The sequence below is a fragment of the Populus trichocarpa genome, chromosome 3, assembly GCF_000002775.5.
Source record: "Populus trichocarpa isolate Nisqually-1 chromosome 3, P.trichocarpa_v4.1, whole genome shotgun sequence".
Lineage (NCBI taxonomy): Eukaryota > Viridiplantae > Streptophyta > Magnoliopsida > Malpighiales > Salicaceae > Populus > Populus trichocarpa.
In genome coordinates, this window is record NC_037287.2 from 14,752,370 (window position 1) to 14,887,842 (window position 135,473).

Genomic DNA, 135,473 nt, shown 5'->3' on the forward strand with positions numbered 1-135,473 from the left:
GTGATATGCGTTATGAATTTAATTTCTAAACCGTTCAAACAACCAATCCTGAGAAACTTAATTTCCCATCCACGATCATCATTAAAGCATAAATATTAATAAAAGCCTCGGAAAATAGATCCCAACACTAAAATATAAAAATAGCAAAAGAAAACTATATATATATATATATATATATGTATATATATATATATATTTAAGAAATTACCTCTACCACAATTAAAAAAAACACCCTATGGGAATCCTCGTCAACAAGATGATGTCGTATTCGGGTTTTTTTTTTTTTAATAACATGTTGTAATCATTACCATGGGATGATGCAATAGATCCATGACGGGATACCATTTTCTGCAATTCTTATAGTCATCACAGTAGGATTATGAGCACATAAAGAGTTTGCAAACTCGAAAGCTGTTTGTTGTTTTGATCAAAATATCGGAAAATATGTGGCCTTTTTGGTGGAAAGGACCATCTGGGTTCTCACCTAGATCAACAGCCGAGCAAGTTACTCAAGGGATTGATGCAACTGGTCTCACTGCCATAGTTACAGGTCTGAAGCCGATCCGGGTTTCTTTTGTTTTCAAGTTTTATGCTTTTTTCTGTTAGAAACTAAACGCACAAGTATTTGAACCTACTTACTCTAGGATTTTAATTTTTATCTAACATGTTCATACTTCGATCATTTCTTCTCACAAAGTTTAAGTCTTGTTTGGCTGCTTGGAAAAGCGAAGGAAAACAAATGAAAAATAGACCCATGAATCTCATATACTCTGTTTGTTTGTGTGTGTTTTTTGACGAAGTCAACTAATCCAAGTAGTTGTGTTATGTTCAACGTTTCAAGCAGTCATAAAAAATTCGAGGTTCGTGATGATGATATCTGTTTTTTGCTTTTGTTCTGATTGAAACTTACGGGAAAAATTAAGACTTGTTCTTGTTCATTTGTATAACGGAATATGCAAAGTTTCTTTCTTTGGGTGATCATTTCTGGGTTTTCGTGCTTTTGCCAGTTTTTTTTTCCTCTGTACATGGATGCTAAGCTATTTTTTAGTTCGTGCAAGATCTATAGAGACGAAGTTGAAAATGTCTGGTGAATATATCGGGGCTTCAAATTCTTTTTCTAGTTCGTTCTAGGCGCTTGCAGATGTTAATAAACTTATTTGGCCTGGGTAGCTTGTAATCGTGGTATGTTTGGAATTTAATTACTTTATTTCACATAACTATATTTGGAGAGGTTTTACATACCGCTATACCAGTTTTGTCATGCTCCATAGGTGGGGATCACTAGTTAATATTTGGAGTGGAGTTCTCTTTATCTTCCTGTTTATAGAGAGTGGTCCACTGCAGATGGGATTCATTTTGGAACTTATGATTTATCATATTCTTGGGGCGAGACTTTCTACATCAGAATGGAGTTCCTATATCAGAATTTTTCTATTCGTGTGTTGATCAGTTGTGGACAGCTTGCTATATTTAGGGTTCTGATGGCAATAGATATACATTTGCACTTTTAGTAATTGGTTGGTTAATCTGTTAATACATTCCATGCCTACTCCATTTCAGGAGCCTCGAGTGGTATTGGAACAGAGACCACACGTGTTCTTGCTTTGCGTTGTGCCCATGTAGTTATGGCAGTAAGGAATGTGGAATCTGGTAGGAAAGTCAAAGAAGAAATACTCAAGGAATTCCCTACTGCTAAGATTGATGTTATGCATCTAGATCTCAACTCAATGGAATCAGTGAGGAAATTTGCATCGGAATTTATATCTTTGGGTCTTCCACTGAATCTCCTAATGTAAGAAGACTAAAACTGAAACAATGCATCTTATTTGTATTGTATATCCGTTTTCGGTCTCCATGGCTAACTTTTCTGTGTCACTTATGATGTTGGTTGTTCCTGTTCATTCTTTTTTGTAGTCAATGTGTTTGTGCTCGTAAATGGAACTTGCTAAGAGGCAATGCACCTCTTTAACTGTGCCCACTGAAGACATCCTACACACATTTAGGAACTGTTTTGTAATTTAATAGTGAGAATTAATATTATCTTTTCTTGGTTAAGTAACAATGCAGGCATTATGGCAGCTCCTTTCATGCTTTCCCAAGACAACATAGAAATGCAATTTGCAACCAACCATGTGGGTATGTTGGACATAACATTATAAATTGTTTGCATATCTGCCATTAATTTGATTGCAGTATCTATTATGATAATGAAAGGCCAGAGAATAGAATTTAAATCTTTAAATGAAGGGAAATAGAGCACGTGCAATAAAAATGATCCAGCATAGACAATTTAAATTCGTGTTATCAAATATGAGATTCTTGAACATGGATACCTTGAGAGCCACAATACTGAACAACAAAAAGAACATAACTTGACCTCTTTTTTCACATGTCTGTGAATACTGTAATCTTCAAATTCATTTATCTATTTAATCAGTCTTATCAATTATTGTGAATGAAGATGATGAAAATAAATAAACATTAGTCTGATAGCTGTGGAAAAAACAGGAAAAAAAGAAGAAGAAAGTCCCTTTCCACCAAATCTTGTTTTTCAATGTTGGGAAATTTGAAATGCTGCATATTGCCAAGTGCAGAAGTTTGGATTCTTAAGAGATTTTATAATTTTGCAGGCCATTTTCTTCTGACAGACCTTGTATTGGACACCATGAAAAAGACAGCACTTGAAAGCGATCGAGAGGGAAGGATTGTTATCGTATCATCAGAAGCTCACCGTTTTGCATACAGTGAGGGAATTCGTTTTGATAAAATCAATGATGAATCAGGGTAACACTTTCTCAGTATCATTTTGTGAATCGTGTCTTGGAATGCTGCTCAGTCTGTGCTATAACACCAGACACTAGTCAACATGTATTATATATGGATTGACATTTCTTTATCTAATTCTACTTGTTTTTACCCTTTTGTGCTTGATAATTTTGCAGATACAACAGTATTTGGGCTTATGGACAATCAAAGCTTGCTAATGTATTGCATGCTAATGAGCTCACTAGGCGCCTTAAGGTAGTCCATGGTCTCAAGTTTACCAAACAGCAATCTGCCATTGAGATGATTAAATTTGCTCCCTAACTGCAAATTGGGATTTTCTTTTTCTTCTTTTCCCCATTTCAGAGATTTAATCTTACCTTCTTGTGGTTAAAGACCAGGTGGCTCTCAAATTTAGAATAGTTTCCAGTGGAAGTATGAGTCATTGCCTTTGCTCACCTTATTTGATGAAGTTGAAATAGATAGATTTTTGGTGCTGAAGATTCTTTAGTTAAATCAGTACAAATCATGGATGACAAAAACAGTTGATCAGCATGTTATTTGGGCTGTGACTTTCATAGTTATAATATTTTTGTCCAAAATAAATTCTTATGAGCTCGTTTTTTATTTCCCTTTTTCTTTTGCCCATGCAGGAAGAAGGGGTCAATATAACTGCTAATTCACTTCATCCTGGATCAATTATGACCAATCTTCTACGTTTCCACAGTGTTATTAATAGTAATACTCTGATATATCTGACTTGTTTTTGGTTCCCATACGAGGATTTTCTTGGCCTATGGGGATTTGCTTCTGGATTAAATTTGTTGTGTTGAATGCAGGTGTTGTAACTATGGTTGGCAGATTTGCGCTCAAAAATGTTCAACAGGTATGTTCTTCGGTTCCATGGAATATGTGGCAGCATGACCCAGGATTAATTTGAATTATAAAATCCATATGCAATTATTGGACTGCCTCTAAAACGCTACATAGCTTATTAATTTCTTTTATATGGTTATAGGGAGCTGCAACTACATGCTATGTGGCATTGCATCCACAAGTTAAGGGGGTAAGCGGAGAATATTTCATGGACAGTAACCTGTCCAAAGCTAGCTCTTTGGCTAAAGATGAAGAACTGGCCAAAAAACTATGGGATTTCAGCTTGAGCTTAACCAACCCCAAGTAGTCCTCTGAGCTGTGCTGCGAATTGAAGTAGTTGTTTCTTGTTTTGGGGAAGTCAGGAAACTTGCGAACTTGTTTCACAGTTTATACATACGAACCTGTTTCGTGTATTAAATCACATTGCATCTATTTCTAAATGGGTGGTTAAAGATTGGAGGTCCCCCGCTTTCCCATGTTGGTTTAAGATGGTAGTCTATAAAACATGTCTATAAACATTACCACCAGTTCCACCCTATTCGATTTAAATTACTTTGTTGATCATTTTTGACGTAGGAAAGAGGCTAAGATCTCCATTTTTTTTTTAACTTATGCGTAGAGAGAGTTATACGTTCACTTTCTTGCCTATTGATCCAGTCCACCAGGGATAAACTTAACTTTGAGTACTATAATTTGATGATGGAGTCTTTTATTTAAGGCACTTTCTCCAGTCTGTCCCTCTCTGGACAAATCCGAAGGAAAATGCCTTTTTTTACTTAACCGAGGTGCACTAATTTCCAGTATAGCTTCTGTAGTATTTTGTGATTGCACAACACACAAAGATTCAATAATGAATGTTGACGTTCTTTTACGACCGATGATATTTTTCGGACCGACTGGCCGGATATGGAGACATCTGGTTGAGCAATTTGATCACGACTGGCTATCACCTCCCGATAACATACAAGTTTTCCTAGTCTAACGATCCATCTAGAACGCTACTCTGATTAAGGAAAGAAAATGAAAGCAAACACACAAATCTGACGGCAAAATGAAAAGCTCTATGCAAATATGCTTATCATGTTCCTATCAAGCTTTTATTTATTTACACCAGATAATTCTCCATGGGGTCATGCTATGACTTTTGATTTTGCAAATTATTGAGTAAATTATAGTCCCACTATTCTAATCCCTCTAGTTTCATAAATTATCAATTAATCTTTTGCTCACATTTTGACCGTCAAGTCAGTCACAGAACCAACGGTGAAAAAAGGCCTGCTCAGCATTCACTAACAATAAAAGTTAATGGAGGGACTAAGGTGTAAACAAATGTGAACACATAGGGATTAGTTAATTAGTTTTCAAACTAGAGGGACTTGATTGTTTAAATCTTAAGAACATAGGGATTATTTAAAGTTATAATGGACTTTTTATATTAGGCTGCCTTTTTTGAAAGTCAAGCACCAGGGGTCTGTCTTTCTATTTGGGCAACGGCATCATCAATAAGTCAAGGAAACAGCATCATGGAATTTGAACAAAACCAAAGAATAGCATAATGGCATGCAATAAATAAATATTAAGAAATCACAGGTGGCATTTAACAATTCTTGGTGGCTTCATCCTTGAAGAATTCTCCATATAATACTTGATGCCGGTCCATATCTGCTGCTACTTGTGAGAGGTATATACATTAGAGTCTGCAACTTTTGGTGTAGTTCAGAACCTGCCAACATGGGGTTTTTTGGAAAGAAAGGGCCATCTGGCTTTTCTTCCAGTTCCACAGCTGAGGAAGTTACTGAAGGAATTGATGGAAGTGGCCTCACTGCTATTGTTACAGGTATGTTTTTCTTATCTTTGTCTGTTCTGCATCATCTACATGCTCCTTTTCAATTTCAAATCTTTGGTTTCTGTTTTGTGCTGTGATTTTGTTGATCAAGATAAGTGGCAAAGTCAGTGATCTGTGGTTGTTGGTTTGTTCTATGCATGGATTGCTAGCAATTCTGATCCACTTGAAATTTCTGTAGTTTCTGTTTCACATTAGAAATATCATAATTTTATCTAAGTTACAGATCTGAGTAGCATGAGATGAGTGAAATTCTCTCATCTGAATATTTGTGTAGAAGATTCTCGGTCAGGGTTTTAGCACTGGTGGTTGTGGGATATCCTCTCAGAAGGCAAGAACTTTCTGATTTTATAGCCAAGTTTGACCAGTTTCAAATTTGTCTCTCCTGTGATTTATAAATTCTATTAAATACTGCGGAGACTTCTAAAATCGTAACTGTGCTTTTTATACCGTAATTTCTCAAAATCATATTTGTTCTTTTGATGGCAGTAGATATCAATGTCAGTGGATATTTTGTCATTGATAGGATAGGTTTTAAGTTTGTTTCTTTGCCTAATTTCAGGAGCATCAAGTGGTATTGGCACAGAGACAGCGCGAGTTCTTGCTTTGCGTGGTGTCCATGTAGTTATGGCAGTAAGGAATGTGGATTCTGGTAACAAGGTCAGGGAAGAAATACACAAGGAAATCCCCAGTGCCAAGGTTGAGGTTATGGAGCTGGATCTCTGCTCAATGTCCTCAGTCCGGGAATTTGCATCCAAATATAATTCCTCTGGTTTTCCACTGAATATCCTCATGTAAGACAACTAATTTGAAGCAATTCTCTGTAGTAGATTTTGTTTTGCTCGTATATCAAAATTGTTATGGCGGCAATTTCTCTCTATCCGTGAACAACTGGTGACATTCTATGCCATTTAAGATTTCTTACAAAATTCAATAGTGAGGACTAATATTCTTTTTCTTTGTTGGAAGTAACAATGCAGGGATTATGGCATCTCCTTACTTGCTTTCCAAAGACAACATAGAACTGCAGTTTGCAACCAACTATCTAAGTATGTTCACATAATTATGCAGATTCTTTTTTTCTTCTGCATTGAAGGAATGATAGTTGTATATATCAAAGTGTTGTTCTTTATATAACAGTGTTTTCTATCATTTTGCAGGCCATTTTCTTCTTACAAATCTTTTGTTGGACAACATGAAAAACACAGCACGTGAAAGCAATCGAGAAGGAAGGATTGTTAACCTATCTTCATCAGCTCATCGTCATCCATTTCCTGGAGGAATTCGTTTTGATACTATCAATGATGAAGCAGGGTAACAATTTGGCAGTACCATTCTGTCAATCTTCTATTTTCCTTCTGCTAAGTGCCAAGTCATGCTGTAACACCCGCATATGGGGGCTTCTGTCATGTATTATTGTGATAAGGCGCCTTTTCTTAGTTTCACCCTTTTGTTCACGCTGATTTGCAGATACGGCAGTATAAAGGCTTATGGGCAATCAAAGCTTGCTACTCTACTGCATGCTAATGAACTTGCAAGGCGTTTCAAGGTACTCAGACATTTTCAAGTTCATCGAACAGGGGTTTGATAAATAAAGATACTGGAACTTTATATCCATTTTTGTCCTTCTTTATTCATACAGGAAGAGGGGGTAAACATAACTGCTAATTCACTTCATCCTGGAGGAATTCATACCAATCTTTTCCGCTACCACACTGTTCTTAGTGGTAATTCCTGGCCTATGTTAATCACACCTTGCATTAATAAATTTCTTCGTTCATTCACTAAATTTTGAATTTTCTGGTCCTGGGTTAAATTCTCGGCAGGCTTCGCCAGTACTATCGGCAGATTCATGTTCAAAACTGTTCCCCAGGTATGTTCTACAATTTTGAATATGACAGAAAGCGTCATATGTGCAAATTCAAATCATACGACCCTTTCTGTTTGTTACCATGCCCACACAGTTTCTTTGTTAATTTCTTGTACATGGTTGTAGGGAGCTGCAACTACATGCTATGTGGCATTGCATCCACAGGTTAATGGGGTCAGTGGGAAGTATTTCGAAGACTGTAACATATCCAAATCAACCGCTTATGGCCAAGATGCAGAATTGGCAAAAAAACTATGGGAATTCAGCTTGCCCTTGACCAACCCCTAGTTAAGTTTGATTGCCTCCTGCTTTCAAACTAGCGCGATACCTGTTTACTGCATGATTATGTAGAGCTGAATCTTGTTCTGTATAAGTAGTTATGAAATTTGTACTGTACACATAAAATAGATATGTTGCCTAAAATTTCCATATATAGTCATGTTTTTGTTTAAACGGGCCTTCATTTGTGATCAGCCTCTGGCATTCTGGTGTGGAGTCTCTCTTCTTCCTATATTTTTTTTTTCAATGGAAATAAACAGTGTTTTGTAATAATTTTAGGCTTTGTACCGGAAGGGAATAAAAATAATAATAATTATATATTTGGACACGTTTCCGTGTAGAAATGGCAGATTTATAATTTCTTTTATTGTAGTGGATATTGTAACAATGATAAATTTATATTTTTTTCTAGTTTTTTATTTATATTTGATAAATTTATTATTTTATAATTTGTCTAATTATAACCTTTTATTTTTGTTCTTATCTTTATTATTTTATAATTTTTTTATATTTTTTGAAAAAAATATATTATTTTTTATTCTTTGAACTTGAAGTATTTATCATTTTATACTTGGTCTATTTACACCATTTTTTTTTGTTTTTATTTTTATTATTTTTTTTTGTAATTTGTTTTTTTTTTTTTTGTTTTTTTTAAGTTATTATACAAAAACTAAAATTCTAAATAAGATGGGCAAACAGAGTTGTTAAATCAGACATTTGGCAATTTGAGTTTTGTTTTTCAATTTACCCTCTCTAAAATGCATGACTTTTGTTCTTCAATTTGAGGTTATAAGTAGCAATGTGTAATACGGATGCAATGATTGAATTAATAATCGTAAGAAAAAAAATTAAAAATTTATAATCAATTTGAGCCTTTTATCAGTTGATAAATTAAAAATTAGAAGAAAAAAATTAGAAACAAATCTGGATATATTATGCAATTAAACGGTGACATATAAGAAATTCATTGCAATACAATGTACATCGCACAACTAAAATTTATTTTTGTGCTGCTAAAGAAAAAAATTTATGTCGTTAGGAGAAAATAACCAGAAGCTAATTTTCTCGTGCCTTATTTGTTAGCACAGAATTTATGCGTGAAAAACTGGTTCGAAAAGTTGGTAATGTTTGCCCTCGATATTGTCAATGTATTCTGTCCTTCATGTAAATAATCTGGAACCATATTTTGGACAGTTATGAATAGGTTATGCTGGATAATTAATACTGTTGATCAAGACCCAATGAGTTAAATGAAGAACAGTACCCTAAATATGCTTGTAGTTGGATCATTTAAACCCGTTAGGTCAAACTAGTTACATGAATCCGAGGAGGACCCTTTGATGCTAAAAATTGTAGCTTCGCAAAGCAGTTATCAATATAACAGTTTGGTAAGGTTTGTAGTACGAGTTCATTATTAGAATCAGCAGAATGTGGTTTTTTGGATGGAAAGGGCCATCTGGGTTCTCTGCTTCTTCTACAGCAGAGGAAGTAACACAAGAAATTGATTGAACTGGTCTCACTGCCATTGTTACAGGTTTTACTTTTTTATTTCTTGCTAAGCCAAATACCCTGCCTTAGTTTTCCTGGCTAGAGCTTTGTTTAGCCGTAGGATACATGTAGTGAGGTTTTATTTGAACGTTCGAGCTGAGAGGACATCAGTTTTTACCTGATGAATTTAACTTCAGACTCACAGTAATGAAAGAATTATCTGTGGTTTTGAATCAAATCTTAATTTCCAGGAGCATCAAGTGGTATTGGTGCGGAGACAACGCGTGTCCTTGCAATGCGTGGTGTCCATGTAGTTATGGCAGTGAGGAATCTGGTAGGAACGTCAAAGAAGCAATACTCAAGGAAATCCCCACTGATCAGATTGATGTTATGGAGTTAGATCTGAGATCAATGGCATCAGTTAGGAAGTTTGCATCAGAATATACTACCTTGGGTCTTCCTTTGAACATCCTCATGTAAGGAAACTATATTGGGGAAATTAAATTGCAGTTCTTATACCTATCCAACTATCACAAATCAGTTGAATGTTCCTGTTATGTTCGTAATACAATTCATATTCACAGGCAGCATCTAGCTTTCTTGCAAACAGTAATACTTTCCTTTTCTGTTTGAAGTAATAATGCAGGGGTTCTGTCATCTCCTTCCAAGCTTTCTCAAGATAACATTGAAATGTTATTTGCAACCAACCATATAGGTATGTTACATTTGACTTTCAAACTTTGAAATATTATTTGCAACGAACCATATAGGGATGTTACATTTGACTTTCAAACATTGAAATACTCAGCCACAGTATCTTCTGTGTTGATTTTCCAACTTCGGGTTGAAATACTACAATTTGCAGGTCATTTTCTATTGACAAACCTTTTATTGGAGATCATGAAAAACACAGCGCAAAGAAGCAAGCAAGAAGGAAGGATCGTTAATGTATCATAAGTAGGTCACCGTATTGTGAGTCGGGAAGGAATTTGTTTCGATAAAATCTATGACGAGGCAAGGTAGGTAGCAACTTGATGGCAGAAATATTTTTGTCTATGGTTTTAAGTTTCTACATATAATGTTCCAATGTCATCACCATGCATCGGCAGTTCCTGTCTGCCTTAACTTTTTCTGATAGCTGATAATTTCAAATTCTGTATCAGTTGGTTTTCTTATGGGCAATCTAAGCTTGCTAACATATTGCACGCCAATGAGCTTGCAAGGCGCCTGAAGGTAATTAAAGCATGATAACATGTCCTAAATCAATTTCCATTATCTTAATTTCGTTTACCTAGCGTAGACAATAAAGCTTTTTCAGCTGAATTTAGTTTTCTACATTTTTGCGTTTTGGTATTGAAGATTACCTCCACAAAATTTAAGTGCCTTAGGTTGAAGTGTGAGTGGTAATCAATCACATTATTCTGATAGGCAGTGTAATATAAAATTGTTGGATCATTATCGCTTGAGTTTACAGCAAGAAGGGGAAGAGATAACTATTAATTCACTACATCCTGGAGCAATCCATGCCAATCTTCTGCGTCACCAAGGTTTTGTTAATGGTAAATCTTTCTTAAGCCTTATCACTTTTATCTTTCCGAGATTCTGTACTTTGACGACATATTTCGGTTTTGAGACTTTTACAGGAGTAAATTAATCTGATGTTGGGTTACGGAGTTGCTAGGGTCTTTTTGCAAATTTTACAGAAGATTGGAAAAGGCTCTCAGAGCTTGCATCTGTTGTTTATAGCATTTGGATATAATCAGCTTGATATATTCGTTCTTATTCTTTCACAGTGCCCGAAATTTTTTAGTTTTATTAATATTTTTCCCATTCGGTGGTCTTAATGCAGCTATTTTGAACTTGTTTGGTAAATACATGATAAAAAAATGTTCAGCAGGTATGGCTTTCATAATTCTGAGAAAAACATTTCCATCCTGTGTGTGGATTGGCAAAATGATGATAAAATTGCTTTGTCTGAACAATGAATCTGTTTTACTACAATTCATTTCATTTGGTTATGGTTACAAGGAGCAGCAACTACATGCTATATAGCGTTGCATCCACAAGTCAAGGGGATAAGTGGAAAGTATTTTACGGACAGTAATATAGCAGAACCTAGCTCACAGGCTAAAAATGCAGAACTGGCCAAAAAGCTATGGGATTTCAGCTTCAGCATCACTAACAAGTAATCAGGATTATTTCAAGGTTTTCTACGAGTAAACAAAGCTGTACTCTTATAGACATGCTCAAGTCAAGCTTGTTGAATGTCCATTAAAGAGTTTCTTTTTTTTTTCCATGAAGTTGAATTTATTTGAGTGGTTTGAAGGTTTTTATATTATCATTGTTGCTACTAACAAAAAACCAAAAAAAAATATGGCTACATTTTCTGTCTACCTCGAGGCAAACCAAGTGTAGCTTCAAAATCAAAAGACTTCACTCTAATTTATAGATTCAATACCACTCCCCACAGATAATATAAACAAAAAAAAATGCCTAATGTGACATGAACCTTGATTCTTAGCTTCAGAGAGGGGGGGGGGGGGGGGGGTAACCTTCGAGACAATGGTATATACAGAGGTAAAAAAAATGTAACCTTGAAATGTAATGAAGATGCATGATGGGACTTAACCTTAATTATATAGATATGCTAATGATGCCAGGTTGTCTCTGCACTAAAAATACCACAACCTGACTCCAAACTACAGGCTTAAATCACCTCCAAAACCCAAGATAGGTATTTTTCCCATCCCCATAGGCTGAAATGAATTAGAAAAGGAACTGATGCTATCAAAGAAAAATAAAACCAGCTCTGAAATTTAAGCCACAATGCGGGAGATAAAGATTCCTTAAAAATAAACCTGGCTCATTGCTGTTCCCAAAATTTACAATTGCACTGGACCAGAGGATTTCACAAGTACACAGGTTGAATTAGATTTCTTTAATTTGATTCAAGGTATAACCGTATACATTAGATACAAGAATATCAGCTGGACAGCCCACAAGAAGTTTTACACTGAGCTACCATAAACTGATAAAAGAAAAGGCACAGGCGAAGCCAGGCAAGTTCTCAACTGTTATCTTGACAAAATCTGGACTTCCAACTTGGTTCCCATCTTTCTGTACAATATTTGTTTTCAACTCCCACCACATCCTTCCACCCAAAAAATAGTAGAAGGAACATAAAAGGATGTGAAATGCACGAATGGTAGTAGCTTTGCACTCCAAGTATAATAAATCTACAGTCTATCTAGCAGTTACATACTTGAATGTGAGGAGCTGATGTATATAGGTCTCAGAAGGTAACCTTCTTGGAATAATCAAAATCTTCATTCATGGAATAGTTTGCACACGAATTCGGGTCAACAAAGCTGGCAGGAAATCAAACCTAGTTACTGACTTCAGTGAAATATATAGCTGCCAGGTAAAGAGCTTCACAGACACAAGTGGAATAACTTGCACGTGCTGCCACATTTCCATACTCGAGTCCTCCCATATCTAAGCCAACTGCTTACTTGCCATAGGAACTCTGAAACCAAACTCCAAGGCCATTTCCAAGAAATTAATCCTGCCCTTCAAGGTTCCGAAACATCTGACCTACTGGAATCACTTGTCCAGAGTTCATTTTTAGCACACAGATTTGATTTGTCTCCCCTTGATTAGAATGAAAAAAAATGAATGATGCATTGGGAGTTAGAAACTGAGAAAGATTTTTCTGATGAAGGATTCATGCATAGTAAGACTTTAGATTCCATTGGTACGGCCACGAATTGACGAGTTTGGATTCAGGTCCAGGGATGGCTTCAATTTCATATGATCCCTTAAGAGCTGCTGGGACACACGATCAGCTAAAACAGGGTGCCCATCATAGAGTTCAGGCCATCCCAACTGATTTCCAGGATTGCTGTTTTCTGATGAAATTATTTCCCGGAAAACACAAGAGGCTTGTGACATACCTCGAAATAGGTCAGGCTTTGGTTCCTGATAAAGGTTGTTGTTATTGGGATAGAAACTACTTTGGGACCCAGGGACCATTCCCTTGCTTTCTTGCAAGTACATTATGTGCTGCTTTGCATGATGAAATGGGATGGCACCACAACCACCAGTGAGAGGCGTGGATGAACCAGATGCAGTATGAGGGCTAGATATAGGAGATGGAGACATCCTTCCACTCAAATTCAGCGGGGATCTTGAATATAGATGAGGGCTCCCGATAGGAGACACTGGGCATGATGAGTTCTTCATATGGGCATCACTGGAATAGGAAAAACATCAAATTAAAAGAAAGAAGAAATATTTTTGAGTATAAAAACAAGAACCAGATATTTATTTTTAACACAACAAATTTTGTCGCAACATAAACCAACTAGTTGCACATTTAGATCTTCACACTTTGATTCTGCAGACTAAGCAGTCTTAAGCTAAAGCACAAGGATTTCTCCCCTCAATACAACAAATGCTACATGGAACTTCAAATTTTAAATGTAAGTTGGGGCAATGGAGCAAAATGTTAACAAGTACAGAGCAGAAGCAATGAAAGAAGTCTTCACAAAAAAAGTTATTGAAGAGCTAAGAACACAATACAGTTTATTGCTTGTTGTTGAACAAAGTAATAATAACAGCCAACCAAGAAAAAAAGAAAGAAAGTAATAACACCATCAAACTAATTTCATGCAAGTTGTGGGTGAAGATGACTAGAATTTTAATACTGATCTCCTTCAATACTGCTCTCATAGCAAGATATTGCTTTTGAAACATGATATCTGACATAATATTTTTCTGTGCCCTGATGAAAAACCTATGCGCCTTTAGCTGAAATGCATTGTGCAATATCAGTCCATCTTCAGACAAGACAAGTACACATGCCAGTAATCCTAGCAACACATAAGACAAACTTCGCCATATATGTTCCTGAATATGCAATGAAGCGAGAGAAAAAAAATAAGGGCGAGAGCACACACGTGTGAGTGAGTGTGTGGGTGGGGGCGTGATGAGTGAGGGAGGGAGAAGAGACCTGATCCCTGAACCAATTTTTGTGGCTCTAGATTGATGCATAGAAATCCCTTCTGAGTCAAAGCCTGAAACATTTCTTGCAGGTCCAATTCCCTATTAAAAGTTCCAAGATTCAACTCATTAGTCAATTCAAGCAACATCATCAAAGCCACAACAGACAAGTCAGGCAAAGTGAAAGGAATTATTCCGTGTTGTGTCATGAAGAAAACAAAATACATCATGGTAGCATTAGCAAGCAATACCAATATGAAATCAGACGACCACATATGCTAGCCATCTAAGGTGGTGTGCATAAGACTAAACATATAACAACTCCCAATTAACACATTCATCCAGTCATTTACCAAAATGAAGTACCATGAGTTTGGGATGCTTATTATCATAGCTTTTGTTCTGCTCTGTTTCTTAGTTTGGAGGATGACCTATTCTCCTACCTGTCTCTGTATATTTTCTTCTTTTCATCAGATGAAATCTTTTGTTTTCTAAAAAAATATTATAGTATGATAAACAGTAGTGAATAACTTCTTATCTCATATAATCTACAAGAAAAATTGCAATATTCAATATCATTAGACACACCAAGAAAAAATCCTAATACCATTGATCTTCCTGAATTCATAATTGCAGGCAGTTCTTCTGAAAGCTCTGGGGACAAAAACGGCCTCTCCATCGGAGCAACATTTTTCACAAAAGGGTGCTCCAAAAGTTGAGCAGCTGTAGGGCGATGTGATAGGTTCCGTTGCAAACACTGCCTCACAAAGTCCTTTCCATCATCTGACAGATTATCAGGAATCTCTGGAAGTTCCTTGCTATTTCCAATCTTAAACATAGCAGGAACCTTTCAAGAAGAAAATAAAGCAAAATGAGGGTAAGAAATAAGGTCAAACAAATCATACTTCTAGTTTAACACAATCTCACCAAGACACACATTAAGATTTCAAGCAGTGCCATTCAAACTGCAAAACAAGTTACAAAACTAAAAAATTTATTGTACTTCGATTTTCCTAACCCCTTCATATTGGCTCCAAGGTGGTTTTGTTGTTGCCATCTCCAAAACAGTGCACCCAAGGCTCCATATATCAACAGCAAGATTACAACCATTTGAATTTTTTATCACCTGAAACAATTAATGTATTCAAGAAATGCATTACTTGAAAGCATCACAAAGAAATATAAAATCAGAATGTGACAATACACCAAGGCTGACCTCAGGTGCCATCCAGTAAGGGCTTCCTTTGAATGATAATGGACAAGACTGCCCAGATATCTGTAGATCAATTGATTAAAATGGGTTACAACGCATTGCCTACAGGTTAATATGCATGAGTAAATTTTCATCTTGCATTCTAACTAAACTAAAAAGATAGCAGTTATAGAGAACTAATTTAATTTGGTTGCATAACCAACAGAATTTAGCATTTGTTCAAAACCAGTGGCAATAACAATCAACATATTTTCCCAGGTTTGAATAACTAGAGAGAAGAAAATTCCAGATGAATATCCTTACATGCTTTGCCATCCCAAAATCTGCCAGTTTAACACGACCCGTGGGATCCACCAGAATATTAGCCCCTTTAATGTCTCTGCACACGATTAAAACTTATGAAATAGGCATGATAATGTTTATAAGTGATTAGAGCAAGTTGTGGTTCCCTATCAAAACCATGAGATAGCAAAATAATAATGCTCACCTGTGGACAGTTTTTTTAGCATGCAAATAAGCAAGCCCACGCAGGATTTGTTGAGTATAGCTACGAATAGCTATTTCACCAAATTGGCCATATTCTTGAAGCAGTTTATAGATGGAGCCACCAGACACATACTCCAAGTATATATATAATTTGTCATCCACCTGATAAGAAATAAAATACCAATTCAGCTAACAAAAATCTAAGCCATGGATTTCTATTCATAAATCTGTTGGAACTTTATGCTAATAAAGTATCTAATGACAACACTCTACCATGAATCAACTAATGATAATGCAATTATATAAATCATCAGCAATTAAATCCCACAAAATTCAAGAAGCGGTCTACTAGGAAGAACTGCAAGTCGGCAACATATAGGAGTCTCAGTAGTTTGGAATGAACATACACATGCAATATTTTATGACTAACATGTAAAATGAAATTATTTCAGAAAGTAAAAATCTAAAAGGAGATAACATAAACTGGCAAGAAAAATGTTACCGTTTCAGATCCATAGTACTGCACTATATTAGGATGACGTAAGCGACTCAGAAGCCCAATTTCCTGCAAGTATCATGAATAACTGTAAAATCTTCCTCAAAATTTCCCAGAGAAGAACTAGCTCTAAATTAACATCTATGCATATCAATACATAACCTTATATTCTTCAAACTATAAACTGCCTAAAAAAACAGAAAAAATAAAAATTACCTGTCCCAGCTGCTGTGCGCTTTCCTTTGATTTTGCATCATCTGAAAATAGAGTTACCTCCTTCATTGCACACATCTCACCTCTTTCTCTAAGGCCCAAACAACAAAATCAGATAAGACATGCAAAATGCATAATAATGTGCATAAATAATGTGCATAGCAAATGGTTGATAACTCAGTTCAGTATAGTGTCGGATTTGTGTGCAAGAATATCAGGGAATCGCCTCTTTAATTATGAAGTGAAATGATATTAACATTAGACTTGAATGCATGATAACAATAACAAGGATAGCAATAATGATGACAATTGCAAATAAGGACTCTTTAAGGAATGAAGGAGGTTCTGTTGCAAACAAGTCACTCGAGTAGGACGCAGAATGAGTTAAAAGAGGGTGTGAGCGGTGAGATAAAGAGGAGAGATGTTAGCTCAAATGTTAAGTAAAAGATGGATTAAAATGTCACTTGATGCATCACAATGATGAAGATGATGAAAGAAACATGACAAATCAAGTGTTGCTTTACAGAGGTGAATGGATTAGCAGAGTAAAACAAAAAAATTATAAATGCAATGGTCATAACTAATCCAAAACAATGTCAACTCAACTCCATTTAGTCTCAACCTCAATCAAGCTGTACGCTTAAATTAATCTGCTTCCCCCACCCAGTTATTTATGGACTAAACTTTCTAGAGTTTTTTATGATGCTAAATCACCCATGCCTATGCAATAAAACATTTAGCAAATAACCTTTGCACAGACCTGTTAAACCCGAGATATACATCTCCAAAACTGCCTCTCCCAAGCATACGACCCTTCTGCCAGCGTGTACCAGAACTTGTTGGGTTCTCCATCCTACTAGGACTTCGAGGCACTGAAGGAGATGTTGAGGCGGAATAGGTAGGAGAAAAGGGATGGGTGTTGGAGATTGTTATCGGTGGAAGGGGCAAGCGGTGACTTTGTTGCTTTCCATCATCTGGCCGGCTTGTAGGCGACTCTATGGTAACCCCAGCAGCTCGTGGGTGCAGAGGAGTGACAGCACCACTGTGTATTCTGGAGCTGGGACCTGGGCTAATCACTCTGGGGCTAGGTAATGGAGAACACTCAGGGCTGCATCTACTGTTTGGCCAAAGAAGCTGTCCTGACATATCTCCACCTATTGAGTTCTGCCCAGAATTATAGCCTGAACCTGGACTTGAGCACTGTCCAGATCCTAGTAAACCAATATCTGAGTAAGTTTTTCCTGCCCAGAAACCATTGTTGATAACTTGCTCAGTGCCAAATGCTCTCATTGGGCTTCTAGAAGGACTTGACATTGAGCTGTCTGGAGCACTAAAGAATGCTACTCGATGAGGAATCTGTAAATTTTGCACTTGAGAGCTAAAAATTGCCCGTTTTGGTGGTGTAGACAAGGTCTGATTATTTGCAGGTAAATTAGCATGTTTCAGAGTTTCTCTTGAGTTCTTTCTATTTATGATAGGGGATTGATCCTGTCGCATCACGCTTCAGCAGACATAAAGACAAATTTTGTCAGAGACAAGACAAAACCTGGAAAGACACTTTAAAACTTTCAATGGAACACATGGAAGCTCACCTTGGAGGGCTGTTCACAGCAGTTCTGTTCCCATTTTCATAGTCCGACGTGAAAGGGCTAAGGACACGCGAGTCAGGCAGATCATCACTATCTATGGAGCTATCACTGGACACAGAGGCAGTGGCTAAATCCCCTGCTGTATCTGCTTGGTCCAGTCTATTAAGGACATGTCCTGGTCTCGGTAGGGGCAAAAGATGCAATGGTTTGCCCCCTCCATCCAATCCTGGTTTCACTGAAGCACTAATTCCAGAATCACAGCGCCCAATTTTAGTATGAGGCACCCCTGGAAGTGGAAGTGGAAGTGGTTGAGCCTGAGGCCTTTCAGCAAAACTTTGACAACGTGATACATGTGTGGAGGGAGATGGTGATCTTGATGGAACGCGGGACAAAGAAACCCTTTCTGAAAGAGTATCTTTACAACATCTCCGAGATCCTCCTGATCTATTGTTGCTCTTTTCCTTTGATGTAATCTTAAATTTCCTATTTATTGTATCAATGAAACTTTCCTTGTTTGCTTTCTTCTTTTCCTCTTTGGATGAAGACTTCCCCCACCATGACCGCATGTTTACTTTTAACACTTCATGAAAATGACCACAAATCCTAGCGTAAGATCAACCCCTTGATCAGCAACACACTCTCACGTTTACACCAACTTAGTTGCCATGAATGCAACAAATCGATTTAAAACAATTGCATTTTCTGCAAAAAAATCTCCATAATAGGAGCACAGAAAATGGCACAACTCGGGAATGTCAACCTGGTCAGTGTGAATATAAACTTGTATTAGTGTTTCATGATAAGCTGCTAAGCAAAGTACGTACTCAAGCATAACATCAGAACTAAAATCACATTGAAAAAGAAAAACAGAACGCGCAGGGTTCCGTTATCACTATACCTAAATAGCATGGTGAAAATTTCTCATTTGTTTGTGGCATCAAACTTCATGATGAAAAATGTGGGCATGATGACTTTTTCATGCACTCTTATACATTAACAGTTACAAAGATTTTGATGATTTAACTATTAGCTTGACAATAATCCTTGATGAGTTGATTCCAAGGTCAACAATAAACTCTTCTCGACACAATGGTTATATCACTTGCATTACTTGCAATTCCATTTGTGTGCTCCTTTACAAGTGGAGACAATCAGCTTGACCCATCATTTTATCCACTAACTCATGTCTAATCCACACTGTCAAAAAAATAATCAATTCCAGTGCTAGTATAGTCCACTTCAGGACAAATTCAACAACCCAAAACAAAAACCCAAGTAACTGTCTACACCATCTGTACACTACCATAAAGACCCTGGCATGCACTCAACAATTGTTATTGAATTAGATCCATTCTTCAATACCTCAATTTTCAAAACAAACCAACAAAACATCCTCAACCTTAGCAACCCAAAACATAATCTATCAACACCAGATCTAAATGCCCTAACTTTTTTTAACATCACAAACTAACAAAACTAAAATTAAAGACAAAAAATCTCAAGAGCAAAATAAACAAAATAGCCATGCTTAAAATTAAAAACCCATCTCCAAATTCACTGGTAAGAAACATACAAACACTTGAAACATCAAAATTCACCTAAAAGATTGAATCTTTTTAATCTAAGAGGGAAACAAAAAAGAAATTGAAGCTCAAAGTAGCAAGGCAAAAGTTTTAGTCTTTCACTTACAGTGTAAGTGAAGATGTATCTATAGAGCTCAAAACAGAAGTGTCAGTTTGCTTCAGACAAGAAAAAGAAAGAAGAGAAGAGAAGCTAAAAAGTCACAGAATCAAAGAAATGTAGAGAGAAAAACAGAAGCTTATTTAAAAGAGAGAGAGTGTGTTTTTCAGGGAGAGAGAGAAAGAAAGAAAGAAATTATGGTGAAAAGGGAAGACCACTGTAGACTAGTGATGTATGATTAGTAACTTGGCACTTAAAATCACGACCGTTCTTGACTTTTATTGACTATCATGATGCAATCTGTTTTGATTAGGTCAATTATGGGGCGAGGGATGCACGGAGTTTCTGTGGTATTTGATGCCTGTGATTATAAGTTTTTTTTTATTTCTTTATAGGCTATTTTTAACGGCTTGCTCCATTTATTCCCATTGTCATGCTTTACGCAATCGGGTTTTCTTTTGGAAGATTCTTTTTCTTTTTTTAACCTTTTTTTGTGTGTGTGTGATTTTGTTTTTTTGGTCAAGTATTTTTTTTTTATTTTACTACAAGATTGTATTTTTTTTTTAATGATTTTCGCATGTGAAGGTTAGATCCAATATGTGATACGTGGCTTGTATTTGAAAAAAAATAGAATTTATAATAATTTTATTTTCATTACAAACTTGAATTTTTATTATTATTAAAATGAGTGTCCAGACTAACTTGCGTGTACCTCGACTAATCTCGTTACTCGATAAAAACAAAAACTTACTAATTACAGCTGATTTTATTTTAATTCCTAAAACTTTATTTGAAATAGGATCTATTCAGCTAGGATAATTGATACAAACATCAATATTTTTTTTCTTGATAAACATTATGTGCTTTTTTATATATAATTGTTTGTTTAGAAACGCGTTTAAAATTATGTTTTTTAAAAAATTTAAATTTTTTATTTAAAATTATATCTTTATATTATTTTGATGTAATGATATTAAAAATATTGTTTGAAAAAAATATATATTATTAAATATATTTCTAAATAAAATATATTTTAAAAAATAATTATTACTCCACTGGTAAACGAGGAAGTGATGATAAAATAACACGGAATCAGGGAAGAAAAAGGTAAGAGGAATTTCAAGGGCTTTATATGCTGTCCACCAAGCCAACAGTTGAAGTATAATCATCTCACCAACCATGTGTTACTAGCTAGATCCACCAGAACTTATTTTTATTGAAACATAACAGACAAGTTGCTCAATAATACCTTGTTTGCCAGCTTACTTTATAATTTTTTTCAAAAAAATAAAACGGTCCACGATAATATTAATTATTCTGTAGAAAAGAGTTTTACAAGGGAGAAGAAAACCTCAAGATTCATGGGACCGCCTTTCAAATTTCAATTGCATTTACTGAAATGATTATCAGGTGGGGGAATGTTCCATTTTTTATTTTTTTTTGTCTTTTACATTAATTATCTATCATGTAAAAAAAGAAGAACATGAAGAAATCTTCAATTCATTCCACTGATTAATGAAAAAAAACCCTCAAAATCATTATTATGTTTTGTAAGGAAAAATCAGAGTGTTATTAGGGAAAGAAACAGAGGATAAAAAGAAACATGGTACAAGAGTGATTCTTATAAAGTTCTAGGACAACATAATAACTAGCTAAATTGTTGTGATTTCAAAATTTTAAATAAGAACAGAAATATTATATCATTTATCTTCTTTAATCTCTTCTTGATTTTCATCCACTTAACGGCTACTAGTTTGTTTTATTGGTTTATTATTCAGCTCTATATTTTCCTCCAAATTCCCCCGGGTAGTGTTCGAACATTTAGATTAGCCAGGATAATTTGAAATTTGTAAGGTCACAGTGATTTAAAACCTGTTTAAAAACGCGGTGTAAATCATGTTTTTTAAAATTTTGATTTTTTTATTAAAAATTATTTTTTTTATATTTTTATATCGTTTTGATTTGCTAATATCAAACTTGATTTTTAAAAAATAAAAAAATATTATTTTAATATATTTTTAAATAAAAAGCATTTTGAACCGCAACCGCTACCACGATCTCAAACATGCTTTAATCTCATCCTGATTTTTCTTTAGTTGACTTGTATTGGTTTATTATTCGGCTCCACGTTTTCCTTTACATGTTTGTATATTTAGCAAATTATTCCTTTTGAATTCTTTTTATTATAATTTACCCTTTATTTGTAAGATTTAGTCAATTCAACTCAATTGTACAAAATTGCAAATAAATACCAATAAACATTTGGGAAATGCTTAAGAAATAAAAAGCATTAATTGTGTTTAAAAAATAAAGATTTTTGAAAATGTTTCAGGATTAAAAAATTAATGGCTTCTAAAATAATTTTTCAACAATTTTAAAAAATAAAAAAGTTTTGAAAATACTCAATCATTAAAACTTTTAAAATGTTTAACAAAAAATAATTATTTTAATAAAAAAACATAAACCTTAAATTTTTTTTATGGAATAAAATAGTTCAAAATACTCAAATTAAGATTATTGAATATGTTTAAGAAATTCTTTAAAAATAAAAAATTTTGAAATTGCTTAACAATTAAAATTTATATTCTTTTTATATTTAAGAAGTCCATATTTTTAATTTGTTTAAAATTTTCATAAGTTTACATGTTTTTGACAAAAAAAATTATTAAACATAGAAAGCTAGTACATTAAAAAAATACTAAAGGTGAATGAGAAATCACTCTATCTCTAGGATACAAATTACTATTCATTAAATTACTGTAATTATGAAATTTTTCTTGAACCAAAAACTTTAAACTAGGCATTGAGGACAATATAATCTTTTTACTATGACACAATTATCTTTTATAAATTGTATGAGGTTAGATTGATAATTTCATCTTTTTTTATAAGTAAAAATTATTCATTTAACTTAGGAATAAAATAATCTAATGTCTACTACTCAATGAAGTTTTTTTATTTTTATTTTTTTAGAATAATATAATTATTTTGATACCCTTAAAGATAAAGCAAACAAAACTCTCACTCAAGTTTTTTTTTTATCATTTTTTAAATAAATTGGTAGAAGTAAATCCTGAAATAGATCAAAGCCAAATTGGTAAAAAAGAAAAGTGGTTTCCTAAGGGAATTTTCATTTAAAAAACACTTTAATATATATTTCAAGATAATTTATTTAGTAATATAAATCATACATGAATATAAAAAGTGAAGGAGTTTTCATTAAAAAAAACATTTTAAATGTATCTTTCAAGATAATTTATTTAATAATATAAATCATACATAAATATAACACGTCGTCTAATAAAAAAATAAATATTTAATTTTTCTACACAACCAGTATATATAATTAACTTGAAACTTGGTAGATATTAGTTATCAAGTTCATTGAATAAAGATGAATAATTAATCCAAACACAAGCATAAATATAGAGTATTTGCCTAAATTATTGAGAGAGAGAGAGAGAGAGAGAGACACGCACACATATATATAATTTTTAAAAAAGAAAAAAATTAATTTCATTAATACTAAAATATCGGTTTTCCGTCTCCAGAGAAGCCCAAACATTTATTATGACCATTATAATAAAATGGTAACATAGTCTCGTACATTACCGTAATTGACATTTTGCCTATTGTTTTAATTTAATGTCAGTACTTGATTGCTTTAATTTCAATGATAATTAAAGCAAGGTTTCTATACAATAAAAGGTAAAGGTGGTCTCTTTAATTATATGTTACATAATAGAAAAGGTGACGAGAAAAAGAATTTGGATGAAAAATTTGTACAGTATTTTTATTTTATTGTTAATTATTTTTGTTTCGACTAAATGAAAATTAGTATTATAAGCTTTCTTTTAAGATGTACACTGTACGTATATTTTTATGTAACATAAAGTAATTAAAATGTCTATGATATCAGATCAACATATTTCGATGTCCATTGAGTTATTTAAGATTTTATTTTAATATAGAGATTATATTAAATTTTATGATCTACACTCTAAATAAAAATATCAAATCATGTGATATAATTTTTAGTGCTTTTTTTTTCAAAAATCAAGTGCCTTAAAATTCTAAATTATATAATATATTATATTAAGTACATATAATATACTTAGATCAGATATATCAGTACATATAATATATTATATATAAGTTTTTTTGAAATATCTTTTTATTTACAAATGATGTAAGTTTTTTATTTAAATTTTATTGATAAAAAACTACATAAATATTTAATCAGATTGTGTGCATGTGTGTGTGTGTGTGTGTCTGGATTAGATCGGTGGGATATAAAATGAATTTAGCAAAACTAATGAAACAATTTAGTTTGATTAATTCTTAAAAGGAAATTTATCTTTTTTTGTCTTAAAAAAATATTCTTGACATATTTATAAAATTAGAAAAAAAGTTCTCAATTCTACGTCTTTCATCTTAGATTTTTCCTTACACCAACCAATATTTTTCAGACAGTGGCTTAGCCAAAATACTTTCTTCAGTAGTAGGGTCAATTAAGGACCCTTGTCTATAATAAATAATTAACTTAAAACGTCAGGTTAATTGCCAACTAAACGAATTCATAGTAACAATTCATCATATTAGAGTCATTAAAAAAAAAACAGATTCATGTAATTAGCACAAACATGATATATAAAATAAAAAACAAATTACAATTGTATTATATAAAAAAAATTGCGTGATGATCATAAAATTTCTTTTCAATGCAATGTAAAATTCTTGAAAAGGGAAGGGAAAAAAGCCAATTTAATATTCGCTCAATAGCATTCAATAATTATTTTTTAAATACCTTCAGTAAAGTCATTAATTTGATGAATACATGACATTCAAAAACTTAAATTTGGATTAATAATCCCAGTATAATCCTAATTTGTTTTTTCATCGAGGGGTGTCGATTGACATTATACTTAGTCATAAGTTGGCCTTCCTTAAAATAATTTATGTACTGAACAAAACTAAATTTATTTCTGGACAAAATTACAGCACAATCTATACATTTACCTTGTGTTTGAGGGAATGAATTCAAAACATGACGAGAATTGATTTTTAAGAGTGCGTATTACTTCAAGGCTAAATAAGGCACTACGCACGTAGTTCTTTAAGAAATGAATTGTTTTGAGACAGAACGTAATGCTTGGTCTGAAAAATTGGAACACCGATCGAGAGCAAGAAATGAAAAACGAAACTGCCTTTTCAACGATGAAATCCTTCGCATATACATTGCACATGGCCTTAATCTCATGGCGAGCATACCTCTGGTGGAAAACCTTACCATATATTTCAACACGGATATCGATTGCTTGCACGACAGGCAATTACGAGAGTGACTGAACATGTTGTGGGAGTCTTTAGTGGGATATATATTTGCTTGCCTAGTTGCGTCCGTCAATCCTCCAATCCACACGAAATTAACAATTATAGGCACCAAGCCACCGAGTAATTAAATCGAGCTTGCCTAACGTCTCAATCTCTCAAAGATTGTCTAATCTCTTATCTGATCAATTTGGGCCATGCATGCATATGAATATCTTACTTTGAAATTAAAATTTAAAGATATTCATGCTTCAATGGATGTTCTTGCGGAGGAGTACTCCAGTCTCTTGAGAAAACCAGATTTATTTATTTATTGTATCAGGGTCTTGAATCCCAATGATCTTTTAAGGATATATATTTGTAAAAGTTGAGCAAATTGTGATGATTTTAATAAAAAGAACTATCAAATTTAAAGATAATCTTGTTTAGTATTGTGATAATAATTGTTTTTAATATATTTTTTATTTAAAAATAAATTAAAATAATATTTTTTATTTTTTAAAAATTTATTTTTAATTATTAGCATAAAATATAAATTAATAGTTAATTAAATAAATTTTTTTTTAAAAAAAACACTTTTAAAATATAAAAATAATCAAGTATGCAACCACAACTTCATTTTATTTATATAAATTAATATATATCATACGTGCCAAGTACAAAGACTTGTGTACTTGCCTAGTTAATTGGCAGCTTATATTACATACAGAGTCACTCAAAAAAAAAAAAAAACACAAACTCATGATCACTCCGACCCCATACTAGTAGTAGTACATGCATGTAAGAAACTAGAAAACCTGACAGATATACCAACGATGATTTCCCAGGACAAACACTCTGAAGTATCCACGCGGCAAAAATCTGCTGGCCTTTGTAAATCAGTGGTTACATGTATTCACCAATAATTATATTTCTTTAAGAAACAGGAGTGGTCGATTCAATCCCACAAGCATGATTGCTATTTGTAAGAGCATTTTTGCATACCTTTTCCACTATAGGCCTCAGGTCCCTTGGGTGCACGTTAACCATCAGACCATACTTCATAAACAATGTCAGTGACATTTTTTGCTCAACACGGTGGCCCGGCACCACTGAGATCCGGTGGCGCAACAACAAAGCTGCCGCGATTGACTTCATTTGCAAATAAGCCAAATCCTTGCCTAAACAAATCCTTGGACCTGCATTAAACGCGAGAAACCTGTAAGAATCCGGCACCTCGATTTTCTTGCCATCCAAGGATAACCATCTTTCCGGCTTGAATTCTAGGCAATCATCACCCCAGATAAATTCCATCCGACCAACTGCATATATTGAGTAGGTTATGGATGATCCTGCCGGAACAAAAGCTCCACTGGGCAAAACATCATCGGCAACTACATGCTTTGAGTCTTGTGGCACAGAAGGGTAGAGCCTTAAGGTCTCAGATAATGCTGCCTTGAGGTAGGTCAGTCGGTCAACTTCTTCAAACACTAATGGCTCCTCCAACCACTTGCGCGTATCATTGCCACGTGTCTCCATCAAAACGGTGCAAATTTCAATGAGGATTTTCTCTTCCACTTTTGGATTCTGACTCACAAGCCAGAAGAACCAGCTCAGCGCCGTTGATGACGTGTCACGTCCAGCTAGGATAAAATTTAATGCCACGTGTTGAAGAAATTTGTCCGAGTAGGATTCCTTCTTCTTCATAAACCTAGACAACAAGTCGTCATGTGGGTTCTCATTGCCACCTTTCTGCTGATTAACCAATTCGAGCTTTCGTGTATTGATGATGTCAGACAAGTATGCGTCTATGTGGTCAATGCTTTGGCTCAAGCTCATTTCCATACCAAGCCGAAGACTTTTCCTCAACTTCCACACTATTTCTGGCAAAATGAAGCGCTGCAATGTAGCTTCCGTGGCTGTGTCGAAAGACACTGCAAAGCCATTCTCAGGAAATTCCAGTGACAATGTTTGTGGATCCTTGCCAAAAGCCAATCCACAAATGTTATCAAAAGTGAGCCTAAGTAGCATGTCTTGAAGATCGACCGGCTTGGCCTGTTGTTGAGCCGACTCAAGTATAGGGCAAAAGCGGTGCTTGATGGCTCGGCTCACCCACCTAGCCATGGCTTGGCGTAGTGTCCGGGTGGTAAATTCAAGTGCTGCCGTCTTGCGCTGGAACAACCACGTTTCACCATCTGAGTTGAAGATGCCATCACCAAGCAAATCATGGAACACAGACTGCCAATTGGGTCCTTTTGGGTAATTATCAAACCTGGCTTTCAAGATATGCTCTAGGTTCTTGGGGTCGCACGTGACAGTCACGAGGCTTTGCCTCCGGGCTAATAAGGGAATTGCAACTACGCATGTCTGGTACGTGCCGCCACACTTGCGGAGGTTGTCTGCGATCCAATCATGCATGCGACTAGAGTGCCAAATGAGACCAGGAAGGCTGCCGAATAGAGGCCATACACGTGGACCCTTCATTGACCGCGAGATGAAACTCAACCAAATCAAGTAAGTAACCACTGCTGTTAGAATCATCGAAGCCGTCGATATATCCATGCCCCAAGACTCAAACAACTTGAACATATAATAAGACCAAAATCAAACTAGTACGTAACCCAAAAAATAGAAGCGAAAATGTGGAGTTTGGTGGGGTGTAACTCTCAAGCTTGAACTAGTAAATTTGAAGCTAAGACTTGAAAATGGGCAAAAAGAAACAAAACCCAGATCAGATATGGGTTTGTTTCTTGAATCAATCTTTTTATCAAGAAGTACTCTCGAGAATGGAAGGTAGGGCATGAAGGGATGTGATGCATGGAGGAGGGGGGCGAGACATAGAGTTAATTTATGGAGGATGGAGAAGGGGAAGAAGAAATGAGAGGAAGAAGGAGAGATGTGTGAGTAATGAAAAGGAAAGTGAAATTTTATATAGCGATCAAGAGTACTGGTTAGAGAAATCAACAGAGAAGCAATAAATAATGCCAGAATATGTTGTTGAATTTCATATCATTTATAGTCGACCATCCTCTCTCTCACTGGACCTCACTGGTTCAAAACCACGATGATATATAAATTATAAATTCGGCCATTAATTGCCAACAGAAGTCGTTGAAGAGTTTTACAAGGCAAAATCCCTACCCCACTTTCGACACATAAACGAGCTAAGTGGTGTCACTTAACTCTGGTCCGGATCTGCCATCCCGAATTTATTTTCAAACGTCATGCTCACTAGATTTTTATATAATTATATTAATTTTAAAATTTATAAAATTAGTTGAAATATACATAAATTAATTCCAATATTTATATTAATAAAAAAACAAAAAAAAGCTACTGTTTAAGACCTTACAAGTTGTTTAACCCAAAAAAAAAAAAAAAACCATCCATGCCATGCACGTTAACACAAATCATGATGGCAAAGGGCTTGAGATCTGCACAGCAGGTCTCGTGTTCGAGTCAGGGCGTGCACCTCTTGAAAGAGCCTGGGACAGTCGGGGTTTTACTCGCTCACCTGGACCCACAAAGTGCGCTTTCCGAGAAGTGAGGTTTCCTCGAATCCAATAAAAAAAAAAAAGTTAACACAAATCATGACTAGTCAATATCCTTTTCTTTGATTATGTTTTTTTTTTCCGGTGTTGTTCTTGGACAAGTATAAAAAAGGAGAAGATATTTATTTTGAAAGAAATATTTTCTTTCTAGTTTGGGTTTTTATTACGTAATAAATTAAGTGAGAAGCACGATAAATGAATTCTCCTAGTGGACTTTCTAATGCTATTAAATTGATATTTATTATAATATCAAAAGATGTTACTTGGACATTTAATTAATTTTAATATTTATAACTATTAAAATAAAATTAAATAATAACTATTCAGTTTAATTTAAAAATAATTCTTTCATTAACAATCATAATGTTTCAAGTTTATTTAAACTTGTTACTACATGAAGAACAAATATAAAAAGCAATTATATTTTCTTTTTGTCACCTTAAAGACAATATTTTTCTTGTTTTTAAGTCAACTCACATCTCTAAACTAATTCCATATTTATTTTCATACCCAAATAATTTACTAATCTTAATATTTTTTTCTCCAAAAGATAATAGAATAACTAGATCTCTATATATAGTTGTACTAATGTATTTATCAAAAAATAGATAAAAAAAAAACTCTGATTGTTATTGGATTAAGGTTGGAAATCATGACAATGCATATAACAAATATACTCACTAATGAGTTGATTAATGTCTCTTTAGAATTGTGGTAGCGGTTGTGATATTTGAAAGTGTTTTTCATTTAGAAATGCATCAAAATGATGTCTTTTTATTTTTTAAAAAATTATTTTTTATATTAGCGCATCAAAACAATCCAAAAATACTAAAAAAATATTAATTTTAAACAAAAAAAATTTAAATCTTTAAAAGCGCAGGTTGAACCGCGTTTCCAAATGACTCTAAACCATCAATGATTTAATTAATCATACCATGACTAATTAAGCCTCTCAGAAAAAGAAAAATGCTGATCACCTAATTTTATTTCCTTCACCTTTATTCTTGTGTTTAATGAAGAACCAAAAGTAAATGGGATAGTTGAGGAAACAATATATATATATATATATATATATATATATATATATATATATATAAAAGAAGAAGCAAGGTCTCCATGGAGGACAATAATACGTGAGAAAGGCAGGTAGACGGCGGCTGCTTTTATGACATCCCATGACTTTTGATTATATAAATCGATTCCTCTTCATGTGACAGGTTTCAACGGCTAACATTTAATTGCTGCAAACCCGTTTCAACGGTGTCATTTTATTGCCGAAAACGACTGGTAATTTTTTGTAATCAAAGATGTAATGGTGTGCTTGGTAATAAAAAATAGTTTTTCTTTTCCTTTTTCAGTTTTTATTTTCTTAACAAGAATTGAAAAACGTATTCATTTGTTGAAAATATAAAAAACAGTTTTTTTTTTCAGTGAGAAAATAAGAATTGCATGAAAACTACAACTATTAAAAAAAAATCAAAACCATAATTTTTAATAGTCATCCTAATATTTTATATTTGTGACAATCTAATTGTAAAGTATTAATTTTATTTTATTAAAATTAAAAATGAAGGAAAGAATGTCCTTGTGGGTGTATTGAAATTTATATATGATGCTCATGTTGCTATAATATTAATCAATGACTAATTCATTAATTTTCTTATCCTATGACAAATTAATAATTTAATAATCAAAGATAGACCACATAATTAGCATGATTACAAATGCATCAACCAAATATTTACATTAATTGATTAAATTAAAATAACTAATTAAATAAAAATCATATTATCATGAGCAATTAATTAATTTTGATTATAAAAGAGACCAAGAATGATAATATTTAAACTCATAATCTTTTAGTTAATAAAACTTAATTTGATACCATATAAAGAAATCAATTAAATCTTAAATTATTAAATAAAATCTTAATATATAATTTATATTATTCTTTAATAGTAACAACAAGAGAATACTTTGTCCTATGTTGTGTGTTGATTTTTGGAGAAGATAGAGCATGCTTCGGCCATGAATTTAAAAATTAATGCCAACCGTCTCTCTCCCATCTGTAATATATGTTGATAAATTTGGAATCGCAATAATTTACACAGCAGTATCAACAGCAAAGTGTGATTGGTACCAATAGCTGGTTCAAATTCATAATTAAGCTATTAGATTTTTTAATATATGTTGGTTATTTACTTGCAAGAGCATACGTGTGGTCGATAATATGTTAAAATTAAATACCAACCAATTTTTTTTTTTTTTGTCATGATCGATGAGTGTTAAACAATCGCACAATAAAAACCTGTGATATTAAGAAGAAAGAGCCATCAAGTCTACATTCATATTCTAGGTTTTATGAGTATGGATAAATGACACAAGATTGTATGTTAATATTTATATTCTATACATATATATATAATAAAAAAGGGTGGCAAGGCCAACACACAAGCGCGCGCACGTCAAAGTTTCCATGCAGAAATATTGTATAAAGGCTAGGCCGGTCCCAGCAAAGGTCCGATGAAGTACTAGCGTTTTTGGTGTGATCGATAATGCAACCATCGACTTATGATAGCCAGCACTGGTTTTTAGGGGGATGATCCTTGAATACATTTATAGGCTCCCAATCGATCAAAGAGAACAAATTAAATGGAAGCTATGGCTGGCTATATTGATTGTGTTTTTCTTTTCCTGGAAGTTGCTAATTTTTGCAGAAACAGACGATCGAGGTTCAGTTCTAATTATCTGAGAAATGGTGGGAGCCTGTACAGTCATTGCATTGCTAATATAGTGAATGGATTCTAGCTAGTACTTGTTTGTGGTCCTAATCACATTTCTATGAACTAACTAGGTGTGTTGAATGTGCATTATGGCGCAGGCAATCAGCTAAACAGGCCCTTTAATCCCTGCCCGTCGTGTATACTTTGATGTGGAAAATTAATGAACCGTCAACCCATAGTTTTGGCTATTCTAAGGTTCTTAATTATTTTTCTGCCCAGTTGTCTATACTCTATGATGCATTTACTTTTTTTAATAGGTGGATGGGAGAGAGCCTTCACTTCAAGTCAGAGAAATCCTTATGTATACTTTTGTTAATTTTCGTTTTTATTTCTTTGGAGAGTTTACTAATAATTAACATGCTTGCTTATAATTACTCTCCTTTGAATCCAGGAATCTAATCCCTATCTTGGTTCTTGTTGTAGTCATATTTGCTACTCTCATGTTATTTTTCTAATATATTCAATAATCAAGTTAATGATAACTAATAGATACTCAAAACTTGATCAGGTTTGGGTGATCGATCGAGTTTCGAGTTAATTTAGATATTAAAAATTCATACTTGTCAGGTTTTGAGTTCGGGTATGGATAGTTCTTGGATTTAAGTTTAGATACAAATAATTAATGTCCGACTCTATCATATCATAACAAAATGATAGTATGAAAGAGTAAAGAGATAGAAAAGAGAGAAGAGCATGGATTTTATAACAGTTCATCACTAACCGCCTATTCTGCTCTCCAAGCGATAAACTTATGCTTTTATTCATGTTAGACCACGCCTTACAGCAAGTTCTTCTACTGGTTTAGAACTTAAACCCCCTACAATAATCCTCTTACACCAAGCTCAAGATAAAACTCATCTGATCTTCTTCACATGCTCAAGAACAAAACCTACCAATCTTTTCGTGGGATAAACTCTTTGTGAGGTCAAGGTTGGGACTCACGTGATTTTTTGCACATGATAAGGATTGAAACCTTAAAGAAAAGAGCCCACACAAAAGCTCAGGACCAAAATCTAAGTAATTATAGTGCTACTTGCACTTCAGCAATAAGATTTACTACAAAACAATGAACACATATATATATACTCACAAGAATGAATTACAAAGAAATAATCTCAAGTCTTTAGTTGGTGTAATCTACTTCTTTTTAAGTGATGCATCAACCTTCTACAGGGAAAGATCGAGAGGCTAGTAGTTCACCATTTGGTGCAAAGGAGAAATAGGCCAAGAAATTCAAATTTTAAAAAAATAATTAATACACCTGATGGTTTAAGCTAGATGATTTTAAAAAATATGTCATCAAAGAAAATAAGTCAAAATATTTGAATTATAGAAGATTGGTATACCCTATGATCTAACTAGATGAGATGGTCGTGAGAAGACAAAAATTTGAATCTTGTCTTACAAGATTAGGTATACAATGGTCCTAAAGTCTACCCAGTAGTTTTTTTATATCTGATTCAAGACATTTGATTTATTAATGGTCTTTGACTTCTTACAACTGATTTGAGATGCTGATGTACTAATAGCTAGGTTTAGGCTTTTTATATGTGGACAAAATGTGTTTAAGGGAATTTTGGGATCAATATTTAGGATAGTATATTTGGTGTAGGAAGTTAATCTGAAGAGTCAAATTAGTCCCTAAATTGACTTGAGTCGCAATAGGAACATCCTCAGACTAATCTTGAAGACAGTATCTCTTCATTGTAATTCCATGTTTATAATATAATTTCAAGATGATTAATAACTTCTTAATTGTTTGATTTATCAGAACTATAATTAATACATGCCTTTGGGTTAACACTTAATATTTTATCAAAATTGTTAACGGGTACAAAAGCTATAGTTACTATTACTCTACTAATAGAATTGAAAAAGTTTCAGGGTTGATTCGTACGGTGAGGTTTTATAACAATGTCAAATATATTTTTTTCTTGTTAATTCGATCCATTTTCCTTTTTTTTCTTCAATTGAATCTTTTTTTGGTTTTTTTAATTAATTTTATCCTTTAATAATTGATATTTATTATTTGTTTTAAGTTGCTTTCTATGAGATTATCTCAATCTCAAAAAAATATTTTGATATTTAGTTGATATTTAATTTTACGAACATCTATTTTTGTTATTATATTATTAAGTAAAATATAGTTTAAAAAATAAAAGTTGTTAAACTCAGTGGAGTTAACAAATTTGTCAGCTTAAACCACAAAACTCGGGTTGATCTAATATGTCACAATCTTAATATTAAAAAACATTATCTTGAAATTTATTTAAAATCAAATCATATTTTTACTGATTATTCAAATTATTTTTGAATTTACATTCAAGTTAGACAACGACTCCAGTATTTAAAGTTGCAACAAGGCCGTGTTTGGTATTGTGGTAGCTTTTGTGGTTGTGGTTTGAAAAAAATTATTTTATAAAATGTATTTTTGGTTGAGGTTGGTTTGGTACTTATGTATGTTTAATTAAAACTATGGTTGAAATTGAGGTTGAATAAAAAGTAGTTTAATGTGTTTGGTTAAGAATGCTTTTGAAATTGAGGTTATAAAATAATTTTAAAAAATATTTATTAATATTTATGATTTTTAATTTAAATATTGTAGATTTAACTATTGCTATTACATCATGAAATAAATAATACTTTATATAAAATATTTTTTGTTGTTCCATTAAACTATCTACAATACCATCACGTATGAAATACATCCGACAAGGACTACAGTTTACTTGATTTCTTAAGCGCGCAACAACATCAAGTAAAATATAATCAGGAATAAAATTGGGATTGCGATCAAATTCTGCAAATGTTACGTCATCAAGCGATCCCCGTCTAATTTATGTAGTGTCATTGAATAATGTTAAACACTAGTTTTTCTAATAAAACACAACTAAAAATAAAAAATAAAATTTTTTATTTTTTATTTTACTGAGTCGAACCCGGTTCAATGCATTTAGTTTTGAACCGGACTCAATCCGACCGGAACAATGAAGCATGTTTCCACTGTTTACGTGAACAGTAAAGACAGTATTCACTATTCACTTAAGTAAACAGTAGTGAAAGTAATTTCTCAATGCAATGCAAGAAGCAGCAAAGAATTGCTTCCCATCCTCCTGCGTTTTAAACACAAAAAAAAGCAATGGGACTCATCAACAATAAATGATTTCTTAATTGTTACCAAACCGATTGTTTATTGTGGTTTGCTTAAAAAGCAGAATGAACCACGGAAATATAAGGCACGTAGCCACAGTGAGTTTGTATTGTCGAAATAAAAAAGGGTTAGAAAGCATCCCGAGCTGTGTCATTAACTGGACCAGTGAGACCTGACATAATCAGATTCAGGACCTTGTACAGATGAGAGTGCGTGGACTTCACGGCCAGTTGGCCATGTGGGTGGGTTGTGTAATCAATTACAGCAACTTATTTGCATTCTAGAGTTTGACATTTCCACACATTCTGATATCTTATTAGCTGTCTGATCTTTCGACTTCCCATCATTCTATTCCTGCTCTCTCACTGCAAATGCACTGCAGTGACGAGGTTTTTTTCTTATAATTTTATTTTCAAAATACTACTTCCCCCAAAATGAAAAAATAATTTTGTTTATAAAAAAGGCAAGGATGGGATTTGAATTTATATTTATCTAATATATCATTAATTTTAATGACAAAACTAAAAAAAAATAAAAAAATAAGCTGCGCTGATAGAGCAAGATTGTGTTGTTTCTAACAACCGTGCACAACCCCTTTAGTAATTAGTATAGTGTTTTGACAGAAATTACTGCATTAAAAAGAAAAAACGAGAGAACTGTCTAAGCAATCAGTCAACTCCGACGAGTGCATTCCATGCATGGAATCTGAACACATCGGAGAGAATGGGTCGGCGCACTCTTAAGCAACCCTTTACAAGTGTTAAACCAGTAGCAGTGACAATAAGCGTGGAGGGAACACCAAACTTCAAATGGCTCCAAAATGTGATAGTGTAACTGGCCGGGCATGAAGAGCCTGTTCGCACACAATTAGAGGTTTCCAGCAACTGTGCTAACCCATGCCAGGACGAGCCAAGCTTTCTTCTCTTCGTTAGGAGATACTGCAATGGCAGAAGCTGCTACCTTTGCTCCAAGAAAAAGAACTAACATTGAGCCAGCATGTTTGAAGCTTTGATCGATCGATGTTATACTCTTGGTGTTAAAAGAAAACAAGTACACATTACTTTCAAACATGTTCAAGTTGATTATCTCAATGAACGAAACATGTTTTAAGGCTGCTCCCTTCTTGAAAGTTGAAACCCATTGAACAGGATTTTTCACCCCCACCAAACCCTCTCCTCCAACAACAAAATAAAAAAAATAAAATAATAACAATCATGTTTTGTATAAAATGATGGCTTGCATCTAACCACAAGTTCTAAAACAAGTACCAGATGGAGACCTCAAATGTCTACCATGAAGTGATATTAACTGGGAATTACTATTGCGCTTCTATGATGAATTCGGGGAGAAAGACGATTGACCACGAAAAAAAAAACACAGGTCAATGACAAGAAACAAATAAATTCTAAACTACCAGCACAGTGAAATGAAACAAGCATTCTCCACACCAACCCAAGACTCTGGAAGTTGCAGTGCTGTAGTTAAATCCCCCACCCCAAATTGTCGAAAAAAGGAGAAAAGAAAAGAAAAATCAGGGCATCAACTTACCAGTTGGTACATTTGAAGCAACATTTGAGAGAACAAGAATTAAAAAGACCAGAACAGCAATCCCACGAGAATGATTGATTCATGCACGAGGCTCCAATAAGTTCCAGAGACTGCAAGGCATTCCTATTCTATTGAAGCCATGTTCAAGCCCATTAGAAAAGCAACCAGCATTCCAACAGTAACAAGGTAAACACACAACTTCCATGACGATCTCTTCCATCTTTCCAGCAGGTCTTTCCTTTCCATGTTGCGGCCCAGACTCTATACCAGTCATCATTTCCGTAGTCCCTTGTACCCCATCCCTTGCAAACCTTTACTCCATTTCCTCTACTATTTGAGAAAACATATCATCAGTTGCCTCCTCTTCTGCAACGACTAATTTCTACAGTTCGATTTCACCACTGGAATCTCTGCACATATCTAATTCACTCAATCTGTTTTTAAGAGTATTGGAATGACCTCCATCCCTATTTATATCAATGAACTCAGGGAGTTTATAGATTCTGATGGACAGCTGAATCTTCCTCAGCAATCATTTCATCCAAAGCATCCTCCTCCTGAACATCAGATAACAACCTCCAAAACATGCATATAAGAATTAAAGCATTCGCAAAGACACCCACAAGCATTGCAGGAAGAATTCCAGATACGAATTCCTCAAAAGAGATGCCACTTTGAATAGAAATTATCAAGTTTTGAGGGTTGCCGATTGGAGTTGCAGAGGATCCAATATCCAAACTTGAAGCCAGCTCAAGCAAGAAAGTATCAGGTCAAATATTATTTTGTCTAGCAATCTTTAATATGAACTCAGTGAGAATGACACAAGGATGTCATTAGAGAAAAAAACACTCAAAATCGAAGAAACAATGCAGATCCAGCAGAGCAAGCCCTTTGCACCCCAACTATTCCATGATAACAAGACTCCCAGGCACCTGAACATGTCTGCTCTTTCTTTATAGATGCTTGCAACCATGATTCCAAAGAGAAGTCCTGGTACAGAGAGGTCAATGGCAGAATACACTTGCTCAGGGATGATGACTTTGAAGATAACCATAAGCATTGCCCCAAGGATGGAACCTGCTGTCCTTCCAACGGGCAGGAAAGGAACTGCTGGGAAAACTGCCAAAATCCAAAAGATTGCAAAGGCAACTGAACCTAAGACTACCTTCTCAATTGGAGCCAGAGCTATTTCTATAACTTACAAGATTAAGCTTGTTTGTGAGCTACCACTTAGCAGCCCTCCACCTTTGCAAAAACTTGAGAAAAAATACTGGCTCTAAAAGAAGATGATATAACTCTGTAGCTCAACCAATATTTGAATCTGAGAAAAGAGTGTAACTACAAATTTATTAAGAGCTGGTGAGATGAAAGTGGTCAAAATTGAAAAAATTGCCAAAAAGGATGGTAGAACCAGTTAGTAGAAAGAATATAATGAGTTTATATGAATATTTCCATGATAAGTTTACAAAGACACGCCAGAATGAGAGGCTAAGAAATGGATTGACAATGCTGGAGATTCTCTTCTGAAGCAGTCAAAGCAGCTGAACAGACATTCCTATTGGCGAGACATTTCAAAGCAAGCAAACAATTTTCAAAATAACCTTTAGCATGACATGCCATGCTGAAAATGAATGACTGAAAATCTGATAATTTTTGCGCAAAAAGTAAATGTGTGGGTCCTACAGCATAGGTCTTTTTCCTAGTTGATATGGAATTTGGATCATTCGCAAGCAATCAAGAGTATCAGCATTTGCAGCAAAGAAAATGAAAGAACTTGAATAGGATATAGACCGACACAAATATACAAGGTTGCATTTGATTTTGGAAACAGTTTCCATTATAATATTTCCTCTAATTGTCTGAAAACAGTTTTTAGTTTCACATGTTTATATTCTCAAACAAATTTGGTTGGCCAGAAATTAAAAGACATTTTTTTTTATTCATTTTAGAGCTTATCACAATTTAGAAGAGGAAAAAACTTCACTGATATATTTTTTAAAATAGACACATTATCCCATCTCTTCCCAACTTTGGTCACTAGACAAAATTAGTTGTTTAATCACCTTGCGTTGAAATGAAAAGCCACCCAACCAGAGCCTAATTGATCTTTAAGAGGTGAGGACAATTCAGTTTCTTATCAGTCTTATGAGACTCTTGATGCGGTCCCAAAAATATTTCCTATCATAAAAAGGAAGTGAGAGAGGTACTACTGAGACATTATTTGACAAAGTAAACAGTGTAGGACTTGTGTGTGCAGGTGTACCTATGGGCTGGGACCGGTTTTAGATATTTGAACATTTTATAAACTCAAGTATCTCGAATTAGTATGCTAAACAGTAAAGTTGACATAATCTCCAGTTCAGAAATACTGCCTTAAAGACTCTACATACCTGATCCTTGCATGAGCAATCTTCATCCATGTAACATCACCAACAAAAATCGATAGTCTGTATTCAAGCAACAGCTCCAGGAAAATAGAGTGCGTCATCATAACAGGCTTGTATCATGCGCCTACTTTTTTATTCATAGATCTATCTATTCATTTATGATTTCATAATAACATCACGCTTATTCACTGATTATCATCCTCCCCGTTTTCCAGATGAGCTTGGCTTATTAAGCTTCCAACTTCTTAACAGGGAGTCTTAAAGCTGCTGCAGGTTCCCACTGAGCTGTCTCTTTGGAGCAATTTGACAATAAAATGTATATAGGTAAGCTCGCAATTAGCCTGTCAACCTAATTGAGCACTGGGCTCCTGTCTTGCTCCATTGAAACTCAAAATGTAACAAAGTGATATAAGCAAGCAAATTAAATCCTTGGATGAAAGATAGTGAAAGGTTTGGGATGAACTTTCTTCGCTTCCAATGCCTGTAAGCCCAGTGCAGATTTATATAGTATGCCTGTAAGCCCAGAGCAGATTTACATAGTAAAACTCAGTACGTAAGGTAAAGAAGACATGATAACTGTCGATCTCAGGTGACTATACTATATAGAAAATACATGATTCTTTGAGTAAATATATAAAATGAATGGAGTTGGTAAGAGAACATGATGCATATATGCTTCATAATTGGTTGTATTTAAAGATGCATCATACCTTATCTAAAACTCATCAATAAATAAAGCCAGAAAAACATCATTCATGATTTTGAAAGCAAAATGATGATTCATCGAAGCACAAGCTGATGACCCAGTGACTTGACCAAAAGTGCCATGCAAACCAGTGAGACTTTCTGTTTCTCAACAGATCTGCTCCCGTTCAAATTTAAAATTTAAGGCATTGAATGTAAAACACCATATCATAGTTCCAGGATAACCACAATTAAGATCCACAATCACTACAAGGAGGGGTGGGATGGGGTATAGAAGGTAACCACAATTAAGATCCATTAATCAACTCAAGAATAGAGCAAGGCGACCAAAAATTAATTCATCTTTCCAGAGAATGAAAACATCGAATCAACATTTAACTTAATCCACACTTGAAACAAAGCAAAGTCGTGTGTTGTCTGACAACCTAGTTCTTTTTTCAGGTAGAACCTATTCCTGAGAAATGGTAACAAGCTAGTCCTGAAAAAATAAGGATTAATTCAATAGTTTAGCATCATCCCAACTATAGCTCATGTGCCAATTTTGATGTGCTCAGCCTCTCAAATGGTGTGCCTAGAGTTTCTGCAATCATGCTACCCTTCACTCTCCCTAGAAACGCATCAAAGAATCTTCAATAAGTAGTTGTGAAACATGCATTAAGAAGTAATACCATAATAGTAAAGTGACCAGGAATCCAAAGCCAATCTGTGGTGCTTTAACCAACAAAGTCTCAACATCAAAACTCCTTAAGAAAGACCGAGGAAATACTTTCTACATGTTGAGAACTCCAAACAGAAATGAGAGATGCACGAAGAGGGGGAGAAAAAAATCAAATTATTGATTTATAAAGCCATATAGACATAGAAAGGTGGACATATTTAGCTATAGAATTATAAGGTGTACAGCCAGAAAAAATTCCTCCAAGGCGATGTTGCTCCATGAAATTGAAACAATGCTAGGTATTGCAATTTTAAATTGATCATTGATGAAATCCTAATGTCAACTTTGATAAGAGTGCAGAAATAATGATGGCTTCAGATTCTGATATGGTAAAAACAGACATTCAAACTCCAACATTCCAATATTGTGTTGCAGTTCAAACCTAAGGAACTCAGTTAAATATCTTATCATTGGTGATCATCTGCATATTAATTTAAGTAAATAAAACAGAAAACAACGAATTGTTTACCTCATACAAATCTCATTCAATTAACCATTTATAAACAATTAGAGGCTTGTTAAAATACAAGGCCATTTACAAAAATATCAACTATCAAACAAACTATGCCCTACAGCAACAACAACAAACCCCTAATATACAAAAAAGAAACAAGATACTGCCAACTTTCAAATAGTAATGTGCAGTCTTACAATTAATCCAGAAGTGTCAAACCCATTTTTGAAATCAAAATCCCCTGACAGAACTTTGCCAAACCTCAACGGACTGCCGATCCTTCCTCGTCACAAACATTTTGTTCCCTCCAAAAGCTAAATTTGTAACCCTTGAGCCTTCCATGTCCTTCACTCTCCCCATCAAATTCTTCCTAAACACCCTTTCTGGCAATCCCTCTTCTCTCTTCCTCAACGAACCCATCACCACCTCAGACCAAAGCTCAATATCACCGCCCTTACTACAGAACACTTGATTCCCATGAGCCTCAATCTTACACCCAACCCCTTCTTTCCTCACATTCCCCACCTTCCTATCGTCACCTAAACAAACCCACGAATCATGCCCCTCGCTCCCTAACTTCCTCAAATCTGCATTAAACACCTCTCCAGAATTCACCCCAACTTTAAAAATCGATGACAAACTATCTGAAACAGTAATATCGGAAAAACAATCAACTTTTTCCTTGAATTCCCAAACCACATTTCCACTCCTTATATCCCAGAACTTCACATTCCCTAACACGCCTGACGGTCCACTGTGAGACCCTGCCGCCATTACCACATTATAACTCTCTACCCACTTCAATTTCGTGGCTGGTATAGCAGAATCCAAATCAGCACCGAATATTTCATAATGACCAATCTCAGTAACTGGAGAAAAAGTCTTTAAATCATAAACCATAATCGAATTCGAGTTTCGCCTACTTGATTCGAAACTCGTAAACAACATATCATTAGATGACCCAATTGCTTGTACTGTTGACCCCGATTTAGTCACATTTTCCCAATTCAATGTCTCCAAGACAAAACCCTTTTTCTCAAGATCCAAAATTTGCAACCCCGAGAAGTCAGTAGCCCCAGTAGCCACCAAGTTTGGGGAAATCGCTAACATAGAATCAATCGCAGTGAATTGGGTCAAAGTCGTTGACTTTCTCTGCAATGACCAATCAAAAGATGTGATCTTGCTACCATGAGACACATGCAAGGTACCATACGGTGTCGTAGCAACCGCTGACGCCGTGTCCCGGCTATTCAAGGGCAAGATTAGGGTTTCCTGGAGGTTAAAAGGGTCGAATTGAGATGGGTTTGAGAGAGAATTAACCAATAAAGATTCAATCTTGTAAAACTTTGACTCTTCAATCAGGTCTTGGAGATCATAAGACTTGGCCTTTGAAGGGAGATTTCCGGTTCTTAAGAGGGATAAGAGGATAGAGAATAACTCGGGGTCTCGGTCTATGAAATGGGGACCGAGATGAGTCAACTCGGAGAGCTGGGAAAAGAGGGAACTTGGACCTGCTAGAGTTAGAGTTTGATCTGTTGTTTGAAAGATTTGCCCACCGACGTTAATTGTTACTATGCTTGATCCTGTTGATGGATTGAGTATGAGTTTCTGGAGATTTAGGTTGTCGTTTCGAGAGGCCATGGTAGTTGTTGTAAAGGTGGGCATTGCTTTTGTATTTTGTAATTTTTTTCTTCTATGCCTTCAAGAAGAAACTCTAAATCCCAAAAATTGAGAAGGTGATGGTGGGCTAGTGGTGGAGGTGGAGGAGGGGGCCGGGGTGATTGTGTTATACAAGGTCAAGCAAGGTTGGTCTTTGATTTGTTAAAAAATAAGTGGCAATGAAGGTTATTTTGATGGCTAGTGTCTAGAAGGGTTTTTTTTCCTCAATGTTTAAGGGTTTTATTTGTTTGAAATTAAAATAATAGTGGTGCCATGAAAGATGATAGACCATTTACTTGATTTATCCTGGAAGTGACGACTACAAGCTGAAAGGGCACAATGCAAAACAAAATCAGACAGAAGAAGATGATCCAAAATATAAAAATTCCATTTCGTGTTGGTATAATGGTTGTTGAACAGGTGAGAATCCACATGTTTGACTATTGTAATCTTGCTGGTGAAATTTGTTTCTGTTAAACAGATCAGGAGAATTGTGTCTTGACCAATACTCTAGCAGTTCATGCTAATAAATCTTGTAATTTGTAAGAACAAAAACACAAAATTATATTTTTTATTTTAATGATAATCTTCAGTTATATATCAATAGGCAACAAAATAACAGGCCTTTTAGCCCAACGAACACAAGTAAATGGCCTTTGTTGTAAGGGCAATATCCAGATATCCTGGATATAAAAATAAATGCTTGCAAACTTACGTGGTAAAATCACATTGTGCTAAAATAAAATATTAAAAAATAAGTTTTTAGATAAAAAACTCATCAACTCTAATTTTCCAGCATCGCCAAAATACGAGAAAAAATAGGTGATACATCGTGCCACTTTATTTTTTAAAAGAAAGTTTATGATGAATGTGTCATATGTTCCATTACCAAATTAAAAAAATAAGGGCCTTTGTGTATGGACCTACCCTTTTAAGATAAATGATCATAGTAAAGCAACCAAATAAAATATAAAAAGAACAACTATATGAGTTGCACAAAAAAATGCAATAAACTTTTAAACATGGGTTTAAATAAAAATAGCATTACTTATATACTAAAATGTGTGGGATTTTATTTTTTTTCGGTTTGATCCTCAAACTTTGTTTTTTGACGATCAAGCTCTATTTAAAAAGCAATTGATTTCAAATTCTTATGAAATGATGGGATTGAAAGATGGGAGATCAGAATGAAAAACACGATAAACATAGATGACGTACCATAAATTTTGAAAACAATAGAGTAATTGATTTCAAATTCTTATGAAATGATGGGATTGAAAGATGGGAGATCAGAGTGAAAAACACGGCAAACATAAGTGACGTACCATAAATTTCGAAAACATTCACTTTGGTCCTTCAACTTAAACAATTATGCAAATTATATAATTGCGGTCCCTCAAAATTTTTCTAATTCCATTTTGATACATAGATTTATTTTTATTATTTTTTTGTTCATGGTTGAGAGAGGGGGGTTGCTGGATTTCAGAGGTAGAGAGAGATTTTTGGGTCAAAAGAACATAGGCCATGAATTTCCAGCCACCACAGTAATTGGAATATGGGGAAAAAAGAAGACACTTCGTCTGTCTCGGCAGGGGACGTGTCATCTATTGCTGGTATGACTGCCAAATATTTTTAATATTTTTTATATTTAAAAATAATAATATTAATTCACTGCAAAGAGCGAGACAATACACTAGCACATGAAAAAAAAAAAAAAAAAAAACATTGATCCATCTCCAAGTAAGTGAGAAAAAAGCAAATACCAGTGAAGACCAGACCTGGAAATTTTTTACGAAAACGTAGTATCCTAGTCGAGGAGGATCTTCTCCAGCGAGGGATCTCCTCCTCCTCTCCTTGTTATATAGTTACAGAGTGGAAAACCACGCTTAAAATTCAAGCCATGAAAGTGAATTTTTGGATTAGAAAACATAGCCTCGATCGGAGACCTTTCCTAAGTGCATCGAAGAGTTGCTAGACATTGTTCTCCGACAATGTCCCTTTGGCAAAAGGGCCACCATTCTATCGAAACTCTAATTCTTTTCCATAATGAATGGGAAAAATATTTCCGTAAAGGTAAACAACAAGAAATTCTCTAAATAATAATTTCATAAAACTCAAGTTTAAATTAAATATCTTTTACATTTTGTTATGTTTCGTTCTCTATTACAAAACAGTAATAGATAAATTAAATTCTGTTTTGTCTATCACATTAAATATAAATAAATCCTCATGAATAATGATATTCTTTTTGGCACTATAATGAATTATTTTAATTATACTTGTATTTTCTCAGTTATATACTTCACTTGAAAGTTAAATTATAATCTAGATCGAAGCTTGATTTAGATCAACCTAAATTTTGAATTGTTTTTTTTTTAAAAAAAACTCAAAATAATATCATTAAAAAAAAATACTAAAAAATGTCAGGCCAAGCGGGATCTTTTAACTAGGATTGTGTTTTGTTAAATTAAAGTATTTTCACATAAAAAAGAAGAAGAAGAAGAAGGTGTCTCATTTCTACATCAATAGCTGTTCGTCCATGCACGGTTTAGTGATGAAGGGCCAACAAATGACAGAGCTTTTAGCCCAGCGATACCGATAGTTAGAGGGTTAACTTAGATGGGCCTTTTCTGGGCTTCAGATACAATAGTTGCAGGGATGACTGGTGAGATGACCGGTCATACCCTTTCTGACTAAGGATGGTATAATCTTTATTAATATTGTATATGATACACTATTCATGCTAAAAAAAACCCCCAAAAAACTATCATCTGCCCCTGTTTTCAGGTCTCGAAGGACTCAAAAACCGCCTTCATTTAAGGGTCTGTCTACCTTCCTTCCACGGCAGATGAAAAAATCACTATAATTGGCTTCAGTAAGTATGGCGCTTGGTTTCGGCGACCAAAATCTTTCATGGCTCCACAAAGTAGGAGTGAAGAGGTCTATTTATGCACTAGCTAGCTAACATCCGACTGCACCATAGGGAAGAAGGACCAGTTCTTGGTTGTTTCACCCTCCTTCCCAATAACACTTCCATTAGCCCACCAGTTCGAACTACTAGGGTTGTGTGAATCTCCTTCATCAGCATTGTCAAAGTTAAATTCATTAACAGAGCCAAGAGTGATGGGCTGTTGCTTTCGATGCTGTGGTGCCTCCCCATCTGTTGAAGGTGTCTCTGGTGTATCATTAGATGTGTCACCAGATCGACGCTCAAAGCTTTGTATCAATTCACCATAATTCTCTTCTTCTTTAGCTTTTGTTCCATTTTCCACATATTCTGGCACAGTTTTAATAGAACATGCTGGCTTCTCTTCCACACATCTTGAGGCATCTTTGACACTTAACTCGAAAGAGAATCTATGATTAACAACTTGATCATCATCGTGTCCATTTTCTGAACGAGGATGTGAAGCAACATCAGAAAACTGACGATGCAGGAGAAAGTTGGGCGATCCGTGCCTCACAGAATCTGGAGTCAGAGCCCCTGAATCTTGATAGGATCCCCATTCACGGGTGGAAAGCTTATCAAGGTTCAAGAGCTTTGGACCCATTCGGAATTCAGGAGAGTGAGGACCACCAACAGCAAATTCACCATCAGGGAAAGGAGATGATGTGCCTGAGCCTGAAATGCCAGAGCTAGGTGAAATGAGTTGGCCAACTGAGCTTCCAGGATGAAACTGATAAGACTGAAAATCAAATGGGAATCTCAAACCAGTAACACCATTTCGCAGGGTAGGGTCAATTAATTGAGCGAAAGGCACCTCAGGCGAGGAAGGTGTAGTCAAGTGGACAGACTCGGGAGGAGGAGTGAAAGGAGCAGTTGATGGTTCAGTGGTAAAAGTTGAGAACACAGGTGGTGAGACTAACTGGGTTTCATGGGCATAAGGACCAATAGCAAAAATAGAGGCAGGCCCACTGGGAGAGTACATGCTAGCAGATATAGAGGTGCGGGACACTAAACCTGCCGGTGATTGTGTAACAGAAGGGGGTTCTGATTGAAAGAAAGAGGCAGGGGAGGAGGGAGGTGCAACAAAGGGGAACGTGACTTCTGGTGCTTGGGCTGAATTTTCAGCCGCAGGAGCACCACTTCCAGGAGCTGATGATTCAGGAAAAAGGACAGCATGCCCAATTTGCCTTTTGCTCTTCTGATATCCAAAACACCAATATATGCTCCAGTGGCTTCTCCATCTTTGCTTCTGTTACACAAAACTAGCATCAGAAAACTGATTTAGAACATGAAATCAGACCAAATATCCTCTCCAGCAATTCAGGGTTATTTTTATATTTCTCATGATAAGAGATTCAGAGAAACTCTCATGCACTAACCATGAAGGAAACCAATGAATAGAATTGCATGTTTTAACACACTGAGCAACTCCATCGATTACGAATCAAAACAAGACATGTTATGTTTACTTTTGACAGATTGACGAACAATAAATCACTATAGAGAAAAAATAGCTTATATTTATATATTACTCCGCTGCTGCTGCAACTGTAATAAACAGAGCTCATTATGCCTAAACACTTCAAATTTTATTGATCACTACCCATCACAAGAAAAAAAAAAGGAGTTGATAAATAATGATATAGATACAAATAATAAAAATCATCAAGCATCCAAGAACGATAATAAAGAAATTACTAACCAAGAATTCCTCTTTGAAGCAGCAGGTTAGGAGAAAGAGAAAAAATGAGAAAAACTGTCATCAAGTGCAGGAAATGGCTTAAAGTAAAAGTAATAAGCAACATCTAGTTTGATTCAAATCACATTGGTTGAGTATCGAAATAACTTTATCAAACAGCTCCCCTCTTATTTGGACCTTGAAACCGCAAATCCTTTCAGTTGCACGAAATCTCTGCTCTTAATCTATAGATAATCCCAAGTCTATGATACATTTATAAGAAGAAGAGAGATTAATTTCAACTAAAAAAAGGCACTTTCATATATTCTCTTAGCAAAAACAAAGTTGAACCAGATAAACAAAAAGTTTTTGCTAAACAAAGCTAGACAAAGAAAACACAACATGTAAAGCAACATACCTTATCCAACCAAAATTTGCTTTGATTTTGCTTCGAAAAACTTAAATAAATGAAATCAAGATCACAGGAATCACCACTTGATCTTATTTTAAAACTCCTAATCTCAAGCATTGTAAGATTATTAAAAACAAAATTAATTACAACTACCTGAACCATAGCTTGAGGCACACGGTTCTCAGCAGAGGCGATCGCAGTAGCGGCAGCGTTTATAGTCTCTAGAGTATTGTTTGCAGCTCTCGACTCTCCATTCACGTCTCTCATCTCTGCTTATTTTCTTTCCTCTCTCTGTTTTCCCGGAAAATGTTTGCGTTCGGGCGAGAAAACTGAATCGTAGGAGAGAAAATTCGAGTGGGGAGAGACTGATGAAAAGAAAACTAGAAAACTATCTCTTCCTTTAGTTTTTGGTTATGAAATTTTATCATCTCTCTCTCTCTCTGTTATTCTGTATGTAAAGAGAGAGAGAGAGTCTGCGTCTGTGTTTTAAGTATTCTTGTGGTTTTTAGAGGTCAAACACGGCAATTGGGATCAATTAATTTTCTTCGACGACGACCGGACGTTCTGCTTTTCTGGTATTTTGCTACGGAATAATTATGGTATTTATTAAATCTAATTTTACCATTTTAGCCTTGTGATCCACTCCAATTTTCTCCCCTGATGTTTCCTTTTGGCCTTTGCACATGGTTTGGAATGGGAATGGGAATGGGAAGGAAGGAAAGGGTGTAATTGTTTATATATATATATATATATATATATATATATATATATATACTGTTAAAATGAATGCACGTGTGGCCATCCCACTTATATTCTAGATGGTGCGCGCGTGCATATACCCCGCGGCCCGCCTCCCTCAACGAAAGTTCTTGCCCTTTACCGCCTCCCTTCAACAAAACTTGCACGGCTGCTCTCCCTCCCTCCCTGAAGTCTTAACCCCTAAAAATATCTGATTTCTCAATCACCACAACCACAATATATTATACATTATAGTATAAAGCAAGGCTACAATGGTGGCATCCACATCATCTAATTAGGAAGATGACGTATTTAATTTCTAGATATCATTATTATACCAATTTCTCCCTTTATATATAATAATTCCATATATATATATAATAATAAAATAAAAAGATAAAAAAGCAGAGAGCCTGGTGAGCATAATCGCTGATCTATAACTAGCTAGGGGTTATCTCATCGTCTCAGCACACACATATTGCAATAAATATATATACTTACTTGTCAAAGGTAGCTCTTACATATCATCTACGGATCACTAAAGCCGTTTGATATAATTGTAGTTTTTTCTTTTTTTTCGATTTTAATTTGTTTCAGTTTTTTAAAAAACTAGAAACTTGATTGATGGAACAAGTCTTTTCTATTTTTTTATATTGAAATAAATACTTTATCCAAAGTCAACGGTATAATTTTACTTTTCATTCAATCCTCAACCACACAAATCTTGATACACAGGATGCCTTGATTTTGACTCCAAATATCGCGTCTTAACATAGGTGTTCTAAACCCAACGTAATCCTCACTATTTCTGGTTTGTCTCAAACATGATCTAAACTTATCATAGCCCGACCCTAACATTTGAAACTTATACTCTGTTTGTTTATTTTTGTATTTTAAAAATATTTTTAAATATTTTTATTTTTTTATTTATTTTACTTTAAATTAATATTTTTTGATGTTTTATATCATTTTGATACGTTGATGTTAAAAATAATTTTTAAAAACTAAAAAAATATTATTTTAATGTATTTTCGAGTAAAAAACACTTTAAAAAACAACTGAACTACGTACATATATTTCCAAACAACCTTTTAATCTCGGTCCAACCCTTGAGCACAGTTTGACTCTTTAGCACCGCGAACCCATTCATATCCTAGCCAAACCACAACCTAAATCTTAAATCATAGGTTAATAGTGTAAAAGCAAGTTTTGAAAATAACCTTTAAGAACCACTTTTTTATTTTCTAAAATTTTCAAATGTTGCTGCTTGTTCTTATGTATTGAAAATGAAAAACAAGAACAAGTTTTCATATATTGTCTTCAATTTCTCAAACACAAAAAAAAAATCAAAATCAGAACGAAAACAATATGATCAAACAATTTCTAGCATGCACTGTAGGGCTATGAGTATTTACTTTGTTGTTGTAAGTTAGTTGTTTTCTCCTACAGTTTTGCTGTCAAAAATCTTCTACTTCATGTAAGAAAAACCTAAAATCATTTGAAGGTTCTTGGGGTTCTGTCTGTAAGGAAAGCCACTTTCTACATCATCCTTGTGAAAATAGTGATTGATACATATAAAAGGTGATTCACACAATTAATAAGCTTCTAGTAGCTAGGCTTTTTTCGTGACACTTCCTAGTACGTGCTTAACTAAGGTTAAATTAAATCAAGTAATCACAATCTAGAAAAGTTCGATACTAAACAAGAAAAAAGGTTTAAGGAGAATTAAACTTAGAATCTATTCTAAATCAAACGAACTAGGTCATGTCATGATGATACCTGGCGGCACCAATCACCTTGCATCTTGGAGGCAATGATGATGATGGCATCCATATGTCAACCCACTGGGTCAAATGAAGGTAAAATCATCAGTTGATCTTGTAGTATCCCACACTCTTGTCTTGCCTTTTGTCCGTTTCCTTGGATGATGCAAGGAGAAACGAGGGGGAATTAAATTAAACAATAATTCAAAGAGCGATGTGCTTTTTAGGTAAAAAAAGGTTGAAAATCTATTTGACCAAAGAGAAAAATGTAGCAGTGTTACTTTTACCCTAGTTATGATCCCCCAAGACTCGTCTACTTTCTGTGGTTAAAATTGAGAGGATGATCTTGAGAGGTTAGCGTGTATGGGGGGGGATAAAGGATTTGTCGTAATTGTCAAAGATATGCCGTCGTTTAGGCCATCAGGATTTAAAGAAAATTCTCATAATTCCTTCGTCGTAATATGAAATATCATTTAGTCGTAAGATATCTTTCAAGGTTTCCATTAATGATTCAATAAAGAGTATATTAATGGAGGTCTAGCTAGAGCTATCAAAAATTTCCTCGTCTTCTCCAAATCTAGCTACTTTTCAACAACCAACGTAACCACAGATCTAAGGGATAACTACTACCCCTTTGACCTTCACAGTGGTCACCAAAACAAAGATTAATGAGCTCATTTTCTATTAGAAAAATAGGGTGTTTAGGAGTTTTCTAGTTGTTGTTTTTTAAAGTATTTTTTTTATTTAAAATTACATTAAGATATATATTTTTTTATTTTTTAAAAATTATTTTTAACATCAGCACATCAAAACAATTTAAAAATATAAAAAATATTTTTAAAAATCATGGGACGTGAATTGCACGGCAAACCCAAACAACCTCAAAGTAAACAACAAGATAAAAAAAGTAGGCTATCATGGTTGTATTTATTTTAATTATTCTATAATTAAATAACAATTATCTTTGAGAATCAAGCGATGTAAAATCTAGTTTATCCTATGACTCATCTCCTATTTGCTTGCAATGAGCATGCATGAATATCTTATTGTTATTAAGATTATTACAAGCAACTTCATATTTGGATCGAATGGTAATAGGGAAATACTAAACTCGAAAATACAAAAAGTCTCATTTTCTTTTATATTAAATGATTGGATTCCATTAATTGATCGTGATTTTTGGGATAGTGAATTAGGGAAATATTTTTGGTCAAATTAGGTTGCTCTTCGTGTTATAATCACATGGCATGACGTTCCACCTCGCTATTCTTGACTGTTGTTGCTGATGGACGACAGACGATGGGGTTAAGATTTGCATCATCTGTCATAGATTGTGGACGACAAGCGAAACGTGGGCGTTTTGGGACGTGTCAACTATCTAACCTGCCTTGTAAGTATTAAGAACCTAACAAAGTGTGCCATGCACGTAATGTAATTTCACAGTACTGAAATAATTTTCTGGCGATAATAAGCATGTAGTGGTTGACTAAAGTTTGGCCCTGCAGAACTTTCCCCTTGACAAGTCTTCCTCCTTGTATTAGATTCGTGTTTATCGACGATGATGCAAGTAAATCTTTTCGGACAAGGGGTTTAGGTCAAGATTTAGATTCATTATTGGACCTCTGTATTAGATGAGGTAGGCATCTCGTAGGTCGGTGCATCAAATAAAATATACTTATATCTCGGAGGTAATAACTTATCCCCAAGAAGAAAAATTTGTGAATTATTTCATGTAAAGATGTTTCAAAATTTATTGAATCCTGTCTCTCCTCGACAGAAGAGACATAAAAAGGACAAAACATGGTTATCATGGTGATCTTGCAGATGTGCCGTACTTATTTTCTTATATTACTATAGCAAGCACTGATGGCAAACACCTGCAACCTGCAAATTTTAGGCATTTAAGCAGCTAAGCATTTTGAGGCGATCTCAAATACATTCTCCGACAGACCATTGGCAGACACGATCATCTCCAGCTGTGCCTGCATTAAACCATGCCGATTTGGATATAAATTAACAGAGAACAGATCTGGTATGTCAAAGGCATGCAACGACAGAACTTGCGGCTGGTTATAAGAGTGTCATCCACAGCAAATAGGGCACCAGCTGCTTACCTTGGCGAGGTTTTGTCGGGTTTCATCATAACGTCTCCATCTTGAGAAGGCTGACACCATGCGGGAGGCCACCTGAAATCCACAGAGGTTAATAAAAAGGCAACAAAAAATTATTAAACCTCCGTGCATGGTGATAATAGCAATTAAATTCCTAATTCATGGATGTAATAAAAACAGACCTGAGGATTAATTTTGTCCAGTTGCACCACAATCTCTCCCAAGAACTTGTACCCTGACCCATCCTTTGCATGGAAATTCACAGGAGAGCTGCAGAATCCTCCAATGAGTGAGTACACCTGTACATCACAGAAAGGTTTAGCTTCAATCAAACCTTCAAAATTTTGACAAGCAACTAAGCATAAAATGATATTTGATGATTGCATACCTTGTTTGGATTGCGCAAATCATATGCTGGATGACTTAAGAGGTTGCGAACATTTTCAACATTACCAGGAACATCGGACATGGCTTGAAGAGCAAACCATTTATTCACAACCTGACAGAGAGAGAACAGATTATCCAACAAGAAAAAACAAAATTATTTTGAAGCTCTGTTCCTTGCAATGGCTTCCAAAGACAGTACGCAGAATCCTTGTGGAAGTCATTGTTTACTGAACACGTTCATTCTTTGATGAAACAGGGAGCAACAGAACATGTGAAATGCGTTTCAAGCAATAAAGAGAACCCAATAAGAAATTTACCAAAAAGTCATCCCGCCACTTGGTGTAGAAGTCAGCCAGTACTTCATCATGAATTTTCCCAGGATTCTGGGCTATGGCGGCCAAAGCTGCAAATTGCTCAGTCATATTTGTGGCAGTTTTGTACTCATGTAGTGCAAGCTCAGTTAACTCCTGGTCTTCGAGTGATGCAAGATATGCTGAAAATGGAGGAAGAGACACAAATAACTAGCAAAATTAGTAGTTTTAATACAACAATATAGAAACTTTAAACATTATGATGCCAAGAAACACGGACCAAGAGCAATATTCTTCAGAGCACGCCTGGCCATATTAGGATAGTTAAAGACATACTCTTCTGAGCTCCTATTGTTCTCAACCTGTAAGTATGACACAATCATTCACCCAGTGATTAATCAAGAAGTGGAGACATGAAATGTGAATAAAATTAAACCCCGGGTGACTGCCATACCAAGCTTAGAAAATCTGCTTTCAGTTCAGAAGCAAGCTGCTTCCTGATGAAAGATCGAACAGCATGAACAGCATCAGGATCTGCAACTTCCATCATGTCCATTATTTCTCCTTCACCTGGTAGAGTTATTGCCTTTGCAATAAATTCCTGGAAAATAAAAGGGACCAATATAAGTCCCACTGATACATCTTCTAAGTACCTTCAGTGCACAAATTTTCTACCACCTCCTTGCACCCCACAAAAGGGAGGAGGTGGATGAGGAAAATACACTGGTTGTACCTTATCCAAACTTGAGTCACAAAGTATGCTTCTTAGCCCTTGCACAAACTTTGGGTTCAGAACCAAAGGTTTCCCTTGTTGGAAATCAACAACTAAGCTGAGCATCAGCTTCCTTGCTAAGACTTGTCCAGCCTCCCAACTAAGAAAAAAGAAAAATGAAAGGTATACAAAAACCTCTCCACCAGTCGTTTGAATGTAAAAAAAAATGGTGCAAATGCTTAAAGAAAGTCGAACCGGTTGAAGTCATCTGAATCATGAGCAAGGAGGAAAAATAGATCACTATCAGAGAGATCAGATTCAAGACGGACTGGAGCGCTGAAACCCCGCAATAGAGAAGGTACTGGCCGTTCATGTATATCGGAGAAGACAAATTCTTCCTCTTTCTGCTCAGCACCAGCAGCAAATGCACTTTTTATTATTAAAATTGATGTGGTACAAATTCCTTTTCTTTTCCTTGAGAAATAAAAATCATGATAATTAGCATCAATGGGTCATTTCACATCATAAGTTTCTTTCTTTTTCCTTTTCTTTTTTGTGGTGGGGGGAGGTGGCGGCATCTTGCAGACAGTGTCAACTCTCTGTGAACAACAGGTACTTGTGTTTCTGCTTTCCTATTCTGAAATATCCTAGAGGATAAACAAAGTGAATATGTACATGATATGTCTTCATTTAGTTTCCTCCATGTGAAAATTAAGATCAGTTTGGTGCACAAAAGAAGTAGAATTGGTGCTGATTAACATGTGGGGGAAACAGGGTCATTCTGAAGTCCATCAAACTTTACTAACTAACATCTTAATGGTAGATCCAGCAACACCACTATTACATATGAATTACTTGTAACATGTGTCGACCATGGAAAAACTGAAAAGACAATTTTGATTCTCGGCCAAATATGGCAAAACATGTGGATATAGAACATTGAAAAGCAACTACAGTTAACAAGATATCGAAGGAAAAAACAGCTAAAACAGACAAAGATAAAGCAAGCATGGGTTCATAACTATGCTCTCACCTTGGTTACTCTAAGAATTGTACTATAGGCTGGTTCGCTGTTGTTTGCAATGGACCGTAATGCCCCATCATGATACACAGAGGAGAGTGGCATGTCCTTGCCACTTGGATCCAGCAGCCCTGATACCACAGGAATGAACATGGGTTCTTTAACTGGCTGCCCTGGAGTGGGTGGTACTTCTTGACTGTGGAATATCCACATTCAGAGTTGTTAGTCATACCAAAAGACCAATAAATGAAGAATATGACTCTCACACGAAAGTTCTTAGCATGTATACCTGAACTTTAAGGTGAAAGTATGAGCTGCAGCATCATAAGATGAAGTAACTTTCACCAGAGGGGTACCAGCTTGGGAATACCTGTAATTTTATTGCCTTCCAAGCTAAGCATAAGGGGAAAGAAAGCAGAGGGCAAATCGAACAAAATAAAAGACAGATCAAATACCATTGTAAGAAATTAGCGAAATCTGCATCATTTGCATCTCGCATGGCAGCAAAAAAATCTTCGCATGTCACAGCTTGACCATCATGTCTCTTAAAATAAAGATCCATGCCCTGAAATAGGAAATTAATTCATAATAAATTTTCCAGGATGCGCAGTTTGGGGCTCAGACATATTCTCGTTTCTACCTTTCTGAAACCTTGACTCCCTAATAAGGTCTTGTACATCCTGACAACTTCAGCTCCCTGATACACAAGATTAATAACTCAATGCATAAATATCGCTTCTTTTCCACACACTGCATGCATAGTTGCATACACACAAGATGGAAACTTTTCTTACCTTTTCATACACCTGCGAAGAAGGAAAAAAAAAACAAAAGATGAACAATTAGGTAACTGACCCAGTGAGAGGAAAACTAAACAAAATTAACAAATTTCCAAACCATACCGTCACTGCAAATCGTAGGCAGCAAAAAGTCCCATATCCATATGAACCCAAAAGACAGCCACAAAAGTTTAAAAAAATTATGAAATTCAAGTCAATGGAAAGTAAGGTGTTTTCTGAAGCTTTGACTGAATATGTCACACAACAAAAACTTACCAGTGTAGAAGTTGTCCATCTGCAGATTAAAAAGGCAGTGACATAAATACAGTGCATAATAAAACAATTAAGCTTGATACAGAATTGACAAGAAAACGTATTAGGTAAATTCATACCTTGATATATGAATGTGGTCGCACAGGATGAGCCATAGGACCTGCATCCTGGATGATCACAAAACAGCTTTGTTAGTGCTTGCACATAGCATGGTAAATCAGAATCCTTGTGAAACTATGCAGAAAGCATACGCATATATCAACTTATAGAATGTGCAAGTAATTGAAACACCTGGTAGATTCAAACTTGACCTCACTTCGAAAATCATGAAAAAGGACAAGAAATAACCTGAGGAAACTGAGAAATTCGAAGCCTTGAAACATCAGCAATCCTCTTAACAGTGCGGCTCCCCATGTCAGATGAAAACTCCTAGCAATATTGAAACATTTTCACAAATAAAACAACAAGTTACTATTTGTGATTATACAATTGCCACTTACTATACAGAAAAGAAGAGACTTGTACCTGATCACGAAATACAGTGAGACCTTCCTTTAAGCTGAGCTGGAACCAATCACGACAAGTCACTCTGCATTTATTTAGATATCACTTCATTGAAGTTCCAATGCATAGTACATAGTTTACAATAAAAAATGCATCCATCTCCATGAACAAAAGAACAAAATCAACTACAAACATATTGCAACAATAAAAATTTTACTTCTCTTCATATTAAAGATGAAATGCAATAACACAGGCACAAAGAGAGGGTTATCAATTTAGCTTTGATAAAAACTGGAGCACACTCAAAAAAAATAGAGAGAGCGAGAGAGAGGACGAGTATAATCCAACCTGTTGCCTGTCCAGTTGTGGAAATACTGCAGATTGAAACAAGAAAAAATAAATTCAAGTCAAAACAATACATTCCTCCAAATTAAACAAAAGGTTTAAGATATAAAAAACATGTTCCTTATGTTATAGCATAACCAACCTCATGACCAATAACTCCAAGAATTGCAGCATAATCTGCATCTGAAGCAGTTTCTGGGGATGCCAAAACAAGTTTGGAATTGAAAATCTGTCAAAAGGCAATCCAGATAGAAACATAAGATCATCAATTATTTTTCTTCTAATAAGAAGTTTAAATAAACAAATATAAATGATGATGAACTCAAGAAAACATCAGATGGCATACATTCAAACTTTTGTTCTCCATGGCTCCCCTGCCAATCAATAAAAAACAAGGTCATGTGAATCATTAAATGAATGAAAACTAGAAGTATTATTTACCATTATATAGATCAAGCAAGATAAAAGGTTACTATATAAGCACGTTTTACTAAAAAAAGAAAGTAACTTACATGTTAAAGTCGGGGACAGCAACAATGTTAAAGAGATCCAGGTCATATTCAAGACCAAAAACCTGTTCGCAGAGTTACATGACAGCATTGTATACTTAAACACTAGAACCCAAATAAATTAACCATGAGATTATAATCAAACAACGGGTTAGACAAAGATACTGACATCCTCATCCCATTTCATGGCTGCTTTAAGCGAATACATGGCATGTGCTGTCTTGTGTACATCTTGTGCAGGGGTCCAAATTCTTAGTGACACATTTCGACCAGAAGAGGTTACAAATGTGTCGTCTCTGCTCTCCAACTGTCCAGCAACCAACCCAAACAAGTAGCAAGGTTTCTTGAAGGGATCCTCCCATAGAGCATAATGCTTACCACCCTGCAACAAGCCAGAGAGGCAGTAATAAAACTATTAGATAGTGGATTTTTTTTTTATTTTTTTGTGGGTGGAGAAGGCTAATCTGCATAACAGATGAAGTCACCTCAAGGTCTCCTTGTCCCAAGAGATTTCCATTAGACAGCAATACTGGGTACAAAGATTTATCAGCTTCAATCCGAACAGTGTATTTTGCCATTATATCAGGGCGATCCTGTTAGCAAATTATAATGAAATAATAAATTCTTGTTGTATAGTAATAAAGCTCAACAGAATTAAAAGGTTTTCCAATGAATTAACCTGATAAAATGTAATTTTGCGGAAACCCTCTGCTTCACATTGAGTGCAAAAATTCCCAGATGACTTGTAAAGCCCCTAGAGAGAAAGAGGGCAGTGTAACTTCAAATCGCAAAACAGTAACAAGAAGTATCTGTGAAAGGAAGAAATAAAATATGCTGTACCTCCAATGATGTGTTCTTCTGGGGATATATCTCGGTAACAATTTCCAGCATAAATGTACCAGAAGGTGGTGATGGGATTGTTAAATGGCGTGAATCCAAATGATAATCTCCATTCTGCCAAAAACAAAGAAAAAAGAAGGAGCCAGATTAAGAGATCACAAAATGGCAAGGAAATGTTCTAATTGGGTGTGAGCATTCTAGGACCAGCGAAATGCATAACAAGGAAAGGTATAGCATATTCAAAACCTCCTATAGGACAGCATCCAAAAAGCAAAAAGCTTTGGAATATGGTTCAGTTGCAAAATCCACAAGCCTAAGTCAACATTTGGAACAGTATTATAAAGTACATACCTTCAGTTCCTCGCCATTGACTTTAACTGAAAGCAACTTCAAGTCTGCTCCATCCAAAACTAGTGGAGAAGAACCTGTTCCACAGTACAGTTTGATTAGTTGGTGCTTTGGTATCAACAACTGCTATTGTAAGAACAACATTTGTAATGTCTGATCAAATTCTATGAAGAAAGGAATGGTCTTAATAATTACCATCAACTCTGGGGAAAACAGTTATTTTTGAACTAACAATCGTTTTCTCCTCGCCCAGCAAAAAATTCAAATCCACCTAACATTGTAAGGACATAAGCACACGAGGAATGAAAGTCATATACAAGAATTCTCAGTCCTGGCAGTCTAAATCTTAAACTTGACTAAGTTTTTTCCATACTGAATCAAAGTAATAGTCAGGCAACTTGTGATCCTTGAGAAATATTTCTTTTGGAGTGTCCATTTTGGATTCTTCAACTTGCTTGGGTAACGGTTCTGTGGCGACTGCACAAATTAGCCTCCTTCTCCCTTGCTTATCTCTCTGAAAAAAAGTCAAGGAATGCAAAATAAGTTCATATGCATGCATGCAACACCAAGAAGAATAAATTGATCACAAAAAAAATCTAAATAATTGTCATGACACTTTGCAGGGTACATAGATGTGTGTGCGTGCAAGGACGAATTAAGGGAGGGGGGGCAAATTTATTTTTTAACAAAAAAAACAAAAGAAAAATTCAACCCCCCCCCCCCCCCTGTTTTTAGAAGTTTCTGGAACAATCATGTGAAAATGCCCCTTCCAATCCCCCACCCCACAAATGGTAATGTTGCACTTTAGCCCCCCCCCCCCTTCTCCCAAGAACCAAAGTCTGTTTTTGTCCCTTAGTGTGTAGGGATATGGTGTACATGCTTGGATGAATTGTGTTCAGACATACAAGAAGAAACCAATAGATGTAACTTACATATAATGCTGGGTATGAAAGCCAAGACTTCCTTGAAAAGGCAGCCTGGATAAAAATTATGATTTCAGAATCAGGGCATTAACTGGCAGAACTTAGAATACATGGACGAGATGAAGCCAAAATAATCATACATAAATTTCCTATCAAAATGCAAGGTCACAAGCGGAATGGAAAAATTATGCAAACCTCTGAACTGAGGAAACCGCTGTGTTTCGAGATATTTCTCACTGAATTCTGAAAGCAACTAGCTTGGCCTATAGTTTGAAGCTGCACAAAATAAACGAACACGGTAAAGGATACATGAGCAAACTACAAAAAAACTATTACACAATCACCAGCCAAAGTTCAAAGCAAGCTAAATCTCAAAATCATATAGAAACAAGGAACTTAAAACACTTGTAACACATTACTGGTAAAAGCAAATCCTTTTAAGGATATAGCATAAATGAAGCTGGTGCAATGATGGCTACAGAAAAAAATAACATTTATGCTCCTTTTGGCTGCTAATAACTCATTGCAATAACAACATAACAGTCTCAGCAAACAAAGCGTTACACTAAATTACCAACACCAGCACATATAATATACATATGCATGTTATGCATAAAAATCAATGCGAAAATGGGATAAGGGTAATCACAGGAGCAGAAGAGATCAAACCCAAGAGGCTGGTCTTTGCAAGACAGGGACTTTTGCATGAAAGAATCAGTCTAGCCATTTTAAAACTGGCAAGAGGAAGAGAGAGAGAGTCCCTATATGAACTACTATAATGAATCTGTCAGTCAATGATAAAAACTCTTGAAACCCATAAAAGGAGTCAAAGATTGATGAAAATAAAAGATACCCAAATGGCCAAAACCCGCCAAAAGGCACCTAAAACGTTGTAGGGTTGTTATAGATAAACGGATAATTCAAAACATGGACAGAAAAATTTCAGAAGAAAATATAATAAAAAATAAAGATAATAAACATGCTTTAGGCATTAAAATGGGAACTCAATTTGGGTAAAGGAGAGGATACATTTACCTCGTTTCGATGATCTGATGAAGAGAAAACAGAAGATTTGTTTTTATGTTGAAAACAAAACCTTTGATAGAACAAAGAGCACAAAAACAAGATATTTTTAAAATATAGTAAAATTCTTTTGATTTTCAATTACATGGTGTATGTTTTGAATGTTGTGGTGGTTTTTGCTGCTAGAAAAAATTCGGTGTTTTACTGTCAGTTTAAGATGCTGTTTGGTTTTGTGGCTGCAGGTGAGGTTCACCCGCAGCCACATATTTTGATGTTTGGTAAATGAAGCAAACTTGATTTTACTTGGTAGGGTTTACTGGTTTTTGCTGCCCAGCCGCAGGAATGGAGAAGCAGCACAGTGAAGCATGGCTCCACTGTTGCAATGTTCAGTTTTTTTTTTTAAAAAAAAAAATCAATGAAAAAGGTTGAGTTTTTTTTTCCGAACAACACCAGTACAGTTAATTGTGGACAAATTTTTTTTTTAAAAAAAAAATTAATTTAAAGTAAATTAAATTTACTCGTACTGTAATGAAACTGTAAATTTTTTTTAAAAAATTGTATTGTACTCGAAAAATTAGTATTTAATATTATTTAATAACACTACATAAATTAGAAAGATATCGCATGATGACGTAACATTTGTGGAATTTGATCGCAATTCTAATAATAAAGATATCACAATCTTTATTATTTAATAACACTACATATATTAAAAAATTCAGTTTTTGTTGTTGCGCGCTTAAGAAACCATGAAAAATATAGTCTTTGTTGGATAGATTTCGTATGTAATGACATTGCATATAGTTTAATGGAATAATAAAAAATATTGGATATCAATATTATTTATTTCATGATGTAATAACAGTAGTTAAATCTACAATATTTAAGTTAAAAATCATTAATATATATATATATATATATATAACCTCAATTTGAAAAGCATTTTTTTAACCAAACACGTTAAAACTATTTTTTCTTCAACCTCAATTTCAACCACAGTTTTAACCAAACACCTATTTTTTCAAACCAACCTCAACTAAAAGTACTTTTTATAAAACAACTTTTTTCAAACCACAACCACAACAGCTACCGCAATACCAAACACACTCTTACCGTTTGAGATTACTATGCATATTGTTTTTAAAATTATTTTTTTATTTAAAAATATATTAAAATAATATTTTTTTTATTTTTAAAAATATATTTTTAATATTAATATATTAAAACAATCTAAAAATATAAAAAAATAATTTAAAATATAAAAATAAAAATAAATTTAATTTTTAAAAAAAATACTTTTGAAACATAAAAACAAATAAATTCTAAAAATATAATTAAAATTTTAGTTGGATAAAAAACAGTTTAAATTATTTGGTTAAAAATACTCATATTGATAATTAAATAATTAAAAATAATATGTAATAATTTCATAACTTTAAATTATATAATAAAAACATGATTATTAATACATAAAAACATAGCAAAACAATATTAAGGTATTGTTTTAGCAAAAAAATATCAATTATAAAGTTGGTTCAAATAATAATGTAAGCATTGTTGTTATTATTATTATTATTATTTATAGTTTCATTGTCATTTAAACTACTTTAATCCCATTATAAACCTCATTCATTCGAGATAATCTATAATTTATATGATTTTGTAAATGTGACACTGTATTGATTAAAATCTTATGAAGAATAAAATTTGAAAGGATATCAAATTTTGTAAATACATGATCATTTTAATTTTTTTTTAATATAGTTATGTAGTGTTATTGATGTGAACTATAATTTAAACTTGTTTTTTATAAAGATAAATATGCATGTTTTGCATAGTTTTTCATCTTTTTTTCCACACTTCAAAAGTACATTCAATCATATAACATGTTTCAAAGTGTGCACGATTGAAAACTTCTTTCCGTCTCCTTGGTTGTCCTTTTATTAAAAATCTAGCAAGTAATATATTTCATCTCTATATGAATCTAAAAATTTATATTCATTTAGATATCCAATATCTACTAAATAATATTTTTTTACAAGAATAATTAATGAATTTGCAGGTTATTACACGACATGACATTTTTCTCATTTAATTATCTTTGGATGATTTTGAAAAATTTATTCGAGTATTATCAATTATCTAAAAAAAATATATATATGTGTGTGTCAAGTGCACCACATTATAATCATGCCCAATTAAAGGTGAATTACAAGTCAGAACAACATGTATTTATTAAGTTTTGAGTCGGTATAACTTTTCTGTTTATAAATGTAATTTAATTTCTTGATGATATACAATTACATACATATATGTCATCAATTGCTCATACATAGAAATACAAGAAACATTTTCTTTATTGTACAGGAGGCGTGTTTTTAAATATTTTACTCCTCAAAGTTTGTTTTTCATATACATAATAACATTTTAAATGCCATCACGGTTTCAAAAGCGGGTCTCATATTTAAGATTTAGCACATAAATCTGGGTTGAGTAGAAGAGCTGCCTCCATTCATGCTCCCTCCCTCTCTCTCTCTCTGGAGGAATATATTTATCCAGTAATTTTGACCTCTGTTGAGATGGAATGGAATTGATAATTTAGCCCATAATAAAGATGGGCTAATGGGTCCATCAGGGAAATGGCAGGCCAATGGGCTAAGACTATTTCTTGTTTGGGTTATTGATGGGCTCAGGTTTCAACTAAAATTCTTGTTTTCTATGTATCAAACTCTTGTCTTGAATTTGACACGGATTGCACTGAGGTTTATATGGTGTAGTGAGTATTTTTGGTTGAATTTAGTTTTTATTAAAAAATTAATTAAATTGAATATTGTTTTTTTTTTTAAACCGAACTGAACCGAAACTGATCGTTTGACCTGGTTTCGATTCGGTTTCAGTTTTTTAGGACAAAAATATGTTCAAACCAGTTTGGCTCAGTTTTTGTCCTAAAAAACCGAAACCGAATCGAAACCGGTTCAAACGATCGGTTTCGGTTCGGTTCGGTTTTTATTAAAAAATTAATCAAACTGAATTTTGTTTTTTTTTAAAAACCAAACCGAACCGAACCAGTCGGTTTTTTAAAATTTTAATCGGTTTAATCGGTTTTTTTTTCACGGTTCGGTTTTTTTAGTTATTTTTTTCTGGTTTTCTCAGTTTAATCGGTTTTTTGATTTTTTTGCTCACTCTTACTAATAGCTAGGAACTTTTTTTAAATAAAAAAAAATGTATGGGGGAATCAACGTCTCTAGATTTCAAATGTTGCCTGATTCTTCAAGCTCAACTAGAACATAAAATTTAATATTTGCTCTCTTAATTACAGGTGTGTGCAAATCAGCAAAAAAAATTCACTCAGTCACTAACCACTTTTATTTATTAAATAAGTATTAATACCATTGACACGCAGAATGTTAAACCATAAACGCGTACCTCTTTATGTGCTCGTAAAGACATGGGAAAATATAATGTATTTATGTATATATAATTGTTTTTTAATTGAAAATATATTAAATTATTTTTTTTATGATGATTTTGACCATTTCATATTAAAAACATAAAAAAACCTCAAGAACATCAAGATCAAAATGCAGTTTAATAATCACAACGACCACCTAGCAACCAATCGGGGTCATAGTCAATTTCTAGCTGGAGAAAGGGGGGGTGACTGAAGATTCAATTCAATTTCTTTAGTGGGTCTAGAATAGTCAACATAAAGCCACTTTGACACCTATCACCAGTTGCTTAATGACCCATTCGTAGGCAAGCCGCCCTGGTTTTCAAAGGCAATGACAGCTCACTGCTTGGAATCTCGAACACCTTTTTTCCTCGTTCATCGTGGTAAATAAACCAAATCACTTTAAATTATATGTTTTTTGTGATGTTTAAGGTGTTCCTTTTGAGGGATCCTTGTTGCAGTTCTGTTCAGGATATGTTTGTTTTTTACTGAGTTCTTCTCATCCAAACATACCATTTCTTTCATGATGAATCAGTAATTATTGTACTCCTTAGAATTAAGTGCTGCCCTAAGAGACAAAAGCAAAACAATTAAAACGGAAGATTTTTTTTTTTAATGCTAGTAGATATATTTTACTATTCATCTCAATAATATAATGATGTTGTTGCTCATCTCAAGTAAAATTAAATACCTTCTTTTTTATTGTTACTTTCATGCGTGAATTAGTTATTAAAAAATTGATTTAGGTGTGTGTATATATATTTATATATATAATTTTAGAGCATAATAAATTAATCTAATTATCTTCTTAATTAATATTTTTAAAACTAGCACGCATGGATATTTATATATATTTTTTATATTTTTAAATACAGTTACAATTATATTATAAGTTCACCTTTTAAATATAAAAACTCTAGCCAAGTATCAAGATCTTTTTGTTTTTTCTCTTTGGTTTCCTGTTATTTTCAAGTGCGATACATACACTACTATGTGAGAGGCATCCATGCACTTAGGTCGACACTTGTAGTATTTCCTGGTGGCTAAAAATTCTCTTTTTTTCATGTCATTAAATACGCCACCATGCCCTCTTCATGTTAGGCCCTGTTTGTTTCTGCGTTTCAAAAGCGCTTTTGACAAATTTTGAAAATTTTTTATTTTTTTATTAACTTGAAATTAATATGTTTTTAGTGTTTTCAAATCATTTAGATGTGCTGATGTCAAAAATGATTTTTAAAAAATAAAAAAACATCATTGATATTCATTTTGGCACAAAAAACTATTTGAAAAGCAACCGCAACCACACTGCCAAACAAACCCTTAATGTGACGCGTGTCAGCGGTAACGAGATGATTTATCATTAGTGGATTTTTTTTTCTTTATACTTTCTTGAAAAATATAGGTTGATTCTTTTTATTGTTGACATTTCAACTCCGGTTCTTATTTTTTTGATCTTTATGTAAAATTTTTATCTATTTTTAATTTTCATTATTTAATTCTGATTTTTCATATGTTATCTTTTCTAATTGATCCTTATTTTTTAATTCTCTTCATGGGCTCCTTTTCATGTATCATTGTTTTTCCACTCTTGAAAATGGTTATTTTTCAAGATACCGTGATTGTTGTTTCTTTAAAAATTTGTATCCGTTTACTATAATTATCTATTTTTTTAATCTGATTAAAATAAAAAAATTTGAAATGTTTTTTTAATGTTTTTAACTATACTAGTTTATAAAATATTTTTTTTCACCTATGATATCGAAAAAAAAACTCCAAGACAAATGCAGAAAATCTGATCAGTCAGGTATCGCATATAACTTTTGTTCATGCTTGTGTGGTCCTTCGCCACGAGGCTTCGATCAAATTCATCGATAAAGCATTTGCGGTAGCTTCATGTTATGTATAAACGTCAAAAGCTGTGATTAAACTAAGGCAAAGGAGCCCTTTTAGTGCATGTGCATCAATGGATTTGTTTATTCAGCTTAGCCACGCGGGTCTTGTTTAGTGTTCAAGGTAACATTCAAAACAATTCAGGCAGCTTCCTGGTTATGGGCCTAATTATGAGCAATGAAGACTGTGCAGCAGCGGCAGCAGCAGCAGCACTCCTTCGAACACCACCACTTTCCAGTTGGGTTCATGGGGTATGCTTGGTTTTTCTCGAGACAACACATCTTGCATTCTGGGATTTTGAGGCACCACATAAGACAGCAAAATGCAATCTTTGAGGTTACATCAGGAGAAAGCTACAAGGACTTTTTGTCAGCTTGCAAGCCAACATGTACGAACCCAATTCTTGCAAGTCCAAATTTGCCCAAGTCATTTTGCACTATTGTCTAGTTCGTTCGGACATGCCACTTAAAAGAAGACAACTATCAATCAGTGTTATGGAGTTGATGGCTCGAACTTAGGATGGTGGCAATTTTCTCCGCCGTGGCCCGCATAGGTCGCTAAAGGATCGAAGAAATGAGCAAGCTAACCAAATAATTGTTCTCTCACATTATTAAACTTCTGTCCTAGAAGCAGCTACGGCTCACTAAATGAAAAAAAAAAGCTTGTCTCTGTTTATCCTTCACATGCTTGTACTCTTAAGTTGTCCACAAGTTGTGGGGGCAATATTTAGGGGGAGGGGGGCAGGTGTGTGGATATAATTCAACTCCAGTTCAAACTTCAAAACTCCATTAACACCCTCTGCCCTATCTGTCTTGGTGATTACATGTGTTGGCATCCAGGCCATTGATTCGATGCAGAAGTTCGTGAGTGAAAAGATCTTAGCCCTCAATTCCCAGTGGCCTCACATGTATGCATGTGCTCCCAAGTAGCATCAAAAGAGTGTTTTGGACTGACATGGAAAAAGGCCAAATATCATTTAAGTCAACTTGGAAGTCCTTCGGTGGATGGAGGAGGGGATGCTATCGTATTGCATCGATGATTTTTGGAGGAGAGCAAACTCGATGCCTTTCATGCCCATCACCATTGTTGTCCGGGTAGCAAGAAGCCAATTTATGCATCTCAACTCACCTCTCACCTACCAAGACTGATAATGCTAATTGGGATAGCGCAGAATCTGCCCTTGAATTTTCTAACTATAGCCTTAATCGATAGTTTTTTTTTTCTATTCATAACGTGGGACAGTGAACAAAACATTTAAGAAGGCCTAAATGATACTTCAAATGTGCGAGATACTAAATTAGGTTGATAAAAGTTGAGTAAAAAAGTAGATCAAGGTTGTCTCGAATGACGAATGGAGTGGAAAGATGTTGGTAGGGTAACTATCCTCTTTAAGCCTCTTCTTGGCAAAAGCAGTCAATTTCCCCCCATGGAAGGTCACTAACTTTTAGCCTGATTTTGTTGAAAGAAGCAGTTGCCATAGGAGCAAAAGACAAAGTCAAGTGAAATTCATCGCAAAGATAAAATAAAATAGTGAAGGTCCATTTCACAGATGAGATTCCGATAACCTGTTTTTTTTACGGTAGAATTTGCATTTTGATTTTTTTAGCTTGCTTGAAAAATCTCAATTTGCCTTTGGCACACTGTAAAGATAATTTGTGGAATAGCAAACCATGTGACATGACAATTACTAGATTTAGATTTGGAACAATTTGGTAACTTTGGTTAGGAAAATAACTTTTTGTATCTAATTGTAGAAGTTAAAATAATCTCTTTTCTATTTATAAAGATATATTTTTTATTTATTTATATGAAAAAATATATCTTATGGGAATTTTAATCAAACATATAATTTTTAAAATTTTAACTAAAAATATATATTTTCTTAAAACCTTAATCACAATGCCCTAAGTCATAAGTTGGTAACAATTTGCTACCAAATCATTGGCGAAACTCCATCTCTATCATCATAGGCAATGCTGTAACAAGTTAAGAGAGACCATCAGTTTAAGGTTTAACACCTTAAAACAACAACCCACAAAAAAACACTGAAAAAACCAATGTGAAAGCACAGTGGATAATCTGAAATTTCACTGCTATAAAAAAGAGAGAGGGTCTCTCTGTCTCTATCGGTGTCTAATGTGGAGCCTACACAACGGTGACCTCTTCAGATCTCTTTACTTGGGACCCATCTTCCTTCTTCACCAGTGATTCTGTTCATTGCACCCCATTTCCCCTCACTCACACATATCAAGGCCCTTTTTAGAGAAGAAATCTTTGAGAGGGAAAAACTAAAAAGAGAGTCTTTTGAGTTATGCAAATGCAAAAGAAAGAGTGTGGCTTTTGTTGTTCTTGAAGGTGTTGTTGTTAGTTGTTATATTTTCATTGAAAAGGTAACTGAATTTTGATTTTGGTTTTTAACTAGGAATCTTTTTTTAACTTTGTCTAGTCCAGCCTTATTGTTTTCCAAAATGAAAGTCTCTATCAGCATGAAATCTATCTCCTGAATGGTTATAAAACAAAACAAGTCCCTCACTTTCGAGTCTACTTTGAGATACGGAGAAAGAGACCGGCACCATCATAAGCTGTCTGGTTTCTCTTTGTTCCTCCATCTTTCATTGTCAAAGCTTGATCTATCTTTGTGATTGAATAACCATCAGTTTTTTTTTTTTTTTTTCACATGTAGTGATCGAAGTATGCTAAGTCACTATCTCTTATGCAGGTTGGTGGTTAAGTTCATTGTACTGATTATAACTCAACGAGACCTTCTGTCTGGGTTCCTCGAATTTTGAATTCTTTTGAGCTTGGCATTGGATTTGGTAAACTGGGTCCGATTGGTTTTGAAAAAAGATTGAATCTTTGAGACGAAGTTGTAGATTTGAAGCCAAGTAAGTTCTTGGATCTCAATTATCTTAAAATGTTATCTTATTTTAGTCAAATCATAAAACGGGTGTTTTCTTTGAATGATGGAGTCCCTTTTAAATCTCTGAATGGCTAATGAGATCTAGAATGCCCTGAAGTTGAAGCTGTACATATGACTTCTATGGATTTTTTTAAGGTTCCATTTAAGGAACCGGGTTTGTTTGGTTTAGGTGTATGGTATGGTTGGATTGCTACAGAAAGATCTTTAGAGTCCTAAATTTTCGAAATTTTCTTTGGCATTACTAGTTTTGCGTTTTTAGCTGTTGAAAATTCCAGTTCTGATACTATGTTTTTACCTCTGTTTCTATTTTCTAAACTACCTTTTAGCTGCTGAATTTCCAAATTTGTCATTCTTTACTGGTATTTCTGAGTTTTTTCTTTTTAAGTCACTGGATTTTCTGTTTATGACTATTTCCTGTTACAGTTGACATGCTGCATTTATATTTCCCCATCAGAAAGATTATTCTGTTTTCCCTTGTCCTCTTAGTTATTTAATTTTAGGGTTCGGATGTTCCCAAAGAAAGAAAATTTTGGGTTCTGTCATGTAGTTTGTTGTCTTTGAGAAGCTACCTGATTTCGCACTATGAGTTGTAGCATGTTAATGTATTAAATTGTCTTTTATTGTCTGCTACTAATGTATGCTCAGGTGTAATCTTGCATTTTTATTAGCTTTTAAAACTGATACTGGTAATAGAGCATTCACTTTCGTACTATTATTCAGATGCCTTTATTCCATTTCTTGGGAGTTTTTACTTATTAAAGCTATCCTATCCATTTCATGATGGCATATTTAGAGAGCATGCATGGGAATTAATGCCCTTGGAGTCGGGAGATTTTGTCAGGATGGATCTCCGTGAGGATAGCTCTAGATTCGGGTTGTTACCAGTGACTACTTCAAGGATTTCATCCTCGTCGTCAGCATTCTTTTCAGCGAATCAGTCACCCTTCTTCTCTCCAAGATCACCAACATGTCAAGTATCGGAATCAACACGTTCGGATGCTCAATATGACAGCACTCATCTTAGCGGCGATCCCCTTAGCTCTAGTTCAGGAATTCCAGATCCTCAATCTCTAGCAAATACCAGAGATGCCTTGGCAGATATGACAAGAGATCCAGTTTCTGGCATTGCAAATGATTTTCAGAAGTTCAATCGTATATCATCTTCAACTGGCATCTCTAGTAGCACTCTATGTATTTACAATTATGCCCGTGATAGAGGTTATTCAGGGTTTAGAGAAAAGCCAAGAAAGCATGGGAGAAGCCATGGGATGTCATATACTCCAGTTTCAGTTTCCTCTTGTAAACTCAGGAGTTGTGATGTTTTCATAGGTTTGCATGGTCGTAAACCTTCTTTGATGAGGTTTGCTAATTGGCTCCGTGCTGAGTTGGAGGTTCAAGGGATGAGTTGTTTTGTATCTGATAGAGCTCGATGTAGAAACTCTCGCAAAAATGGAATTGTTGACAGGGCGATGGATGTTTCTTCTTTTGGCATTGTAATATTAACAAAGAAGTCCTTCAGAAACCCATATGCTATTGAGGAGTTGCAATATTTTGAAAGCAAAAAGAATTTGGTCCCGGTATTCTTTGATCTGAGTCCAGATGATTGCCTTGTCAGGGATATCATTGAGAAGAGGGGGGAGTTGTGGGAAAAACATGGGGGCGAGCTATGGCATTTGTATGGTGGTTTGGAGAATGAGTGGAAGGAAGCTGTTAATGGCATCTCTCGGGTTGATGAGTGGAAACTGGAAGCCCAGGAGGGTAACTGGAGAGATTGCATATTGAGAGCTGTCACGCTCCTGGCTTTGAGATTAGGAAGGAGAAGTGTTGTGGAAAGGTTGACAAAGTGGAGAGAGGTGGTGGAAAAGGAAGAGTTCCCTTTCCCTCGAAATGAGAACTTTGTTGGCAGGAAGAAAGAATTGTCTGAGCTAGAATTTATACTTTTTGGCGATGTTAGTGGCAATTCTGAAAGAGATTACTTTGAACTGAAGGCTAGACCCAGGAGAAAGAATTTGACAGTCGGATGGAATAAGAACAGTTCAGTGGAGGAAAAACGACGAGAGCAGCAAGGGGACAATAGCAGCGAGAAGGGTAAAGAACCAGTTGTATGGAAGGAGTCAGAAAGGGAGATAGAGATGCAAAGTGGTGATTTCTCTCAAAGGCAGCACCTAGTAAAACCCAAAAGCAGTGGGCGATATGGAAAGAGAAAAAGATCAACAAAGATTTTATATGGAAAAGGAATTGCTTGTGTCTCGGGGGAATCGGGAATCGGCAAGACAGAACTTCTTCTGGAGTTCGCATACAGATATCACCAGAGGTACAAGATGGTTCTGTGGATTGGAGGAGAAAGCAGGTATATCAGGCAAAATTATCTGAACCTCAGGTCATTTTTAGATGTTGATATTGGGGTTGAGAATTACTCAGGGAAAAGCAGGATTAGAAGTTTTGAAGAGCAAGAAGAGGAAGCTATTTCTAAAGTTCGCAAGGAGCTTCTGAGAAACATACCATTTTTGGTTGTGATTGATAACTTGGAAAGCGAGAAGGATTGGTGGGATCACAAAATTGTGATGGATCTTCTTCCCCGTTTTGGTGGAGAGACCCACATCATAATATCCACAAGGCTACCACGTGTGATGAATTTGGAACCTTTGAAACTCTCTTATTTGTCTGCAGTTGAGGCAATGTGTTTAATGCAGGGAAGTGATAAGGATTATTCTATTGCAGAAATTGATGCTCTCAGGGTTATTGAGGAGAAAGTAGGTAGGTTAACTTTGGGCCTTGCAATCGTTGGAGCCATTTTATCTGAGCTTCCAATTAATCCAAGTAGGCTGTTGGACACCATAAATAGAATGCCCTTGAGAGAGATGTCATGGAGTGGTAGAGAAGCTCATTCAATGAGGAAAAACACTTTCCTTCTGCAACTCTTCGAGGTATGTTTTTCTATATTTGATCATGCGGATGGGCCTAGGAGCTTGGCGACAAGGATGGTTCAGGCCAGTGCTTGGTTTGCACCAGCTGCAATTCCAGTTTCCCTATTAGCCCTAGCTGCAAAAAAGATTCCCGAGAAGCACAAGGGAACACACTTATGGAGAAAATTGTTGTCTTCTTTGAGTTGCGGCCTCTCTTCATCATACACCAAAAGATCAGAAGCAGAAGCATCTTCCATGCTGTTGAGATTTAATATTGCACGAAGTAGTACCAAGCAAGGCTATGTCCATGTCAATGAGCTCATCAAGCTTTATGCTCGCAAGAGAGGAGTCACTGGGGTTGCACAAGCCATGGTGCATGCTGTCATTAGTCGTGGGTCCGTATCCCATCATTCAGAACACATATGGGCAGCATGCTTCTTGCTATTTGCATTTGGTACTGACCCTAAAGCTGTTGAGCTTAAGGTGTCAGAGTTGCTGTACTTAGTCAAACAAGTGGTTTTGCCTCTTGCCATTCGGACATTCATTACATTCTCTAGATGCAGTGCTGCTCTGGAACTCCTGCGCCTATGTACTAATGCTTTAGAAGCAGCAGATCAAGCTTTTGTTACTCCAGTTGAGAAATGGTTGGACAAATCACTATGCTGGAGACCCATCCAGACTAATGCTCAGTTGAATCCATACCTTTGGCAGGAGCTGGCTCTATCAAGAGCCACTGTGCTGGAAACTAGAGCCAAGTTAATGCTGAGAGGTGGACAATTTGATATCGGAGATGATCTAATAAGAAAGGCTATTTTTATTCGAACTTCAATTTGTGGAGATGACCATCCAGACACTGTATCTGCTCGTGAAACTCTAAGCAAACTCACCAGGCTTCATGCCAATGTTCAAATTCAGAATTCATCATAGAGCATATTCCTTGTAAGCAAAACTTACATTAGACTTATACAAAATTCTCAAATAAAACTGTTATAAACATTTTAGAGGAACTCTTTATGCCATTTTTTTAACTCTGATAAAGATGCCCTTCATTTTCTCAATTTTTTGTCTTAATTTCTTGTATATATAAACAAATATGCGGGCTTTCTTTTCGTTGTGCATTTTTTGACCTTGTGTTGGCTTGGCTTGTAGCTTCCCATCCTCTCCTAATTTCTTTCATACATGAACTTTACGGTTACTTCGTGGTTGTATCACTCCATTACATTCAGAGCTTAAGGACAAAGAGATTTAATTAATACTTAATAAGATATGAACAACCTGTTGGTTCACAATGTTATAGATCAGCTGAACAAACAGGACATTGCTGGATTAGAAGTATTCTATTTTCAGTGTTGAAATATTTGGAAACTGTCTAACTAGTGATCCACCCAAGTTTGTCAACTGGGACGTGGCTAATATTAGCTGCAATTGTGACTGAAGTTCGACCATCCTTTGCCATGGAAGCATGCTGGTGCAAAGCTGGAAACTTGTGACAAGATTTCTTGCCAGGTTAAATTATATCTCTTTCTGATCTTTCGTTGTTTCACTTTATAACCTGGCAAGATTTCTTGCCAGGTTAAACTTTTGTCTCGATGAAGATACATAGTACACATTCAAATCACACGTAAGCTTGAACAAGCGATAGATGCTTCTCCGCCCATGCTTGCTAAACCTTCTTCATGTGTTTGCATATTGGTGAAGGTATAAAGTAAAAGGACAGTGAAGGAGCACAGGGTTGTCGCTTCTCAATTTTCCCTTCTTTTCTATGCAACCCCTTTCCCCTTTCACACTTCCCAAGTGAATAATTCTCCATTTCCCTGAAGTTCTTTAGCTGTGTAACCCATCACTCTCTAAATCATTTCATGTGACCAATCATTACTGTATGCCACGTGTAAATTACACAGAACAAAGTTTGCCATCTGTTTAGTGAAATTTCAATCATTTGATGTGCATGGAAACACTTTTTTTCTGCCTTGCACGACAGCATATGATTTAATAATAAAAAAAAGAACTGCCCACCTTACCTTTTGGCTATTACCCAAACATCATAAAACATCTAGGTGGGAAAATCACCGTACTGTAATTGCTAATCACCGCTGATTATAATAGTAGATTTATGCGTTTGTTCTTAAAAAAACATGTTGAACTTTTTATAAGGATTGATTTTATTTTTTTTCTCTTAATTTTGTAATTAAATTTTTTTTAGTGATCGACGGATTGTTTTTAGACTAATCAAAGTAAATCAGATTTTGAAATAATTTAATTTTAAACTCAAGTTAAACAAAGAATTAGATTTCAAGATTTCAAGATTGACTCATTAGACCGATTTTAATAATAATATCAAACCATCCAACACAAACGCGCACACGACTTAAAAAAGATACCATATATACACATACATACATACATATATATTTTACTCGTTAGGTTGGACGAGTTAGCAAGTTTATGTTGAATGACATTTAGGGATTGCATCAGTATTCACAACGCCCATAATTTTTTTTCCTTCAAAATAATCACCAAAAAAAGTGGAAGATAACATTTTAGCAGTCAATCAAGCCATTGCATGCAGATACATAAATTCTTGGATATTCTAGGCTGATGTTACCACTGCGCGTACAAATCTTTTTACGGGTTTTTTCCTTCTCCAATCGGAGCCTGAAAAAGGACGACAAAAGAGCATCTAATATAAAATACAATATTGGAAATGTAAAAGGTTAAGTGCAAGAGCAGGGAGGGGCTGTCCAATTTTTTTCAGTTGGAGAACTAAAAGAGTAAATCTTTTCTCCTGCACCAGTAGTACAACCTGGGAGTTTGTGAGCTGACAGAACTCATGGAATGAACTGAACTGAACTGGACTGCAAGCTTTAATGAATCAATCAGAAAAGGACACCACCGTTTGTTTGATCCATTGGATAAATATAATGATGAGTATTTGGTACTTCTTTTCTACCACAAGGAAAAAAGAGCTCTGAATCTGGTTACTGTGTCAGTTCTTGACAGTGGTGTGTCGCTGAAGTTGTTTACAGATTGTAGCATCTGCTCTTTTTTTTTTTTTTAATTAGAACAGTAATTAAAAAATTTAGCAGAATAATATATATTTTTTTTGATAAAATAACATATTTTTAATTTGTTACATTTTTAAAAAATAATATTTATTAAATATCATGATTAAAAAACACGAAAACTTAACATTCGTTTTTTTTAGCCAAAGAACACAACTCTATTCTTGTCCGTTTTCCATGGCATAGACATTTACTCTATATCTGGCTTTTCTAAAGGAGTCACTTGTTTTAGTTTTTTTTTTTTTTTTTTTAAATTTTCTTGGGTAATAAAATAGAGAGAAAAATTTAGTCACAGTCACACTGTCACTTCAGCAGTAGCTCAAGTCCCCACCAATAGGCATTCCCCTTCAAGCCAGCAGGAGGACCAAAAGGCCCTACAAGAAAGTGGTGAGGTAGAAGGGATGTCTCAAAAACCATGCATCAGCTATTGGTGGAAATGCAATAGATGGGTGTGGTGAGTTCATATAGGAGGAGAAGAAGAAGCCTCGAGGCCTTCAAGTGCTCAGCCTATAATTAATGTCGCAATTATAAATTACAATATTAAAAAATTATTGTAATTTAAAAATACAATATTTAATATATATCACGATTCTGAATTATGACAAATAAAAATATATTATTTCATCAAAATCTTTTTGTTTTGATGTTAATTTATCTATTTTTTAATTTATATGCTAGTTGCCCCATTTGTCCAATAAAGAGAGAGAGAGAGAGAGATGTTGGGAAGAGTATCAAATCAAAGTTTTGGTTTTAGGCCCAAAAGCAAACAAATAAAGAAGATCAAGTTTCAAATCAAAATTATAAATTGGTTAGGCCCAAACACAATGGATAATAAACAAACACTGAAAGGAAATAAATGGAAAAAAGCAATAGCAAATATTTTCTTCAATATTCTCCCTTCTTCTTCTTCTTCTTCTTCAATTTTCTTGTATTTCCTTGTGAAATAGCATTTCTCAAATCTTTCTATAGAACGCTGATTAAGAGCTTGTCATGAATTTGATATTACTTTATCATTGGCCATCCAAGTTAAAAATGGTACAATGGTAGAATAATGTATGAACAATGGAGTTTAATAACTGGTCAACTCTTCCCCATTGAGAAAGAGAAAGGCACCTGTGCCTTCTTTGCATGATCACCGTCATATTAAGATTGAAATTTCCAGTCATGCACTTCTAAGGGCATTGAGCCATTCAACTTGATTGTTTTAGATGTTGAAATATCATTCCATTCATAACTTGATCCAACCAAGTTAATCAATACCAACTGAAACCTAAAGTATGGTTCTCCTACAATCTGATATCATTATGGTTTCAAGCTTCTAAGTGCTCCGAGCTTATCAGAAGCAGATAGAGAGTTACCCTCCATTCACCAGTAGCTAAGCTCTCTCCTAAATTGGTGTGAACTGAAGATTAAAAGTTGTCTACCACAAGGCATCCATGAGTGGAGACCAGACAAGTCCCACGAAAAAACGATAGGTGCATGCACATGCGAAGGATAAGCAACATGATTTAGTCCCAATAGTAACGAAGATCTGAAACATTGATCCGCAGTAAAATAATTTACAAACATTCATGGCAAATAAAGTGGGAAGGGCAGGAGTTTTCCCCGTAAGCCATCGGTTTTGATGAGGGTTTCAATGTTCCATTTTAAAAGAGTTGAATTTCATGTACAAGAACAGACAATTACAATACATGAATAAATGTAATCAAGGATCAGCTTTTCCAGCGACTTGGTCATCATCAGAGTTGTAATCATCTTCACTCAGCTCTTCATCACTGGATTTTTCTTCTGGTCTCGCCCCTATATCCTCTGGCTTCGCATATTTTTCACAGTATTCTGGAAATAAAAAACATCTGCATAACTTCAAGAAATAATATAGAAACAAGACGAATAGATGAAGAATGAGAGAAGAGTCAAGGATGTAATGATGTCAGCTTAGGTGTTAAATGCAAAGTAGAGTTCAAGACTATAAGGGCTGATAAAATGCTGGATTTGACAATCTTTAGCATTATACATATCATAGAAAAACTTAGGTTGATGTCCGTATGCACAACAGGTACACTCTATGACTATTGCCAGCTTAGGTTTGTTTAACTTTTGACAATCCATCATCAAACAAGACACAGACCTATTCCAGATTTTTATATTTCACATAACATAAAGTCTATTTTAAGTGAACCCAATTCAGTAACAACTCTTCATTTCTTATTCCAGTCACACAAACTTATAATTTCTTATATAATCTCCAAGTTCCAAAACCAAATTAGTAGCCGTTGTGAAACCAAAGGACTGATCAAACCAGCAATTAACTATCCTTACTCTTTGGGCAGCCATGTATTCTTGATGGGGCTCCAATTGTTTAAATTTGAAATTCGTGTAGGAAACTGAGACCATCCTCACATAATTGCTATCATTTCATAGTTACTGAATCATTCAACAAATGACAAAATTGTTTTTTGGGTTTTTGGATCTAGTTAAGAGATGATAAATGATTGACTGACACCAGCTCTCCCACAGTCATGTTCATAAAGGAAAATCTTACTATACTGTAGTCTTCCCAGACAACAATACACAAATTTCCAAAAAAACAATTATAGGGCAAGAGAATAAGTATTTGCAGCAGAAATTGCCCGACATCCAACAACCCCTTCGGTGTCCAACAGTGTCACAAATGGTTCACTGTTCCCTTGCCTTCATGCACTCGTGCATCAAAATGGAGGCAATTACATGCCATCTCAAAGGAAATGTTTCCATTCAATGTAGTAATTTCTGAATTAGCAATTCAAAATCAATAGCAGACCCATTTTACTTGATTGATTATAGGTCTTATTCCATTTCAAGGTTCTTGGAAGTCACCATCTGTAGATACATATCCTTTCAATGCATCAAACCATCTGATCCAAAAGACAAACAGAGGGCCGTAAACGTACATCTTAATGTGTCAGATGTTGCTGATCAGACATTATAGATAAAAAATGGAAACAAACAAGTGACAAGTGTGCAACTTCAAAGATGTACATCCAAAATAAAAAACCGATGATTATTTAATTAAACTGGAATTAGATAAAAGCAGCTAAAACTATCAACTTAACACACTAAGTGCTAATATACTGGAACTGAAATTGATTATCAAGTTTAAGATTAAAACTATGAAGCCTTTTTCCAGAATAAGCACTGAAACCTCCCAAAAGTGGCCAATTAGACATAAATGAGCACGGTTAATGTTGTCCTCAACATGCAACATAACCCCAAAGCCTTACATTCATGAATTTCTAAATGCATTTTAGAGTGGAAAAATCTACAGATTTGAGGATAAAAATAAGAGAACTGGAAAATAAAGTATCTTAAACTCTGTTTTGACTAGCTAAGCAGAAGTAAAACTTAAGTTCACAAACTATGTTTAGACTTCCTACCTTTCACTCTTTGATCATAAGCAGTGCCATCACGCATCATTAAAGCAGCAGCTTCTCCATTCAATGGATCTAATGCGTTGGGATACAAAAGAAGCTGAGGAAGAAACACTTCAAATACATTTACCAGATCTGTAATTTTCATTAAAATGGAAATTGTCAATGTCTAACATGACAAGAAATGAAGGAAGAATCTAGGATGGATGAAACAAATTTACAAGATCAGCACATAGCATATAAATTGTCCATATATAAATAATAACAATGGAGCAGGTTTACCAAACATGGGGCTCCAATTTTGATTGATAACATCCAAACACACTGAACCAGACCTGAAACTCAAAAAGAACCCACATTTCCATTAAAATACGTGATTTGGCAACCCATATAAGCTAACACAAACTTCAAACAAGCTAAGTAGTCAAATTTTAGCATCCACTAACTCACATTTCATCGACATTTGGGTGATAGATCTTGTTGATAAAGCCAATTGATGGAGGTTTGTAAGGATAAGCATCTGGTAATTCAACTCTTATCTTCCACACACCTCCTTGATAAAGACCTACCATGTTCCCACAAAGAAAAAAGAAAAGAAGAGATAATAATCTGACTGTATCCATAATTAAAAAAACCCCAAAGAAACTTAAGCTTTATCTTCACTGAGGAAAATCAACAAACAACAAACCTGCAACTAATATAAGAACTAAAAACAGCAATGCAATTCATTAAATTTTCATTCTACTTCACAGTAAAAGCAAAACAACAAGTTTCTTCGCATGCATCAGTAGTAAAAAAAATCTGCTTAAAATTCAACTTCAAAGAAAAATAGCTCCGGCAAAAGAAAAATAAAAGGTTCAATTCATAAAAAAGAAAATATAACTTCTTATTGACAGCAATCTTGAAGATCAATTCCATGACCCAAAGTATCTAAATGGGCCAACAAGAATAAATAAAAAATCATCTGAAAAACAGAAAAGAACCCGCTAAGAAAAACATTAAAGAAAGAAGAAGAGCAGAATCAAAGAAAGAAAACAGTAAAAAGGAAAAAAAAAGGGGGGGTACTGAAGATTTTTGATTACTTACTTTCTTTAGGTCCATTGAATTCCACATAAAACTCTTGCATGCCATCATTGATCATTTCCACTTTGTAATCACTCATCATCCTAGTCAATCAAAACCCATAAAAAATCAAGAAAAAACCAAAAAAACCCAATCAAATAAAGAACGAAACTCTGTCAAAAAAAGAGATTTTTACAGTTTCATCAAATCCATCTCCCTGCGTTTGCTTGGTGAAGACATATTTGCTTTCTTTTTCTATTCTTCTTCTTCTTCTTCCTCCTCCTCTTGTTTTGTTGAGAGAGAGGAAAGGAGGTCTTTTTAGCTAAAATGGTTTCAGACATGAATGACAGAAGGGAGGAATTGTATTTATAAAATTATTTTGCACACACTCTCATGGCCATGTGGAGTCGGCTTCACTATTTCACTGTAATTTCCCTCTCCATGTACTGTATAAATATCAAAGTTCTTTTCTTTTCTGTTTTTTCTTTTTTAAATAATATGCTTTCCTTTTCTTTCCTTTTTTGTATTTTCCCCTTTTCATCACAAATCTTAGTCAGTTATTTTTTTAATTAAATAATTAAAGATATTCGGGGCTAATTATCATATATTAGAGAGGAACTATCTTAAGTAAGCGATATTAACTTAAATATTCAGGAAAAGGTATTTCTATGCATTCAATTCTAAGATAATAATGGTTTTCACTAATATATATTTTTTTTTCGTTTAACGTGGATGTCCAGGTCAGCTTCTGTGCACCTCGACTAATCCCACAAGCTCTGAAGTTAACGACCATGTAAGCCTCCAGTTGCCATCATATGAGCAACCACAAGGCTCGAACCTGAAACCACAAAGAAAGCAAACCTCTTGATCCCAAGCTTTTACCACTAGGCTACCACCTAGATGGTTTGTTTTCACTAATATTTAATCATACTGGTAATGCTACTTTAATGACGTGTCATCATATAATGATCCAAGTCATCACTAGCACCAACATGGCATATTTTAATTGGTATGTCATCGATCTTATGTTGAATTATACACAACATATCGACACAGAATACATGTATGTATGTATGTATGTATGTATGTATCCACTTTAGAAGATACAAAGACATATGGTTATTGATTATAGGAACCGATCATGATTTTTATGCGAGAGACACGATTGAACGGTTTTCCTTGTAATTATTCCTTTAAAAACATGGGAAAAAACGTGTTTGTATTTGTTGCTCGTCAATAAGAATTTACCCAATTTTTTTAGATGAATTAAAAAAAAACCTCTAAATTAAAAATAAGCTAAAATCATTTTGAAAAATTCGGTAACTCCACACTAAAAAATATTCTTTAATGGGATGTAATAACCTAAAAAACTTAAACACTAGTTATGAATCATTTTTATATTTGCATAATAATTTTTTATCATTATAATGTCAGTTAAGAGATAATTTGGTATTTGTATAAATATAAAAAATAATAAAAAATTAAAACTCACAGTGAAATGACTAAAATTCTCTTAAAAGAAAAAAAAATTAAAATTAGAGTTAAGAGGATTTTTGTTATTAAGTCAGTTTAAGAGCAATTTGATATTTGATAAAATAAAAAATTATAAAAATTAGACGTGTGTACGACATTGGGAGGCGACAATGTGCTTCCTAGAGTATAAAAATACCCTTCCATGTAATCAACATATGACTAGTTTCTCAATAAAACTACAATATAATTCTACCAAAAGATTCAATTTATCTTATTCTTATGATGTTTTTGTACATTACAAGGCAAGGAAATAGAAGAAAATTTGAATTTTAGTCATGTCCTTATTTATTGCCATAATTCATTAGCCTCCTAATTAATAATCTTAATTTATAATTTCGGTTAACTCACTAGATATTGATAAAAGTTTTAATGTCCCAATATAATTGCTTCGGACTAATCGTATACAAATGGAAGCCTATCAACCTCTTGCAATCTAGAAGGATTTTCTTTCTTCTCTCTCTTTATATATATATATAAAGAGAGAGAAGAAAGAAAATCCTTCTAGATTATAAGTGGGTCAGTGGATTTATTTCATATGTTTATTTTATGCAAAGTTATTAAACCCGGCCCGGAAATTAACCCGGCTGAGAGGCCGGGTCTCGGGTTTTATAGGTTGACCCGGATTAACTCGAGTCAACCAGATCAACCCGAAAATTCACTCATTTTTCTTTCTTTTTGAAAGCTGTTGACAACAGCTTCAACACAACACAAAAGTAATATTCCCACAGCTTTATAATTAACCTTTCCCAGCCAAATGGCTTCAAAAGGCAAAAGCTACGGGGAATGCCCCACATTACAATTTAATATATTTCCTGTCAACTAAAAATTTTGAAGGAAAGACACATGTAACCTAATCTTTTCCCTGTCTCTACCAAATAAAACAAGTCGCCGCCGCCCCCCTGCTTTTAGATTTTCTCTCCCAAAACCAGCCTCTCCCAAAACCAGTCAAAGCTTCCCTTTTTGCTTGGCCAAAACAACCGCCATGCCCGACTGACTATCAAAAATTGGAAGATAAAAGACATTCTCTTCCTTCTTTCTTCACTCTCGTTCTAGAAGGTATTCTATCAAGCAGCAGGAGACTAGAGAGCCACGACTTCCTTCATCCCTCTCTCAGTCACCCCCCTGGTTTTTTGGCCAAAACTAGAGAGCCCCTCCTTCTTCTTCCCCAGCCGCCTCCGTCTCTTGGCCAAACCAGAACCACCGCCCACCGACACAGGAGACCAGCTCGACCAGCCTCCAACGACAGCGTCCCTCACTCTCCTTTCCTCTCTGTTGGTGCTAACAACAACTCATTGTACTACAATGATTGTAGAGAAGATGATGAAATAAGAAGGGAGGTCGAAGGACAGAAACCACATTTGAAAAGGGGAAAAAACTGGGTCTCGTCCGGGTCGTCCGGGTCATGGGTTGACCCGCCGGGTCGACCGGGTTTTGCCGGGTTGTTGCACCAGCTGGTCTTTTAACAAACCCGAACCGGTCCAGGTCCCGGGTCGGCCCACCGGGTCGGTCCGGGTTTAATAACTGTGATTTTATGTACTCTATCACGATCATATTAGTTAATTACACCATGTTAGTTATGGCATAAATGTTGTATTTACGCTCAATTATATTAGAAGTAGCAGGCTATGAATGTATCGGTGATGGTATGGATACAAAGCTTAATTAAGATCCAATTTGAAATATGGAAACACTTTTGATGCACGAAAACTACCATAAAATATATTTGAACGTTGGAGAAAAGAAAGATAACCAAACAAGAAAAGCAACTAATGGTAAGAAATAATATTGCGTGCAGCATCGAAGTTTCCATATAGTTTGGACATATATATGCTCGTCTGACATTTTGTTTTTTAGGAGAGCAAAGCTCCAAGAGTGTTAAACCCTACACAACCTAGGCGCCATGACATCATAATCTTCCTCATGAATGATCCTTAGACATCCCATTGGCAGATGATTCCAGCTTCAAAAGAATTGGCAAAAGCACCTAACCAATCCGCTACACGATTATTGGCTTGATCATGGAATACATGATGATTCTGAACTAGGACAATAAAGCTAATCTCTGATAGCCAAAACCAGTTGTGTATACGTTCCCTGCCTCTGGTTTTATTGCAAAATACTCTCAGCAGCCATTCTTGAATTCCTCTAGCAAATTGGAAGAGAAAAAATTGTCGTTTCCGCCTTGGTAGTAAGACTCGACTGCCACAGCATAGACAATCTCTTAAAACATGTAAAACAGACTCCAGACTGCCACAGCATAGATCGACAATCTCTTAAAACATGCAAAACAGACTCCAGACTGCCACAGCATAGACAATCTCTTAAAACATGCAAAACAGACTCCAGACTAGCAGCAGCATAAAGGCCACAAGAAGAATCCATAGCCATCCCACGATGAACTCGTTGCTCATTACTGCTTAGTACTCACCATGCAAAGCTCGCCATAAAACGCTCTTACACGCCCTGGACTCTGCCAATTCCAAATAGTTCTATATTAATTAAAAGTATAAAAGAATATATTTTTTTTACCAAATGAGTTTTTTTAACATTATGAAAGAAAATGGATATCATTATCTAAAAATTAATTTAATAATTAATAATATATATATATATAATATAAATAAATGAAAATTGATCATGCTCTCAAATAAATTGAATTTAATGATGAAGATTGAATGATAATAAAAAATGTGTATTTGAGATTGATGAAATTATTATCTTGTGCTTTCAACTACGTACATTAGATTTTAACTTTATATTGGAGCAAGCATTTTATTTCACATATGATTATTTTAATTATTTATTGTATTGTTAAATATATTTTGAGAAATGATTTAATGCTTATTTAAATTACAATTTAACTATATTATCAATATCTCAGCAATAAATGATCTTTTTTTACAACAACTCTCATAAAACTAAAACAATTAATTCTCTTAATCTTTTTCTCTTTTCTTCTCTCTCGCATATCTAAAAACATTATGGTAATAAAATTAAAACAAATAAAAACAACTCTCACTCTCCTCGATCATTGCTTTCGTGGATCTCTCACCCTTTCAATCTCCAAATACCAAACCAAGTTTCGCTAGAGTCAATTGTGGTTCAGTAGTAGGTATGACCATAGGGTACTAGCTAGAAAAAACACAATTCGATCATTTTCTCCAGCGAGGATATTAAGAAAGACAAGCCGACATCCTTAGAAAGATGCAGCAACTGTCCTGGATTTGTTAATACCAAGTACCAGATCGAAGTTCCCATGACACCACCACTTGGAAAAAATAATCATAATTTTTGTTAGGTTTGTTTGGTTAAGATGGAAGCACGATATTCATAGTCTCTCCTTTGACATGATAATAATACAAAGACTTGCAAATTATGTCCTCAAGCTTTCTGGCCTCAAGGTCTGGAGCACAGAGTCCAATTTAGCAGGGTTAAGGATCGGGGAAGGAAGGGAGAAAGATTTATGAAAGCAGTGATCAGATCTACAAGAGAAGAAAAGGAAAAAAAAGAGAGTAGAAGAGATCGAGTTGTTATATTTTATGAGAGTTGATGATGTGTGATAAGTTTATGTTATGATATATTATTTAATGAGACTAAGCTATAACTTATAAGATATAGTATCATAAAATTTCTCGGTTCGGGCGTTTGGGCTAGGAAAACATTAGTTTTTTACATTATTTTCATGAAAAAAAAATGACAACACTTCACTAGATATTATAAACATAAATTTAACATTAAAAACCAAAAAATTAATCAACATACAAATTCAATTTTAAATCTTTTAGATTTAGAACTTCAAATTCTTACATCTCCCAATCCGATAATAAAATTGTTCAAATTAGATGTCTACGAGCTTCTTACAATGAGTTTTTATTTTATGTTGATCTTGTTAAATAATTTGATCGGGTTTTGTCTTATTGACATATTCTCTCCTTGTTTATATATTTTTTTAATGGTTTTTTTTTTTCTAGTTTCCAGATTCAATAGTGAAATTAAGTTAATTAAAATCAATTATCTATATCTGAATGTAATGACAATGATTAAAATTAATTATTAAATAGATATTTGTGAAAAAATATTTTAACTTGGTTTCATCTTTATCTATGTCCTTTCTTCTATAAAAATAGAAAAATTAGCTACAAATAATTAATAAAAAAACTAGAAGAGGTTTTTTTCTATTAATAAAAAATAGAAAAATTAACTTGGTTTCATTTTTATTTATTTCTATCATTCAAATATTTGATTGATTAAAGATTCAGCTTCATGATTTATTTTGATTTGTTTTTTATGAGGATATTCAACCTCATAATGTGAGTTAATCTGGGTAGATTCGAGTTCTTTTATTGTGTCTCTTTTTTATTGAATTTTTTTTAATTTCATCTTTTAACAATGAGTTGATTGAGAATTGAGTTTCATATTTTGTTTTAATTTTTTTTATAGGGTTATCTCAGTCTCATGAACCTAGATCATGAGTTTGACAGATTAACTCGGATTAACTTAGGTTATTTTTATAGTTTATTTTCTATGAGATTATTTTGATCTCATGACAAGGTTCATGAGTTTGACGATATAACCTGAGTTGACTCAGATCGTTTTATTTGTGTTTTTTTAATTGATTTTTTTTCAATTTTATCCTTCAATTTATGTTAACTAGGAATTAAACTTCATAATTTATTTTGATTTATTTTCTATGAGATTATCTTGATCTTATAACCCACAGATTGTGGGTTTGGCAAGTAACCCATGTCATTTTTTTTTGTATTTTTTTAATTTTAATTTTATTTTATCCATGTTAGATTGATTGAGAATTGAACTTTATAATTTATTTAGATTTTCATTATATTGGGTTATCATGGTCTCATTACTCGGGTCATAGATTTGTTTGGTTAACTCGAGTTGATTTAGACCGATCCAATATATTTTCGCTGTAATATTCTTTTTTATAAAAAAAAAAGATGTCCTGAATTTCTTGAGTCAAATTATGTTTTTATCGATTATTTATGTCATTTTTGAACTTACCAAGTTAATCAGGTTAACCTCTACATAATTTAAGTTTTTTCATTAATAATGTATGAATATTTTTTTAAAACTTTTAATAAAATCTGATATGACCAGTATTGGGACAATGATTCTCAGCAACCAAATATATTTTTTATTTTTATATTCTTAAATAACAATCAAAACACTTTCTTATATTCATTTACTTGACATTTGTCAAGTAAATACACTTCCCTCTCGTGTACATTTTTCAAATACCTGGTCTCACATTCTTTAACTCCATCCATGCCCATCTAGGCCGCACCCAGAATTCTTTATTAGGGTTTTTTTTTTTTTTCATACGACAATAACATTTACTTTATTATTAAATAGCTTTGAAGGATTTACAGTAGACAATATACCGCTCATCATTCATCTCCAAACCTCACCGGCACGCAACTTCTTATGGAGTACAGGAGGAGTGCACAGCTTTTTCCTGTTAATTGTTCTTTCTTCAACGAATTCTACAAGAAAATATATATATATCTTGGTTAAATTAATAATTTCTTTTTGGTATTGAAGAAACCACCTCATGACTTAAAAATTCAAAACCCATATGAGAATCTTGGAGACTTGACTCTTATAAGGTAATAAATTTGTTCTCTCTCCATATTACCATCCGAAGTTTAAATCATAGAAGAGCCTGTAAAAACATACAATACCACCAGAGAATTAAAATTGTCTGTGAAGATTCTGTCCGCATTGAAAAATGCTGACAGAATATGCAATGAAATAATATCATCAGAAACTTTTTTGTTGGGTTTTTCTTTGTTCGTCGACACTTCAATTGACATTGTAAAATATTGATAGAATTGCTGAAAAAATATTCCGTCAGCATTGAAAAGAATATTTTGTTGGCAATTCCACCAGTTTTTTTTTTTTTTTTTTGCTATAATTTTTTATCTAATAATTGCTCCCAAAAAACTCATATTCACAACAAAAATTTAAGACCTATAAGGAGCTTTACATCTAAATAATACAATACATTAAAATAAATTAGTAAAAACAAATAATATCACGAGACAAAAAAAAATATTTACATGAAGAGATCTTCCTTCCATATTACTATCCATTTGCATGAAATGAGCTTTATCAAAAAAAGAATATTTGATCTGTTATCCTATGTGGTTGAGTTATCTAGGTACCTACGAGGAAACAATAAACACAATTAAAACATTGAAACATAATATCAAACATAAATTTAATTATTTATTAAAAATAAATTAACTCACAATACATCATCATTTAATCATTTCAACAACAACCACCATCACACCATTGTCGACCACACCACCACTACCACTGTCTTTATCAGTACAATTAACATTTTGTTACCATCTTATCAGAACTTTATTACACATTCACCACCAAAATAATAAAAACCATCTCATTACCACTACCACTACCACTAATCATTGTCACCACCTCACCACCATGACCCCTATATTTTTATTAATTTAATCATTATTTTATCACTATTTCATCATAACTTTCCTATACCTTCACCGTCAAAATAATAATCACAATCTTATTGCCGCCGCCACTAGTTATTGTCACCACCTCACTATTACAACCACTAGTTGTCACATCATAACTACTGTCATTACCAATATTATCATTACCATAACAATTATTATTGTCATTGATAATATTATTACCATAACTACCTCTATAAATATCATCATCATCATCACCATCATAAATCTTCATATCATAGTATCATCAATAAATAATAAAACTAATTAATTCCCTAATTGTTACTAATTACTTATCAATTATCCATCATTTATTCAATTCAAATATATTCCACCTAAATTAATACATTTAATTATTATTAATCCTACAAGAAATCATTTTTCTCCAAATTTCTAACCTAACTATAAAATTGATAACAAAATAATTAGTATCCATTAAATTACTAATCATTTCTTCAATTCTAAAACATCAAAGTTACAAAATCACACTTAATTTCATCAAGCGACAACTTAAATCAATTTCCTTCAAATCTTAAACAAACCCTAAAATACAAACCATGTATTAATATAACAAAATTATCATTACAAAACAACCAAAACACTTAAACATATAAGCAAATTATAACAACTACAAACAAATTTCAATAAATTAACTTTAAATATAAATGAATAGATTTATGTACTTGATGGAGTGAAGCTTGATAAAAAATAAAACCAAGAGAGTGAGATTGGGTCGACATAAGCGAGTTGAGTGGCCAGACTTTAGAGGAGGGGAAAAAATAGAGTTGGGGTTTAGATTGAAATCTAATAAGAATAAGAAGTAAAAGGAGAGAAGAAAATTGTCAGGTTTTAAGTCATTTTAAAATCATCAATAGAATTTTTTAAATTCTTTTAAAATCACCAACAAAATTTTCATCGATAATTTTAACACGTGAACAATATTAATAAAATTGCTGACTAATTTTTTTTTTATCCTTTTTGTTTTGTTGTCTTTTCTCTTAGTAATTATTAACAAAAATTCTTCTTTGCAATTTCCATTGATAAACAATAATAAAATATTTTTTTCTGATGTTTTTGATATTTTTTCCAATTTTCTAGTATTGATAACAACAGGTATTTTCTCTTATTACACCAAATCATCCCCCTCTTTTTTTTGCAATAGGTGTCTCTTGGTTAGCTTTCAAAACCATGTCACTAACAAATTCCGCTGCAAAAGGATGCTGGCAAAAACATAAAGGTAAGTTAAATCTGATGCAATCAGTTATAAACAAAGAGACATCTTTGAGATCAGATTGAGAAAAACTGAGATGGTACAACTTTCTATGAACATCGATCTTCAAACTGCCAGTAATACACGTAACTACTCCAGGAATATTTAACATCATCGAAAGGGTAAGGGTCCAGGAAACGGTACGTAGTGGGAGAAGGAAAGTTACCATTGCAGAGACAACCACTGCGACGTCCACCACAACCTTGAACAATGGTTTAAAGAATTCACACGGGCAGGCATGCAACCATATACAACATTTTGAACACACAAAAAATAAAACTTGAATCCAAAGAAACACCACTATCTGCAACTCTCTTTTGTTCCTAAAATTTCCTTCATCCCAGATACAGTAGCTGGTATGGGATGATGGTCTAGATAATGCTGCCGTTTTAAGTAGTAACGCGGCTCCTGAAAATCAATATGCAAAAATGCATAATTCGAGTTACTCGAGAAGTAGCGTGGGGGAACTTTTAGCATATCATGCAATTTCTTTCTCCCCAGTTTATCAAGAAAACTCTGCCTGCAATAGTAGTGTTCACAACTGCATCTCGACCACCTGGTCCAATCAAAATTGTTGGGAGCATTAAGTTACGCTGTGGTGTCTATGTGAAATCGGTGCATTGTTTATTCTCAGAACAGATCAACATGTTGGCACCAGGAACCGTGAGTGCTTCATGACCATAAGCATCACTCAGAGATCCAAACTTTGTTTCATCATCATCACTATCAATATATTTTGGAGTTACACGGTTCTGATAACTTCTGCGCTGAACAAGATATGCATTGAAGTAATAGCTTATCAATTCTTCCCTGGTCTTTCTAGGAAAATACTTACGTTTGTTGTCCCAGAAGCACTTGCCTGCAGATTGAGGGTTAAACCTGACCATATCCTTGAATCTCTTTTCTTCTTCAGTGGTCCATCTAAGTGAAACTTCTTCACCCATGTGATCAAACCGCCAATGATAGAACAAAGGACCCAGTTCGAGCTTCAATTTCATTCTTTTTTCAGCAATATGAAATCTAACACATCCAACTGAACCTGGAAGCTGACAGCCACATAAACTGATCCCTCCCTTTCCGATTGGATCCATTGCAACTGGAGCATTATTGTTTTCACATTCCAAAGGCCATAGTCGAGTGCCCAGCCATTTAGAGGCACTCTCAGAAACCACGCCAATCCACTCAGGGACTTCAGCTTGGAAGAGAGGACCCACAGCCACGTGCCTACGGACATGCTTATCCCCAGATCCACTGAGTGTTGTGTGTTTGGATGATAAATCATCAATGACAAGTTCTTGCTTAAGGTCGTGTTCTTGCTCCTTACAGGCGTTCTCACACTTGAGAAGACTTGCTGATTTACTTTGATGGGCTGAACATGAATTACAACAATAGCATAAATGAGGTTTCACTATAGCAGGATGCCGCTTGCTGCATCTTGACCTCTCGGCAGACTGCTCACTTAGAAAACTAACATCCTCAAACATGGATGGATGCATCTTTTGATTGTTCTGTAAGTTCATATTGCATACCTATACGAAAACAAGTAAAATCATTTAGCTACAAACAAACTTCCAATTGGAATTTTCCAATGAACCACAACAAGCATAACATAAATCTTCACAATTATTGCCCCATTGAGATAGTTTAGAACAAAAAAAAAATGCATTGCATTTTGAATCATTGATCTGCAATAACAGTTCAGGGAGACAGGAAAATCAAATAACTTCACAAGGCCATTAGTTGGCCATTTGTATTTGTCTCTGAAATATGCATGCCCCGCCCCCCCCCCCCCCCCCCAAAAAAAAAAAAAAAAAAAAGGACTCTGAATTTCTTGTGTAAGCAATTATTAGAACTATAGGCATATACCACAACTTTGTCCATACCAAATTCATAATTATCTGTTAAAAGCCCAAGTGCATTAAAATATAATGATCTCTCATAGGCTATCAAGTGATTTAGCCCAGTATCAACAGCAAAGAACAGATAAAGCTTCAGATTTAAATTATCTGGAAAGGTTGCTATAAAGTTAGTATAAAAAATGACATCTTATAGGGAATTTTAGTTTTATGCATTTTGACTAGGATAATAGCCATTGTTATGTTGACTTACATCATGATATCTAATTTTGTTGAGAGGTCACGTGGTAGTTTGAAGAGGATGGGCTTTTAAGCTTTTAGATCCTGCAAAACAAAGGTTCCTTCCTCGGAGGTACTCTCTAGTGCTTGGGCCCATCTAGCTACCATGTGACCTTTCTGTAACATTAGATTTGTGATGATGTCAATATCTCATATTGATTAGGAGTCGAATGTGTAGATTAGTTATAAGGATTTGGTGCAATCTCTGCCCCTAATAGGCATTTATTACCAACGAAAATCACCAAGCCTATAAGCCAAGTGTAAGGCCTAAAATGACAAGACCATTTGGGGAGCTAACAACGTAGCAGATTTGGGCTAACATCATTAATATTAATTAGAAGAGATTTCATTCTAGTTTTCTTCTTAATTTGAAGTTTTCCTTTTTCGAAAGAAAATTGCAAGATGCATTCATGTGCTAAAAAAAATAACAAACAAAAGAAATAAAGTTTCTATCAAGAAAATAAAAACTGTCCGCATTATAATTATTTTCTTCATAGAAAAATGCAAGAATATTCTATCGTATTCATCTTAATGTTTTGCATTTATGATAATTTATACGAAATCTTCACATATTAATTTTTATTTTTACTCAACTAAAAATTTATCAAAGAAAAAAAATCTAATTAACTCTTCAAAAATTATTAGATTTTTATAGAAAAAGTTAAATATACAATATCAACTAAACATATATAGAAAAACAATCTAGTAATTTTATATCCATTAAAGCACGTGTATAAAGGGGGTGAAATTATATGTTTTTAATTTTAGTTTGGAAACAAATGTTTTCCATCTTGAAAATTGTCAATAATTTACGCATGAAAACTATGAAAAATAAGTCAAGTGTATTTTTCAAACCCGGTACAAATTTGATGAAGAAATATAACATTTGAATAGAAATTCTTGTACCATGTTCTTTGTGAATATATCCATAACAATTATCTTGTGCATTTTAAAATTAGCAATCGGTCGATAATCTATTCAAAAATAAAAAACCTTGCATGGAGATTTGAGTGAGCCTGAATATATATTAGTATTTAAAACAGTGAAAAAAATTGAAACTATGTCTTAAGTATAGAATTTACCTGCACGAGCGATTGTTCGATGTTAGGATTGACATGCCTTCTTTGCAAGAGAGCTTCTCGTGCCCTTATTGCTTGGGACCACAACTCATCACCTCTGTGAATTACTCGAATAGAAGGATCATCAGGACATTTTGCAATTTGGATTACCCAGTTAAGCATTCTTGTTAGAGATTCTCGTTTTCTCTTGCGGGAATTGAATTCTTTCTTAGCAATACTTGGATCCAAGATCACAACATCATCATCACTATCGTCACAGTAATTCTCCTTTTCACCATGAAACTTTTCATCATCATCACCATTCCTATCTCCAACATCATTGTGTATTCGATGTACATCTTTGGTGCCTAACAAACCTATTTTTCTCTTCCCAGTGTCTGTTTCAATGTACCTGCCATTTACCTTATATCCTAGTGAAGCAAATTTACCATCTCCCTGCTTTCTATCACATCTAAGCAATAACAAACTTCTAAACTGCATCTCTAGCTCCAACAACGAAAAACTCAAATTCCCATCACATTGATGCATCTCCTTTCTTAACTTCTCATCGCTACAAATCTTCATACATTTTTCCAACTCATACAAATACTTAATATAAATCAATTTAACTGAAGGCGAAAATCGAAGATCCAGCCCTAATTCTTTAGCCACAAAGCTCCAAAAACCATTTACCAAATCAAACCCACCTCTCTTTCTCACAACCCAAAAGAGTTTGAACAAATCTAACGATTGCCCATCACCGAGCAATGCTGGAATAGGCCTAATACACCCTCCATCTGCAGCCTCATTCAAAAAAATCGAAACCACTTCATCAAACAAGCATACTACTTTATCCTCACAATCACAATCATCCTCATCGGAATCATCAACAACAATACACTCCTTAATCTCATCCTTCATAGGATGATTAATATCTGGACAACCACCACCACCCTTGTATCTATAAATAATATCATCAGGACAATCTAAAGAAGACCCATTTGTTAAAATTAACCATCCTGCCATGAACCTGATTCTATTTTTTTTTCTATCTCCTCCTTAAACCTCGTAAATCAAAAATCAACAAAAGAAAAAAAAATCCATAAAAAACATAGCAACAAAACTCTCTTTTTATTTGCTCTGTTTTCATAAGTTAGTGCAGACAACAAATCAAGAATTTAAGAGACACAAATCTGATAAGAGAACTAAAAGTAGACATAAATCTTGAACATGATAAAAAATATTACAGGACAAGAGCAGGTGTAAGGCAACCTTAACTCTACTCTGGTTTTCAAGATATTACCTCATTTCTTGGTCTTGAATTGGATTTCCTATTCTGGGTTTTTTTCTTTCAAAGCAGCCAAATATGTCCAGCACAACAAAGTTGGAAAGGGGACACGAGGGACAAGAAGATCGAGGTTTGGAGAGTTCGAAGAAAAAAATGTCCAGTGGCTGCCAGCACACACGAATCCAATTGGAAAGTTTTGGACATTTGGGATCTAATTGAACAGACAGAGATTTTATTATTTGGGTGGATGATAATTAAGATTAGTATCAAGAAAGGAATGGTAATTAAGGGAAAAAAATCTAAACTTGGAAACAAATTAAAGCAAAATCCAATAAAAATAAACCCTTTTTTTTTCTTTGCCAATATTTTGTGGAAGGGATAAATACTAATAATATGTTAAAATGACATGTATGGTTATCACACAATTAACAAAGAGTATTGCGCTTTTCATATATATATATATATATATATATATATATATATATATATAGAAGTTAGCAAAGATAAAAACATGGGTTCAATGAGCTTTCTTTATGACACCAATCCTTTGAAGGGTAATTAACATTAACATTAACATTATCATATACTTTTAAACCACGTGCTGTTTTTACTATAGTAAGAGACTGTGAATTGTAATAATAAAATTACTTAATTATTTTTTAATGAAAAAAAATTAAGCCTTGAGATTGAGGTGTTTTTAGTTTTTTTCACTAGCCTATTGATCATTAAAAAAATGCTTTGAGGTATATATATTTTTTTATTTTTTAAAATAGTAAAAATACTCTTTTACTCAAGGTTGTCAATTTCATTCCGTTTCGCCCGGAATGACCGAAACATTCCATACCAGTTTAAAAAACGGAACAATTTTCATCTCATTTTAAATCTCGGTCCGTTCCGGATTTTTCAGCTAAATTTCAACCGGAACATTCCGGTTCCATTCCATATGTTCCGTTCCGCTCTTGAAAAACCATTGAATCAAATTGAACCTTGTTCAACTTCATTAATTAAACCACCCAAGTATAAAAATCTCTTTTTCATTACTATTTTTAATAACAATGATATTAATAATAATATTGAAAAATATTATTACTATTTTCATTAACAATGATATTAATTTTTTAAAATTAGATTTATCACTGATATATATGGTTTATATTCATGTTGTTTTTTTTTCATGTTTATACTTTGTAAGAATTTGAGCAAAACAAGAAATGTTTTAGATTTCATTAGCCTTGATAACGTTGACCTAACTTTATATTTAAAATATTTGTGTTAAAATATTTTACTTTCATAATATTTTAATATTTTGTTTAAGTTGAATTACTTTAAGTTAAAGATCTATTTAATCTTGACTATTTAGAAATATTTTAAATTTTGAAATTATATTTGTTTGGCATTGTGTTTGTATTGCATAATTTATAATTAATTTATCTTGAATTTAAATTATGTTTGTTGAATATATATATATATATATATATATATATATATATATATATATATATAAACAGTAAAACCCCGAAACGGCACGCCGAAACACTCTGAAACTGAAACATTTCATTTCAATTGAAAAAACAAAACACCTACCGAAACAGAATTGACAACCTTACTTTTACCTTCAAAATCAACAAAATTTAAAATTGTTGACTAAGGGTTTTCTTGACTTTATAAAAGATTCTTAACAGTAAAAATACTTCCTTTTCTCCGAGATCAAAAAATTATTAGGCTGCTGGACAATGTTTTTTTTGGTTTTTTATTGTCCATGTATAGTACAAGTATGAATTTAACCTTAGATTAGACAAAACAATAGCACTTGGGGATATGTTTACACTTTCATATGGGTATTTTGTGTAATTAATTGGGTCATGAGAGGTGTTTTGGTATTTTTCATGTTTACTTTTGAATATTTAAATCAAAAAACTATTGGCGCGTGTTGATAACACGCCATTCAGGCGACACGTGTGACGCCACCTAATGGCCAAATCTGGGCTTCTGTTGAATCCCTTGATGTGCAGTCATGTTCTCTTCTACTTTAGGGGGCGCATGTCAGCGTATAATGGTCGGATTTTCACCGGCAATCATTTGTTTTTTTCCTCTTCTTTTCTCTCTCCCGAGAGATAAAGTACATCTTTATTCTCTTTGTTTTTTATTTTTTAATTTTAGTCCCCATTCTTTTAATTTCTTATTTTGTTTTTATTCTTTTTATAGATGTTTTTTTGTTTTGCAATTCAATCATTCAATTACACTTTCTCATATGTTTTATTTTAGTCCCCATTCTTTTAACTTTTTATTTCATTTTTATTCCTTTTAAAGAAGTTTTATTTTTTAATTTAGCCCTTCAATTACAATGTATCATTTTATTTTATTTTTAATATTAGCCCTCATTGTTTTTAATTTCTTATTTTGTTCTTATTCCTTTTATAGAAGTTTTTTTTTCTTTTTAATTTAGTCATTCAATTATAATTTTTCAAATGTTTTGTTTTTCATTTCAGTCTTTATTTTTTTTAATGTTTTTCCTTGGCCTTTTTTTTTAGGTTTTTTTTGCTTTCAATTTCATCTTTTAATCAAAGTTTTTTTTTTTTTTTGTTAAAGTTATTTTTCAGTTCCATTTAACCCTCTAACTGAAAATTTTTATTTGCCCTCTAATTAATGCGTTTTTTCACCCTTAATTTTTTTAGTTCCTTTTGTGTAATTGTCTTTTTTCTTGGTTTCATCTTTCGATAATTGTTTTATCGGGGATTCAGCTTTATGCAATCTTATCGTTCTTCATTAGTTTTTTTTTTAAAATGATTTTGTGATTATCTTCAAAAAAAATTCCAATAAATTTATCACGGTCTCATATCCTAGATTACGGGTTTTGCATGCTATTTTTTAATATAAGTTTTTTGAGAATTGTTTTGTTTGTGTTTGAGTTTTCGAGATATTATTTCTAAAAATAAAAAATATTTATTTTTAAATAATATTGTTGATGTGTTGGGTCTTGCATGATATTTTTTTAAGGCGTGAGTTATTCAATCAGTTTCATTTGCGATGATCTTTTAGGTCATGAGTTTTTTAGGGTGTGAATTTATCTTTTATTGATTTAAATAAACAAGTTCAATAAACACAATCAGATCAATGTCTCATTTTATTTGATTGAATATCTTGATCTACATTCATCTCTTATGTTTTTTCAATTTTCTTTTGGTTATTGTTAATTATCCTTTTCGTTTATTTACATAAATAGTTATTGATTTATTTAATTAGATGCTTGAATAAACTTTTCGACTTATACTTTGAATTTTTAATATAAAAAAACATATCAAAGCTGCTTGAATAGTTGATATTTTTTGAAAAAAAAAAAAATCTACTGCGAAACGCGAGTTAGATAGCTAATAATAATTAAAACATTAGCAGGTTTGTGATGGGTTGGAAGCGGTAACTGGTGGGTAGTCGGAAAAGAGAAAAAAGGGTAGAATATCTTAATTTTACTAAGGAAACAATTTTTGAAAATCTTTTCCTAAAATGCTTGGAACCAATTGTTGGATTTTATAAATCTAACAGTTGAGATTTCGAAAACAACCATTCGATAAAATTAGTCTTATTGATAATTTTTAATAATTCCAACCGCTATACTATGATCTATCAATTAACCTTGCTCATCATGATTAAAATACTCTTTAAAGTAGTTTCGAAACTACAAATAGAAGAAATTAAGATTTTCATTTTCGAGTTTTATTTGAACCCATTGAAGAATTAAATGAATTTTGATTTATTTTCATTTTTTATTGGGTTGAATCGGAAATCTAAATAGATTCCTATTAAAATAATATTGATTTCATAGAAAAATATATATTTATGGTTAGGTATAATCCTTAAACCAACTTGAATGTATTAAAAAATGTAGTGAAGCGTTGATAGTGAACTTAATAAAAAACAAATGTCCCACCAAACCTAAGTATTGCGATTTGACTTTTCTTCTGTTTTTTATTTTTTTTTCTCACAAATTTCCCACAAAAGATCTTTTTTTCCTTGCCATGAACATTTCTTGTGGCTGCCGCTCAAGTAGTTAACTTTGGTTATTTTTTTTTAAAAAAAAAAGCACACCATAGTTTTTATTTGTATGGGCTAGAGGTCAATACCATCACAAATAGCACTTCCCATCCATGAGATTTTAGAGTTCGACAATTATTGAATTTGATTAATTTTAAATTTTACTCGAAAACCTTAATCTTTATCATGGATGCTTCATTCTTAATTTCATTTATTATGTTTTTTAAATTTCTTTATTCTGTATGAATTAATGCTTTTAGCAATAATCAACATATTAAATAAGATATCAAATTAAAGTGGTTATTTAAAAACAATTTTATAAAAGAGATAAATTGAAAAAAAAAAACTCTTGCAAAATAAACTAACAAAAACTCTAGCACAAGAAAGAGAAAAAAAATAACAACAATCTAGTAAAAACAGCCACATTCCTAACCTTATATCTCCGATCTTCCAGCTTTGGTGGAGGTGGTTGACACCACCCACACCAATAGGAAGAAGAACAAGTTTGGCACCTTGCAGAGTGGTCCACACATCTCCCTACCCTGGGCGCGTGCAACGAAGCTTCATAAGCTAACATGTTAATCACGGTGTATAGTCCACATATCAAGGTTGTTTCTGTTTTTAGCAATTTTCTTCCCGTTCCAGTTAATTCTGAAGACTCGTAAATGTCAATTTTAATCTTCGTATGTGATTTATTTGTTATTCAAATAATTTTATAATTTATTTTGATAATTTTTTAACTGCAAATATATATTGATGTGTATGTTGTTTTGGATAAATTAATAATGTATGATTTTCTTTTCACATTTGGTTATTTGGTTATGCTTATTTATATTAATTACATTGGTTAAAATATTTGTGGTTATTTATGGTGATCATGCTTGGTTAAATAGTTAATAGATGGCGGGTTAATGTAAATTAGGTAATCAAAGGAAACAATTCAAAAATCAGGTTTCGTTTACTATCATCTCGAATCCCATAATCTAAAAAGTGAGGATTAGGCTTCATTGTCAAGCCTAAATCTCAAATCACTATCCTATGAATTTTTACCTCCAAACAAATACAATTATTTAGTTTAGATAAAATATTGGTATATAATGCAGTTTAACTTAAGTAAGATGTTTTAAGGTGATTTTCATCTTTTTTTTAGCATAATCAGTCTCTTACTCAAAAATATCTTAAGACTAGTTAGGGTTTCTATTAACAATAAAACTAAATAAAGAATTATTTTTTTATTTTTACTCCTTTTATATAATATTTCATCAAGATGTCCCTCGTGACATAATGACTAAGTTTATTAAGGCTAAGTTTTGTTTATTTGATTCTTATTGTGATATGCTTGATGTGCTTTGTACATATTCTATGTTTGAAAACTAATTAATACATGTTTATTATTTGTTATTTATATTTCAATGTTATGAAGGTTGCTTTCCAACGCATCTACAAGAATATTGACACCATTTCGCCAGCTAACAATACAGTACACTTTCCGTTTCTTCTTGATTAGAAAGAGAGCATAATGCGTTCGATAGAAAGGCGGCCTAGTTGATTCTAAGCGATAGAGAAATAGAAGCAGCAAAATTGTTGGGATTTAAATAGAGTAAAAATCAAAATTAAGTTAAAATCATGGTAGATTCACAACCATTTGATGACTAAACAAAATTAAACTAAAAAACCCTAACATAAATTTTCTGAAGGGCAAGTACTTGTGCCTTCACTATTAGAAGCCACGCTCTTAACTTTACCTGTACCCATAATTGACCTGCACCATCATCACAAGTTCCAGTATCGATAAAAACTAGCAGATCCTGTTGCTAATCTCAATCAGCCAATGAATACGAGTAAAGTTTGTATAGATACACCCTCTTGAAACAGTCAGAAGAATAGTAATCAGCACAAAACCTAAGACTAAAAAATGATTGATCAGCAAATAGACAAAATCAAACCTTGAAGTGTATATTAGACTGCGTGTTATTTACATGAATCATCTAAACAAAAAGCCCCTTCTTTTGATCCTTCCCCAACTTTCCTTACACCGATCAATTCCCCCACTATCAATCAAACTCACAAACAGATGAACTTAAGACAAAAACAACTATATACGATTTACAGACCAATTTAATTGGTAGAAGGAAAAGGAAAGCAACTGCTAAGAGTATTTCAGAGCATGAATTGCAGTAAAGCTATACTAGGAGAAGGAGAAGGAAAGAAAGAGCCCACCTGTGTTCTATTATAACCACCAAGTGATGGACATCAGTTGTGGTGTAGGGCCAACCTCTGTCCTCTCTTTTCATCTTCTTCCTCACCACCCCAAACTTTTTTCCCCTCATTTCCTTTAAGATTTTTAAGGTTTGACAAAGAGAGGATACAACAACATGGCATTCAAGCAAGGACCGACTCTTCAAAGAAAAGAAAAGGAAATAGCTACAGCCAAATCTATGGCAACCACCAAATAGTGGGCACAGAAAAGAAAAACTCAAAACTCTTGTGCATTTGTAACTTCTGCTTTGCAAACTTGATATCAAACAGCTAAGAAAAGTTGACCTTCAACAAATTTTCTGCAAAGCTACTAATCAATAGGAGGGTCAAATATCATTTCCTGCAATGTGAAAAAAAAAAGAACCATGTGGATATCATGCATATTAAGAAAATCCCATAAAAGCAAATGATCAAAATATAGTTGGGCAAACCTTGTCGCAAACAGGACAACTTTCACTTCTTTCCATCCATTCAAGAATGCACGAAAGATGATAGTGATGCTCGCATTTTGTGGTAAGTTTTGGATTCTCTATATCATACTCTGCACAAGAGAAAGAAGAGTGCAGCTAAAACATCCAAATAGTAGAAGCAATTTCACTGCCATAAGCCACAAACATACGATTAAAGAAAGAATTTAGTAAGGGCATTATACCTTCCAGACAGATAGGACAATCCTCCTCCTCCTCCTCCTCCTCCTCCTCTGTTGCTGAAACAAGAGGCTCAACTAGCTTTGAAAGCTCAATTTCTAACTCCTTCGCCGAACCAGGTTCTGAATTGATTTGCACTTTGCAGTCTAAGTCCTTCGCATCTTCACACTTAGCCAAAGGTTCCCGAGTATTCAAGGCAGTGTTTTCTTGTCCAGAAGCGGAAGTTGTGGTCTGCAAAGCTCCATGGTTCTTGTCACCACGAACCTCTCTCAACCTTCCCGGGGTTTGAGGACGTCCTACAGCTGCATCAAATGGGATAGGTGCAGGAGGTGGTCTATAGGCATCAGGCACTGACGTGTCCAGGTTTGTATCAACCAAGAGCCCGGTGGATTGGAGGACAGACCCCGGTGCTTGGTGTGATGACAATGAGACATGCTCTTCTGATGTTCTGGGGTACTGCAGAGAAAACGAGTTGCGATAAATATAAGAAAATAGTAAACCTGGAACTGAGTCTAGTATACAAGCAAAATCTGGCAAGTAATATCCAATTGACCATCAGCAACATGAATATCTATCTATCTATAAACGATCTCACATGAAGCACAACAAGAACAGTCAATTCCAATAAATTAATAACGTAATTTCCAGAAGATTAAAAGCAAATGACATCCCTAACGATATCTCATTAATTATCTAATATCCTAAGCAAATTGAACCTTAACAGCAACAGTTAACCAGTCATTCGCTACGAGTAGCCTACTTTACTCATGGCATCAGTATCAGTTTTCAATTAGCAAAAAAAACGAAGGAAAGGCAAGGGATGGATATTGAACTAACATAAAAAAAAGGCGGTGCGTTATTAAATTGATCAGCAGCTCCATTAGCGGAACCACAGCAACAACCTCCCATACTATTTTCTATCTCCTCCACTGCTTCATCATCATCGTATGATTCTTCTCTCTTTATCCTCCAATCACCAACACTGTTTTCCACAATCAACAAACACAGACATCGCAATTATAATAGTAACAAACAACTAAACAATAATATTCTCCAAAACCCTAAACAAAATCAAAATCACCGAATCAGAAAGTATTTGATTCACACAATCTGTAGCTCTTTGAGCTCAAACAGTTTACCTGAATCACTGGATTGAAAAGGAGAAGTTTATGAATTCGAATTACGGTGGCTTGTCTTGAGGCAAGCCAACGGGATTACGGAAATGGTTTTCTTTTTTCTTTTTTGGCAGGGAGGAAGAGGGGGTGTACTTTCGTGTCCGAGAACGACTTTCACTGAAAAACAAGCACATTATTATCTTTTAAAAATAAATAAATAAATAGCTAGTATCATTAACCCTGTTTATACGGGAGAATATTATTTTTTTAAGTCATGAGATAATTAATGGCGTAGAATAAGAAAAAATAGATGTTGATGGTGGGATTTGGTCTAACGCTCTTGGTAAACGGTGTGGAACTCTACTCGCTTTGATTTTTGGACGCCTAACCAAGTAAAATGCCTTTTGTATTTCTCTCTCACATTTCACATCTTCTTCGAAAAACAAATAGTTAGGTGCAACTCTCGTTCTTCAAGCTTCTTTGAATTTTCTCTTTCGTGAGAATCTGACTCTCCTTTGTTTATATATAAATCATTTTGACTTACTTGTAATATAATCATGGATTCTCCCTTTATACGTTAAAATTAGTCTTAAGTTCAATAGCGCATCTTGAACTTAAACTTAGGCAACAAAATAATAATAAAATATATAATCATGTGTGTTTTGTTTAAATTATAGATTTAAAAATGCATCACACTAAATCATATGGGATTTGTAGATAATTAATTTCGTAAAGTTTTTATTTATTTATTTGGTTTGATCGAAGGTTTATTTAATGGACTTTATATTACATGACGTTGGAAGTCTCCCACAACCTTAATCTAAAATTGCAAGCGAAGATTGTTGAAATCTTAACCGTTGGACTTTGATGATTAGCTAAACACAGATGATAAGAAATCAAAGAAGATCAAGTTTTTCCTGCAAGCTAATAGCCATCTAAATGCTAATGTTCCCATGTCTGCCAAATTAGCATTAGATCAGATTTTTAGTCCTTGAAAAAGAGAAGAAAAAAACAAGGTTTTCCTTTTCCATAACTATAACTAAGTACATTGGTTGCAGTCAACTGCATGTGCGTGTCGAAACGAGGGTTTTTCCTTGTATAATAAACCAGGAAATAACAGTTTTTTTTTTTATCATCTTCAACCTCAAATATGGGGCGAGCCTTCAAAATGAATATTTCAGAATCTAGATATCAGCAGGAATACGTAACCCTGTATGTTTTATTTCACGGATGGATGAATTTCCATCTGCTAACAGCATAAAATAGAGTGCTAAGAGTAGTAGTATCATATGATTTGATTTTAGACAAGATCTGTAAAAGAAAGATAAATAAGTAATGTACAGCCAATGTATTTTATTCCTACATGTACATCTTCCTAGTTCTGAATATCTTACAAGACATGGATCAGAAATTAAATCGCATTTCTTTCAACCTGATCTAACAGTAATCCAATCTCCCGAGGATACAAAATCATTGTCAGCATGCTGCCTCATTGCTATTATTTTTGGTTTTCCGCAATTCCTCATCGAAAAAGGATTCCATCGCAGGTGTTCATCAGGATTCCCTGATTCATCTGAATCATAATCCTCCTCGTAAGTTCCAATATTGTCCAGAACACTCGCAGGAGAGCATACGTATTTCTTCTGCGAATTTCCTGTAATAAAAGGGTGATCCAGCAATTCTTCTGCTGTCCACCTACTTTCGGGATTCCTCTCGAGACATTTAGCCAGGAAATCCATCCCTTCTTCAGAGAAATGAACTGGAAAATTAGGCCTCTCATTGCTACATGCAATCTTCAATACAACCGCCATTGGATTCGATGCCTTATAACCCCAAGGAGGCCTCCCGGTTGCCATTTCAATAACTGCGCATCCCAAGGACCAAATATCTGAAGCAAAATCTAAGCCTTCCTTTCTTAAAACTTCAGGGGCCATCCACAATGGAGTCCCCCCTACAGATTGCCAGGAATAGGCGAACTTTCCATTTCTGTCCAGGTCTTTCAGCCTCTTAGCACATCCGAAATCTGCTAACTTAATGTTTCCTGACAAGCCTAGTAGCACATTCTTGCACTTGAGATCACAATGAACGATCCCATTTTCATGAAGATACTTCAGACCATTAAGTATCTGTTTGGTATATAAACGAATTACTTCCTCTTCTAGTGCCCCACCAAATTTCTCAGCCATATCTGACAGGCTCCCTCCAGCCATATACTCTATGAAAACATTAAGTTTAGCATCACCATCTGATCCTTTTTGCCAGCCCTTCCCCATACACCGAATCATATAAGGCGAATCCAAGCTCTCAAGAATGTTAGCCTCATGCTCTAAATATTTACTATCAACCCCAGAAAGTGCACTTTTTGCCACAAAAAGTCCACCAGTGACCTTATTGATGGCTAAATGAACAGTTCCATGTGACCCAGATCCAATAACTTTACCCTTCACCCATTTACAAGGCTGTTGAAGAGATGAAAACTGGTTAGTTGCAGCCATCTCTTTTGCAGCTTTTGATTCTGGATAAAATAGGAATGACAAGGTTCCTGCTGATAAAAAAGTATTCAACCTTTTATGAAGAGCGGTTTGTCATTCAGGAAGAAACAATGTTAGATTTACTCAGAGTGAAACAAAATTCGATATGAAGAGCGGTTTCCGGTGAATTGGAAACCGCCCTCAGAAGAATATATCCTCTACTAAATCAGAAAAAAACGTAGAAGAGATGAATGATGGGACTGCAGAAGTATTTTCTGTTCTTAGGATCTATTTATAAATATTTTATTACTAACTTGGACATTTATGAAACCGTAAATGGTTGGTGCTCCAAGCCTTGTGGAACTGTTATTGTATGATCAGATATAACTTTTCTTCATGGATAATGACGCATTTTCTCTAGCTAGTTCAAAAACATCAAATATAAATATAGAAACGAGAATATCCTCACCTTAAAAATAAAAAGATGAGGACAGCCAATGATCTCTTTAATATGAAGTTTCTTTTATGGGGGAATTCGAAGCCAAGATAGTAACAGGGACAGATAAAAAAAATTGGTTTGATCTATTTATATGTAAACTTATTTCATTAACTCACCCTTTTAAAAATCTTCCAAAAAATTTAAAGTGCTACAGATATATAATCACCAATAATTACTTTATAAGAAAAAAATAAACATAAAAAGAGACAAGAGAAAAAAAGAATTGAACGAAATAAATACAATTTTCTATTTTTTTGTTTAAAAATAGTTTTTTTTGTGTGTTTTTATATTATTTTAATATCAAAAATAAATTTTAAAAATAAAAAATAAATATTATTTTAAAAAAACCTATACCATCAATCAATTTTTTAATTTCTAATGGCTGTAAAAAAAAAAACTCAAATACCCCACCCGAACACCAAGACATTTAATTTTTTTTTGGGAATGACAAAACGATAATAACATTGTAGGGGTTAATAGTAAAATGTGTGATACAAAACTTGTCTGTTCTTCTATGATCACCCTTCCACAGCTAAGATTTTACAAAACTACTGTTCAAATAAAATCCAATTGCTCACAATAAGCATTCATGATTTAATTTCAAACCTGAAATTCACAATTTCTTGCAACTTGACACTTGATTTAACAACTACTTTGAGGATCAATGATCAGAGACATTTGCAAAATCATAATCCATTCCAAGTACCAGTGATCATGGTTTCCAATCTCTGCTCCACAAATCCACATTATATATATAATTTAACTAAGGCAAGTGATTCTAACTAATAGACTTCGAAACATCTAACTAGGGGATCTGCCGGCATTACATGGTTAGAATTCAGGGGAGGAAGAATATGGTTTTCCATGCCAATATATAATTAGGATCTGAACTAAAGGTTAGGGTTATTATATTATACACGGCCTTGTACATCCAGATTTCTCACTCAGACGGTTTGTCCTTCTCTTTCAGTCTCTTTGCCACACGGGTGAATTCTGCAACCTCTTGCATCTCATCCAATGGTCGCTGCATCAATACAAAAATGTTAAATTTATGGGCAAGAGGAGGAGATGCAAGGACAGAGCGAGTTGAGAGGCAAACCTGTGAAAGAAAATGAATTTGCGCAGCATTAAGCATCTGTTCCCTTGATGACTGAGAGTTGACACCCGGCTAATTTAAAATTGCAGAACCCTGAGTTAAAAGAATTTCTAGGAATTCTAGTAGTTGATAGAAAGAATCAAGCAGGATAATAAGACTCACAAGTTTGAATTCCTTGCAATATCTCCGCAATGATTCAGTTCCCAGTCTTGCCAAGTTCACCGTCTAAAGCATCAACAAAAGTTAATAGAAGTTTTTGCAAAGCTATAAATCTTTGTGCATAATGTTTGATGAACGAGGACACAAAATCAAACATGGCAAGCAATTCAATGAAGTGGTTCAAATATCTCTTACCAGCACAGGCATGTGAATAATGGATTGAACATCTCTGTTACTGCTCTCACTTGTTGTCTTTGCAGGTGCAGATGGAACCCATGGCCTGGTTGGTCTAACCCTTGGCTTGCTAATTTTTTGGAACCCGCTGCCTCTATCTGCCCAAGGGAAAACAATATCAGAGAAGATACAAGTTTCAAATAACCACCAACGAAAGTGACATCAAACTAGACTTGGTTTATCAGAGGCATACAGAAATCATGTTCACCAATGTCAGAGCCGCTGCTGGTATCATAATCGTTATCATCATCTACTTCATTTCCCGTCGGATGTTCCAGCACACTCAATGCATTCCTTTGAAGCTTAACTTCAGATCCATTTTTCAAAACCTTGACCATCCAAGCATTTGAGACTTGTAAGTACGCATCACATAAACCACAATGGATACAGAATACAGAAAATACAGCAGAGCTGAATATAGAAATAGAAGGATAATCCCCAGACAATAGTAACTAAAAGGAAAGATTGCAAAGGCCTCACTAGAAATACGTCAGAAGAATAGGGCATCCCAAAAATTACAAAACCATCAATCATCATTTTACCTTCCTAGACAATATTTAAAATCTCATGTAATTAAGAAAACTCAACGTAGTTTAGAAAACACAGCCACGAGATAATATAATAAATCTGAGTGTGGTTTTTGTAACCAGTTCAAAAAGTGTGTTTAAAGTTATAACTTCCAAAACCAAATCATACAAATTTACTCACTTATAAAGAAAAACAATTTTATAGCTAAAGAGAACTTTCTTGGAGAAATTCAAAAGTAAAAAATCAAATCAAATCTCCGAACAAGCCTTGTGCGCTACAGAATATGTGAACTCAAAACCTATACTCTTTAATAAATTTGAACCACAAAAAGTAAATAATGAGGTTAAAATACTAGACAGAGACAGCATATCACTATTCAAAATTCAGCAGTTGTCATAACAGCGACTTATGCTAGTGTCTGAAGAGCGTTTATAACAAGTGTTTACTAACATCAGACATGGGAGGTTTCACCGAGGAATAAGATCAAGTTTTGTACTTTCTGCAGAAGAATTAAGATCCAGACTTCTTCTTTTTTGTAAGAGGGGAATTGATATTTAAACCTATAAACGAAATTTATTAATGTACCATTAGCATGCCCTGCCTCAAATAAGGAAAGCACAAAACCAAACACGGATTCTCGAAAAAGGAAAATAAAACCAAGCATGGAAGAGTTGGATAAGAGATATAACTTCACAAATCTAGACCACGATTAAATTTGGTAAAACAATTTACGGACATGATAAAATAAGATGAGCGAAATAAATGACAAGCATGGTCTTTTTCTTCCATTTGATCCTTTGGTTTAAGAACTCAAAACCAGATAAATTTGCATACAAGAATAAAACAGAGACAAACCAAAAATAATACATCCTTTTCAACAGCCAAAAATTAAAATCTTATTGATCGCTGCACTAGTGAATAATAAGCTCAAATATCCATGATTGAAAAGAAAATAAAACCAGATCAAATTAACATTGAATTAGCGGACAATACTTACACATGAAAGACTAATTAGGAATAGAAAAGGTGAATGGGAAAAAGGAAAAGGAAGAAGCAAATATACCAACCAATGCCAACCACCAAGACCAAGAGCCTTCTTGACCACGCCTTGTAAACCAACCAACACAGACTTTGTTCTATTATTTCCAGTCACAACGACTTTAGTGTGCCTAGGAAGCACAGACAGCTCTTCATCACCACTTTCCTCTCTGAAAGGTGAAAGAATCCTAGAAGAACACAGCTCAGTCCCAAACATCTTCTCACTCGCAAATATTCTTGATCAAAACCCAGAATTTTAACCAAGTTAAACTAACAATAAATAGCCCAAAATCCTAAATCTTGCATAAACTAGCTGTAAACCAATCTGATCTCTCCCTCCTAAAAGCAATCTATCGTTTTCTTTATCAGAAGGTTAACGTGGTATAAATTTTAAATTTCATAATTTAAAAGAATTCTATCACCCAAAAGATTTCATTCCGAACATAAGAATTCTTTAATCAAATCTATTACTTAGAAATCAATTCAATTCTACAAAGAATTGATTCCAAACAGCCTTATAAAGTACCTATTACATCAGCTCGAATCAATATTTAACTAATTTAGAAGAATCAAAGTTGAATTAAATGTAAACAATCTTAATCAACCAGATTTAAGCGCAGTATACAGACACAAAAAAAAAGGAACATGATTCAACTAATAGTGAAGCAGAGTGGCTCTTTGAAGAATTTGAATTGTACGTGAGAAAATAAAAGAAAGCAAAAAAAAAAAAATTCAAACTTGTAAATCACCTTAAGTTAACGATAAAAAAAAATAAATCATTGTATGTCATTTATGTTTCCTTCTTTTCAAACAGGCAAAAATAAAAAAGAAGACGGAACTCCTCGTTGCTTAAAAACTCTGTAGCTCTACATAATTTGGCTCTAAAAAGAGTGTGAGTGTGTGTGTCACAATACTAGTACCGTTAAAAAGCAAATTTTTAATCGAAATAAACATAGCTAAATTTGGATAGAAGAAACTGAGAGCACAAAAGAGAGAGCATTAGGGAAAGGAAGAGAGAAGCTTCATGGGGTTGAGCGAAGAAACCAGACAGCACAAGTTTAAATGCAAATACAAGCACTTCATTACCTTGCTCAATTAAAATGCTATCCAAACTGAGTGTTTTCAGTTTTTTTTTTTTTTTTGAGAATCAATAAAAGAATTTGGAGAGACAAAGAGAATTTTAAAATCCAGAGGTTGTTAGAGAGAGAGTGTGATCTGTAAGAAAGAGAAGGCAAACTTAATGCTTCCCAACTGCCATGGAAACGACCTGTCATGTGCCGTATTGTCACCGGCTTTACTTGTTTTACCTGCTATATCCTGTACTTTTTTATTATTTTTATTTTATGCTGTATGTATATTTTTGAAGATTATAATTAAATTTTTTCAAGATTATTGGACTAAAACATAAAGTTTTATTTATTTATTTTGGGAGGGGGACGCTATACATCCCATCCAAATACATAGATAAATTATCAGCAAGGAACTTTTTTTTAGGTGAAATTTTCTTAAATTCAATCTGTAGAAATTATGTTCACATAGTATAACTTAGATAGCAACAAATTTCAAGCAAGAATAACTAACAAATTATCTAGCCATTTGTGGACTTTTTATACACTAATAATTTAAAAGCATCAGTAATCTTCGTGTTAAAAAAAAAAAATTGGGTTGCCTATTATAAAATATACTACAGCACCTGGGATATTTATTGTAGTACTTTCTTTTTTTGTCTTCAACTTTTATTATTATTATTATTGTGTTTTTCTATGCCCAAATTAATTTTTTATCTGTTGGAATTTGTGAAGTTTGGGGCTAATTAAAATATAGGAGATTAAAGTGTAAAATATAGAGAAATATCATTACCAATCTAAATTTTGATTCAAAAAATTCATTTTTATCCTTTTATTTTCTCTTTTCAACTTTCACGGTCCCTCTAGTTTTTAAAATTTTAATTTTGATCTAAAAAATCATTTTATTTATTTTTCAGTCTTTAAATTTGAGAGAAAAGAGAGAAAGTTCATGTATTTCTATTATTATATGTTTAGTCAAAAAATAAAATTTGAAAAATAAAATTATTAAATACAATGAAGTCCATGACCTCGGCCACAAGTTTGACAGATTAAGCTACGGAACCCGGGTTGATCCAATATATTGTTGTCTCTCTTTTTTTATTCAATTTTTTAATTCCAATTTCATATTGTAATTATTTTTTCAAAAAAAGAATTTTATAATTTTGTATATTTAGGTAAAAAATAAATTAAAAAAAATTATTTAACTTAATGGAGTCTATGATTTAGGTCGTGAGTTTGATGGGTTAAGACATGAAATGAAAGTCAATCCCATATATTGTTATCTTAATATTTTTTAAGAAAAAAATATATTTTAAATCAGATTTCATTATATGTTTTGGTTTATTTTATGTGAGATTAATTAAATCTAATTTTTTAAATTATTTTGAAGTGTTGATATTAAAAATAAATTTTAAAAAATAAGAATAAGAATGAGAAATTACAGGTGTCAAAGACCAACGGATCTTGTCCATGCAAGTAAGAAAATCAGAGAACCAGCTCTGATAGACACTATGTTCTTTTCAGACATGTCAGTTAAGGGGGCCGGCTTCGGGCTCTTAAAATATATCAAAGACAAACACAAGTAGAGAGATAAATGGAGTAATTAGCATATAATTTTTTAAAAAAATAGGTGAATTAACACTGCAATAAATTTTTTAATATATATAAGAAAATTGAAAAAAAAAAAAAGAGTAAATTTGAAATTTGATTTCAAGTCCGCCCTTGCAGCTGGAGCGCACTCTCCTTCCTATTCAAAGTGTGGGCCCCCCTCCCCTCCACACGCTCTCTTATTTTTTATATCCTACTTTTTTTCGTCCACTCATTTTTTTCTCCTCCTATTTATTTATTTAGTATCTTTCACACCCATAACACACGTGATTTTCCTTGGCTATTTTGAATACTACTCTTGAAATAGAAATCAAAGGTCATTTCTTGATATATAGTATTCTCCATGTAATTTTATTAGTCTGTTCATCAAATATAATTTCGGATACATTTTTGTTGAAAATAAACAATGCATTTCCATATTTAGAATTTAGACTCCGTTTCCTTTTAAAGTGAATTTTATGACAAGTTTTTTTTTTATATAAAAAAATGGATTACTTTCTAATATTTTTTGCTGCATGAACTTTTTTTAAAAAAAATTTATGATGCTTTTTTTTTTCTATTTGAAGAGAATATTTTTCTTAATTTATTTTTTCTATTCAATATTATTAGAGTTTTCTATTTTTTTCTATATAATATTGCAATAGCTTTTCGGCAAGTGAAGATATAAATAAATAAAAATTAAATATTTTAGTTTTCTTCTTATATTTATGATATTTTTAGTTTTTTAGAGTTTTTACTTGGAACAAACCCTATATTCTTAGCCCATGTCGGCATCAATTTTGTTGTATCATTTAGATAAAAACTATATTTTTTTTATGTTGGGGTGCATCCTAAAAAAAAAAAAACTGGAAAATAACATTTTTTAGTTATTAATTTTTATTATAAAAACATAGTAGAATATCATGAATTAGTGTTAAAAGAATGCTGGTGGAAATCAAAATTTTAAAAATAACTTTGAGGGCATCTAAAAAAATTAAATTGGAGGGTTCAATCGAAAAAAAAAAACATAAACTTTGATCGAAGGACAAAATTGAAAACCAATAAAACTCTAACAAAAAAGCTATGGGTCAAAATAAGAAATCAAAAGAATAAGGATCGACTTCGAAAAAACAATATATGACAAATTATAATTTAAAGACTGAATTGAAATAATAAAAACTTTTGCAAAAGGATCAAAGATGAAATTAAGCCATCTAAAACATAAGGACTGGAATTGAAAAAAGAAAAAGAAAAGAGGACATACATGTACTTACTCTTGGAGAGAGGGAAAAGGAGAAAGAAAAAAATAAACACCGACCACAGATAAACAGTCCATCAACTGTAGTCACGAGCTACACCAGCAGATAGGGGACGTGGTGGCGCTTTTAAGGACATAGTGAATGACTAGATTTGGACAACCGGTGACATCACACACATTGTTGAAAGAGTGCAGACACCACCAACACGTTGGCACATAATCACATGCGCCGTAACCTTTTCAAATAAAAAAATAATTGCAAAATTACTAAAACACCCCTCATTAACTTGAAAATAACAAATAAACCAATATGAAAGTACCAAAACACCCCTCAATGCATAACTGACCTTTTATCTTTTTTATTGCTCTTGGTCAACAACTCAATTATTTTCTGATCTTCAGGGTAAAAAAATATTTTTACCATTCAAAAGTTTGTGAAATATAAAATAAAAACCCTTAGTCAACAACTCTGATTTTTATTAACCTTAGGGCTATAATTATTTTTTTATTGTAGAATTATAATTAAAAAGACTAATTCAATCTTTTAATTATCAATGAGCGCATAAAAGACTAAAATATCCCAACATTAAAGGTTTCTATTTTTTTAATCAAAAGGGCATAATGATAATGTCATCCTCCACCCTCGTGGTTGTATCTTGACATACAGTGGACACGGTTTTCCCCCATGATTTAGAGTTTTTGTAATTATTGGTAGTCATTATCACAATAATATATATAGCAAGTTGCTGTAGTGGTTAGCAGGTCAATTAAAATGACTCGCCAAGACTCCTGGTGTTTTACAATAAAGAAAAGTCAACAAACCTTATTAATCAACGAAGGAAGAAAAAAAAAAAGAAATACATGCAATGTTGGATTGCAGATGGTGTATCTAAAATTTCAACCTGCTGCAGAAATCTCTCTCCTGGGACAGAATGTTTGTGTCACGCAATGCTATAGGTTTGGTTAAAAAAGGTGGAGGATAAAAAAGGATGGCACTCTGTGCTAAGGAAAGTAGGCATATGGTGGCAGAACTGTGTTCCGGGCTAAAAAGTTCTCTTTGCTCCTCTCCTAAAATTCATGAAAGAATCAAGAAATCAAAGCACAGGCATGTTACACCAAACTCGAACATACGCACGTAAAGCAGACAAGAAATTCTGTGAGAGCATAAAAAGCTTTTGCTTCTGGTCTGAAGTGTTTATGACCATAGAGAAGTACAGTTACCCTACTCATCATTACACTGAGAATTCCAATACTACCAATCAGTGTCTCGTCCATTGATGGGGCAGGTTTCCATACAGCTAGGCTGCATTTAATTGGAAATGGGCCAAGATTGATACCAGATTCATTGACATTAATGCATATCATCTATGGGAGGTCATTCCCTATCCAAACTTCCATCAAGTTTATAGAGCATGAAAGGCATTTGTTGGGTCTGGCTGTATGGAATTTGTTGGGTCTACCGTATGGGGATTATCCACGTCCAACAGTCATTATTACAAGAAATCAAAAGAAAATGATAAATGGTTCATATCCTACAACCGTTTTTTTAACAACATTTCAGTATGTTCATGCGTCACTTATGGAAAACAAGTTACCATTAAATGTAAACAGCACATGAAGTTGCAAGCAAACCAGGAAAGATGGAGCAGGGATGGGTGACTGACACAATGAGTTGATGCTTCAATGAGAATCAAAATCAAGCTTCAATAACCATGGGCAAAAGGGGTTAATACTGGCTACCAAACAACTTGCCCTATCTGCGGTGGCTGCGGTCAGCTGACAAAGAGCGATCCCTGCGCCTCTTATACGAATCATAATAACCATCTCCCCGCCTACTATATGGAGAACGTGATCTTCCCCTTCGATCCCTTGAATAAGGGTCTCTATCTCTGTCATCCCATCGGCGAGGTGAGTAGCTGCGGGACCGTCTGTGGCCATGACCATGACCTGCATGTTTTTGAACCCAATAGTTATACAAGAATAATAATAGGAAGAAACAGTTGATCACAATAAAGTAGAAACAATTGCAATGTCTTTGGTCTTTGATGAAAAATTACAAGATCTTGCCAAGGGTAAAAAATAAAAGCACTCAAATAAATAAAAAAAGTTCATTTTCTTGATATTTGAACTAGTGAGCTTGCATGCCTCTAAAAATAGGAGTGGGACTTGGATTAACCATGCGAATTTCTGAAAGAAAATGACATAGCTTTCTTAAATCTAAGATTGTAAATCTGCTGGAATGATGATCATAGGGACTGAAAGATAAGAAGCAATTCCAAGTTTGGCACATGTTCAATCTGTTTTGAACCTACCAAAGAAAATGCTGAGTGAAATGCAACACCCATGAGTATAAATTAAAGGAGACCAAATAGCCTCAGCTTTCCAGGTCAGGCACAATCATACAGTGAAATGCATATCTAGGACTGGAATGGTAAGAAAAATAAGCTGCATAACCCTAATACAAATGTCATGCTAGATTAGCAGGTAAGAAAAACAGAAGTCAAGGTATCAACAAGAACCCAAGATTCAAAGAAAGCTATTCAATTCTGACCCAAGTATTCTCTAGTAAACATCAAATTGACCCAACATTCGCATATGATATTCCATGTTCAGTTGATAAAAGAATTGCCACACATGCATAACACTGATACATACCTCGCTTATCTCTCAGTCCCTGATACCTGCCAGGCGTTGGTGTCCTACCACGCTTTCTTTTTGCCTGCATTAAAAGCAGAACCAAACAGAATTGTATCAAGGAAGACTGGTGAATGAAGAGAAGAGGTTGATTAACTGAAATGAGCTACAATGCCTCCCATGTACTGCCCTTCGAAACTCATTTGTATTAAAGGTGACTAGGAATTTTCATCTGGAACAGCCATAATAATCCTTGAAAACAATGTCTGGACCACTGCAAGTATTTTATTTTTTAGAGTGTTGCCTTGCTACTCTCGCCATCATGGCTCATGTTGACTAGCACTTAGGACATGGAGTCATTATTCATCATTATTTGTTTAGCAAACATGACAGCAGCTTTCACTAGTACATACATGACAAGAGGAAACTAATACACAGGGAGTAGTATACTTGCCCAGCACAGGCTATTTCAACATAGGAAAATCAAAAATAAGCAACCAACCAGGTCAGGTATTTTTATTAGTGATGTATAGGAATATAGGGCATACAACCCTCCGCAAAATAGTCGGATTTGAATCGATGAGATTGAAATGTTGATGCAGAACTCATGTCGTGGTTCGTGAAGGAATAGGTTCAACTGTTAAGACCTTAGACTGTGAAGTCGATGAAGTTACATATACCAGACCTGCTGGCAAAACTTATCAGGTAACATTTTCGGAAGAAATAACTTAAAAAAATAAAATTGACAGGTAAACAATTCAGTCGCCCTACATGTTTCCCTTCAAAATCCATTGATGGGAACAGTACCTTTTCCACAGTAATCACTCGTCCTTCAAGCACCGAACGATTCAAATACTTGACGCAACGGTTAGCATCCTCAACGGTTTCCATCGTAACAAAAGCAAATCCACGAGATTCTCTAGTTCGAGGATCTGTCACCAGATGGCACTCCAAAACCTGAAACCATAACTTAAAATAATGTTTTTTTTTTTTGGTATAAAAAATCTTGGATAACACACTTCAACATAATATGGTTTCTTATTGTAAATGAGAACTAGTGGTAGGTCCTAAGCTGTTTCTCCTTCAAACTGGAAACTTGCTACATGGAAAGAGGAGCCAAAATAAATAAACTCTAGAAATTGAACAGGATGAAGCAAACGGTGGAATATCAGATAATGAATGGCATGCATGACCACCACATCATGATACAATATCACATCAGCATCTTCAAAATCCATAACCACAGAATTTAAAATTTCCTTTCCAAATCCAGAAATGTAACTCCTCCCTAAAGAGTTTTCGACTATGTAACACATGCATCAATGCCAGCCTGTACAACTGCAGTCATGTTTCAGAATTCCGCAAACAAGATTACTTGATTATAGCATGTCACGATAACTCAATCAGGACACACACGATAAAAGATTTTGCCACAACTATACCTTCCCTTCACTGCTAAAATACTTCTCAAGATCACTGCTCGTGACCCTGGTTGATAATCCAGTTACATATAAGTTGTTTCCAGGGTTAGATGCATCACCAGAATCATTGCTCCTGAAGTACCAAAATCAACCATAACTCAAAATCTCACAAAAACACACTCACATGCAGACACACACACACACACACACACAACAAGGAAGAAGAAGAAGAGGAAGAAAAAGAAGAAGTCGACCAATTACCTGGAGCGACTTCTGCGGGACCGTGACAAGGATCTTGACCGCCTGCCTCTACCAGGTGAACCCGAATTGCGTGGTGAAACAGACCTAAGGTAAACAACTCAATTCTAACATAATACTAATACTCACAACAATAACAATAATAGTAGTAGTAGTAGTAAATTATTGAGAGAGAGAGAGAGAGAGAGAGAGAGAGAGAGAGAGAGAGACTCACCTTCCTTCTCTTGAGTAAGCCATCTACAAATATTACCAAATAGAAAAGGAAAACACAAATATAAGAAACCATTCATTAATTTACACACACAAAAAGGCATGTTAATTATATGATACAGAGTTAGCTAGTGCGAGGAAGTAAAAAACCATATTTGTTAAGCTCAACATAAGAATAGAAACAGAGATCCATCAACGTTACATACAGGAAGAAATAAACTTGAAATTCGAAAGGGAAACCCTAGATCTCGAGTTTGATTACCTGAGTTATTGGCTGAGTCAACTCGGATGAACTTACACACAGGTTTTATGGGTCCTCCTCTCTCTCTATCTCCCTCCGTGCTAAAACACGAGGAGCAACAGCTTCTCTATGCGCTCTCAACTCAACCACTATTACGGTGATTAAGCTATAATAATATTTAAAAAAAAATTATTTTTTTTAAATCAATTTTTTTATATATTTTTAAATAATATATTAGTATTAAAAAATAAAGTATATTATTTTGATATAAATTTTACACTCCCAAACAGTCTCTGAACTGCGAAAGTTAGAACGTGATTTACACGTGCAAGAAGCCCTTTCTTTTTAAGAAGTGACTCCTTTTTTTTGGATTTGGGTACTGATTCTCTTTTTTTTTAAGCACCTCGGATTGGTACTCGAATCCCGCTGTGGTTTATGAATGACATGACTTATCATTAACTCGGTTTCGCACTCAATATTACAAGTGCGATGAGATGCCGTGTGATCATTGCGTTTTTTTCTTCTTTCTTAATTAACTAGAAGTGTGCCCGCAAAAGTTTCTAACAATCATTAATAAAACAAACACCTTTCGCACTCTTTCCTTAATCTGTCTCGAGTTTAATTATTGTCTTTAGAAATTGGGACAGTAAACGAAGTTTTCTGAGAATAATGGATTTTCTTTACCCTTTTCCATATTATCTCTCCTTCCCAGTAGGCCTGAATTACCCTTCGTTTCAGGAAAATTATAACCTGTAATTACGACGGCAAAACGTTGGAGGACAGGTCTTCCTCCTTGAATCCTTGAAGGGTGCTTGCTATAAATGATCAGATAAAACCTGAAAAGTAATCTAGTACACAGAATTCATAATATGAGAGCATGTGGGAGTCTTTTGCAAAATGGTAATGAGAAAAGTATGAATTATATCAATCTTCCATCCAATACAATGCTCTCGGTGATTTTATGCCTTCTTCGTAGATTGCGAAACACAGGCCTAGGTAAAAGTTAAAATATCAAAGGGTAATAAAAAGCATTTCTCCCAACCTGGCAACTCTGACCAGAGGAAAACCCCTCAAAAATCTTTTTCCGCTGTGGCAATTACACTCAAGTTTCCAGGGATGATTAAAAAATACACAAGTTTGAGTCCCCCTGGCGATATAACAGATTCAATACAACCAAAGAATAGAGTGCGAAATAATACAAGGTGGAGTGAAGAAAAAAACTAAGGCGGCCAGAATGATCAATTAAAACCTCACTAAACAATACGGATTTTACAAATATAAACCAAAAATTGTAAATATTTAAGAAAAGAAAAGAAAAAAATATGAAGACGCAGAACCTTGAATCAACCCTTAAGGAGGGTCTCAATGGCTTCAAAGAAAAGACTTGCCATCTCAGGGTTTGGAGTCTTGATGGCACACTTGATCCCGGGGATTCCAACAACTGTTGTGAGTTCGGTCAAGAAAGGAATTCCTCTAGGCATTTTAGCTGAGAAGTAGAATACATCCTGGTTTGCATGCTTTCGCTTTGCAATAAAAAACATGTTTGATGCAGCAAGCCGGTCTAAAGTAGCTTCTACACCATTCACGGTAATGCCTGGGAAGTCCTTTGAGACCTCATTTGAATCAGGAAGGGACCTCCATGTCTGAAATGGGAACAAAAACATATGATATTAGGTTCCAATAGCTACAGCGAAAATAGCTAATCAAATGATATCTGCTTGTGAAGTCTCTGAATTGCTTCCCTGAAAAGTTTCAGGCTATAGATAAATTACTAATTTGCTCATCAACCCAATCTACCCCATATCCCACAAGAGCTTTATTAGAATCAGACACGTGAATACCCAACTAATCCCAAGTCCTAAGATAGCATTTCCCTACCACAAATTTCTTTCCGGTCTTTCCTTTTCTGAATTTAAAAAGGGAAGACACACCACAACTAAAACGCAATATCACAACACTGAAAATAAAATAGATTTCAGTGGAATGACTAGTCGCTCGATACTTCATTAACATTTCCTATACTAGCAGGCAGGCTACAACACGAATGATTTTAAACTAAGTCTCCAATGATCAAATGTCACAAATTTAAGTATTTCATCAACTTTTTAGCACAAAAATAAAAGCCAGTCCAAGAAAAATTGGTCAAGCCTTTTCTCTTTTTACCTCAAGAAAGCTTCCACGTTCCATCCTCCCATCTTCTGTGAAGAATACATGCAATGAGATTTTGTCATTGAAATACCATACAGGTTGTTGATTATTTTTCACGGCAACTTGCAAAAGAGAGCTTGGAGGACCAGCAGACATATTCTGAAACAAAGCCACAGGCAGCAGAGTTGCTGCTGATGTCCCAGGTTGCAATTGGGGAACCTAATCAATAACAGTTTGTCAATTACACACTAAATGAGGAAAAATTCCATCTTGAAACAAATCAAGGTTGAGCATTACCTGCAAAGGTCCAGCAGCTGCAAGACCGAACGAGTTCTTGTTAAACTGGATCATGAATCCATCCAGGGGAATCTGTGAGTTGTTCTCAAACAATAAACTGTAAAAGATCTGACCATCTCGGCTAATAAGCTGTGCACTGATTTGTAAACCCTGACCAGTGGCTGCTGGCAGTAAAACAGGCAAAGGAGGGCTGCAACATGGTCACAAGATTCAGTAAGTAACATTTATAGCCTAACAGTTGGGATGTTGCGAATCATGAGAAACTCATTATTAGATAAATATGCTTCAAGTTCTCAACAAAGCTATGCAAATCAGCATTGCAGCCCAATGACCCCATACCAGTGTCAACAAATTGAAAAATGGTCGATAAGACAGTTTGTACAGTCAAGAAGCTTACCTAGCAGGAGTAGAAGGCTGGTCAACAGGGACCATAGCACTATTATCCATGTCCAACAGATCACCCATCAAATCTGGCAGAGGAGCAGCAGGTGGACTTGTAGATGGTGCAGGTGCTGCTTGCCTTGCTCCAGCATATGGAACATTACTTGCACTAGTAGGTGGCGATGCAGCACCATCAGCAGTATGGGCAGATGATTCAGAATACCCTGCTTCACTACCTTCGGCATATTCATCATCTTCAGTTTTCTGTGCTGCAGTCTTTACACGGGTTACAAATGCTTCTGGGGGCTTGTGATACACAGACGACAAAGTCGCAATGTTGGCAAGAAGCTCATCAAGAAGAGATGGATCGAGCTGGTTTGAATCGTCACTGATCACAGGCTTCTCAGCTAACACAACATCTTTAGCTGCCTGAAAGGTCAAAGTACACCCATCGCACATGACATAAAACTTACAAGCAGTACATCAAAAATAGACATGCAATCATACATTTGATCTTACAAAACAGAAAATATGTTCGTCAATAGCAAAATCACACCTCAGGATCAGTTGATAGCAGACGCCAATATATGTATGCACGATCCCTTAGATCAGGATTGTCAGTTTCCATGGTGGCATTATTCAAAACCACCTGTAAGAGAATTCCTGAGGTGAGAATTGACTCAAAGACATTTCTGCAAGTGTAGCTGAATTACATTAGTTAGGAACAACCAAAGGACAGATCATGTTTGAGTCATGTCAAAGGTGCCAAACAGAGGACTGAAAATTCTAGAGGACAATGAAAAGTCAAATGAATATGGAATAAAGATCCACTTTGTATCAGATATAAAGAACACGTGAGTAGACACAAGACTAAAACCTGAATCATCTGTTGGGGTCCTTCAGTTGGCTTCTTAAGGAAGAGTTTGACAGTTGCAGTCAGTAATTGCAACTGGACTTGCGCAGGCTCTTCAGGAAAACTCTCCAAGAAGCTCTCCAGGAGCTCATCAGCATTGTCAATTCTTTCAGCATATTCACCAATAATCCAGATCATTGAAGCCTTAAAGGGGAGAGAAAAAAAAGGGGTAGAATAGAAGGCAGATAAAGTATGAATTCAGGCAATAAAACATGAATGAAAAGCCTGAAGTAGAAACACATGTACCTTAGCTTCAGGTTCATCAAGAGTGTCCAAGCTCTCACAGAGGGTTGCAATGATTGACTCATAACTGCAAAGGAAATTCATATTTAAGTACGGATGGGGGAAAGAAAAACAGAACTTCGCCTTTATAAGGCATCAAGGAAACAGAAGCTGTATCTTACGTGTTAGGGTATCTTCTAAAGATGTCTTTGATAACTATGATAGCCTCTTGAACCACATAATTTACTTTAATCTTGATCAGCTCTAGGAGAACACTGATACAGCGCTCAGCAGCTCTCTCTAACTTAATTGCACAACGGCCAATGGCACGAACAGCCTTTCTAACAAAATCTACATCTACTTCTGTGGCATACTCTTTGAACTCCAATAGAACCTGGAAATTGCTCAGCACAAGGACAACACAACCTACATGATTTCTCATCAACTCATAAATGAAAAAGATGCGTGTGCACTTAGTCTTCCCCACCCCATACATACATACATATATATAGTACCTGGTCTATATTGCGGTCTGAAGCAAGCTTTATCATGATTTCTAGCTTTTCCATCTTCACATAAATTGGGTCATTGTACTTGCAGAAAAAAACCTGACATAATAGAACAAGTGTTTGATAAGCATCTCTCCTCAATCACAAAATAACAAATGTGAAGCATGCCTAGGAATTTCCCATAAGCACACGAGTCTGCAAATTTATATCAAGCAGGCAGGATATTTCCATTTACCTTAATCTCATGGGCAAGGATCGTAGGACGTCTTTGTACAATTAGGTTGATGTTACGCAAAGCAACATACTGTATCTCCGGTTCTGCAGAGAGTAATGTCACGAGAGGAGGAGCCATCTTCTTGCAAAGATTTCGAACCACATCGGTGCTGGTTATAATTTCCATTTGTTGGAGAATCATCTATTAGGAGAAAGAGGAAACAGAAATGTGAGAAATGATTGAATTATGACCAGTAGATAGCTAACAAAGGCATTCACAATAAAAATACATGAAGCGAACACCAACAATGGCAGCTTGTTACCTTAACAGCTGAAAGTACAACTGCACAATTAGCATGTTGAAGCCGTGGAGTAACTCGTTCCACTATATTTTCAGCCTCACGAGCATCAGCTGCTTTGTATCTAGATAGTGCATCCAATATAAAAACTTGGCCCCACCTGGAAAGGCATGCATCAGACGAGGTAGTCCAAGCAAAGAACTTCCAAAAGAATACGCAACAATCAAAGTAACAAAAGCACGGTAATCCTAGAGCATGGAGGCATTCGATTTCCAGTTAAATCCTATCATGTACTTCACCTCATATGTAGCTCTTAGCATACCCAAGTGGCAGACATTCCAGGAAATACATAAAACTTGCAACACAAGGACCAGGGAGGCCAGAATCCATTGGCCATAAAAGTACTGGGTTACTTTAGGAAAAGTATGTGATGACAGAGAATAAGGGGGTGGTGGTCACACTTTCAGACAACTATGAGTTGGTATAATATACAGACCATATTTTAAAATCCACCTTGGACTTCCTTGACTTTCAATCATATTCAGACAATAGCTATCACAAGATGTTCAAAAGTACTAGAAAGAAAAAACAGTACATTCTGATCAAATTACATCAAGATGAAAACTGTTGAGGGCAAAAAATCAGTTTCACATAAATGATGGTTCTTGCCGGATACATTACTCATGAGTAGTATTCATTCAGAGCACATCAAGATCAAATGGCTAAAACCTATGAATGCTAAAATCTAAAAGTATAGGTACACATTAATGGCTCAGAAAGTCTACAAAGTCCAACACTTTCTTCAAGATTGAAAGCTAGAACAAAAATACAGAGTTAGAAAAATATTGTTGGCTTACTCTGTGCACTCATTAAGGGCAGTAAGCAGCTTTGAGAGCGTGTGACTAGTAATCTCAAAGATGGGCCTGACACTATTGTCTTGAATTTCTGCAAGCGCTGCCACAGCATTAGCTACAACCATGGGATTGTTGTCAGAAATCAAATCCTTGAGAGATTCCAAAAAGCCCCTATCCTCGACAAGCTCAGCATTTATGTCATAAAGTTTGGCTACACAAATGGCTGCTGTCTTGCGAACATAAGGATCATCATCCTATAATTACAAAAAATATGGATTAAGAAGATGACAGAGAACTAGAAACCAAAAAAAAGAAATTGCATGTTTCTTAAGAATATAATGACTGCATACAACCTAGTAAACCAGACCACTGAATTCCATCTAGCAGCATGCATGAAAATTATAGCAATCCTTAAAACCAACCTTAAGACACCTCTGAAGTGGATCACATAGATACTCTGTTATTTTGTCAACACGAATGCACCCCATTGTCCGTACAGCCAGAGCTCGAATTAAGGGGTTTGGATCTTGCGAATCCTGGATAAATGACCATGAATACAAGTACCTTGGAGATACAAAGAAGGCAATGTCGTAATGTTAAACACATTTAAGACAGCAAGTTCCTCTTCTAGTTCTTACCTTAACAAATGTATTTACTGCAAGTATCGCCAAATCTGGTTGGCTTTTAGCATAATTTATAAGATATAAATAAACTAGCTTCTTGAGCTCCAAATTTTCTGTCTGCATGCAGTTCACTACATCTGTGAACAATGATGATACATCTTTTCCAACAGTCATTGCGGCAATCACCTTCTTAACAGCATCTTTTCTCTTATCCTGCTTGATAAGATAGCAATGAGGAGAAGCTTCACACCGATTCTAGTGAAAAACTGCTAGGCTATAGTTATTAAAATAAGAGGATGAAATGAACCCAATATCCAATAAACCAAAGGAACATCACAATACTCCCATATTGCAACTAATTTCAAGTCCAAGAACTACATGAAATGAGTACTAGCAACAACAACAACAACAAAAGAAAAACTCCTTGCTAGTATTGCATGGAATACTGTTATAACATTCATTATCATTACAAAACCCTGTAGAATATGTTCAAGATCCATTAAGCTAAAAACCCAAACATCCTAGTGAGATATTCAAAATCATGCAGTATATTCCTGTGCTTAGGTAAGAACCTAGCTCGAAAAAGCACTTTATCAGTCGCAAGATCTTCACATTGCATGACATGACGTTTTTAAATGCATTCTTTCTTGCTGGAGAGCAGTTCTTCCAAACCGCACCTGAATTCCTAAAATCCATAATGCCAAACATGAAAACTATACAATAGATTTCCTTCACGAAAGGATATTTTGCATCACATGATCCCTAATAGCTCCATTTCAATTCTCACTATATAATAATAAACAAAAAACCAAACCTAAGGAAATCCCAGCGTAATTTTATACGATTTCTCAGCAACAAGAACATAATTAATAAAAAAGTCAATCCTCCAATGAAATTCTAGTTGCAGAAGAAAGTTCAACGAAATCAATCAGTCAAAATCAGACAGATCTAACAACGCGATCAAAATGGAAAGGAGAAGGACGACGAACGGACCTTGTACTGAGAATTGAGCTCTTCTTTGAGCTCAGGGATTTCACCCTTCTTGGTCGTCGAGAAATACTTTGAATCGTGACCGCTCATGCCTGCCTACTTGTTTGGCTCTGCAAATTTGCAAATGGTGAAAGACAGACGGGCGAGCGAGAGGGAGAACAGAGACCGAAACGTTTTTTTTGTTTATTTTTGAGAGAGAGAGAGATAGGGGTAGAACGAGGTGAGCTGAATCAAAATCAATACTCCGTTGAAGAAATGAGTTACTGGTCCTCCTTATGTTCGTCCCCTTATTATCAGATTTATTTTACTTTGGTCCTCCTTATTTTGTCTTCAAATTCCCTGATCTTGGTTCTCTAAGAGGGATTCATTTAATTATATAATTAAATATAAAAAAATGATAATGTCAACAATCAAATTTGACAAATCAATCATAATTCTCTCATGTATATTAAATAAATAAAAAATCAAACAAAATAAAAAATTCTCTTTCAAAGCACAGTTTCTCCTTTTTTTAAACATTTTCTATCTCTTCAGAAATTTATCGTTGAGATTTCAGCCAAATCAAAACCAAAATCTTAATAACTAGTGTCCCGACACCAAATTCAAACCTGTTAATATTAACAATAAATACCCGAAGTAAACCCAACATAACAAGAGAAATACCTAGCCACGCTCCCATATTGTTATGAATGAGCACACCAAATCCAGCCCTTCCTTCCTGAATTACTGATAGAACTCCCATCAATGTTCATCCTTTGTAGTCTTTCCTGGTAGAAGGAATTAGATTCCCCTTGAATAACCTCGTCATTTTGAATTTTCCATATGGTCAAGCTCGAGCATATATATATATCAGATTATGGAGTAAACATGGGCTTGTGTTTTTATCAAGTCTTGGTGGTATTGTGTCTATTGGAACAGCAGAAACAGGCTGTGCACTTGCAAGGACCTTTGAGTTGCTCTTGATTATCGGAATGGTAAAAAAAAAAAGATTTTGCTGCATTTGATCAAGGTTGGAGATTCATGAAGTGGTAATTGAACCCCACATCAATCTTTTACATGGAGAGTCCAGCCTTTATCATTTAGCGGAGAGAATAGCATACTATTCTTCATGGACATTAGATTAAAAACTTGGGAAAATCCAGAGATTAGAGTAGCCTCTATAGGAAGATGACATAATGTGGCAACAAGGCTCTACTTTAATGGCTTTCCCCCCAGTTTGAAGGGTGTTGGATTTGATAGTAATGGAAGCCCTCATGTTCCCTTAGAAATGAGGTTGCAATTTACCAAATGGTCGCCATTTACCACCTCTCTTCGACTTTGTAGGTATTTTAACATTATTTGGTGCTAATTGTGGGTGGATATGAAGTTTATTGGCTTTGATTTAACGGGTATTATGAAATTGGGTTGATTTTGTATTGCAACAAGGTATTCGATGAAATGCTACGATAAAAGTTTTAGCTTTAGAGAAGGTGTTAATATTAGTTTGATGGCAAAGTAATGATTATTTGTTTGATATCGAAGTTATAATATTAATATTGTAAGGGCTCTTTAATTATTAAATAGATTATAATGGTAATCATGTAAATAATAAAGTATTTTTTTAATTTTTTTTTGGATATTAAATGTTTACGCATATAAAATTTATATTGTAAATCATAATTTGTCAAAACCTATTGTGATAGAAATTGATGCTAACTTGTGCTCAAGAAAGAGTTTTTGGCCATCTTGTTAACTTTTTATATGTGGAGAAATTATTTGGAACATGTTAAATTTATCGTTAAAAGAATCATGAATCCTGAAATATATACTGGAGCGGGGAATTCATTCAATAATTTTTTTTTTAAAAAGCTAGACTAAAGTGCTTGTGGTACATTATGAGATTCTTTGTAGAAATGACAAAGAGAATGCAGTAGCTGATACTTCATCAAGAAGAGAGGATTTATGATGCTTGGCTGTAAGCATAGCAGTGCCTGAACAAACTGATCAACAAGTGCTAACATATTATGAAAAGATGAGAAGGTGCAAGGATGGTGTTCTTCGATGTGATAGCAAAATTTAAATTGGGAGGTCGAAATCAGTTAGAGCAACATTGTTGCAAAAGTTCATGGTAGTTCTGCTAAAGAACGTATATAGAAGGGCCAAACCTCTTTTCTGTTGGTCAGATCTCAAACAACAAGTTGAAGATACGGTTGTTTCTTGTGATGTTTGTGCGAGGAACAAGTGTGAAAATATGGTTGCCGGTGACCGGTGTTGTTGTAGCCATTCCTTCTTAATCCTAAACTGATATTCCCGTGGATTTTGTAGAAGGATTATCAGAATCCGAAAAGAAAGAAGTGATACCGGCGTTTGTAGATAGCCCTATCTCATCCTTTCACGGCAGTGCAACTCACAAAGTTAATTTTGCATCAGGTAGTACTTTACAGGTTGCACGGGATGCCCCACGGCCAGCCAGGATAGTTTCTGATCAGTACAGGGTTTTCACCGGTCAGTTTTGGCAGTAGGAGTTCTTTCAGTTAATGGGGGAGCTCAACTCCACCTCGATATGGGATTTGACATATCGTCCCCAATCTTTATTGATTGATGCATGGGGCATTCTTTATCCAGTAACAATAGAGCAAATGAAATTTCTTTTGCTGTTTTTCTATATATACAAGTAGCCCAAGCCCATGACTTGAACCATTCCGAAGTCCACGGGTCACATCTCTTGACCCGCCAGCAGATAATCAAACAGCAACTCGGCCTCCACCGCATTGAGGCGGTGGTCTCCTCCTTACATAAATGGTGCACGGTGCAGTTTATTGTCAGGATCTAGAAAGTAGAAACAAATCTCCCTTGACGCCTACAAACATTAAAAATGGGACACGGAAAGGTAATGAAAAAACAAATGCCAAAAAAACAAAATAAGAGATAAAATCTCACCATGATTTGTAAGAAAGTTTTAACAAAGAAATAAAAAATAATGTTTAGATTTTTTAATTGAATGCTATAATTGTATTCTATGATAGTAATCTTTTTGCAACATAGAAATAGTTTTTGCCATTGCACATGCTCAAAGACCTTGCAAAGTGGAACAATTTCAATATATATAAACAATCCAACAAAACATGTCAAGACCAAAAAAAACAATTAATGACCAAATTGTAAATAAAAAAAAAAACTAAGAATAAAAAAGAAAAAACGCCACCAACAATGACGTAAGTAGGAACATGTGCATCGTAAAAAACCTAAATGTTTTAGTTTATTTTGTAATTATAATGTAATTGTATAATAGGTTTATAAGCTTGTGCCAAAGCTACATGCATCTTAATAATCAGTGAAACTTACGCTTAAAAATTAAAGTAATACAGGAAAGATTCTTTGTCAAAACGAGTGAAACCCCACAATTTAGACCTTATTTGTTTTTTTAAAAAAAAAACATTTTAAAAAAAAATTATTTTTTTTATTTCAAATTAATTTTTTTTTAGTATTTTTAGATCATTTTAATGTGTTAATATCAAAATTAAATTTTAAAAAATAAAATAAAAAATTTATTTTAATGTATTTACGAACAAAAATATTTTAAAAAATAATTATTACCACAATATCAAACGTACTCTCAATTAACTAGTGTTAAATCACGAATTTACCTTTTTATCTTCTTCAACCTTTTTATCATTTTTTGTTAACCATGGAAGCAGCATCTAGGACCTGTATTTGACTTCTTTGGTATAATATTTGTCTAGAATGTATGATACTTACTTTAATTGGTTGTTTAAATCCAGTACTTGATACAAATCTGCTTTATGTGGAAAATATTCTATGAAAGATGCTTAATTCATGATCATGTTGCTTTAATCTCGATGGACACAGACACTTTGCATTTTGTGGTCATAACTTCATGTTCATCTGATGCCAAGACCTCAGTAGGGAAGGACGCCGTACACAACAACACTCTTCAACTATACATATGTAGCTTGTTTCGATTTATATTCCCTTTTTATTATTATTATTATTATTATTATTTCACTCCCTGAATTATAAGATGCTTCGATCAAAATTCAAAACCATCCTGTCGAACTCCATCCATTTTCCCATTAAATGACAGATTCAGGCTACATGGTTTTCTAATGAATTACCAAAAAACCAATGAAAAGTATCATAAGAAAATAAAATCCAAGATTTAATTGCTTGATGAAGTTTTATTCACAAAATAGACGGAGGCTGATTTCTTGATGAATATTTTGGTTTTTTTCCTGACGATTATTGAAAATTCATCGCCTGCACATGTTATAATTTAACAGCAAAAAATGGACGAGACCCTATAATATTTAATTCAGTAGATGCCGCCAATCAAAGTAACTGATAACTCTAACGGAGTTTCGCCGGCCTGATTAACCCAACAAGCATAACTTTTTTTCCCCGACCAGTCATCATTTGAGATGTTTTTATGTTAGGCCTAAGAACAACGATGCTGAAACTCGAAAGAGAGAAGGTTGATGATACAGATGAATCTAGACACTAAAGCGGCGGTATTCTTCACAAGTGGTGGTGATGTGAATTGTAACTGAGACATCATGGTCCTCTAAGGTGTACCCGACAAGTGTCAAAGAAAAGTTTTGTTCTGATGATAATTTTATATTATTTTTTAACCTAAGGTTAAATTGCGAGGTGTGATTTAAAATTTTTTAGCTAAAATCTCAAAAATAACTTTATATTAACTCTAATAATAAGTAGTTACATTTGCAACCACTGCTAATATATACACCTCTATTACTAATATTTGTTTATATTTCAAAAGTTCTTTTGAAAAAAATTAAATTTTTTTATTTTTGTATTTGGTTCAAATTATTTTTTTTTATATTTTTAAATTATTTTGATTGGCTAATATCAAAATTAAATATTACTTTAAAAAAGATTAATAAACGGCTTTCGGTACATTTGCAGCCATGCTAATATGCCGTCCACAAAAGTTATTAAAAAATAATATTGATCTCTAATCAGTTTGCTCAAGTTGTGTTTGGAATTGAATTCAAGTTGTCCACAGGCACCTTGTTGATGCATGAAGGAAAGAAGGAGCAGACTTGTTCAGCTGTCACTATCTTGAAGTTGGTAGGAACCCCCACAAAAACACACTTTTGAGAGAAAGAGAGTTGATAGATAGATGCCTTTATGGATTGTTCACACGATGGAGAATTTCGCTTTACCTAGCGAAGACCTAGGGACTTTAGCATTTGACTGCTCTTGAGACATTCCTTGTGCATTCCTCCTGCCTTGTACAAATTGCACTTTGATTATGAATGTGCTTTCTCTATGCAAAGAGACTCCATTACAATATCTATTGGCCATTGCATAGACAAAGGAGAAAGGAGAAAGGAGAGGAAAAACCCACTTCCTCCTCAAGCCATAGATTCACCTCACCAAGCCACAACTGGTAGACCCTGACTGCTTGCCAAAGTGAGATACAGATCGATTAAAATATAACATTTTCAGCTTATCGATCGATCCTTCTCAGGTAATGGAGACGAAAAAGAATAAACAACTATTAGCAGAAAAGGACTGAATACTCGAACAAACTAAAAGGAAAGTTTTGATCATATATACAAGTTGATTACATTACTAAATATTATCATGCAGCCTTCTTTAGGGTTTGGCCAACCATAGCTAGCGGTAGCACACATTAACATGCATGAATGCTAGCAGAAGCTGTGGGTTAATCAACTGCTCCAATCAAGCCTACTAACAGAATTCGTTTATGGAGATAAATAGGAAAATATCAAAGAACATTTTAGCTCAAACTCGTACATATCACAGCTAATTATTAGGGTAGAAAATAATGATAAAGCATATATATTCTATAAATTTCGTTCCTATATATACCCATACCCCTTTTCTGTTTGGAATATCGAGCTTTTTCTCGAATAAATAATCAGATTCACTTGGTCGACTACTGAATGCCCTGGAAGGAGTCATTCCTAGTAATCCTCCTCTGTCATATTCCCAGTATAGAACAGTTTGAGCCAAACGGTTTCGGGAATTAGAACCTTCAACCTAGCCCCAGAGCCAGACCCTTTTTCAGTGTATGACTACTCCATTCTGCAGACTTTTCTTGCCCGCATTATATATTCCCACTAACCACAAGCTGTTTCATTATATCTGTGTAAAATGTTAGCTGTTATGTGACTGTACTCGATCTTGGACAGGATGCCTAGCTAAGTAAAGGGAAATAGCTCGGAATGTTTTCCCCCTTTTCTCTTTCTTTCTTTCTTTGCTTTCATGATTCCTTTTTTGCCTTAACCACCAAAAGTTTCATCATCCATGACATATATATAGTTAGGTAGTTTTCTCTTGTCTGCTATATTTTAAATGATGCAGTCGGTCCACTTAACAATCATTCAGCATTCGTGCACACAGGTAAAAAATAGTTAATCATTACGAGAGGAATCAATTAAAATATTTTAAAGGGCTTGGAATTTTTATGTACCAGCAAGAATCCGTTTGTTGGACTAAGCAAAAGGGACACATGGAGTCGACAATAACTTTTTTCATCTCTACACTTGCATTTTCCTGAGGGTATCTTTCAAATAAGCCTAAATATTATAATCATCTCCTGATCTATAGCTACGCAATGATAGGATATATTGAAGTAATTTATAATATCATTTCTTCTTATATTATTTTGGTCAAAAGGTAAGTGTTTGGAATCATTTTGGGTGCTTATATTATCAAATAATAAATTAAGTATTCTTTTCTTACTGCTCTCTCCATTAACTGTGTCCCCCATTGGAAGATGGTTTGCTACCTAGTGATCAAGTAATCATACACCCACCCACATATTATAATTATAATAAACTATAAACCTTGTGGCTTTTTAACTATTAACACTTTACTACTTACTGTTTATCCTTTTATATTTTATTAGTGATATTTTTAAAAAAAATTGATTTAATTCTTAATTTTTTTATATACAAATAAGCTCTTTTGAACTCAAATTGGAGTCTCATTGCATGTTTGTTTAGGGGTGGGAGTTAAATTGAAAAAAAAAGGGTTTAAGTGAAAAACACGAGTACCATGTGTTGTGGCTCTGCAATTTATTTAAAAAGTTCATTTTAGTTTTTCATCTTTTTAAGCTATCGACTTTAATCGATTCTTATAGTTTTTAAATATTATATTTTGATATCATACTTTATTTTCCTCTTTTTTTAGTTTTTTTAGTGGGGAAAGAGAGAGGGTCGCCAGATTGCAGCTTATAAAAAGAAAATTGTTTATTGACAATTATTCTGGCCACTAAAACAATCAATTTTTATATTAAATGATTCTATATGATGAGGGGAGTTAAGATTGAGTATTTTCTTACCTTAAAAACACCTAAAAATAGATATAAGCTCTAAAATATTTTTTATTTCGGATTGATTATAGGTTTTGGGGTGATTTTTTTATGTTTTTTGAGGCCATGAATTGGTTAGATGAGATTTCAAGGGTGTTGTTTTCTATGTGTTTTGGATAAAAAATGGGTTGAAAACAGGTTTTTAGATTGAAAAAAACAGAAACCTTGTTTTTCTGGCCACCATAGCAGCCGGGTTCTAGGCATTTATAGACGACACATTGCCTTTTTTTTTTTGCAAAGAATAGGGCATACAACGCGTTATCCGCCCCATTAACTTCAAAAAAAAATATTAAAGGCTCGAGCGTGGACCCTTTCTTTGTAGGTCAAGTGCTAGGCTTGGCTTACCAGGCCCACAATGCCTATCCTCGTTCTTTGTTTTTTTCTATTTGTTTAATAATTTTGTTTTCTTATAAAAAATACTACTTTTTTATATGTATTTTTAAAAATAATTTTTCATTTATGTTTTGATTAACACCTCTTCTCTGTGATTTTCTCGGTTTATTTAGCCTTTTTGAAATAATGATTTTTTTTTATTATATTGATTGTGTTTAATTTTTTTATGAGATTAGTGTGATTCATCTATAATTTTTTTTATATTTTATATAGATTAAACTTATTTTTTTAATAAAAAAATTATTTTTTTCATAATATTTTTAATATGAACAACCTTGCATAAAATGTTTTTTTCTTTGATTTTATTCAATAAATTTTATGTATGTCGATTTATGTTATATATTGATTTTCATAAATAAATTCATTAAACACTGTTGGTTAAATGACCCGTATTAAATATCTTTATCTACATTTATCTTTTAGTTTTTTTAAATATTTTTTAATTATTGTTAATAATTTTTATTTATTTATTTATATAATTAGTTTATTTAATTAGACACTTGTATAAACTTTTTAGTTTATATATATATATATTTTAATAACCTACATATTCATAGTTTTTTTTTTTTTTTTGGAAAAAACAAATTATGATGCACGGCGGCGCGCGGGTCAAGTGATAGAATATTTTAGCAGTGCTGACCTTTACTGTTATAAACTAGTGACATATGTCACGATCATCCATCTTGTTAGTCCACAGGAAGTGATTTTTGAGTTACTGAAAGATCTTTTACCTCAACATTAAATATTCCAAGTTCAGCATTAAATTAATCACATCATAACTGGTTGGGAAAATAAAAGGAAGCGTATGTACTGTGTTCCACTGTATTTTTTTCGTAGTCCTTTTCCTATCTCAACAATCCTTTTATAATCTATATATTGCCTCAAAATATAGAGATTCGGTCACTGCATTTCCATCAGTAACTCTGATTAGATGCTAATTGTTCCTTTTAGGGTTTCCACCGGGACGTCCTTTTATTGATCGATCTCTTATTGGCTACCAATACAAAAAAGGAAACTAGCTAGCTAGGGTCTGGGTTTCTTTATACGAATTGAGAAGAAAATGTTCATGTCTTTCCACGAAGAAGGGTGCTCAATTATTGATATAATGGCTGTACTGAAGATGCCGATATATTGATCGATGAGAGTTATGACTTAAAATATATATTTCATAGTAAGATGTGTATGAAAGCATCTATCTCTGATCTGTTGCCATATAAAATACACTAATTAATTAGATGATGCCTCCCTTTGCCACGATTCAAGAAAGAAATTAAAATGTTTCAATAAACATGAAATCTACTATGTTAGAGATGCTCGCTATGCTAAATGATAATCATTCCAATTTTTCTATTTGAGGTGATAGCATCCTGTAGATATAGGTTCCTTCCAGCATCAACTTAACTTAAAACTTTTCATATTTATCCCAGGCAGACAGTCTACAACGACAGTGCTGACAATGTTTTTTCCAGTTGTAAAGCTTACCTTTCTTAATTTCTTCTCTTCTCTTCTCTTCTCTTTTCTATTATTCATTTAGAAGATTTTTCTAGTTCTAAATCCAAGGCCAGATCTTATTACTTTACAGGTCTTTGCAAGAAGAATTACAGATTGTTTTTGCTATCGATCGTTTTAGGTGCAAAATGCAAATTTTGCTGCAATTACGGGACAAGAAAAACTTTCAAGCATGCACATGATAACTTGGACAAAAAATCATTGCTTCCATGGGAGAGAGTGTGGCTTGTGCCTTAAACACTCTATGGAGCATCGACAATTGAAAATTATTTTCGATAAGTCATCATCAAGACCATGGATTTGACAACACTAAAGAGGGTTGACATGTTCATCATATATAATTAAACCATACTCCTGCTTGGGAATTCCTTGACTGCTCTTTGATTGGAACCTAGAGGCCTCTTTCCTTTTTCTATAAAAGGACAATATATTTGCCTTTTATTTGTGATATTCTTTCTAATCAGATTTCAAGATGAATATCTTTCAGATCAAAAAAGGTCAAAAAACTCCCCAAGACCATGGTCAAATTAACCATTTAGATCACAAATTCTGAGTGCAGCATTAAAACAAATGTTTTCAAGACAAAGAGAAGAACAAGTGTTACTTCCCTAGTGTTGGATCCAAGCACAATGTTTTAAGAATCATTTGGTGCAGTATCCATACTTTTTATTAGCGCATCAAATAGCATTTGACTGGCTAAAAAGTTGGGAAAATGCTAGCAATTTATTTATTTAGTTATTATTAGGGGAGGGTCATTAATTAATAATGTAGTTTATGACAACTTTCAAGGGAACCAAGATCACCCGAACTATACCTTTCTACATAACTTGATGTTCAAATAATTAGGGTTAAATTTTTCACACTAAAATTCAACCCCGGCAGTCTAGTCTTAACTAGACTAAGTTTTTCCTTACCTTTACACTCGTGTTTTTCTATAACTATGCATTTCACTCAATAAAAAAGGTTCTCATAATTGTCTCATCGTAAACAAAAACAAACACAGACAAATCACATTGAGAATACAAGAATAACTCTTAATTTTTATTTATCTCATCAATAAAGGATTACACAATAAAAATATGCGCTAAATAAATTAAAAGTTTTTTATTTGGTTGGTTGATCCATGAGTAACACTTGGATCAACCATTATATAGAATTTTAACTTTACGTAAACCGTAAGTATATTAATAAAGTTTTTCTTTCATCTTTTAAGTTTTTTAAACCTTTTCCTTCCTAGACCGGTTGATAATTAAGAACCCTAACGTATAAATATATACCTTGCTTTTTTCCTACTCTTCTAAATCAAGAATTATTATACTATCCAGCTATAAAGGTATATATGCACTGCCGCTATTTGCTTCCAATGTCTTTTTTTTTTTTTTTTTGATTTACGTGGGGTGTCCGGGCCAGCTTACGCGCACCACGACTATTCCCCACGGCCCACTGGACATCCTGCAAGCCCAGGAGCAGGTAAGGCATATATCGTAATTAACTTCTTGAAATTCTCTTCATAGATTCAATAAAAAAAACTTAGAGAAATTGTTGCTAGATGCATTTATGTTTACTTACAAGTGTGAAAACTCAAATGATAGAATACACAGTAAAACTAAAAAAAAAAAAAACTGTAAGATTAGAGGTATACTTCTTCAACAAAATATTGCTAAAAGATTATTGTTGGGAGGTCCACGGATTAGGCATCACTTATTGTTTTATTTCACTTTCATATGATTGATTTCATTTAATTTTTTATTAAGACAAATTTACTGTTCTCTATACATTGAACTAATTTATTATTATTTTACAATGTTAAACTTGGATGTTTTCTTCGATTATTTAATATCTTGTAATTGATGTGTTTTAATTTTATTAAATTTAGTTATCTATTATATAAATTTATGAGGTGTTTATGATTTAATTAGATGCCTTTTAAAAATATTATCTTATAAAAATAGATGATTTTTTTATTATTTAAAAAAAAAAAAACATCCAAACTCATAAATTGAACATGAGACAACCCAATCCGATTCAATTGCCAGCTCTATTTCTTGCTTATAGCTACATAAACATGGGTCTGTACTGGGAGTGGGGGAGGGAGGGAGAAGAAAAAACAACTCAATTTAATGTTCATCGGATTTCGCCAATAATTCGTACGCAGTGACTGTGAAAGAAGAAGAGAAGGAACGACGCGTGTGTTTTTCAATTATAATTGTCTGTACACCCGTCAGCCATCCTGCCTGTTCAAGCAAAATTCAAACGACCTTACCCTCACCCTCGTTAATAGGTCATAAACGGGCTGCTCGCCATGGTTTTTTTGGAGTCTCGATTTTAGTACCCCCGCCGAGTTTACATTTTAATATAATTTGTTTTTTTTAGTTTTTAAAAATATATTAAAATAATATTTTTAAAAAATTTATATTTAACACTAAAATATTAAAATGATCCGAAAATATTTTAAAAAAATTAATTTAAAATAAAAACAATTCATACACCAAGATGTTAAAACACTATACGTACTATCTATTGACATGCACCAAATTTTTAGTGCACATGCACCAAATTTTTAGTGCATAGTAAAGACACTTTTTTTATTAATAATTATTTTCTACCCACGTGCCATTTCAAATAGCATTATCAATTAACAATCCCTCCACTAATTGCACAACAAAGCACCAAAACTAATGAACACATCAATTTCTTCATCAATGATGCAACAATCAACAATTCATAATAAGATACTTGCCTCCATTTATTATGAGATACCTGTAATTTCATTTTATTCATTCCATAAGATAAACAAAAATAATCAAAATTTATAAATATCTTGAGTTACTGTATAAATATTTAAATCATTCAAATGCTTCATACTAGTTCAACAAGCGCACCCTTTATTTTTTTTCTTTCATTTTCTTTCTCTCTCTTACATGTTATTGCTCCTACATTTACTGAATTAAGTATAGAATGGTCATAGAAAATTTATTTTGTAGGAAAGTTCATGAAAGTTACTCATCAACCCATGAGATCAACGGCCAAGCACAACTAATCTTGAGAGATATAGTTCAACTGATCAGATCTTAGATTTATTCTCAAGAAGTTACCAGTTTGAGTGCCACAAACTTCAGGGCCACTAGAGGTTTACATGGTCGTTAACTTCAAGGTCTCGGGGGATTAGTCGAGGTACGCATAAACTAGCTCGGACATCCACAGTTAACAAAAAAAAAAATAGTCAAGCACAACCACTCCTCAAACTCACAATAATAAGAAAGAAAGAAAAGATGCTTTAGGCTATAAATTAATATAAAAAAGTTACTACTCGAGATGTATTAGTTCATTGTTATTACAACATGTGAAATACAGAGATCGATAACGATGGGAGTTGTCTGAAATGGTTTGGTTACATACTGAACGAAATTTAGAGTATATCACATACAAAGTTCTATTTGATATTATTATTAAATTCAATCTAGTGAGTTAATTATAAAATTTTTAATTTAATTTTTTATCTAGTTCAGATTTAGAATTTAACAGTTTAAAAATTGTTTCTATTTCATCTAGTTATTAAAAGAATTATTAAAAGAAATATAAGGAAAAAATTGAAAAACAAATGAAATTAAAGAAATGAAAAAGAAAGGAGGTCCTGAATTGAAAAGGAAAAAAAAAAGGCAAGCTTCACTGTTCATAAAGCTACATCAAGTTTCCTAGGTTTTTTAGAATAGTAGGGTAATGGGAGATCAAATGAAAACGACAAAGGTGAAGGGCTCAATACAAGAACAAGAGAGAGCCAGTGCGCCATCATTCTCCCGGTATTCATGAACTAACTGCTAAGCATG

The 135,473-nt window shown here is 34.1% G+C and overlaps 15 protein-coding genes and 2 pseudogenes across 20 annotated transcripts; 4 read left to right on the top strand and 13 right to left on the bottom strand.

Annotated features, from left to right (window-relative positions):
• The first annotated feature begins 201 nt into the window (after positions 1-201).
• LOC7465871 (short-chain dehydrogenase TIC 32, chloroplastic) lies at positions 202-4,203 on the top strand. The gene is made up of 8 exons (XM_002303561.4): positions 202-550; positions 1,561-1,792; positions 2,057-2,136; positions 2,631-2,784; positions 2,943-3,021; positions 3,417-3,501; positions 3,603-3,649; positions 3,782-4,203. The coding sequence occupies exons 1-8, from the start codon at positions 445-447 to the stop codon at positions 3,944-3,946; spliced, it is 948 nt and encodes a 315-aa protein (XP_002303597.1). The 5' UTR covers positions 202-444; the 3' UTR covers positions 3,947-4,203.
• Positions 4,204-5,194: 991 nt separating this feature from the next.
• LOC127903901 (short-chain dehydrogenase TIC 32, chloroplastic-like) lies at positions 5,195-7,959 on the top strand. Its single transcript, XM_052451328.1, has 8 exons — positions 5,195-5,476; positions 6,045-6,276; positions 6,452-6,531; positions 6,643-6,796; positions 6,953-7,031; positions 7,125-7,209; positions 7,309-7,355; positions 7,479-7,959. Exons 1-8 carry the CDS (start codon positions 5,371-5,373, stop codon positions 7,638-7,640), a joined length of 945 nt encoding a protein of 314 aa, XP_052307288.1. The 5' UTR covers positions 5,195-5,370; the 3' UTR covers positions 7,641-7,959.
• Positions 7,960-8,705: 746 nt separating this feature from the next.
• On the top strand, positions 8,706-11,341 carry LOC18097041 (short-chain dehydrogenase TIC 32, chloroplastic-like; annotated as a pseudogene).
• Positions 11,342-12,040: 699 nt separating this feature from the next.
• Positions 12,041-19,992, bottom strand: LOC7465873 (mitogen-activated protein kinase kinase kinase YODA). Of its 2 annotated transcripts, none has more exons than XM_024597442.2 (12): positions 19,807-19,992; positions 18,121-18,877; positions 17,289-18,029; positions 16,532-16,619; positions 16,322-16,384; positions 15,821-15,981; positions 15,637-15,712; positions 15,337-15,396; positions 15,124-15,246; positions 14,728-14,967; positions 14,131-14,222; positions 12,041-13,371 (listed from the first exon to the last, which is right to left on the bottom strand). In XM_024597442.2, the coding sequence occupies exons 2-12, from the start codon at positions 18,681-18,683 to the stop codon at positions 12,861-12,863; spliced, it is 2,718 nt and encodes a 905-aa protein (XP_024453210.2). In that variant the 5' UTR covers positions 18,684-18,877; positions 19,807-19,992; the 3' UTR covers positions 12,041-12,860. The 2 variants fall into 2 exon arrangements, with proteins under 2 accessions (XP_024453210.2, XP_002304501.3); XM_002304465.4 differs by having other exon boundaries at positions 15,139-15,246; positions 19,807-19,991.
• Positions 19,993-25,728: 5,736 nt separating this feature from the next.
• LOC7458180 (cytochrome P450 86A7) lies at positions 25,729-28,125 on the bottom strand. The gene has a single exon (XM_002304466.4). The coding sequence runs from the start codon at positions 27,694-27,696 to the stop codon at positions 26,044-26,046; it is 1,653 nt and encodes a 550-aa protein (XP_002304502.3). The 5' UTR covers positions 27,697-28,125; the 3' UTR covers positions 25,729-26,043.
• A 7,030-nt stretch (positions 28,126-35,155) lies between these two features.
• On the bottom strand, positions 35,156-38,628 carry LOC112327005 (silicon efflux transporter LSI2-like; annotated as a pseudogene).
• Positions 38,629-40,411: 1,783 nt separating this feature from the next.
• On the bottom strand, positions 40,412-42,523 carry LOC7458182 (BTB/POZ domain-containing protein At5g41330). The gene has a single exon (XM_002304467.4). The coding sequence runs from the start codon at positions 42,067-42,069 to the stop codon at positions 40,636-40,638; it is 1,434 nt and encodes a 477-aa protein (XP_002304503.2). The 5' UTR covers positions 42,070-42,523; the 3' UTR covers positions 40,412-40,635.
• Positions 42,524-44,699: 2,176 nt separating this feature from the next.
• Positions 44,700-47,736, bottom strand: LOC7458183 (uncharacterized). Its single transcript, XM_024598296.2, has 2 exons — positions 47,254-47,736; positions 44,700-46,259 (listed from the first exon to the last, which is right to left on the bottom strand). Exons 1-2 carry the CDS (start codon positions 47,365-47,367, stop codon positions 45,021-45,023), a joined length of 1,353 nt encoding a protein of 450 aa, XP_024454064.1. The 5' UTR covers positions 47,368-47,736; the 3' UTR covers positions 44,700-45,020.
• Positions 47,737-51,297: 3,561 nt separating this feature from the next.
• LOC7458184 (puromycin-sensitive aminopeptidase) lies at positions 51,298-59,437 on the bottom strand. Its single transcript, XM_024597751.2, has 33 exons — positions 59,314-59,437; positions 58,860-58,940; positions 58,674-58,718; positions 58,115-58,255; positions 57,937-58,012; positions 57,745-57,818; positions 57,394-57,507; positions 57,233-57,307; positions 57,039-57,146; positions 56,723-56,935; positions 56,557-56,618; positions 56,391-56,418; positions 56,187-56,273; positions 56,048-56,073; positions 55,721-55,784; positions 55,544-55,624; positions 55,315-55,362; positions 55,199-55,217; positions 55,046-55,050; positions 54,938-54,949; positions 54,784-54,840; positions 54,599-54,708; positions 54,433-54,513; positions 54,156-54,339; positions 53,378-53,526; positions 53,144-53,282; positions 52,865-53,011; positions 52,691-52,772; positions 52,417-52,592; positions 52,101-52,211; positions 51,895-52,011; positions 51,716-51,787; positions 51,298-51,583 (listed from the first exon to the last, which is right to left on the bottom strand). Exons 1-33 carry the CDS (start codon positions 59,389-59,391, stop codon positions 51,503-51,505), a joined length of 2,943 nt encoding a protein of 980 aa, XP_024453519.1. The 5' UTR covers positions 59,392-59,437; the 3' UTR covers positions 51,298-51,502.
• Positions 59,438-67,065: 7,628 nt separating this feature from the next.
• On the top strand, positions 67,066-71,992 carry LOC7458185 (uncharacterized). Of its 4 annotated transcripts, none has more exons than XM_024596751.2 (3): positions 67,066-67,418; positions 67,748-67,913; positions 68,790-71,992. In XM_024596751.2, the coding sequence occupies exon 3, from the start codon at positions 68,791-68,793 to the stop codon at positions 71,779-71,781; it is 2,991 nt and encodes a 996-aa protein (XP_024452519.1). In that variant the 5' UTR covers positions 67,066-67,418; positions 67,748-67,913; position 68,790; the 3' UTR covers positions 71,782-71,992. The 4 variants fall into 4 exon arrangements, with proteins under 4 accessions (XP_024452519.1, XP_024452517.1, XP_024452516.1 ...); XM_024596749.2 differs by having other exon boundaries at positions 67,067-67,418; positions 67,712-67,913; positions 68,742-71,992; XM_024596748.2 differs by having other exon boundaries at positions 67,067-67,418; positions 68,742-71,992.
• Positions 71,993-75,423: 3,431 nt separating this feature from the next.
• Positions 75,424-78,810, bottom strand: LOC7465874 (ubiquitin-conjugating enzyme E2 4). Of its 2 annotated transcripts, none has more exons than XM_024596866.2 (6): positions 78,582-78,810; positions 78,410-78,489; positions 77,774-77,888; positions 77,606-77,658; positions 77,330-77,458; positions 75,424-75,769 (listed from the first exon to the last, which is right to left on the bottom strand). In XM_024596866.2, the coding sequence occupies exons 1-6, from the start codon at positions 78,623-78,625 to the stop codon at positions 75,717-75,719; spliced, it is 474 nt and encodes a 157-aa protein (XP_024452634.1). In that variant the 5' UTR covers positions 78,626-78,810; the 3' UTR covers positions 75,424-75,716. The 2 variants fall into 2 exon arrangements, with proteins under 2 accessions (XP_024452634.1, XP_002304506.1); XM_002304470.4 differs by having other exon boundaries at positions 75,424-75,752; positions 78,582-78,803.
• Positions 78,811-87,691: 8,881 nt separating this feature from the next.
• Positions 87,692-92,551, bottom strand: LOC7458186 (AT-rich interactive domain-containing protein 2). Its single transcript, XM_052451047.1, has 2 exons — positions 90,918-92,551; positions 87,692-89,229 (listed from the first exon to the last, which is right to left on the bottom strand). The coding sequence occupies exons 1-2, from the start codon at positions 91,917-91,919 to the stop codon at positions 88,303-88,305; spliced, it is 1,929 nt and encodes a 642-aa protein (XP_052307007.1). The 5' UTR covers positions 91,920-92,551; the 3' UTR covers positions 87,692-88,302.
• A 5,590-nt stretch (positions 92,552-98,141) lies between these two features.
• On the bottom strand, positions 98,142-100,445 carry LOC7458187 (probable E3 ubiquitin-protein ligase RHB1A). The gene is made up of 5 exons (XM_024596330.2): positions 100,256-100,445; positions 99,954-100,098; positions 99,122-99,572; positions 98,901-99,010; positions 98,142-98,809 (listed from the first exon to the last, which is right to left on the bottom strand). The coding sequence occupies exons 2-5, from the start codon at positions 100,023-100,025 to the stop codon at positions 98,780-98,782; spliced, it is 663 nt and encodes a 220-aa protein (XP_024452098.2). The 5' UTR covers positions 100,026-100,098; positions 100,256-100,445; the 3' UTR covers positions 98,142-98,779.
• A 1,098-nt stretch (positions 100,446-101,543) lies between these two features.
• Positions 101,544-103,106, bottom strand: LOC7458188 (mitogen-activated protein kinase kinase kinase 17). Its single transcript, XM_002304473.3, has one exon. The coding sequence runs from the start codon at positions 102,724-102,726 to the stop codon at positions 101,659-101,661; it is 1,068 nt and encodes a 355-aa protein (XP_002304509.1). The 5' UTR covers positions 102,727-103,106; the 3' UTR covers positions 101,544-101,658.
• Positions 103,107-103,878: 772 nt separating this feature from the next.
• LOC18097043 (uncharacterized) lies at positions 103,879-107,489 on the bottom strand. The gene is made up of 7 exons (XM_006385705.3): positions 107,343-107,489; positions 106,282-106,492; positions 104,884-105,019; positions 104,652-104,788; positions 104,460-104,522; positions 104,301-104,369; positions 103,879-104,225 (listed from the first exon to the last, which is right to left on the bottom strand). Exons 2-7 carry the CDS (start codon positions 106,471-106,473, stop codon positions 104,142-104,144), a joined length of 681 nt encoding a protein of 226 aa, XP_006385767.1. The 5' UTR covers positions 106,474-106,492; positions 107,343-107,489; the 3' UTR covers positions 103,879-104,141.
• A 4,169-nt stretch (positions 107,490-111,658) lies between these two features.
• On the bottom strand, positions 111,659-115,351 carry LOC7458189 (serine/arginine-rich splicing factor SR45a). Its single transcript, XM_002304474.4, has 7 exons — positions 114,954-115,351; positions 114,696-114,718; positions 114,485-114,568; positions 114,245-114,356; positions 113,610-113,759; positions 112,824-112,887; positions 111,659-112,115 (listed from the first exon to the last, which is right to left on the bottom strand). The coding sequence occupies exons 2-7, from the start codon at positions 114,716-114,718 to the stop codon at positions 111,922-111,924; spliced, it is 627 nt and encodes a 208-aa protein (XP_002304510.1). The 5' UTR covers positions 114,954-115,351; the 3' UTR covers positions 111,659-111,921.
• A 600-nt stretch (positions 115,352-115,951) lies between these two features.
• Positions 115,952-122,599, bottom strand: LOC7458190 (beta-adaptin-like protein B). The gene is made up of 15 exons (XM_002304475.4): positions 122,385-122,599; positions 121,407-121,604; positions 121,191-121,304; positions 120,772-121,022; positions 119,939-120,074; positions 119,638-119,817; positions 119,409-119,501; positions 119,076-119,287; positions 118,918-118,981; positions 118,636-118,815; positions 118,315-118,407; positions 117,775-118,187; positions 117,378-117,567; positions 117,096-117,299; positions 115,952-116,575 (listed from the first exon to the last, which is right to left on the bottom strand). The coding sequence occupies exons 1-15, from the start codon at positions 122,469-122,471 to the stop codon at positions 116,276-116,278; spliced, it is 2,715 nt and encodes a 904-aa protein (XP_002304511.1). The 5' UTR covers positions 122,472-122,599; the 3' UTR covers positions 115,952-116,275.
• Between the last annotated feature and the right edge of the window lie 12,874 nt (positions 122,600-135,473).

Coding starts and splice junctions, on each gene's coding strand:
- LOC7465871 (XM_002303561.4), top strand. CDS start 445: ATGTGGCCTTTTTGGTGGAAAGGACCATCTGGGTTCTCACCTAGATCA. Junction 2,137..2,630: donor ATTTGCAACCAACCATGTGG/GTATGTTGGACA, acceptor ATAATTTTGCAG/GCCATTTTCTTCTGACAGAC. Junction 2,785..2,942: donor AAAATCAATGATGAATCAGG/GTAACACTTTCT, acceptor ATAATTTTGCAG/ATACAACAGTATTTGGGCTT.
- LOC127903901 (XM_052451328.1), top strand. CDS start 5,371: ATGGGGTTTTTTGGAAAGAAAGGGCCATCTGGCTTTTCTTCCAGTTCC. Junction 7,032..7,124: donor AACTTGCAAGGCGTTTCAAG/GTACTCAGACAT, acceptor TTATTCATACAG/GAAGAGGGGGTAAACATAAC. Junction 7,210..7,308: donor CTACCACACTGTTCTTAGTG/GTAATTCCTGGC, acceptor AATTCTCGGCAG/GCTTCGCCAGTACTATCGGC.
- LOC7465873 (XM_024597442.2), bottom strand. CDS start 18,683: ATGCGGTCATGGTGGGGGAAGTCTTCATCCAAAGAGGAAAAGAAGAAA. Junction 15,982..16,321: donor AGTACTATGGATCTGAAACG/GTAACATTTTTC, acceptor ATTTCTTATCAG/GTGGATGACAAATTATATAT. Junction 14,968..15,123: donor AAGGGGTTAGGAAAATCGAA/GTACAATAAATT, acceptor TCTTCTTGAAAG/GTTCCTGCTATGTTTAAGAT.
- LOC7458180 (XM_002304466.4), bottom strand. CDS start 27,696: ATGTTCAAGTTGTTTGAGTCTTGGGGCATGGATATATCGACGGCTTCG.
- LOC7458182 (XM_002304467.4), bottom strand. CDS start 42,069: ATGCCCACCTTTACAACAACTACCATGGCCTCTCGAAACGACAACCTA.
- LOC7458183 (XM_024598296.2), bottom strand. CDS start 47,367: ATGAGAGACGTGAATGGAGAGTCGAGAGCTGCAAACAATACTCTAGAG. Junction 46,260..47,253: donor TGCCTCAAGCTATGGTTCAG/GTAGTTGTAATT, acceptor TTTGTGTAACAG/AAGCAAAGATGGAGAAGCCA.
- LOC7458184 (XM_024597751.2), bottom strand. CDS start 59,391: ATGGCTAGACTGATTCTTTCATGCAAAAGTCCCTGTCTTGCAAAGACC. Junction 55,785..56,047: donor CACAACTGGACAGGCAACAG/GTTGGATTATAC, acceptor AAATAAATGCAG/AGTGACTTGTCGTGATTGGT. Junction 53,012..53,143: donor GTGACTCAAGTTTGGATAAG/GTACAACCAGTG, acceptor TTTATTTTCCAG/GAATTTATTGCAAAGGCAAT.
- LOC7458185 (XM_024596749.2), top strand. CDS start 68,761: ATGCCCTTGGAGTCGGGAGATTTTGTCAGGATGGATCTCCGTGAGGAT.
- LOC7465874 (XM_002304470.4), bottom strand. CDS start 78,625: ATGTCTTCACCAAGCAAACGCAGGGAGATGGATTTGATGAAACT. Junction 77,459..77,605: donor AAATTGGAGCCCCATGTTTG/GTAAACCTGCTC, acceptor TGAAAATTACAG/ATCTGGTAAATGTATTTGAA. Junction 75,753..77,329: donor TTATGATCAAAGAGTGAAAG/GTAGGAAGTCTA, acceptor TTTTATTTCCAG/AATACTGTGAAAAATATGCG.
- LOC7458186 (XM_052451047.1), bottom strand. CDS start 91,919: ATGGCAGGATGGTTAATTTTAACAAATGGGTCTTCTTTAGATTGTCCT. Junction 89,230..90,917: donor TCGAACAATCGCTCGTGCAG/GTAAATTCTATA, acceptor GTTTTCGTATAG/GTATGCAATATGAACTTACA.
- LOC7458187 (XM_024596330.2), bottom strand. CDS start 100,025: ATGGGAGGTTGTTGCTGTGGTTCCGCTAATGGAGCTGCTGATCAATTT. Junction 99,011..99,121: donor TTGTCCTATCTGTCTGGAAG/GTATAATGCCCT, acceptor TCTCTTGTGCAG/AGTATGATATAGAGAATCCA. Junction 98,810..98,900: donor GTTGTCCTGTTTGCGACAAG/GTTTGCCCAACT, acceptor TTCACATTGCAG/GAAATGATATTTGACCCTCC.
- LOC7458188 (XM_002304473.3), bottom strand. CDS start 102,726: ATGGCTGCAACTAACCAGTTTTCATCTCTTCAACAGCCTTGTAAATGG.
- LOC18097043 (XM_006385705.3), bottom strand. CDS start 106,473: ATGTTTGGGACTGAGCTGTGTTCTTCTAGGATTCTTTCACCTTTCAGA. Junction 104,370..104,459: donor ATTGCAAGGAATTCAAACTT/GTGAGTCTTATT, acceptor ATTTTAAATTAG/CCGGGTGTCAACTCTCAGTC. Junction 104,226..104,300: donor AAATTCATTTTCTTTCACAG/GTTTGCCTCTCA, acceptor GTATTGATGCAG/CGACCATTGGATGAGATGCA.
- LOC7458189 (XM_002304474.4), bottom strand. CDS start 114,718: ATGGCTTACTCAAGAGAAGGAAG. Junction 112,888..113,609: donor GAGTGATTACTGTGGAAAAG/GTACTGTTCCCA, acceptor CTTTTAATGCAG/GCAAAAAGAAAGCGTGGTAG. Junction 112,116..112,823: donor GGGACTGAGAGATAAGCGAG/GTATGTATCAGT, acceptor AAAAACATGCAG/GTCATGGTCATGGCCACAGA.
- LOC7458190 (XM_002304475.4), bottom strand. CDS start 122,471: ATGAGCGGTCACGATTCAAAGTATTTCTCGACGACCAAGAAGGGTGAA. Junction 119,502..119,637: donor TCCTTGCCCATGAGATTAAG/GTAAATGGAAAT, acceptor CTATTATGTCAG/GTTTTTTTCTGCAAGTACAA. Junction 118,188..118,314: donor TGCTATCAACTGATCCTGAG/GTGTGATTTTGC, acceptor TTGACCTTTCAG/GCAGCTAAAGATGTTGTGTT.